The sequence below is a fragment of the Phaseolus vulgaris genome, chromosome 2, assembly GCF_000499845.2.
Source record: "Phaseolus vulgaris cultivar G19833 chromosome 2, P. vulgaris v2.0, whole genome shotgun sequence".
Lineage (NCBI taxonomy): Eukaryota > Viridiplantae > Streptophyta > Magnoliopsida > Fabales > Fabaceae > Phaseolus > Phaseolus vulgaris.
This window is the reverse complement of record NC_023758.2, coordinates 35537533-35681711: the sequence shown is the minus strand read 5'-3', so window position 1 is coordinate 35681711 and position 144179 is coordinate 35537533. Positions and strand designations below refer to the sequence as shown.

Here is a 144179-nt window from a genome sequence, read left to right as displayed (position 1 = left end):
AAAATATATAAGATTACACTCTGAAATCTTATCTTACTTCATCCAGTGTACTCTCACTTGACATTTATTTACAAAATTTTATCTTTTTAATTGATATATTAAAATTGCATATAATTATTTTATCTATTTTACGTTCATTTTTTTAGCTGATTTCTAAAACTATTCAAAAAAATAATCTATTAAGAAAAATAATAATCAATTATCTCAATTTTGATAATGTATAGTTAATTAATTATATGATATAATAATAAATTTAATTTTTCCGATTGTGTTTCTAAATATAATAAATAACAATATAATTAATTAAAAAATTGTAATTATTATTTTTTTCAAATTTTTTTAATAAACTATTTACAATGTTATCTTATAATCAATACTTACTTTTGATATTACTCTTCTATCACCTTTAACAACTAGGCGATTTTATTTTTATTTATTTATAATATAGAAGTTCACTAACAATGTGATTTACTTTTTTAATATAACTATTCATCAATTATAATTTTATTACTTTGTTTAACTTGTAATTTAAATTTAAGGTTTAACGATAAAATTAAAATTTAAAGGCATAAAATTTAGCTTTCAATCATGAACTATATTAGCTGGATTAAACAAATATTAATTCTGAATATTGGAGACATTATACGTAAGTAGTTCATAAATAAAAATATAATTAATTATAAAATTATAATTATTATTTTTTTAATTTTTTTAATAAACATTACAAGAAAATTATGAAATAGAAACCAATCTTAAAAAAACAAAAAATAATTAGTTTACATGCCTTTTTTAATTTATATTATTGTTAAATTATTTCTAAATTAATATCTAATTAGCTATCAAATATTTTGTTACCAAATTTAAAATTTAAATAATTAGTAATTAAATAGATAAGTAGTTCATCAACCTTCTTTCTTTAACTTTACATCCTTTTTCTCCTTCTTCCACAAACAACATAAAGTTTACATGTAAAAAACACATTTTTTAAGTTAAAACTAAAAATTACAGACAATTACAGCCTAAATTTCAGTTTATTTAAAAATATTTATCTTGTCTAATACAAACTATATTTATAAAATGAAAGTACTGTACAAATTAATTTAATCAACATAAATTGGTTATACGATATTTATTATAAAAAAAATACATTGATTATTATGTATAATTTATACGTTTTACTTTTATATGATAATTAAGTGGTAAAATGAGCAATTAAATATTTCTATTTGAAAATATTATTTTGTTTTATCTTTATATCTATATATTTATTCTTTTATCACAAATATCTTTATATCATTCTCTCTTTTCAGTTAATAACTTACTTTAATTATTTTCATATATTACTTTTTTTTATAATTTCGAATGATGGAAATATAATTTATTTCTACTATGTCACAATTTATTTTATTTCAAGAATTATTGATTATAATATATTAAAATTATATACCGTAATAATTTGTCTACTATTTTTTAACAGCCCAAAAAATATATCTAACTGGAACCACACAAGTTCTATCGATTTTTATACAAATTTGTTGTTTCTCAAAACATTCCTAATATGTGATTAGGATTTGTAGAAATACAAATATTAACAAGATGAAGTTCAAACCAACATCCTAAAGCCCTCCAGAATCTCTGACACCTGTACGATCGTGTACATAGTTCAATTATTACAGTTCACATCACAGCAAGTAAAACAAGAGTAAGTTAGTGAAAGTAAATTTTTATAATATACACAATTGAATCAAAAGAGAAAACCAAATTACATATATCAATATTATTCAATCTTCTTCAAATCCCAACATAAAACAATCACATAGATCTCACATGGATCTACACATCCAAGATATTCAACAAACAGAATAACAACTAACGTCTTCCGGAAGACCCGTATTAAGTAAGTCCTACTAAAGACTAACACCTGATCCAAAGATTACCAACTAATCCAAGAGAAAGGATCAGGGTAAGTTCAATACAACTCAGGTTGTGCATCTCATAGGTCATGGTGTGCATGAACTCCCCCATCAGCTTCTCATCACTTGATATCTTAGTCTATGTGACTTAGACCATCAATGAAGCTCGAAGATATCTGTTACCACATAGGCACCAATACTTAAAACACAAACAAACATTAGTCCATACATTATCCCAAATTTATAAATTCAATTTCATACCATTTTTATCATACAATATCATTCAAAATGCAATCTACAACATTCAAATTCATATTTAACATTAAAAAAAACAACACTTAAATACTAAATCATCAAAATCTAATAGTTTTTACAAGTTTAAACCATATATATAAACAAACAACCCAATATATAAACAAACAACATCCCTGCAAAAGAAATTGAATATTGGGACCACGTCCCCTCCGCATCCAGATCTTCTGACCTAGGGTACTATTAAAAATTAAATTAAATTTAGTTTCTCTTACCTTAAATTCCTTATTCTGATGGAAATTCTACCTCAAACCGGGGAACCACTCCAAAATTTATGAACCTATAGTAAGTTATCCAAATATTACCAAATTTAAGTATGAGCTTAATCAAGTTGAGAGAAACATTTTTCTCAACTGGCACCACTAAAATTGAAGAATAAATCATAGAGAAAAACAGAGAATAAGAGATAATTAAAGTAAAAAAAATTTACTCTGTTTCAAAATCTAATCGGATAAAAATGTACCTAATTTCTCATCTACAACATGGTGTGATCAAATTTTGAAATAGATGAGGTATGGGAGAAAAAATGAAGAAAGAAGAGAGAGAAGAGAAGTTGGGAGAGATGGAGAAAACAAGAAAAGAAATTGAAAGAGAGAAAAGATGGTGGGGCCGGCTGTATTTTTTTTACGGCTTTTACAATTTTTGCACTACATAATATACAATATACTTTTTCCTATTCATCATATCATATGAGAAGAAAAAATTAATTTAGCTTCCAAATATTAACGTTAATTGAATTAATTGAATTGACACTATTAACTTAGGTTAATACAACTCTAATGCAACACAGAAATTTAATTTTAAAAAATAATTAAAAAAACATAAAATTATTTTTTATTTTTTAATTAAATAAATATTTTTTAATATTGGTTTAATTGATAGTATCAGTCTGTTTAATGTTGAATATTAACAAAATTGACTTAGCTGACTCTAATGATAAAAAAAGAGTTAAAAAACATAAAATAATAGTGTGATTAAATGCACCATAATATAAATTTTTAAATAAAAAAATTAACCTGGATCAAGCGAATTTTAAATTACCAAATTTGAACCTACACTCAATTTACATGTGAAATGACAAAAATAACCTAAATTCTAAATTAAAATAGGGGTGAGGATCAAAACTATTTTTGGAAACGTTTTTCCGGACCACGTTTCTAATTTCTGGATTTGAATTTTCACAACACTTTTCTCAATTCTATATATTATTTTTCGGGAACTCATTTTGTTTTTTTTCCTGAATCTAAATATTTTTTTCAGGATATGATTATAAGTAAATCATAACTGATTTATTTATTTTAGAATATTGATATATTTAAATTAATTACTTTATATATTTTATTTAAAATATTATACATTATCGATCTTTAACAAATAAAATAAATTTTTTATATTAAAATATAACTGAATAATATTAAATTATACCACGTCAATTGTTTGTTTTATTTTAATTATAACTGTAAATTCGCCTAACACGAGTGTATTTTCCCATCTACTTATTTAAGAATGCAAAATAAATAAGTTTTCTTTATATTGATTTACTCCATCACAACATAAATGTTAATGTATTCATAAGAAAATGTTAAGCATTACAATATATATATTTTTATATTATTTGTTTGATTGAAATTAATTTTTTAATAAAATTCCTAATAAATTTACGGAGTCATACATCTATTTCACCAATGTTAAATTGAAAATTTTGTTAATTAGTATATAAAATGAAAATAAAATAAAAAATATAAAATAAAAGGATGGTACAATAACGAAGTCATCTTATTTGCGACTATTATCTCTAAGCCATACAAAACACCTGCATGTTTGGGTAAGTCAAACTCTGTATGAAAATAGAGTTTTGATTTTATTGAAAACATGGAGAGTGACTAAGCAGCCTGCATGATGACTTCTTCTGCAACTATTATCCAAACCTAGGGACTCAGAAACTTTGTCTAAACCGCCATGAAGGTTGGGACAAAATCTGATGAGATGCTTAACGTCGTATACTTTGTATCCAAAGAAGAATTTAACGAGTTGAAGAAAGTCACACAAGTTGGGAGGTAGAAATGGTTGCATATAAAAAAAGCGTTGACTTAGTATCTTGACCATGTACCCAAAATCATAGGCACTATGAAAAGCAATCCACTGAATATTATTGTTGCAGAGGAGTCCTGAGAACATCATTAACTCAACAAATCGCACAATGTTCACTCCAAACCTTCGATTCTTGTCAAAATCTATGCCTTGACGTCGAAGGAGGGCGATGGAGTGAGGAGCACACTAGTGCAGAAATATAAAACAAATGCGGTTGTTTTGAATTTATAAATGCGGTTTTATAACCGCATTTGATCAACACGCACTTGTAAATCAAGAAATATAAATGCGGCTATATAGCCGCATTTATAAATACCATTTACAAGTGCGGTTATTTGCTTTAACCGCACTTGTATATGCGGAATCATTAAAAAAAATTAAAAATTTTAAAACATCGTCAATCTTGTGTGAAGCCAAGATTGATGAAGAGTCACGGGAGCGAACAACGGTGGCGGCAGCAGAAGCGACGACGGACAGGGAAGCAACAACGGAGCAAACCAAAAAATCCACAAGAAACCACGAAGACAATGAAAGAGTGCTTCGAGACCACTAATGCAAGGAAAAAAACATATATAAGAAAAACGAAAAACATTTATGCATATATTTGTGAAGATGAAGAGGAAAAAAGAGAGTTCAAGAAACTTACATTGCACAAATGGAATGCAGATGCAGTAGAAGGAGACGAACTCAGAGTGCAAACGCGAAACGAAGGCAAAGACGAGAAATAAAGTTTGAAATTGTGTGTGGCGCGCTTCAAAATTTAAGGTAAAAAATGATTTACGAATGCGGTTAAAGGTAAAACCGCATTCGTAAATCAAAATTCTTTGATTTACGAATGCGGTTATTCAAATAACCGCATTCGTAAATCAAGCGCTTTGATTTACGAATGCGGTTATTCAAATAACCGCATTCGTAAATCAAAATAATTTCAAAAATGCCACCACGTTTTTTTCGAAAGCGGGTAGCGCAAAAGCCGCACTAAATAAAGCGTATCCTTTTCTTCTTTTTGCACTAGTGGCATGAGGATGTTGTGTCACATCGAACTCACAGAAGTTGAATTCCCAAATGAAGCGGTTGGAGGTTCCAAAGGTTGGAAGGTTGTCGTTGTCGTCTGAAAGGGTGAGACCCACTTGAATGAGGTGCATACTGTCCACGTTAGCTTTCATCACTGCGTAGTTATTTTGTGGTTGTCGGAATGCTGGATGCGACTGAAAGACGACGTCAGGGAACTCTGTATCCATTGAGATGAAAGGGTATAAGGCAATGACAAAACGAATCATCTCGAACTCCGATTCAAGGTTGTAAGACCACACTGATCTTGTCATCACAGAACTGTAAGGGAGAGTCATGTTGTTGTTGCTTTCTCTTCTGATATATCTTTCTCTTCCAGTCTCTCTTTCTCTTTCCTTCAAGAACAACAAAACAACTACATCAATCATTCTCACTACACTACTTTTATAGCCCAATCAGACATAACTCACAAAAGATAATAAGATATAATTGATTTCTTAATCTAATCTTATAATCACACTTATTATTTATTTATTGTATGATTCAAGATATCAATTAAATTCATCAAGATTGATATTGCATTTTCCTTTATTAGAGTTTCTTAAATTTTAAAAAAATATAAGACTAAACTCTAAAATCTTATCTTACTTTATCCAGTGTACTCCCACTTGACATTTATTTACAAAATTTTATCTTTTTAATACATATTTTAAGAGTTAATAATTTTAGAATCACAGATAATTTATCTTTTCTATCTCAACCCGCAATGAAATCTAATTATCTTATTTATTTTTTCGCGGGATATATTTAATATCTAAATATTTTTTTTTTAGGATATAATTATATACGTAAATCATAAGTAACCATTTTTTTAGTTGATTTCTAAAACTATTCAAAAAGTAATCCATTAAGAAAAATAATAATCAATTATCTCAATTTTGATAATGTATATTTAATTAATTATAGGATATAATAATAAATTTAATTTTTTCGATTGTGTTTCTAAATATAATAAATAACAAAATAATTAATTACAAAATGATAATTTATTTATTTTTCAATTTTTTAATAAATTATTTACAGTATTTATTATCTTCATAATCAATAGTTATTTTTTATATTAGTCTTCTATCACTTATCACTTATAACAAAGAGTTGCCCTTTCTTGTTCTTCCATAATCACTTTTATCTTTTTTTATTTAGATTTAGATTTGTAAATTCGCTTTACACATCCCAAATCACTTTACTTTTACACTTGAAATCTCACAACATTGATTTATCTTTTTTGTAATATGCACAAGAAAAAAAGTTCTCACCATTATTTATTTTTGGAACCTTCTTTCTTTTTGGTCTTCTATTTATTGTTCATCTTGTATTTTCCACCTTTAGAATCTTGTGTTTTTACATGAAAAACACCTCATATAGTTTCAACTCATCATTCTTCTTTGCTCTTTAGCATGTAAGACATTTACCAATTCTCACTTCATCTAAAAGTTATGATTTTTTACTCATATTTTTCAAGTATAGTAACCATAATTTTTTTGAACAACATTATTTCATTGGAAAAGAGTTTCTTAACAAGTTGAAGTTTATTTGTTATACTCAGAAGTTAAACGACAAAACTTTTAATTATTTATGTCTCCTTTATGCACTTGCATGTCTTTATTCTTTATTGTCAGAGTATTCCTTCTTGAAATTGATAAATTTGAAGTTGATAATTCTTATAAAAATCATTTTTAACATAAAAAAAAAACATCTTTTTGCCTCCATAGGTTATCTGTAACTTCACTATAGGTATATATTATGCAACATCGGCATAGTGAAGATGACAAAACCTTTTCTCATTTAGACTCCATTAGTTACTACCCTACACCACTTACACCTTACTCCTATTACTAGCGATATTTTTGGATCATACACTCATTAATTACCAGCTTTCTTCATATTCTTCATTGCATTTTCACTGTAATGCTTGAAATGGTTCTTGTCCCCCAATGCACTATTCGTATAAATAGTTTGAATTTTTTAATAATATATTTTTATTTCAATAATTATTATACTAATTGTAATTTTTTTCAAAATAAAAAAATGTATAATATTTAGATTATTCATCTTTTAATAAAAATAATTTATTTCTTTATTTAATAAAAAAATAATTAAATACCTTCTTCTTTTAGAAATAATTGTTATCATATAATAATTTACCCTTTAATATATATAATTTATTTTTTAAAGAAAGAATATTCGGTTGTTGTTATAGTTTAATAAATAATTCTTTTAATAAAAAAATTTATTTCTTATAAATTATAGTAAGCTCAAATAGATCTATGAACTTTAATTTTTGTTTGATCTTCTATTTAAGGAAGAATTTATTGTTATAAAATTATCATAATCTAAACTATACCGTGTTTATTTTTAGAGTATGTGTGAATAGAAATATATAGTAAAATTCATAATGATATTGTAAATTCACGTAGTATATTAATTGAATAAAATTATAATTATTATAAATTTATAATGTAATATTTATAATAAAGATAACACAACAAAGATATTTAAAGATAATTTCATATCTCTTTGATAGACTCTAAATTCATAGTTCATGTAAAAATAACTTTTGACATAGAAAGACAATTTTTTGTCTTTGCTTTTTTTTCTTCCTCTCTTTATGATACTTCCTTTGAGTCACAATTGAATGTTGAAACATCTCAGAAACATCATAATTTTCTTACTATCTCCCAATAATTCAATGCTTCAAGATGGTTGATCATCTATGCAGTCCGTAACTTATATTCATCATTATCAAAAACGAGTGGTGAACTCAAAGATAAAGGCTTTGATATCAATTTGTTCTTGAATAACACTCAATAAATTAAATGAAAAAGATGTAAATATAATTGGAAACTAACAACATAAACCAATATCCTAGATGATATCCTATATTTCTAGACATAAATATTGATAAATTTTGATACATATTCAACAATTAAATGATATCCCGTAAGATTATTTATATTTTTAATTAAATAAATATTTCAATTAGCATTGGTGTTAATAAAGTCTACTTAATGTATTTATCTTTTTTCCAAAATATAAAGTCTCACAATATGTCCGATTTATATTTATTTAAATCAGTGTCGACTATATTATGAATTTATGCGCCTTCATGACAACGAATATAAACCATGTATTATTTTTAATTTAAAGGCCTAAATTTAAAAATGATAAATTTCCTCATCCACAATTTTTTTCGTTTATATTTTATTTATTTAAAGATGAGGCATTTTAAAAAAAAACTTTATTTTTAAATTGCTTTCATTAGCATCAATCAAATCGATGCAATTTAAATTAATATTAAAAATAGATCTTATTTAACATTGATCTATTCAACGCTAAATTAAATAAATTATAAAATAAGGTCGATGAAAAATTAAATAAAATTTTAAATAAAAAATATTAGTGTCCGTCAACCTCACGCTAAAAAACATTCGTCCTCCAAGTATGTATACTTTTGACTATACATGTTAATTTCTGCACGAAGTTGTTGATTTTCAACCAACTGATCAGAGTGAGAAGCGCTAAAACCAGAGGAGGAGGGTTGAGTGAGGAAAAAAAATCATTGGCGGAAGTTACTAGCCATGTCTATCGTGCCATAAATTCGACCTTTACTCTTCCTTCTAACAGCTTCCTTCCAAGCATGAAGTTTGGTTGTTGAATATACTTGGTGGAAGTTACTAGCCATGTACTAGCCATGTCTATCGTGCCATAAATTCGACCTTTACTCTTCCTTCTAGCAGCTTCCTTCCAAGCATGAAGTTTGGTTGTTGAATATACTTGGTGGACATCAAAGGTTAAGTCCTGAGAACTATTTGCTTGAAGGGTTCCCAAGCGCTCGTAGTAATTTTCCTACACATTATTAGGAAATGGAAATGTTAGGAAATTAAATTAAAAATATAAAAAAATTAAAAAAACTTAAAACAATAACTTACATAAGTTTCACGAGCACGAGTATCAACCCAATCATCCTTCTTGTTTGTGTGAGTGGCCATAAAGAGTTCATCGGGTTTTAGGGGGCGACCATTTTTACGCTCCTAATAATGTTGTACAATTAGAAATAGTATATGTTGTAGAAGTAAAATGAATTACATGTAAGAAAGTGACAAGTACATACTAGGTCACTGTAATATTTGAATGTGATTTTCGACCTATGGAGCCCAATGCTCCACCACAAGCTGAAACCTTATTCATTTTATTTTGAGTTTATTTTTCTTTGAACATTTGGGTATCCCAAAAGTTCAAAAGTTCAACCTGTGTCTCCTTGTAATCCAAATAGGTCAGACAACCTTTATCCTAACTTTGATCAACATGTCACCGTTTTCTGACTTTGAACATGTAGACCTTTTTAATCTCCCACTAATCTTGAGGGACCCAAGTAACTCAGTTGTAAAAAACGAAAAAAAAACATTGCAGTGGAATAATATATTTTCATTTTGATAATTTGTATAAAATTGTGATATAGTAGAAAATGAATTATATTACAACCATTCAAAATTATAAAATGAAAAAAAAATATATGAAAATGAAGTATATAATTTAAGTAAGTTATTAATTGAAAAAAGTGATAATGTCTCCAATATTCAGAATTAATATTTGTTTAATCCAGCTAATATATAGTTATTGATTGAAAGGTAAATTTTATGCCTTTAAATTTTAATTTTATCGTTAAACATTATATTTAAATTACAAGTTAAACTATGTAATACAATTATAATTGATGAATGATTTTATAAAAAAAAAAAGTTAATAACATTGTTAATGAATTTCTATATTATAAATATATAAAAATAAAATCGCCTAGTTGTTATAAGCGATGCAAGAGTAATATCAAAAGTCTGTATTCTTTATCAAGATAATACTGTAAATAATTCATTAAAAACAATTTTGAAATAAATTAATAAATTATAAATGAAGAATGCTGGTATGATCCAAAAATATCGCTACTAATAGGAGTGGTGTAGGATACTTATTAATGGAGTCTTGTCATCTTCACTATGCAGACGTTGCATAATATATAACCTATAGTGAAGTTACAGAGTTAAGGTTTTAGGGATTAATCAATGGATCATACTAATAATTATGCTTATAAGCAATGTCTGTTTGTACATGGTTAATGCGCCCCTTATATTTATCACACTTTTTTGTTCACTAAAAAAATAATCATTTATAAAAATGTAATTGTTCATAACAAAATAAAAAATACATTATAAGTAATTATCTTATTTATACACACATTTGTAACTTGATTATTGATTTTAAAGTATAATCTTAATTCATATTTTATATTTTTCAATACTAAATCAATGATTAAGTATTAAAAAAATTACAAATTTAAGTGAAAGTGAGAAGATGTGTGTTTAATCTTTTACGACTGATCGTATAATTCATGACTGATCGTATAATTCATATTATACATCATATCATACATCGAGTCTCACTTAATTTAGTTAAAGTATTACAAATTTTTTATATATAACTAAGTGATTAAAATGAATAGTAAATAAGTATACTATAGTATTTCATAACTAAATGAAATTATACTATAACTGTTTTCAAATTAATAAAAAAATTAAAATTTAATTGAGAAAAAGAAGTAAAAGATGATACATTAAATGGTCATGTACCCAAAAGCAATCAATTAAAATTTCATTGGTTGAGTGTATTTAGAAGAGAGGGACAAAACCAACACTGATTTGAATTACTTAGCCACTCCTGCAATGAGTTTCCAAAAGCGAATACATTTTTTGATTTATTCCATGACAACATAAATCTATTAATAAAGAAGAAACATATATAAGGGTGGGAAAAAGAGATTGTGGAAATTGTATTGTACTAAAAAAAAAAAAGAAGAGAAGTAGAAAGATAGTAAAAAAAGGAAAATCAAGGCATCTCTAAACAATAGAGAACACCTGCATGTTTTTGCAAGTCAAATTGTGTATGAAAATAGAGTTTTAATTTTATTTAAAACATGGAGAGTGACTAAGCTATTATAACATGATGACTTTTTCTGACACTATTATTCAGACCTCAGAAACTTTGTCTAAACTGCCATGAAGGTTGGAAAAAAATATGATAAGATGTTTAATGCTGTATACTTTGTATCTAACGAAGAATTTAACAAATTGAAGAAAGTCACACAAGTTGAGAGATAAAAATGGTTGCGTATAAAAAAAGTTGACTCAATATAATCACAATGTACCCAAAATGATAGGCTTTATGAAAAATAATCCACTGAATATTATTGTTGCAGAGGAGTCAGAAGAGCATCATCAACTCAACAAATCGCACACTCCAAACTTTCAATTCTTATCAAAATCCATGCCTTGACGCCAGGAGGGCAATGGAGTGGGGAGCATGAGGATGACGTGTCACATCGAACTCACAGAAGTTGAATTCGCAAATGAAGCGGTTGGAAGTTCCAAGCATTGGAAGGTTATCGAGTTCGTCTGAAATGGTGAGGCGCACTTGGAAGAGGTGCATACAGTCCAAGTTAGCTTTCATCAATGCGTAGTTATTTTGTCGTTGTCAAAATGTTGGATGCGACTGAAACACCACACTAAGGAACTCCATGTCCATAAAGATGAAAGCATATAAGGCAATGACAAAACGAATCAACTCAAACTCTGATTCAAGCTTGTAAGACCACACTGATCTCGTCATCACAAAACCACAAGGGAGGGCCATGTTAGCATGACCCTCCCTTGTGGTTTTGTGATGACGAGAACAGTGTCTTCTTACAACCTTGAATCGAAGTTCGAGTTGATTTATTTCGTAATTTCCTTTTACCCTTTCATCTCTATGGACACGGAGTTCCCTAACGTGGTGTTTCAGTCGCATCTAGCATTCCGAACACCACAAAATAACTACGTAGTGATGAAAGCTAATGTGAACTATACGCACCTCATCCAAGTGAGCCTCACTCTTTCAGACGACCACGACAACCTTCCAACCTTTGGAACCTCCAACCATTTTATTTAGGAATTCAACTTCTGTGAGTTCGATGTGACACATCATCCTCATGCTCCTCACTCCATCGCCCTCCTCCGATCGACGTCAAGGCATGAATTTTGATAAGAATCAAAAGTTTGGATTGAGCATTGTGTTACTCGCGGAGCTAATGATACTCTCAGGACTCCGCATCAATAATTTTCAATGGAATGCTTTTCATAGTATCTATGATAGTACATGGTGAAGATATTGAGCCAACACTTTTTTTCATTATGTAACCATTTCTACCTCCCAACTTGTGTGACTTTCTTCAACTCGTTAAATTCTTCTTTAGATACAAAGTATACAACTGTTAAACATCTTATCAACTCCTGTCCCAACCTTCATGTTTGTTTAAACAGAGTATATGAATCCCTAGGTTTGGATAATAGTGTTAGAAAAAGCAATTATATAGGTTTTGATATCTTAGTCATTCTCCATGTTTTTAATAAAATTAAAACTCTCTATTTTCATACACAGTTTCACTTACCAAAGCATGCAGGTGTCCTATATGGCACAAAGATCCCTTGATTTTCCCTTTTTACCATCTTTCTATTTTTGTTCTCTTCTCTTCTCCTTTCAATACAATACAATTTCCAGATTCTACATTAATATATATCACTGCATTTCATCCTACCTATCTCTTTTGTTTTTTTTTTCCACCCTTATGTTTCTTCTTTTTTGTTTCATTTTTTTTATTTTGTTTACATTTTATATAATAATTAACAAAATCAAACAATTTAACATTAGTGAAATAGACCTATGATTCCATAAATTTATTAGGATTTTTATTAAAAAATTAATTTCAATAAAACAAATAATATAACAAAAACAAATGGTTAAACAGATATTCTCTTTATCATTCCACACTATAATTATTTTAGTTAATTTTTCTTATGTTTAATCCTTTCAATTTATAATCTTTTATTTATTTTTCTGAATTAAGTTTTAATATTTTATTGATTTTAAAACAATTACAGTAAAATTTAATTTACTTATGAAAATACTATAGAATACTTATTTATTATACATTTTAATTGTCTAAAAACCAAACATTAGTTATATATAAAAAAATTGTAATAATTAACTAAACTATGACAAACTCATACATGAATTACGCGGTCAATCCTAAAAGATTAAACACACAGATTGTCTTTCCGCTTTCTTGTATTTTAAGTTGTCTTGACTTTGACTTTTTTTTCAAATGATTATTTTTTTAGTAAAAAAAAAGAATGTTACAAATATAACTAAGATATTTGGAGTGTCTTAACCCTTCTAGCAAGAGACACTTTTTACTTGTTAGTATGATACATTGATTCATCCCAAAAGCTTAACCTCACTAGAGGTTATAACATTATGCAACATTAGGATAGTGAAAATGACAACCCCTCCCCATTTAGACTCCATTAATGAGTACCTACACGTCTTACACCCCATTCCTATTAGTAGTGACATTTTGGATCACACACTAATTACCATCATTCTTCAAAAAGTCATTTAATTTAATCCTTGCAGTTATTAATTATTAAAAATAAATAAGATTGGTGTCAATCTAAAAAACGCTAATTTGATTTATTTTTAGTATTCATATTTTTTTATTCACAACTTCTTTAGTCTATTTTAACGTAATCAAACTTCTTGAGAAAATCTTCTCTCTCCCTCTTTGATTCTCACATGCATCATTGCTAGCTAATTATAAAGCTCTACTATTGACTGCTGGACTTCAAACAAAATTAACAGACATACATAGTTCTAATCATAAAAACTTAGCGACAAAGACTTGAGAAATGAGAAATTTAACTTACTTGCTTTCTCTGTGTTTTGGACAAGGGCGAAAATACTTCAGATATCCATCCCAAGGAGCCTTTTTAAGCCCAGCACGATGTGAGATTATGTCTCTCACCCTATACCATTGGAATGATATATACTGTTTTAATTCCTTGCAGCTAAACATATATAGTGGTTCATACAATATGGAACAAAGGTCTTTTACCTCTCTGCAAATTCAATGGATGTCTCTCCTGGCTTCAAGTTGTGTGGCTCCAAGTACCAAACATCACAAACTACAGCCCATGATGTCATTAATTGCAAGAGATGAGTGGTGAAGGATTGTCTGAAAGTGAAAAAGATACAGAAACTCTTATCCAGCAATACAAGAAAACATGAATGAATAGAAACAGAAATAATTATCATGTAAAAAGCAACTTCTTACTGTCGACTATTCCAAAAAGCATCTACGAAAATTTTATTGTACTTGATTGCAACTGGGCAAGAATACAAGAATTAGAATAAAAGTGGATGGAGACAAAATTAAAGAGGAAAAGGAAAGCCTGTTGTATAAGTAAAAGTGTAAAGCTCGGCATTTTGCAATTGCAAATCCTATACCTTCTTAAACATGACAGTATAATGATTATTTACACAAGTTCCTTCAGGAAATATAAGAAGAGGGTTATTAATAGCTCCCTGCATGAAAAATCGCTTAAGAATAAGATTTTAGACATACTCTCCCAACATTTTCAATTATACTTACTTCCTTGCCACAATTTCTCATCCTTCGCCTCTGTACTATTGAACCAGATACACCCTACACTCTCTAAAATAGTGCTCTGCAATAATCCTGTGAATGAAATCAAGAAATGCATCAGGCATAACTTGTGAAGTGCTCATCGAACTCGAAGGAAAGTTGATGTGGATGAATAGATAATTTAGTTACAAATATACAGTGTACTACCATAGAAAGATGCAGTAGCACCTAGCATGATTAATTTGGTGGAGCGTGAGAAGATCACAGGACAACCTCGAGTTAAGTAGATAAAATGGAAGATAATCTGATTATAAGTAAGTCCATGTGCATGTAGCTGAACCCGCGTGAGGCCCGTTTGTTTAGCCTTTTAAAAGATAAAGATGTTTAAAATGAAACGATCTTCCCTGTCAACTAGTAATTTTCTCAACAATTTCCAACTACAACTCTAAGGACGGAGCTCTAACAAATAGGAACTTAAGTTTATGGGTGTCTAAGTCCTACATTATGTAATAAGGAATCCTCGGGTGGATGCATTTAAGCGCTTGAGTCTTCTTTCTTAGTAGCTAGCGTTTTGAGGGTGGATTCCTCAAGTGTTAGGGGTACTTACCAATTGGTTGTTGATCTTTTCGAAAGGGCTGATTTTTTCTTCCTCCTTAACCACTAGAGAGGAGGCCTAGACTCTCCCACAACAATTTGACTTCCCTCTCAAATCACAAGATAAAAATCTCCTTCCCAATCCCTTTTCCTATTTACAAGCAACATGTCTTTTTTTCTCCAATTATTTCAGCCCCCCACAACAAACTCTATTTATTTCTACTAACTAACTATGGGGATTACCTATCTCGGGCAGAATTTTGGTTCAATACTAGTTACTAAGATGTCTCATTTCCGATCCTTGTATGGGCAAGACCATCGTCCTTTATTGTTGAAAGCAAACTACAATTCCTTCTAAAGTTAAGGAAGTCAATCAGCAGCAAGACACCTTGGAGATTAACCTCACCTCGCCAAATGAAAGGTATGCTAACAAGACACCTTGGAGATTAACCTCACCTTTCTTCTCAATTCCATCTTGGGGACAATGTGTCACTTAGCGCTGGGGTACAATTGATAGGGTATGGGACCCCGATATATAAGGTCTATGAAAAGAGAACTGAGAGAAAGAGTTAGGATGTAACTAAATTGATGTTTAGATAGTTTGTAAGAGCTAGATTACCAGGATATGTAGAAAATACGATCGAAAAGTAAGGCCCAGGAATAATGTTATGATATATTATGGGCTGGCTATATGTTAAGAGTTCTGAACTATAGTTAAATATTATGATTTAGATGTCATTTTTGTTATCTAAGTTATTTTCTATGCATATGTATCTATTCACAGTATATTTTATGTTGTAGCTAGAAACTTATTATACATATTATGATCCTGCAACTTACGATCATCCATCCCCTTCCTGATTCTTGGTAGGATCTCAATTTTGACAACATTGGGAGACGGTCTATTGCACTGCAGCAGGTCAAGATTTAGTTTTAGAAAATGTTGAACACATCATGTTTGCCGTTAAATTCTCTCCATAACTATTCCATCATCAGCAATTTTCCAAAAGATAATAATTGACATACCAAAACCAAAAGGCAGAAGAACAGCATATGAAGACAAGGTCAAAACCTCACATCTACAATGGCACCTGCTGCCTCAGACAAACTAGGTGAAATATCGATCAAATCACACCTGAAAAGACAATTTAATTCAGAACATAATCATCATGCAAACCGAAAACTACTCCATTTTCATTGCCCCTTATCTTGGAGTATCTAAACAACAGTAAAAGCAAGACATGAAAATGAAAAAAAAAACAGCGGAGACACATACAGGCGAGGCGGAGCTTCCCTTGCCGTTCATGTTGAACACTGGATCCAGAGGGTAGGTAATCCTCAATGTTGGGCCGATCAAGGTCCAATTCAGAACTCGAAGATTTGAATTTCCCAGTTCTATTCATCTTTGTTACGCTTTCACAACAACCAAAACGGCGTGACTAAAGTAGACCTGCATGGTGAAAAAAATAACTGATTCAATAAAATGTTCAAAGAGTTAGTCAACAAATTTCACCATAATTCTATAATTTAATTCCAACAAACAGCTCCCATGCAATGAAGTAAAAAAGAAGAAGAAAACCTTAATGTAGGAGATGACATTGGGAGGAAATCCAGAGAAAGAGAGAAAAAAAGTGATGAAAGAGAAAGAGCTCACGATCTAGGGAATAGAAAAGGGATGGGAAATTGCAGAAACCAACTCTAACCAGATGATGGAACCAAGAGTGTCATTCGAAGTCGTTGGGCGAACATTCCTACCGCGAGCGTAACTAATTTTTCAACTCTTTTTTTTTATATATTGCTTCTCCTTTACAATTTTGCAATTTTAGTTACTTTTTCTTTTCTCTGACTTCTCTTCCTTTCTCTTCTTTCAAAACTTTCTTTTCCATAAAATATCAATATTTTTTTAAGAAAAATAGAAATAATTAAATAAATATTTTTTATTTAGTATTATTTATAAAAGAAAAATATAATTATAAATTAAATCATTGACCCTTACAAATTATTTCTATTATTAATTATAATAAAATAATTTAACATATAAATAATTTAATTTATTTGATTAAATATATTAATTATCAATTAGAAATTTAAAATTATTCATAATTAAATATGATTTAATATATATATATATATATATAATTAAAAAAAATTGACAGACCAAAATCAAACTATTAAATTATACCAAGTGAGTTGTTTGTTTTATTTTTAATTATAACTATAAATTAGACTAACACGAATCTTATTGTCCCATCTACTTATTATTAGATAACATTTATTTAAAAATGCAAAATAAATAAGTTTTCATTATATTGATTTATTCCATCACAACATAAATATTATCGTATTCATAAGAAAATGTTAAGCATTACAATATTGTTTTTGTTATATTATTTGTTTTATTGAAATTATTTTTTTAATATAAATCCTAATAAATTTATGGAATCATACATCTATTTATTCAATCTTAAATAGTTTGATTTTGTTAATTGTTATACCAAATGAAAATAAAATAAAAAATAATAAACAAAAGAATAGTATAATGACGAAGCCACCTAATTTGCAACTATTAGTATTATGAAAGAAGAAACAAAAGGGTAAAAAAAAGAAGAGAGAAAGGTAGAATAAACTGAAGTGATATACTTTATTGTAGAATTTGGAAATTACATTGTACTGAAAAGAGAAGATAAGAGAAGTAGAAAGATGGTAAAAAGGGAAAATTAAGGCATCTCTAAACCATAGAGAACGCCTGCATGTTTTGACAAGTCAAACTTTGTATGAAAATAGAGAGTTTTAATTTTATTAAAAACATGGAGAGTGACTAAGCTATCAGAGCCTGCATGATGACTTCTTCTGCCACTATTATCCAAACCTAGAGAGTCAGAAACTTTGTCTAAACCGCCGTGAAGGTTTGGACAAAATCTGATGAGGTGTTTAACGTCGTATACTCTATATCCAAAGAAGTATTTAACCAATTGAAGAAAGTCACACAAGTTTGTAGGTAGAAATGGTTGCATATAAAAAAAGCGTTGGCTCAATATCTTCACCATGTACCCAAAATCATAGGTACTATGAAAAGCAATCCACTGAATATTATTGTTGCAGAGGAGTCCTGAGAACATCATCAACTCAGCAAATCGCACAATGCTCACTCCAAACTTTCGATTCTTGTCAAAATTCATGCCTTGATGTCGGAGGAGGGCGATGGAGTGAGGAGCATGAGGATGTTGTGTCACATCAAACTCACAGAAATTGAATTCCCAAATGAAGCGATTGGAGGTTCCAAAGGTTGGAAGGTTGCCGTGGCAGTCTGAAAGGGTGAGACCCACTTGAATGAGGTGCATACTGTCCACGTTAGCTTTCATTACATCGTAGTTATTTTTTGGTTGTCGAAATGCTGGATGCGACTGAAAGACGACGCCAGGAAACTCTGTATCCATTGAGATGAAAGGGTGTAAGGCAATGACAGAACGAATCAACTCGAACTCCGATTCAAGGTTGTAAGACCACACTGATCTTGTCATCACAGAAGTGTAAGTAAGAGTCATGTTGTTGTTGCTTTCTCTTTCCATCTCTCTTTCTCTTCCAATCTCTCTTTCTCTTTCCTTCAAGAACAACAAAACTACAACAATCATTCTCACTACACTACTTTTATAGTCCAATCAAACATAAGTTACAGAAGATAAAAGATAATAAGATATAATAGATTTCTTCAATCTAATTTTATACTCACACTTATTATTTATTTATAGTATAATTCAAGATATTAATAAATATGTTAAGATTGTAATTGCATTTTCTTTTATGAAAATTTTTTAGATTTTAAAAAAATATAAGATTACACTCTTAAAATCTTATCTTAATGTGAAATCTTATCTTACTTATGAATGAATACTTTCACTTGACATTTATTTACAAAATTTTATCTTTTTAATACATATTTTAATAGTTGATAATTTTAGAATCACATAACATTAACTTTTTCTATCTCAATCCACCATTAGATCTAATTATCTTATTTCTTTTTTAGTCGAATATGTTTAAAATGTAAATATTTATTTTCTGAGGAGATGATTAACTACGTATATCATAAGTAACTACATTTTAGGAGATTATATCTTAAAATTGCATATCATTATTTTATCTATTTTACGTTATTTGTTTTAGCTGATTTCTAAAACTATTCAAAAAATAATCTTTCAAGAAAAATAATAATCAATTATCTCAATTTTGATAATGTATATTTAATTAATTATGTGATATAATAATAAATTTAATTTTTCATTGTGTTTCTAAATATAATAAATAACAATATAATTAATTACAAAATTGTAATTATTTTTTTTTCAATTTTTTTAATAAACTATTTACAGTATGATCTTATAATCAAATACTTACTTTTGATATTACTCTTCTATCCCTTATAACAACTAGATAACAACTATGCGATTTTATTTTTATATATTTATAATATAGAAGTTCATTAACAATGTGATTAACTTTTTTTAATAAAACTATTCATCAATTATAATTGTATTACTTAGTTTAACTTGTAATTTAAATATAAAGTTTAACGATAAAATTAAAATTTAAAGGCATAAAATTTAGCTTTCAATCATGAACTATATTAGCTGGATTAAACAAATATTAATTCTAAATATTGGAGACATTATATCATCAACCTTCTTTCTTTAACTTTACATCCTTTTTTTTTCTTCTTCAACAAACAACATAAAATTTACATTAAAAAAAAACACAATTTTTTAAGTTAAAACTAAAAATTACAGACAATTACAGCCTAAATTTATATTTATTTAAAACTATTTATTTTGTCTAATGAAAACTATATTCATTAAATGAAAATACTGTACACAATTAATTTAATCTACATAAATTGGTTATATGATATTTATTATAAAAAATAATACATTGATTTTTTTTTTATCAGCAATGAATAAATAAATTAAAGGGGATACTTCAGGGGTATCCCAACCCATATACATATCTCTCCTTTATGGTTGGAACAAAACCACCTTAAAGTGAGAAAACTATACCCAAAAAATACCCAATCAAGATAAACCCTGCTCTCGGGGAGGATCCACTCGGGAAAACCCCATCTCATTGCTCTTATAAGGCTAACAGACATCTTTATCGAACCAGCACACACCCGGCGATGTGTCTACCTCGGTAATTTTCAGTACCTGATCTTCCGTTCTTCGAATATGGCAATGATACACAACTTCACCGACCACTTCATGGAGATCGCCACTTCATCGACCGGCGATCATGTTTACCTTTGCCTTCGGCGACCACCGACTAGCGCATGGAGATCGCCATTTCAAGTTTCGACGACCACCAGCTACGCACGCAAGGAGATCGCCGCTTCCTCGACCGGCGATCATGTTTACCTTTGCCTTCGGCGACCACCGACTAGCCCATGGAGATCGCCATTTCAATTCGACGACCACCAGCTACGCACGCAAGGAGATCGCCGTTTCCTCGACCGGCGATCATGTTTACCTGTGAGAGAGCCACTGTAGCCTTCTTCTTCCAAGTCCTTGTCAAACTCAGATACACTCATACGCCTGCACCCGTGGCACCTCTTAACTTTGTGCTGGGTCTATAGGCCTTATGATTGCTCCTACTGCCCCTCTGCCACTCACTCCATATTATTTAATGCAACTTATGCATGTAACCGGGTTGAGAATCCAGTCTGCATACGCAAAATCGAACAACCTGGTTCTATATTTCAGCCATAACCACGCTTTTAGCTGGGCCATCTGGACAATCTCCTCTGCATCCGCCACTCCTTGATTGAACAAGATAGAGTTTCTTTGATCCCAAATACACCTTACAATAGCTGCCCATATACCTTTCCAAACCAAGATTTGTTTACAGTTGGCCTGAACACAATGGAAGCTCACAAAGTGAGTCTTTGGCTCGTTGTGTTGTACTAAGATGATGTCCAGCCACTTAAGACATAACGACCATACTTGCTGGGCAAACTTACATTCTATGAACAAGTGTTGGCACGTTTCCACCTGGGTCATACACATAACACATACTGTTGTATTCATCTGCACTCCTCTTCTACAAAGCCCCTCTCTCGTTGGGATTCTATCGATAAGAACTCGCCAAGCTGTTACCAGCACATTGGGAAAAGCTTTCGCTTTCCAAACTAGATCCAAAGCATCCTGCCTCACGCCTCTCATTTGCTTTGTTAGGCTAACATATGCTGCATTCACTGTGAACTCGTCAGACAGCTCATCCCCCCACACCTGGACATCTTCCATATCTCTCTTCACAGAAGATCTTGCAATGCATACCATAAGATTTCCTTCAATCTCAGTTTCCCATTGAAACCTGTCCCTCCTCCACTCTAGCCTCCACCGCCAATCCGTTCCCTCCCACACACCTACATCTTCCACCTTTCGTCCTTGATTCATCGACAGTGTGAACAACCTTTGAAACTTTGCTTTAAGTGTTGTCTCACCCACCCATACATCTTCCCAAAATCTGATCTTATCTCCCCTCCCTAGTTTCCACCTTAACTCATTTTGGAACCATCCCTCTCCTCCCCCCTCCTTGCAAACTTTTACTATGTCCCGCCACCACCATGACTGATGTTTTACTGGGATATGAGAGTAATCCAAATCTACACCATACTTTGATTGCAAAACCTCCTTCCATTTTCCTTTGCCTTTCGCAATAGACCTCCATCTCCACTTAGCTAAGAGTGAAAAGTTGAATTTTTTGATATCCTTAAGACCCAAGCCTCCCTCTTCCTTCGGTTTGCACAAGTCTCCCCAACTTACCCATGATATTGGTTTTTTCTCCTTTCCTCACCCCCATAGGAACTTCCTTTGGATACTTATAATACTCTTGTATACTGATTCTGGGGCCTTGAACACTGACAGATAGAATAGGAGAATTGCTGTGAGAACAGACTTAATGACACAAATCCTACCCGCCAGTGATAGATGTCTTCCTTTCCACACACTTAGCTTAGCTCTCAATTTATTCAAAACTGGTTCCCAAAAAGATTTCCTCCTTGGGTTGCCTCCTACTTCTAGGCCCAAATATTTGAACGGGTGACTCATCTGGGCGCAATTCAGGGTCTTCGAGTAGTAGCCAAGGCTTTGACTCTGGACATTTATACCTGCTAGCTTTGATTTATGGAAGTTAATTTTCAACCCTGAAGCTAGTTCAAAACCCCTTAGGATAGCCTTCATAGTGATGACATTACTCCAGGATTCCTCACAGAAGAAGAGAGTGTCATCCGCAAATTGTAGGAAGCTCACCTCAACCTCCTTACTCCCAATCTTTACCCCAGACAAGAGATTGGTTTTCAATGCTTGCCTTACTAGTCCTGCTAGTCCTTCAACCACTATAATAAACATAAAAGGTGCTAGTGGGTCTCCCTGTCTCAGTCCTCTTGTCGGTCTAAACTCCTCCGTAGGGCTTCCATTCACTAGCACTGATACTGAGGCTGATTCCAAACACCCTCTAATCCACTTTACCCATACAGAGTGGAAACCCAATCTTCCAAGCATGTCATACAAAAACTCCCATCTAACTGAGTCATAGGCTTTCTCAAAATCTACCTTTAGACATAATCCACTCTTCCCCTTCCTCCTGAGTTCCTCGACCACCTCATTCGCCACTAGCACGCTGTCAATCAATCCCCTATCCTTGATAAAAGCTGACTGACTTTCATCTATAATAGAGGGAAGAACTTTCTTCAGTCTTCCTGGTAGCACTTTCGATATAACTTTATATATGGCCCCCACTAGCGAAATGGGTCTAAATTGGTCAAGCACACAGGGATCCCTGACTTTGGGTACGAGTGCAATAAATGAAGCATTACACCCCTTCGGAATGTAACCGGTTTGATGAAACGCCTTCAGGACAGCAACAAAGTCTTCTTTAAGGTGATTCCAACTCTTTTTGATGAAGTTAAAGTTGAACCCATCTGGGCCTGGGCTTTTTGATCCTTCACATTGCCATACAACATCCTTAATTTCTTCCTCAGAGAACCCTGCTATCAGCCCCAAACTTTGTGCTGTCGAGATAGTTTGGAATTCAACCCCATCAAGTCGAACCTCGAGATCCTTTGTTGCTTTGAATCTGGCTTCGAATAGCTTTTTTGTTTCCATCCGGACAGTGCTAGGCTCTTCACTCCAACATCCACCAACCTCAACCCCCTTCACTTCATTCCTTAGTCTTCTCCACCTTAATGACGAGTGGAAGAATTTTGAACAAGAATCACCATATTTGAGCCAATTAATTCTGGCCTTCTGACGAAGCAGGGAGTCTAGCTTTGTATTTGTCTCCCAAAGCCTTCTTAGGAGATCAATCCTTACCTGCCTCTCACTTCCTACACCTTGGCTGTCACAATCTTGTTGATCGAGGTTCTCCATATCCTATAAGATAATCCTCTTGGTAGAGTTTAGGTTACCAAAGACATCCCTGTTCCATATTTTTAGATCAGCTTTCAGTAGCTTGAATTTTTCCTTCAGTCCTATTATATTATCTTCGTGGTTTGCATACGACTTCCACCTATTAGCCACCATCCCTTCAAATCCCCGTTCCAAATGCCAAGCATCAATTGTTCTAAACGGTTTGGGCCCCCAGTCCTTATCTAAGCACTTTATCACCAACGCACAATGGTTAGAGACTTCCCTCTTCTGGACATATTGCTTACACATAGGCCAGCACTGCAACCATTCTTCAGAGACAAGAACTCTATCAATTCTACTCCTTGCCACTCCATTCGGTTTGTACCAAGTAAACTTTTTCCCCACAATGGGTAGCTCCAGAAGCATGTTTGACTCTATAAAACCATTGAAGCCTTTTATCTCACTTTTAAAGTCAGCCGTCCCTGCCCCTTGTCTTTCTATCCTCCTTCTTACTGCATTGAAGTCCCCACACAAGCACCACACTGTAATTTGGGATGAATCTTTAAAGCTAGATAGTTCCTCCCATAGAGACTTCTTTTCTTTCTGAGTGCACCCAGCATACACATTAACCACACAACACTTGTGGCCAGAAATTTTGTGTTGGCCCACTACTGCTATGTACCCCTTCCCCATTACGTGGCTCTCATAGTTAAACACTTCTTTGTGCCACATTGATAAGAGGCTTCCATTACCATTGTCCCCACCATTGTGAATCCAACCAATACTATTATCTCCCCACAAAGCAAAGCACCTGGCTTCCGTGACTTGAGCAACTTTTGTTTCTTGTATACATACAAATTCTACCCCTTCACTATGTATACATCGCTTCAAATACCTTGCTTTCGTCCCTCCCCCTAGCCCTCTTATATTCAAATTAAAGATCAGCATGAGAAACGTTATGATCACCCACCTCTAATTTCTTCATGAACTCCACATCTCTGTCTTCCATACATTGTAGTTCATGGACTACCTCTTCTTCCTCCTTACGACACACTAGCCCAACTTGTTTACCACGACCCCATATATCTGCAGGCTCCTCCCTATTTCCAAGGATGCGTACACGGGTATTGTAGTTAACAATATCCCCATCTGAAATAGAGATTATTGGCAAACCTTCACTTGATAGTAAGTTCTTCCTCGCCTGTGACATCCTCTCGCTCAACCTTACAGACCGCCTAGGATGGGAATTAGGCTCCACCAATTCTCTAAGACCATTTGTCTTTCGTTGTCTAGATGAACTGGCGCACACGTTGCCCAATTTCCTTCCCTCCTCCTCTGTCTCAATCATGCCATTCATGTCCAATTCCCCATTCTCCCTTGTTGTCGACGCAGCATCAGGGTTTAGAGTGCCCATCCTTCTGTTTTCCCCGTTGCCTCCTTGTGCACAATTGTACCCGACCGTGCTTCGTTCCTGATTTGTTCCTACATCAGCCTCTGTCTCCCCCTTCCTTATGGATAGCAGTGTTCCGCCACTTAACATTCTGCGTAGCCCAAAACCCCCATCTCTCCAAGAGTGGGCCTCGCTATTGTCCAAGCCCAAAGGTGCTTTGGGTTCACTTTGTGCACCCCTACATTCTATTTCCACCACCAACTTGGCCAGGTCATCATGCGCTAGTGGGTAGCTTTGTGGGGTAGGTTTCCCCTGGTACACTCCAGCAGTCTCCGCAGACTCCTTCTGACCCACAGTTCCCTCTTTGGTGAATAACCAGGGTTCTTTTCTCTGAGCACTAGGGCTGCTGGTAGCAGATACCTCTGAATGCGCCCCTTTTGTCCTATTCCCACTTCGGATCTCCTCTCCTTCCGTCTCCACCTCTGATCGGCGATCAGCCTTTCCGTCCATGATCTTCTCTTCCCCACTCCAGCCCGTCTGTGTTGTTTCCTCAACATAGGTCTCAGACGAGGTAACACTGTCGGAGGATTCAAACAGATTCCGATGACATGTGCATTGACCTCCGGGTTTTGCAGGTTGTTCTTCTTCAATGAAAATGCTAAGCGTTTGGCCATTAATCCTTATCTTTTTAGAAACTCTAGCACTACAGTTCTTGAGCAAACGAACCTGGAGTCTCGCATACTCCAGATTTTCCCATTGCACCGTTGATTCATCTACCGATACTAGAGTGGCTGTCTCGCCTACCACCTTCGAAAAACAGTCTGTGTTCCACATAGTCAAAGGAATCCCATAGCATCTCACCCACGCAAGTTTGTGGCCTGCAACATGTTCCGCCGACCATGGATCAATATTCTGAAAAATACTTTCAAACCATTCCTTATTGAGTTTGATCAGCTCCTCCAAGCTACTCCCTTCTCACGGAGTAAGCAGGACAAGATTGTCCCCCATATACCTCACCCTAATCATACTCATCCCACCTCTCACAAATTCCTCCCCCAGTTGTTCATAGTCCAGCTCCTCCCTAAACTCCCCTATCACATTGGATTCCATCCACGGCAGGACCTTTTGTTCTGTTCTTATAATCGGTCCTTTCCATCTCATTTGAGAACCATTTCTCACAGCATCCGCATATGACTTCCCTTTTGATTTCACCTTCCACACCTCTTTTGTTCTCTTCTGAGCCTGCGTGGTAGAGGTTTCTGCATGAAACTCTATAGGATTTTTTGCCTTCTCTTTATGTTGCACCCCATTTTTATTGCCCCCCTATTAGCTCCATCCTCATTCCTTCTGTATCTTGGGACGTTTACGTGTAGTTTCTTGTTCCCAATATATATTTGGTCTAGATCCCTCTCTAGCCTCTCCACATTCCTCACCTCAAAGAATCTTACAAAACCAAATCTTCTCCCCCATCTATTGAGTCTTCTTGCAATAAAGACTTCCTTCACCCTTGCCCATCTTCTAAAAATCTTAAACATGTCCATTTCTACATACCCGTTTGGGAAGTTAGCGAAGAAGAACGTAGTAAAGTTCAAGACTTATAGAAATAAAAATATTAACAAGATAAAGTTCAAAACAACATCCTAAAGTCCTCAAGCCTCTGACACTTGTACACATCTACTCGTGTACTTCAGTTATTACAGTTCACAACACAACAGGTAAAACAAGGATAAGCTAGTAAAAATAAATTTTTATTATATACACAATTAAATCAAAAAAGAAAACCAAATTACATATATCAGTTTCTCAATTATTTAATCTTCTTCAAATCCCAACATAAAACAATCACATGGATCTACACATCCAGGATATTCAACAAACAGAATAAAAACTAACGCCTTTCGGAAGACCCGTATTAAGTAAGTCCTACCAGAGACTATAACACCTGATCCAAAGATTATCAGTGAATCCAAAAGAAAGGATCAAGGTAAGTTCAATACAAAGTCGTGCATCTCATAGGTCACGACGTGCATGAACTCCCCCATCAGCTTTTGATCACCTCCTGATATCTTAGTCTATGTGACTTAGACCATCAAGTTCGAAGATCTCTGTTACCACATAGACACCAATACTTAATACACAAACAAACATTAGTCCATATATTATCCCAAATGTATAAATTCAATTTCATACCATTTTCATCATACAATATCATTTAAAATGCAATCCACAACATTCAAAGTCTTATCCTATTTAACATTAAAAAAACAACACATAAATACTAAACCATCAAAATATAATAGTTTTACAAGTTTAAACAATATATATAATCAAACAACACAATATATAAACAAACAACATTCCTGCAAAAGAAATTGAATATTGGGACCACGTCAAGATCTTCTAACCTAGGATACTATTAAAAATTAAAGTTAGCTTCTTTTACCTTAAATATCTTACTCTATTTGAAATTCTACCTCAAAGAGGGAACCACTTCAAAATTTATGAACCTATAGCAAGTTATCCAAATATTAACAAATTTAAGTATGAGTTTAATCAAGTTGAGAGAACCACTTTTTTCAACTGGCCCCACTAAGATTGAAGACTAAATCATAGAAAAAAAAAACAGAGAATAAGGAATAAAAAAAACTTACTATGTTTGAAAATCTGATCGGGTAGAAATGTATCCTAACTCTTCAGGTACATGTTGATCAAATTTTGGAATAGATGAGGTTTGGAAGAGAAAATGAAGAGAGAAAGAAGAAAAGAGAAGATGAGAGAAAGATGGAGAAAATAAGAAATGAAAAATGGAGAGAGAGAAAAGATGGGGGCGGCTGTATTTTTTTTTACGGCTTTTACGTTTTTTATAATACATTAAATCGAAATACGGCACCATTAACTTATAAAAAATATAAAATTATTTTTTATTTTTTTAATTAAATAAATATTTTGTTAATATTGGTTTAACGTAACAGAGTTTTTTTAATGTTGAACATTAATAAAATTGACTTTGCTTAACTCTAACGAGACACAATGTTTTTTTTTAAAGAGAGTTAAAAACATAAAATAATAATGTGGGTTAAACGAACACTAAATTAAATAAAATTTTAATAAAAAAATTAACCTGAATCAAACGAATTTTAAATTTTAAATTTAAATATACACTCGATTTACATGTGAGTGTGAATGACAAAAATGTCCTAATATTGAGGATAAAAATATTTTTTGGAACTCTTTTTCTATATCACATTTCTGGATTTGGAATTTTAGAACACTTTTCTCAATTCCATAAATTATTTTTCGGAACTCATTTTTAGTTTTTGTTTCCTGAATCTAAATATTTATTATCTCTTTTTCAGGATATGATTATAAGTAAATCATAACTGATTTATCTAGTTTAGAATATTGATATATTTAAATTTAAATTAATTATTTTATATCTTTTATGTTACATTTTTTGGTTAATTTTTAAAATTTTAAAATCTAAAACCAAAGATTATATTTAAAATATTATACTATGGATCTTTAACCAAAAATTAATATTTTTATATTAAAATATAACTGAATAATAAACAAAAATAGATATTTTTATATTAAAATATAACTGAATAATATTAACTTATACCAGGTGAATTGTTTGTTTTATTTTTAATTATAACTGTAAATTAGACTAAAACAACGAGTCGTATTTTCCATCTACTCATTACTGTATTCATAAGAAAATGATAAGCATTACAATATTATTATTTTTATATTATTTGTTTGATTGAAATTAATTTTATTCCTAATAAATTTACGGAATCATACATCTATTTCGCAATTGAAAATTTTGTTAATTAGTATATAAAATGAAAATAAAATAAAAAATACAAAACAAAAGAATAGTACAATAACAAAGCCATCTAATTTGCGACTATTATTTCCAAGCCATATAGAACACCTGCATGTTTTGGTAAGTTAAACTCTGTATGAAAATAAAGAGTTTTAATTTTATTGAAAACATGTAGAGTGACTGAGCTATCGGAGCCTGCATGATGACTTCTTCTGCCACTATTATTCAAACCTAGAGAGTCAGAAATTTTGTCTAAACCGCCGTGAAGGTTTGGAAAAAATTTGATGAGATGTTTAACGTCGTATACTCTGTATCCAAAAAAGAACTTAACTAGTTGAAGAAAGTCACACAAGTTTGTTGGTAGAAATGGTTGCATATAAAAAAAGCGTTGGCTCAATATCTTCACCATGTACCCAAAATCATAGGCACCATGGAAAGTAATCCACTGAATATTATTGTTGCAGAGCAGTCCTGAAAACATCATTAGCTCAGCGAATCGCACACTACTCACTCCAAACTTTCGATTCTTCTCTTCTCAAAATCCATGCCTTGACGTTGAAGGAGGGCGATGGAGTGAGGAGCATGAGGATGTTGTGTCACATCGAAGTTGAATTCCCAAATGAAGCGGTTGGAGGTTCCAAAGGTTGGAAGGTTGTCATTGCTGTCCGAAAGGGTGAGGCCTACTTGAATGAGGTGCATATTGTCCACGTTAGCTTTCATCACTGCGTAGTTATTTTGTGGTTGTCGGAATGCTAGATGCGACTGAAAGACGACGCCAGGGAACTCCGTATCCATTGAGATGAAAGAGTATAAGGCAATGACAGAACGAATCAACTCGAACTCCGATTCAAGGTTGTAAGACCACACTGATCTTGTTATCACAGAATCGCAAGGGAGAGTCATGTTGTTGTTGCTTTCTCTTTTCATCTCTCTTTCTCTTCCGATATCTTTTTCTCTTCCAATCTCTCTTTCTCTTTCCTTCAAGAACAACATAACAACTACATCAATCCTTCTCACTACACTACTTTTATAGCCCAATCGAGCATATCTTACAAAAGATAATAAGATATAATTGATTTCTTCAATCTAATCTTATAATCACACTTATTATTTATTTATGGTATGATTCAAGATATTAATTAAATATATCAAGATTGAGATTGCCTTTTCCTTTATTAGAGTTTCTTAGATTTAAAAAAAAAATATATAAGATTACACTCTGAAATCTTATCTTACTTCATCCAGTGTACTCTCACTTGACATTTATTTACAAAATTTTATCTTTTTAATTGATATATTAAAATTGCATATAATTATTTTATCTATTTTACGTTATTTTTTTAGCTGATTTCTAAAACTATTCAATAAATAATCTATTAAGAAAAATAATAATCAATTATCTCAATTTTGATAATGTATAGTTAATTAATTATATGATATAATAATAAATTTAATTTTTCCGATTGTGCTTCTAAATATAATAAATAACAATATAATTAATTAAAAAATTGTAATTATTATTTTTTTCAAATTTTTTTAATAAACTATTTACAGTGTTATCTTATAATCAATACTTACTTTTGATATTACTCTTCTATCACCTTTAACAACTAGGCGATTTTATTTTTATTTATTTATAATATAGAAGTTCACCAACAATGTGATTTACTTTTTTAATATAACTATTCATCAATTATAATTTTATTACTTTGTTTAACTTGTAATTTAAATTTAAGGTTTAACGATAAAATTAAAATTTAAAGGCATAAAATTTAGCTTTCAATCATGAACTATATTAGCTGGATTAAACAAATATTAATTCTGAATATTGGAGACATTATACGTAAGTAGTTCATAAATAAAAATATAATGAATTACAAAATTGTAATTATTATTTTTTTAATAAACATTACAAGAAAATTATGAAATAGAAACCAATCTTAAAAAAACAAAAAATAATTAGTTTACATGTTTTTTTTAATTTATATTATTGTTAAATTATTTCTAAATTAATATCTAATTAGCTATCAAATATTTTGTTACCAAATTTAAAATTTAAATAATTAGTAATTAAATAGATAAGTAGTTCATCAACCTTCTTTCTTTAACTTTACATCCTTTTTCTCCTTCTTCCACAAACAACATAAAGTTTATATGTAAAAAACACATTTTTTAAGTTAAAACTAAAAATTACAGACAATTACAGCCTAAATTTCAGTTTATTTAAAAATATTTATCTTGTCTAATACAAACTATATTTATAAAATGAAAGTACTGTACAAATTAATTTAATCAACATAAATTGGTTATACGATATTTATTATAAAAAAAATACATTGATTATTATGTATAATTTATACGTTTTACTTTTATCTGATAATTAAGTGATAAAATGAGCAATTAAATATTTCTATTTGAAAATATTATTTTGTTTTATCTTTATATCTATATATTTATTCTTTTATCACAAATATCTTTATATCATTATCTCTTTTCAGTTAATAACTTACTTTAATTATTTTCATATATTACTTTTTTTTATAATTTCGAATGATGGAAATATAATTTATTTCTACTACGTCACAATTTATTTTATTTCAAGAATTATTGATTAGAATATCATAAAATTATATACAGTAATAATTTGTCTACTATTTTTTAACAGCTCAAAAAATATATCTAACTGGAACCACACAAGTTCTATCGATTTTTATACAAATTTGAAGTTTCTCAAAACATTCCTAATATGTGATTAAGACTTGTAGAAATACAAATATTAAGAAGATAAAGTTCAAACCAACATCCTAAAGCCCTCCAGAATCTCTGACACTTGTACGATCATCTGCTCGTGTACATAGTTCAATTATTACAGTTCACATCACAACAAGTAAAAGAAGAGTAAGCTAGTGAAAATAAATTTTTATAATATACACAATTGAATCAAAAGAGAAAACCAAATTACATATATCAATTTCTCAATTATTCAATATTCTTCAAATCCCAACATAAAACAATCACATAGATCTCACATGGATCTACACATCCAAGATATTCAACAAACAGAATAACAACTAACGCCTTCCGGAAGACCCGTATTAAGTAAGTCCTACTAAAGACTAACACCTGATCCAAAGATTACCAACTAATCCAAGAGAAAGGATCAGGGTAAGTTCAATACAACTCAGGTCGTGCATCTCATAGGTCATGGTGTGCATGAACTCCCCCATCAACTTCTCATCACATGATATATTAGTCTATGTGACTTAGACCATCAATGAAGCTCGAAGATCTCTGTTACCACATAGGCACCAATACTTAATACACAAACAAACATTAGTCCATACATTATCCCAAATTTATAAATTCAATTCCATACCATTTTTATCATACAATATCATTCAAAATGCAATCTACAACATTCAAATTCATATTTAACATTAAAAAAAACAACACTTAAATACTAAATCATCAAAATCTAATATTTTTTACAAGTTTAAACCATATATATAAATAAACAACCCAATATATAAACAAACAACCCAACATATAAACAAACAACATCCCTGCAAAAGAAATTGAATATTGGGACCACATCCCCTCCACATCCAGATCTTCTGACCTAGGGTACTATTAAAAATTAAATTAAATTTAGTTTCTCTTACCTTAAATTCCTTATTCTGATGGAAATTCTACCTCAAACCGGGGAACCACTCCAAAATTTATGAACCTATAGTAAGTTATCCAAATATTACCAAATTTAAGTATGAGCTTAATCAAGTTGAGAGAAACATTTTTCTCAACGGGCACCACTAAAATTGAAGAATAAATCATAGAGAAAAACAGAGAATAAGAGATAATTAAAGTAAAAAAAAATTTACTCTGTTTCAAAATCTAATCGGATAAAAATGTACCTAATTTCTCATTTACAATATGGTGTGATCAAATTTTGAAATAGATGAGGTATGGGAGAAAAAATGAAGAGAAAAGAGAGAAAAGAGAAGTTGGGAGAGATGGAGAAAATAAGAAAAAAAATTGAAAGAGAGAGAAAAGATGGTGGGGGCGGCTGTATTTCTTTTTACGACTTTTACAATTTTTGCACTACATAATATACAATAAGTTTTTTATAATACATTAAATACTTTTCTTTATTCATCATATCATATGACAAGAAAAAATTAATTTAGCTTCCAAATATTAACGTTAATTGAATTAACGCTATTAACTTATGTTAATACAACTTTAATGCAACACAGAAATTTAATTTTAAAAAATAATTAAAAAAACATAAAATTATTTTTTATTTTGTAATTAAATAAATATTTTTTAATATTGGTTTAACTGATAGTATCAGTCTGTTTAATGTTGAATATTAACAAAATTGACTTAGCTGACTCTAATGAGACAATTTGTTTAAAAAAGAGAGTTAAAAAACATAAAATAATAGTGTGATTAAATGCACCATAATATAAAATTTTAAATAAAAAAATTAACCTGGATCAAGCGAATTTTAAATTACCAAATTTGAACCTATACTCAATTTACATGTGAAATGACAAAAATAACCTAAATTCTAAATTAAAATAGGGGTGAGGATCAAAACTATTTTTGGAAACCTTTTTCCGGACCACGTTTCTAATTTCTGGATTTGAATTTTCACAACACTTTTCTCAATTCCATAAATTATTTTTCGGGAACTCATTTTGTTTTTGTTTCCTGAATCTAAATATTTTTTTTTCAGGATATGTATAAGTAAATCATAACTGATTTATCTATTTTAGAATATTGATATAGTTAAATTTAAATTAATTATTTTATATATTTTATTTTACATTTTGTTGTCAATTTTAAAAATTTTAAAATCTAAACCAAAGATTTTATTTAAAATATTATACATTATCGATCTTTAAAAAAAAAATTATATTAAAATATAACTGAATAATATTAAATTATACAAGGTCAATTGTTTGTTTTATTTTAATTATAACTGTAAATTCGACTAACACGAGTCGTATGCAAAATAAATAAGTTTTCTTTATATTGATTTATTCCATCACAACATAAATGTTAATGTATTCATAAGAAAATGTTAAGCATTACAATATTTTTTTATATTATTTGTTTGATTGAAATTAATTTTTTAATAAAATTCCTAATAAATTTACGGAATCATACATCTATTTTACCAATGTTAAATTGAAAATTTTGTTAATTAGTATATAAAATGAAAATAAAATAAAAAATATAAAACAAAAGGATGGTACAATAACGAAGTCATCTAATTTGCGACTATTATCTCTAAGCCATACAAAACACCTGCATGTTTGGGTAAGTCAAACTCTGTATGAAAATATAGAGTTTTGATTTTATTGAAAACATGGAGAGTGACTAAGCTATCAGAGCCTGCATGATGACTTCTTCTGCAACTATTATCCAAACCTAGAGACTCAGAAACTTTGTCTAAGCCGCCATGAAGGTTGGGACAAAATCTGATGAGATGCTTAATGTCGTATACTTTGTATCCAAAGAAGAATTTAACGAGTTGAAGAAAGTCACACAAGTTGGGAGGTAGAAATGGTTGCATATAAAAAAAGCGTTGACTTAGTATCTTGACCATGTACCCAAAATCATAGGCACTATGAAAAGTAATCCACTGAATATTATTGTTGCAAATGAGTCCTAAGAACATCATTAACTCAGCAAATCGCACAATGCTCAATCCAAACCTTCGATTCTTGTCAAAATCTATGCCTTGACGTCGAAGGAGGGCGATGGAGTGAGGAGCATGAGGATGTTGTGTCACATCGAACTCATAGAAGTTAAATTCCCAGATGAAGCGGTTGGAGGTTTCAAAGGTTGGAAGGTTGTCGTTGTCGTCTGAAAGGGTGAGACCCACTTGAATGAGGTGCATACTGTCCACGTTAGCTTTCATCACTGCGTAGTTATTTTGTGGTTGTCGGAATGCTAGATGCGACTGAAAGACGGCGCCAGGGAACTTCGTATCCATTGAGATGAAAGGGTATAAGGCAATGACATAACGAATCATCTCGAACTCCGATTCAAGGTTGTAAGACCACACTGATCTTGTCATCATAGAACTATAAGGGAGAGTCATGTTGTTGTTGCTTTCTCTTTCCATCTCTCTTTCTCTTCCCATATATCTTTTTCTTCCGATATATCTTTCTCTTCCTGTCTCTCTTTCTCTTTCCTTCAAGAACAACAAAACAACTACATCAATCATTCTCACTACACTACTTTTATAGCCCAATCAGACATAACTCACAAAAGATAATAAGATATAATTGATTTCTTAATCTAATCTTATAATCACACTTATTATTTATTTATGGTATGATTCAAGATATCAATTAAATTCATCAAGATTGATATTGCATTTTCCTTTATTAGAGTTTCTTAAATTTAAAAAAAATATAAGATTAAACTCTGAAATTTTATCTTACTTTATCCAGTGTACTCCCACTTGACATTTATTTACAAAATTTTATCTTTTTAATACATATTTTAAGAGTTGATAATTTTAGAATCACAAATCATTTATCTTTTCTATCTCAACCCACAATGAAATCTAGTTATCTTATTTATTTTTTAGCGGGATATATTTAAAATCTAAATATTTATTTTCTCTTTTTGAGGATATGATTATATATGTAAATCATAAGTAAACATTTTTTAGTTGATTTCTAAAACTATTAAAAAAGTAATCCATTAAGAAAAATAATAATCAATTATCTCAATTTTTATAATGTATATTTAATTAATTATAGGATATAATAATAAATTTAATATTTCCTATTGTGTTTCTAAATATAATAAATAACAAAACAATTAATTACAAAATTATAAAAAAAATTTCAATTTTTTTAATAAATTATTTACAGTATTTATTATCTTGATAATGAATAGTTATTTTTGATAGCTCTTTCATAATCACTTTTACCAAAAGATTTATAAACTCACTATACACATCCAAAATCACTGTACTTTTTAGGTTTTTTGACCATGATGGGGTTATTTTTTTTTGTTTTTACCAAAATGGGGTCCGTTTAAAAAAAAATTACAAATTTAGGCAAGTCGTGCCTAATTGGGACGACTTCATATGCAGAAGTCGTCTCAATTAGGCACGACTTCTACCATGTCATACTAAAGTCGTGCCAACTTGGTACGACTTCTGCCCTGTCATACTGAAGTCGTGCCAACTTGGCACGACTTCTGCCACGTCATAATTTTTTTATTTTATTTTTAATTTTATTGTTTATATATTGGGTACTAAGTTATGTAATGTTAAAAATTAATTTCTTCTCATCATTACGTGTTATGTAAAATCATTACTTCTCAAGCTATTTATTTTGCAAATTCACAACAATAATTCTCTATTTATTTTCCAAATATAATAAATTTTCATTTATCTATTTATTTCCAAATTCAATAACAATTTTCTTCATTTTTTAATTAATCAAATAATCAAGTTATTGTATTACATTACCGTCAAACATGATCCATACACGATTATTCAATTTTTTGTTCCTTAAAACTAACACTCTTAAAAAATTATGTATCAAATTAATTTTTAACATTACATAACTTACTATCCAATATATAAACAATAAAATTAAAAAAAAAATGACGTGGCAGAAGTCGTGCCAACTTGGCACGACTTCAATATGACATGGCAGAAGTCGTGCCAAGTTGGCACGACAAAAAAAATGACATGGCAGAAGTCGTGCCTAATTGGAACGATTTCTGCATATGAAGTCGTGCTGAATTGGCACGACTTGCTTAAATTTGTAATTTTTGTTTAAACGGATCCCATTTTAATAAAAACAAAAAAAATAACCCCGTCATGGTCAAAAAAACCTACTTTTTACACTTGAAATTCTAGCCTCCACCGACATTGATTTATCTTTTTGTAATATGGACAAGAAAATAAGTTCTCAGCATTATTTATTTTTGAACCTTCTTTCTTTTCTTCTATTTATTGTTCTTATTGTATATTCCACCTTTAGAATTGTGTTTTTACATGAACAACTTATATAGTTTCGACTCATCATTCTTTTTTGCTCTTTAGCAGGTAAGACATTTACCAATTCTCAATCTCACAAATTGAGAATTGACAAATCTTTCGCCTAAAATGATTTTTTACTCATATTTTTCTGGTATAGTAACCCATAATTTTTTTGAACAACATTATTTCATTGAAAAAGAGTTTCTTAAGAAGTTAACTTTATTTGTTATACTCAAAAGTTAAACAACAAAACTTTTAATTATTTATGTATCTTTTTGACTTGCATATTTTTATTCTTTATTGTCAGAGTATTCCTTCTTGAAATTGATAAATTTGAAGTTCATAATTCTTATAAAATTTATTTTTAACATGAAAAAAAAACATCTTTTTGCCTCCATAGGTTATCTGTAACTTCACTATAGGTTATATATTATGCAACATGGGCATAGTGAAGATGACAGCCTTTTATCATTTAGACTCCATTAATCACTACCCTACACCACTTACACCCTACTCCTATTACTAGCCATATTTTGGATCATACACTCTTTCTGATACTTCATTTGAGCCACAATTGAATTTTGAAACAACTCAGAAACATCATAATTTTCTTACTATCTCCTAATGATCCAATGCTTCAAGATGGTTGATCATCCATGCAGTCCGTAACTTATATTCATCATTATCATAAAAGAGTGGTGAACTCAGAGATAAAGGCTTTGATTGTGCTTGAATAACACTCAATGAATTAAATGAAAAAATGTAAATATAATTGGAAACTAACTACATAAACCACATATCATATATGATATCCTATATTTCTAGACATAATAATATTGATAAATTATGATCACATATTCAACAATTAAAAAAATATAAAGAATTGAATATAAAACAAACTGAATAAAAAGTATATATGTGATAGTTATTCTAGTGAGAATTTGAACAACAACTAACAAATTGATTCCTTGTACCTTAAAAAAGAGCTTCTAATTGAAGAATAATAATTTGTCTCGATCGTAATGTAAGAAATAATATTAATAAGATAAAGTTCCTAATACATGATTATGACTTATAGAAATAAAAATATTAATAAGATAAAGTTCAAAACAACATCCTAAAGTCCTCAAGTCTCTGACGTCGTATCTGCTCGTGTACATAGTTCAGTTATTACAGTTCACAACACAGTAAGTAAAACAAGGATAAGCTAGTAAAAATAAATTTTTATTATATAGACAATTAAATCAAAGGAGAAAACAAAATTACATAGATCAATTTCCCAATTATTCAATCTTCTTCAAATCCCAACATAAACACAATCACATGAATCTACACATCCAGGATATTCAACAAACAGAATAATACTAACGCCTTCTAGAAGACCCGCATTAAGTAAGTCCTACCAGAGACTATAACACCTGATTCAAAGATTACCAGCGAATCCAAGAGAAAGGATCAGAGTAAGTTCAATACAAAGTCGTGCATCTCATAGGTCACGGTGTGCATGAACTCCCCCATCACCTCTTGATCACCACCTGATATCTTAGTCTATGTGACTTAGACCATCAATGAAGTTCGGAAATCTCAATTACCACATAGGCACCAATACTTAATACACAAACAAACATTAGTCCATATATTATCCCAAATGTATAAATTCAATTCCATACCATTTTCATCATACATTGTCATTCAAAATACAATCCACAACATTCAAAGTCCTATCCTATTTAACATTAAAAAAACAACACTTAAATACTAAATCATCAAAATCTAATATTTTTACAAGTTTAAACAATATATATAAACAGACAACACAATATATAAACAAACAACCTTCCTGCAAAAGAAATTGAATATTGGGACCACGTCCCCTCCACATCCAGATCTTCTAACCTAGGATACTATTAAAAATTAAAATTCGTTTCTCTTACCTTAAATATCTTACTCGGATTCTACCTCAAACCGGGAACCACTCCAAAACTTATGAACCTATAGCAAGTTATCCAAATATTAACAAATTTAAGTATGAGCTTAATCAAGTTGAGAGAACCACTTTTCTCAACTGGTCCCACTAAGATTGAAGACTAAATCATAGAGAAAAACAAAGAATAAATGATATCTCATAAGCTACAACACGACGTGATCAAATTTTGAAATAAATAAAGTATGAGAGAGAAAATGAAGAGAGAAAGAATGGAGAAGAAGTTGGGAGAGATAAAAATAAAAAAGAAAAAAAAATTGAGAGAGAGAAAAGATGGTGGAGGCGACTGTGTCTTTTACGGATTTTACAATTTTTGCACTACATAATTCAAAATTAATATACAATAAGTTTTTTATAATACATTAAATATTTTTTTCTATTTATTACAAGAAAACATTAAATCAGTTTCCAAATATTAACGTTAATCGAAATGCGACTCCATTAACTTATGTTAATACAACTCTAATGCAACATAGAAAAAAATAATTAAAAAACATAAAATTATTTTTTATTTTTTAATTAAATAAATAGTTTGTTAATATTTGTTGAACATTAATAAAATTGACTTAGCTAACTCAAATGAGACACAATATTTTTTTTTTAAAAGAGAGTTAAAAAACATAAAATAATAATGTGGGTTAAACGAAAACTAAATTAAATAAAATTTTAAATAAGAAAATTAACCTGAATCAAACAAATTTTAAATTATTAAATTTGAACCTACACTCAGATTTACATGTGAATGACAAAAATGCCTTAAATTAAAATAAAGGGAGGATAAAAATATTTTTGGAACCCTTTTTCCATACCACATTTCTGGATTTGGATTTTGAGAACACTTTTCTCTCAATTCCATAAATTATTTTTCGGAACTCAATTTAGTTTTTTTTTCCTGAATCTAAGTATTTATTATCTCTTTTTCAGGATATGATTATAAGTAAATCATAACTGATTTTTCTATTTTAGAATATTGATATAATTAAATTTAAATTAATTATTTTATATATTTTATGTTACATTTTTTTGTCAATTTTTAAAATTTTAAAATCTAAAACCAAAGATTATATTTAAAATATTATACATTATCGATCTTTAACAAAAAAAGAAATTTTTTATATTAAAATATAACTGAATAATATTAAATTATATCAGGTGAATTCTTTGTTCTATTTTTAATTATAAACTAAAACGAGTCATATTGTCCCATCTACTTTTTTAAGAATGCAAAATAAATAAGTTTTCATTATATTGATTTATTTCATCACAAAATAAATGTTACTGTATTCATAAGAAAATGTTAAGCATTACAGTATTATTTTTTATATTATTTGTTTTTATATTATTTGTTTGATTGAAGTTAATTTTTTAATAAAATTTCTAATAAATTTTCAGAATCATACATCTATTTCACCAATATTAAATTGAAAATTTTGTTAATTAGTATATAAAATGAAAATAAAATAAAAAATACAAAAAAAAATGATATAACAATAACGAAGCCATCTAATTTGCAACTATTATCTCTAAACCATACATAACACCTGCATGTTTGAGTAAGTCAAACTCTGTATGAAAATATAGAGTTTTAATTTTATTGAAAACATGGAGAGTGAGTAAGCTATCGGAGCCTGCATGATGACTTCTTCTGCAACTATTATCCAAACCGAGAGACTCAGAAACTTTGTCTAAACCGCCATGAAGGTTGGGACAAAATTTGATGAGATGCTTAACGTCGTATACTTTGTATCCAAAGAAGAATTTAACGAGTTGAAGAAAGTCACACAAGTTGGGAGGTAGAAATGGTTGCATACAAAAAAAGCGTTGACTCAATATCTTGACCATGTACCCAAAATCATAGGCACTATGAAAAGCAATCCATTGAATATTACTGTTGCAAAGGAGTCCTGAGAACATCATTAACTCAGCAAATCGCACAATGCTCACTCCAAACCTTCGATTCTTGTCAAAATCTATGCCTTGACGTCGGAGGAGGGCGATGGAGTGAGGAGCATGAGGATGTTGTGTCACATCGAACTCACAGAAGTTGAATTCCCAAATGAAGCGGTTGGAGGTTCCAAAGGTTGGAAGGTTGCCGTGGCGGTCTGAAAGGGTGAGGCCCACTTGAATGAGGTGCATACTGTCCACGTTAGCTTTCATCACTGCGTAGTTATTTTGTGGTTGTTGGAATGCTGGATGTGACTGAAAGACGACGCCAGGAAACTCCGTATCCATTGAGATGAAAGGATATAAGGCAATGACTGAACGAATCAACTCGAACTCTGATTCAAGGTTGTAAGACCACACTGATCTTGTCATCACAGAAACGCAAGGGAGAGTCATGTTGTTGTTGCTGTCTCTTTTCATCTCTCTTTGTCTTTCGATATCTCTTTCTCTTTCCTTCAAGCACAACAAAACAACTACATCAATCCTTCTCACTGCACTACTTTGATAGCCCAATCAAACATAACTTACAAAAGATAATAAGATATAATTGATTTCTTTAATCTAATCTTATAATCACACTTATTATTTATTTATGGTATGATTCAAGATTTTTTTTTTTTTTTTTATCGGCAATGAATAAATTGAATTAAAAGGGATACTTCAGGGGTATCCCAACCCATATGAAGGGTACTCCCCCTTGCTCTTAGAACAGAAATATGACTTATACTACAACAAAACAACCTCAAAAAATTATATATAGTTTCATGAGCACCATCATAACCTTCACCCTTACCATCCTATAGAAGAAATACAGCATATAACTAGAGCTACATAGTGCAGATCCCAAATAAACAACCCAAATGCAGCTTTCAAAAAAAACATCTCAGAATATAATATGTATGTGACAGCAACCCAAGCCAGAAACAATATCATACTCCAAACGCATGGCATTGAGTGCTTGATATTCAGCAGCCAACACACATTGTTGGTCTACGTTGAACTTGTTAGATCGATCAAAGATTGATTGCCTACTTCTTATTCTTCATTCTTCATACATGATCTTCATACATGGTCACTACTAGCTTTCATCAGCCACAAACTGCCCATCCTGGCCACTCCTCAGCCGAACCTGAACCCTACTCCATCTGCTACAGCCTGCAACATACTGTTCTTTCCAATGCTCTATGCTCCAGTGGCTCTGTTCTGCCTGATGGGGACATGATCGATCCCGTCCTTTTTATGCTGAGAGACGTAGCCTCTACCATCCTCCGCTTAGAGTCCCCACAAAAATTGATTCCATCAAAATAATATGGTATGATTCAAGATATTAATTAAATATATCAAGGTTGGATTGAATTTTTCTTTATTAGAGTTTTTTAGATTTTAAAAAATTATAAGATTACACTCTGAAATCTTATCTTAGTTCATCGAGTGTACTCTCACTTGACATTTATTTACAAAATTTTATCTTTTTAATACATATTTTAATTTTAGAATCACATATCATTTATCTTTTCTATCTCAACCCACAATTAAATCTAATTATCTTATTTATATTTTAGCGGGATATATTTAAAATCTATATATTTATTTTCTCTTTTTGAGGATAGGATTATATACGTAAATTATAAGTAACCATTTTTTTTAGTTGATTTCTAAAACTATTTAAAAAGTAATCTATTAAGAAAAATAATAATCAATTGTCTCAATTTTGATAATGTATAATTAATTAATTATAGGATATAATAATAAATTTAATTTTTCCAATTGTTTTTCTAAATATAATAAATAACATAGTAATTAATTACAAAATTATAATTTATTTATTTTTTAATTTTTGTAATAAATTATTTTTCGTATTTATTATCTTGATAATCAATAGTTATTTTTTATATTACTCTTTTATCAGTTATCACTTATTACAAAGAGATACTCTGAACTGTCTTCTTCTTGCTCGCTCTTTCAGAATCACTTTTTCCTCTTTTGTTTTAGACTTATAAATTCGCTTTACACATCCTAAATCACTGTAATTTATTGTTCTTCTTATTTTTTTTTTCACATCTAGAATCATGAATCTTGTGTTTTTACACGGAAAAACACTTTATATAGTTTCGACTCATCATTCTTCTTTGCTCTTTAGCATGTAAGACATTTCTCAATTCTCACATTGCTTAAAAGTTGTGATTTTTTACTCATATTTTTCTGGTATAGTAACCATAATTTTTTTAACAACATTATTTCATTGGAAAAGATAATTTTTTTGAACAACATTATTTTATTGGAAAAGAGTTTCCTAACAAGTTGAACTTTATTTGTGATACTCAGAAGTTAAACAACAAAACTTTTAATTATTTATGTCTCCTTCATGCACTTGCATGTCTTTATTCTTTATTGTCAGCGTATTCCTTCTTGAAATTGATAAATTTGAAGTTCATAATTCTTATAAAAATCATTTTTAACATAAAAAAAAAAAAATCTTTTTGCCTCTTTGATTTTTTTGTCTTCTTCTTTATGATTGAGTTACTATTGAATTTTCAATCACTCGGAATGTCATCCTTTTCTTCTATTACCAAAAATCCAATGTTTTAAGATGATTGAAGAGAGTTTTAGATGTAACGAGGGTTTGGGGAGTGATTTGGATCGCGGTCGTCTACGAAATTTGGAAACATAGAAACAGAGTAATATTTAGAGAGGGTGTAATAGATGTATTGGAAGTTTTCGCTTTGATGCAACTAAAGGCATGGGCTTGGGTTACTTCCAAGTCGCAGGATGCAATCTTTTCCTTCTCTGATTGGTGTGTTGATCCTTTGGTCTGTATGGAGATGATGTTTTGATGTTTTGTTTGGGTATAAGAGTGAGGGTTGTAGGCGGTTCTCTCCGGATTTATTTAAGTATTTAGGAGTTGGCGGGGTGTGTGTTGTGGAAAAGGTTAAAGGTCGTGTGTTTTGTATAAGGGTTGGGTCACCCCTAAGGTGACTCACATTTATTCATTGTTTATTGCTGATAAAAAAAACGAGAGAGGGTTGATAAAAATCAAAAGTTGGAATTGAAAATAAGAAATTTTAAAATCAAGAACCTAATTTTAACGTTTTCAAAATCAGTTATTTTATAAATATTTTTGTATATTATTAATATTTTAATTTAAATATGATAATATATCTTATTTGAACGTTGTTATATATTTTAAATACATTAATATTTATAAAGTTATGTTTTATTTTAATTTTTAGCATCAAAATTTATAATATTATATATATTTTTAATGTTATTGCATATGTATTATTTAAATATTATAATAACTTCATTAATAGTTTATTTATTCTACCAAAAAGTCAAAAAAGGAAAGAGATAAAAATAGGGTTCATAACTAGCTTTTTAAGCGTTTTTTTATCAGCAATAAAAAATAAATAAATTGAAACCACTTCAGGAGTGGTTAAACTCTTATACAGAAAAACACCTTATCATTCTCCTAACTAGGAACGCAGAATGACCCATATACTAACATAAAAAAAAAAAAAAACCACCACAGAACGTTAAGAAACCAACCTCATACAAGTCAAAGGATTCAAAACCCAATCAGAATAAGAAAAAGAAATATGCCGGAACTTTGCATAAATCCAAGACCAAACTTTTACTTGCGCCCATGCGAACACTTCAGACGCATCTACCACTCCCCTATTGAAAATGACAAAATTCCTGTGTTTCCAGATTTCACTCACAACGTCAACCCAAATTATATCCCAAACATCATTAACCTAATCTGAAGTCTTACACATCCTGAATGGTAAGAAATTTAACAAAGGATCCTTGTGAATTACAAACAACACTCCAAACTACCCAAACTAAAGACTCACCGTACGGTTGCTTATTGCCAAATCACATACAATCTTGTTGGAAGATATTCTAATTCCCGCAGTTCATCGGTATTTCTCTTTAATCTTATTTTTGACAACCAATCTTATCTCTCACCATAAAAATATATGGATGATTATGTATAATTTATACTTTTTACTTTTCTTTTAAGTTTTCAAAATATAAAAACACTTTTATAAAAACTATATCGTACATAAAAAATATAAAAATGAGAAGAAAAAAATGAAAAAATAAATAAGTCTATAAAATAAAAACAACAACAATAAAATAAAACAAAAACCATAAATAAATAAATAAAGATTGACAGAAAAAATAATAATAACTAAAAACATAAAAGGTATAAAATAAAGGAAAAACAAAATAAGATAAAGATAAAAGATATAAAAAAAATCAAATAAATCAAAACAAGATACATATAAGAGATATAAGACAATACTAAATAAGTATATGTTGATCATAAAAAGGAAAATAAATGAGAGATGATCATTCATTTAATATGTTTCTAGTTATTATTATTTTTTCTGCCATTCTTTATTTATTTCTATTTATGTTTTTATTCATTAATTATATTTCTAACTATTTTAAATACTAAAAATATATTTTTTAATGCATTCAAAATTAAAATTATAAAAAAAATTACTGGATTGTGCAATTCTCGTCATTAATTATGTTTCATTTTGCACAAACTATTTAATGTACCACTGAAGAAAATATCAAATGAATGATCATCTTTTATTTATTTTCCTTTTTATGATCAACATATACTTATTTAATATCGCCTTATATCTCTTATCTTTATCTTGTTTGAATTTTTTTTATATCTTTTATCTTTATCTTATTTTGTTTTGCCTTTATTTTATATCTTTTATGTTTTTAGTTGTTATTTTTTCTGTCATTCTTTATTTATATCTATTTTTTGTTTTTATTATATTGTTACTGTTTTTATTTTCTATACTTTTTTGGTCTCATTTTTAAGCATTAAGTGTAACATTTGTATTAGTTTTTTTTAGAATTTTGCATTTAGGTAAACGCTTCAATATTATTTATGTGTCCACTATTAATTAATACTAATTGACTTTGGTTTTTTTTATAAATATGTCCTGTATATTTTACTTGAAATTAACATGATTACATCATCAATAATAATAAAAATAAATACTAATTTATGTTTATAGATTCAACTTTTATGTTGTTGTAGAGTTTAATTTTTTATTTTCTTCATTTTTAAAAAAAATAATTTTAAAGTAAACATTTTTAATTTATTACTTTTTTATTTTTATTTTGTAAAAAATCATTTATTTATTCATTAATTATATTTCTAATTATTTTAAACATTAAAAATATTTATTTTTTAATGCATTCAAAATTAAAATTATTAAAAAAATAATAATTTATTATTTATTTATTTATTTTTAAAATGGTGCTAGATAGGGAAATAAAAAATAAAAGAGTACTAGATAGGGAAATAAAAACAAAAGGGTGCTAAATATGGAAAGAAAAACAAAAGGATGCTAGATAGGGAAATAAAGATGTAAATGGTGCTAGATAGGAAATTGAGCCGAAGAATACTGGTATGATCCAAAAATATCGCTACTAATAGAAGTGGTGTAGGATACTTATTAATGGAGTCTTGTCATCTTCACTATTGCCAATGTTGCATAATATATAACCTATAGTAAAGTTACATAGTTAAGCTTTTAGGGATTAATCAATGGATCATACTAATAAGCAATGTCTGTTTGTACATGGTTAATGCGCCCCTTATATTTATCACACTTTTTTGTTGACTAAAAAATTAATCATTTATAAAAGTGTAATTGTTCATAACAAAATAAAAAATACATTATAAGTAATTATCTTATTTATACACACATTTGTAACTTGATTATTGACTTTAAAGTATAATCTTAATTCATATTTTATATTTTTCAATATTAAATCAATGATTAAGTATTAAAAAAATTATAAATTTAAGTGAAAGCAGAAATATGTGTGTTCAATCTTTTACGACTGATCCTATAATTCATATCATACATCAAGTCTCACTTAATTTAGTTAAATTATTACAATTTTTTATATATAACTAAGTGATTAAAATGTATAGTAAATAAGTAGACTATAGTATTTCATAACTAAATGAAATTATACTATAACTGTTTTCAAATTAATAAAAAAATTAAAATTTAATTGAGAAATAGAAGTAAAAGATGATACATTAAATGGTCATGTACCCAAAAGCAATCAATTAAAATTCCATTGGTTGTGTGTATTTAGAAGAGAGGGACAAAACCAACACTGATTTGAATTTCTTAGCCACTGTACAATGAGTTTCCAAAAGCGAATAACATTTCTTGATTTATTCCATCACAACATAAATGTATTAATAAAGAAGAAACATATATAAGGGTGGAAAAAAGAGATTGTGGAAATTGTATTGTACTAAAAAGAGAAGAGAAATAGAAAGATGGTAAAAAAAAAAAATCAAGGCATATTTTTGCAACACTTGCATATTTTTGCAAGTAAAATTGTGTATGAAAATAGAGTTTTAGTTTTATTTAAAACATGGAGAGTGACTAAGTTATGAGAGCAGGATGACTTTTTCTGACACTATTATCCAGACCTAGGAACTCTGAAACTTTGTCTAAACTGCCATGAAGATTGAGAAAAAATATGATAAGATGTTTAACATAGTATACTTTGTATCCAAAGAAGAATTTAACAAGTTGAAGAAAGTCACACAAGTTGAGAGGTAAAAATGGGTGCGTATAAAAAAAGTTGACTCAATATAATCACAATGTATCCAAAATGATAGGCACTATGAAAATTAATTCACTGAATATTATTGTTGCAGAGGAGTTAGGAGAGCATTATCAGCTCAACAAATCGCACACTCCAAACTTTCGCAAATGTCACATCGAACTCACAGAAGTTGAATTCGCAAATGAAATAGTTGGAAGTTCCAAACATTGGAAGGTTATCGAGGTCGTCTGAAATGGTGAGGCCCACTTGGATGAGGTGCATACAGTCCAAGTTAGCTTTCATCAATGCGTAGTTATTTTGTGGTTGTCAAAATGTTGGATGCGACTGAAACACCACACCGAGAAACTCCATGTCCATAAAGATGAAAGAATATAAGGCAATGACAAAACGAATAAACTCAAACTTTGATTTAAGGTTGTAAGACCACACTGATCTCGTCATCACAGAACCACAAGGGAGGGTCATGCTAACATGACCCTCCCTTGTGGTTCTGTGATGACGAGATCAATGTCTTCTTACAACCTTGAATCAGAGTTCGAGTTGATTTATTCCGCAATTGCCTTTTACCATTTCATCTCTATGGACACGGAGTTCTCCAAAGTGGTGTTTCAGTCACATCTAGCATTCCGAACACCACAAAATAACTACGTAGTGATGAAAGCTAATGTGAATTATACGCACCTCATCCAAGTGAGCATCACTCTTTCAAACGACCACAACAACCTTCCAACCTTTGGAACCTCCAACCATTTTATTTGGGAATTCAGCTTTTATGAGTTCGATGTGACACATCATCCTCATGCTCCTCACAAAATCGCCCTCCTCCGATCGACATCAAGGCATGAATTTTGATAAGAATCAAAAGTTTGGATTGAGCATTGTGTGATTCACGGAGCTGATGATACTCTCAGGACTCCTCTGCAACAATAATATTCAATGGATTGTTTTTCATAGTTTTTATGATAGTACATGGTGAAGATATAGAGCCAACACTTTTTTCATTATGTAACCATTTCTACCTCCCTACTTGTGTGACTTTCTTCAACTCGTTAAATTCTTCTTTATATACAAAGTATACAATTGTTAAACATCTCATCAACTCCTGTCCCAACCTTCATAGTTGTTTCAACAGAGTTTCTGAGTCCATAGGTTTGGATAATAGTGCTAGAAAAAGCAATCATATAGGCTTTGATATCTTAGTCATTCTCCATGTTTTTAATAAAATTAAAATTCTCTATTTTCATACACAGTTTAACCTACCAAAGCATGTAGGTGTCTTTTATGGCACAAAGATGCTTTGATTTTCCTTTTTTACCATCTTTCTATTTTTGTTCTCTTCTCTTCTCCTTTCAATACTGTCAAAACTGTGTTATATTTTTTAGGAAGTTTTATATTTTATCCTTATTATATTTTTATTTTGTATCACAACTGTATCTTACTATTAATATTAGGATTATGTATTTAGAAACAATTCCACAATCATAGGGATTTGTTTCTCTAGAATTAGTTGTCCATATTTCCTAAAATAACTAGCAGGCTCATGTATATATAGGTCTAATGACCTCATAATTTAATAGAAGAAAATATTATTCCTTCTAAACTTGATATGGTATCAGAGCTCGATCTTTAGGAGTCTTTGACCGTGCCTGAAAATCCTAAGTTGCAGCCGTGATTGTTGCACAACATTGAGCCTTGTTGCAGCCTTCATTGCTGCACAACCTTGGCATAATCACAGCCTTCATCACTGTGTAGCCTTCACCGCGGCTACTGTTCACCGCGGCTACTGTTCACCACGCCACTGTTCATCACAGTTACTGTTCACCGCCGCTACTGTTCATCACTGTGATGGCTGAGATCACTGAGATTGTGAATCCTATTGGGGACAGATCCCAAACTGCTGGAGAATTGCAGAATGTTCATTCTGCTTATAGATTAAATGGAAAAAATTATCTCAAATGGTCTCAACTCATTAGAACCATCTTGAAAGGAAAAGGAAAGGTCAGTCACCTGACTGATATTGCCCCTGATGAACAGGATGCCAAGTTCAAATCATGGGATGAAGAAGACTCCATGATCATGGCATGGCTGTGGAATTCAATGGTCCCAGAAATCAGTGATACCTGCATGTTCCTTAAATCAGCAAAGGAAATTTGGGAGGCAGTAGAACAAACCTATTCTAAGGCCAAGGATGCTGCTCAAATATATGATGTAAAAGTGAAAACCGTGGCTGCCAAGCAGGGAAACAAATCTGTTACAGAATATGCCAATCAACTCAAGTCCCTGTGGATGGAATTTGATCACTATCGAGTTATAAAAGCAAAATGTTCAGAAGACTCAACAATCCTTAAGGAATATATTGAACAAGGTAGAGTCTATGATTTCTTGGTAGGCTTGAATCCTGAATATGATCAGGTTCGAATCCAAATCTTGGAAAAGAGAAAGTCCCAGGGCTTAATGAAGTGGTAGCCATTATTCGGAGTGAAGAAAGCAGGAGAGGATTGATGTTGGAGACCCCAACTACTGAAAGCTCAGCAATGAAAGCTGAAGGAGGAACAACCATGATAACTAACCAGAAGAAAAGCGGGTTTTCCAATATAGAGAAAAAACAGGAGGAAGTCTGGTGTGCCTACTGCAACAAGTCGCGCCACACAAGGGAAAAGTGCTGGAAATTACATGGAAAACCCCCAAGCAGAGAATGGGGCCTGAAAGGAGGCCCTCCAAAAAGTGAAGGACAAAGGCAAGCACACATTGTTAATGGACAAGGAGAAGAATCTGTCCAGCTGAATCATGAAGAGATAGAAAGGGTAAGGTCCTTCCTTAGTAAATTGGAGAAGCCCTCAGGTATGTGCTCCTTAACATATTCAGGTAAGTTTCCATTTTCTTTTGGACTTACTGCTTCAGATACACCCTTTACCCATTTCTGGATACTAGATTTTGGTGCTACTGACCATATGACCCCTCTACCTAAATACTTCTCCACATATTTCCCATGTCCTAGCAACAAGAAAATTTCCACAGCAGATGGAACATGTATAACTGCCGCAGGTCAAGGAGAAGTCCAAATAAGCCCATCTATAACATTAAAAAATGTCCTTCATGTCCCTAAATTGTCCACCAATCTGATTTCTGTACAGAAACTCACAAAAGATCTCTCTTGTAACATTGTTTTTCATAACAACTATTGTGTATTTCAGGACAAGAACTCAGGGAGGACGATTGGACATGCTAGAGAATGGAATGGCCTATACTACATGGAGGATCCTAATCTTGGTATCAATAGTCACTCTCTCATATCTGAATCCACCATGACCAGTAAAGAGAAAGCTCAACTATATCATTGTCGGCTAGGACACCCAGTTGTAAAAGTGATCTTCCCTTCCTTGTTTAAGAATTTAAATGTGGAGAGTCTCCATTGTGAGGTGTGTGAGCTTGCGAAACACAAGCGTGTACCTTTCCCCATTAGTAATAAAATGAGTCTTTTCCCTTTTTTTCTTATCCATACTGATGTCTGGGGTCCTGCTAATATTCCTAATATCTCAGGTGCTAAGTGGTTTTTAACCTTCATAGATGATTGTACACGGGTGACTTGGGTTTTCCTATTGAAACATAAATTTGAGGTTAGCTCCATTTTTGTTTAGTTTGTGTCTATGATTAAAAATCAATTTGGAGTTAATATCAAGAGAATTAGGTATGGTAATGCCAAGGACTACTTTAACCTGGTGCTAAACTCTTTTTGCCAAAAGGAAGGGATAATTCATGAGTCTTCATGTGTTAACACACCCCAACAGAATGGGATTGCAGAAAGAAAAAATGGGCACTTATTAGACCAAACTAGAGCTCTACTTTTTCAAAATCATGTCCCTAAGAAATTTTGGGGGGAAGCCCTTCTTACTGCCACCTACCTAATCAATAGGTTACCCTCTAAAATCTTAGCATCAAAAAGCCCCATGGAAGTCCTATCCTCCTTCTACCCACACCTAAACCCTACAAATAAACTCCAACCTAGAATATTTGGGTGTGTATCCTTTGTGCATGTTCATAGTAATGAAAGGGGAAAATTGGACCCTAGGGCTTTCAAATGTGTATTCTTAGGGTACTCAACCACACAAAAGGGATACAAGTGTTTTCACCCCCGTCAAAGAGATTCTTTGTGTCAAGGGATGTCACATTCAATGAACAAGAGAGCTACTTCCAGCCTCATCTTCAGGGGGAGAATGTAAGAGAGGAAGATAAGCCTCTCATGCTTCCAAATATGGCATTTGGACTTGAAATTGGGACAAATAGCATTGTTGTCCCTGGAACTGAGACAAGAACAAAACAAGCACCTGAACCAGCTGAACCAGCAGCAACACCTGAATCAGCAGCTGAATCTGCACTTAATGGTGGTGGGAAATTTGGAAAAAATCTGGTATATTCAAGAAGAGCAAAGGTCATTCCAGAATCTATCCATGTCCAAGAATCCAACCTACCATCTTTACATGAGGTAACAATTTCTAATCCTAGAAATTCCAATAATTCTAATGAGTTTATTTTGGAAAATTCAGAAGCACATGTGGATCAAAACCTGGACCTTCCTATTGCCCTTAGAAAAGGAACCAGAACCTGCACCCAACAGCCACTTTACCCTCTATCAAATTTCCTATCCTTTGAAAAATTCTCTCCTACCCATAAAACCTTTCTCACAAACTTAAACTCTACACCCACACCTTCCTCTGTATCTGAAGCATTATCTGACAGGAAATGGAAACAAGCCATGGATGTGGAAATGGAGGCACTAAACAAGAACAGGACCTGGGAGCTTGTCACCTTACCAACTGGAAAAAAACCAGTAGGGTGTAAGTGGGTATATGCTGTAAAGTATCGGGCTGATGGGACTATTGAGCGTTACAAGGCAAGGTTAGTAGCCAAAGGATTCACTCAAACCTATGGAGTGGATTACTTGGAGACATTTGCCCCGGTTGCTAAGATGAACACGGTCAGAGTAATATTGTCATTAGCAGCAAATCATGATTGGGATATGCAGCAGTTCGATGTGAAGAATGCATTCCTACATGGAGACCTTGAAGAAGAAATATACATGGAGTTGCCCTCTGGCTATGATGGACAGGTTGCAACTGGAACCGTTTGTAAGCTAAAAAAGGCTCTATATGGGCTGAAACAATCCCCAAGAGCATGGTTTGGAAGATTCACCAAAGTTTTGACAAGTTTGGGCTACAAACAGAGCCAAGGAGATCACACTTTATTTATCAAACATTCAGTTTCAGGAGGAGTAACAATATTATTGGTGTATGTAGATGATATTATAATAACTGAGATGACAAAGAGGAGCAGCAAACGTTAAGTCAACGTCTTGCCACGGAATTTGAGATTAAGACATTAGGGAGACTTAAATATTTTTTGGGAATTGAAGTGGCCCATTCCAAGAAAGGAATCTTCATATCTCAACAAAAATATATTACTGACTTGTTTAAAGAAACAGGAAAGACAGCCTGCAAACCAACAAGTACTCCAATTGATCCAAATATAAAGTTGGGAAGTGCGGAGGAGGATAATGCCGTGGACAAGGAAATGTACCAAAGACTCGTGGGTAGGCTTATTTACTTATCTCACACTAGGCCAGACATTGCTTTTGCTGTGAGTCTAGTCAGCCAATTTATGCACCAACCAAAGGAGGCACATTTGCAAGCTGCCCTTAGAATTGTGCAGTATTTAAAAGGGACTCTAGGAAGAGGGATTTTGTTCAAACGAAACAAAAGTGTTCGTCTTGAAGCATACACGGATACAGATTATGCAGAGTCAGTTGTGGATAGGAGATCAACTACTGGATACTGCACCTTCCTTGGTGGAAATCTAGTGACTTGGAAGAGTAAAAAACAAAGTGTAGTAGCTAGATCAAGTGCTGAAGCAGAATTTCGAGCAATGGCCCAAGGAATATGTGAACTTCTATGGCTGAAGATTATATTGGAAGACTTGAAGATAAGGTGGGATGAACCTATGAGGTTATATTGTGACAATAAATCTGCAATTAGCATAGCCCACAACCCAGTACAGCATGATAGAACTAAACATATCGAGGTGGACAGACATTTTATCAAGGAAAAGTTAGACAGTGGCTTGATCTGCACCTCATATGTGTCCACTCAGAGTCAACTTGCAGACATACTCACCAAAGGGCTGAACTGCAGTAACTTTGAAAGAATTATATCCAAGCTGGGAATGGAGAACATCTATTCACCAGCTTGAAGGGAGTGTCAAAACTGTGTTGTATTTTTTAGGAAGTTTTATATTTTATCCTTATTATATTTTTATTTTGTATGACAATTGTATCTTACTATTAATATTAGGATTATGTATTTAGAAACAATCCCACAATCATAGGGATTTGTTTCTCTAGAATTAGTTGTCCATATTTCTTAAAATAAGAAGCAGGCTCATGTATATATAGGTCTAATGACCTCATAATTTAATAGAAGAAAATATTATTCCTTCTAAACTTGATAAATACAATACAATTTCTAGATTCTACATTAATATATATCACCGCATTTCATCCTACCTATCTCTCTTATATTTTTTTCCACCCTTATGTTTCTTCTTTTTTGTTTCATATTTTTTTTTATTTTGTTTACATTTTATATAATAATTAACAAAATCAAACAATTTAACATTAGGAAATAGACCTATGATTCCATAAATTTATTACGATTTTTATTAAAAAATTAATTTCAATAAAACAAATAATATAACAAAAACAATTGGTTAAACAGATATTCTCTTTATCATTCCACACTATAATAATTTTAGTTATTTTTTCTTATGTTTAATCATTTCAATTTATAATCTTTTATTTATTTTTCTCAATTAAATTTTAATATTTTATTGATTTGAAAACAATTACAGTAAAATTTAATTTACTTATGAAAATACTATAGAATACTTATTTATTATACATTTTAATTGTATAAAAACCAAACATTAGTTATATATAGAAAATTGTAATAATTAACTAAACTAAGACGAACTCATACATGAATTACGCGGCCAAGCCTAAAAGATTAAACACTCAGATTGTCTTTCCGCTTTCTTGTATTTTTAGTTGTCTTGACTTTGACTTTTTTTTTCAAATGATTATTTTTTTAGTCAACAAAAAAGAATGTTACAAATATAACTAAGATATTTGGAGTGTCTTAATCCTTCTAGCAAGAGACACTTTTTACTTATTAGTAGGATACATTGATTCATCCCAAAAGCTTAACCTCAGTAGAGGTTATACATTATGCAACATTAGGATAGTGAAAATGACATAACGCCTCCCCATTTAGACTCCATTAATGAGTACCCTACACCTCTTACACCCCATTCCTATTAGTAGTGACATTTTGGATCATACACTAATTACCATCATTCTTCAAAAAGTCATTTAATGTAATCCTTGCAGTTATTAATTATTAAAAATAAATAAGATTCGTGTCAATCAACAAAAAGGAATAATTTGATTTATTTTTAGTATTCATATTTTTTTATTGACAATAAAGAATATAATAAATTAGAGTACTAGAGGTACTCCAATTCATAAAAAAACAAAATCACTAAATATGGTAAAAATAAAACTACATTCTACTCCAAAACTCATTAATGACAAGAAGATTAAGCAAATAAAATTTCACACCAAATCATGTTGATCATTTCCCAAAAAAACACAAGTTACACAGTATTTTTCCATATCATATTTATATTTATTTAATTCAGGGTCGGCTAAGTCGACGCTAACTTATACTATGAATCTGTGTGCCTTCGTGATAACGAATAGGAAACATTGATTATTTTTAATTTAAAGGTCCACAATTTTCTTCTCTCACTTTCTATATAAATCTTCTCACACTCATTTACTTCATTCAAATTCATTCTTATATCAACATTCAATTACTTCATTTACCTCATCTCCTTCATTTACTATATTAATTTAATTCAGTGTCGGTTAAGTCGATGCTAACTTATACTATGAATTTGTCTGCCTTCGTGACAACGAATAGGAAGCATAGATTATTTTTAATTTAAAGCTCCACAATTTTCTTCTCTCACTTTCTATATAAATCTCCTCACACTCATTTACTTCTTCCACATTCATTCCTATATCAACATTCATGGGTAGACAAGGGTGCGAGTCATTTATGGAAAGACTTCACGTTTCATTATTACACAAATGTCACTTAGTTTTCACTTCTCAAATATTAGATAAATTATGCTCCCATTCCCAGTACCCTCCTTTTAATCTTTAAAGGTAACCAGCCTTTTTCCATAGAGAATAATGTGTTACACTTTAGTCTATTTTAACGTAATCAAACTTCTTGAGAAAATCTTCTCTCTCCCTCTTTGATTCTCACATGCATCATTGCTAGCTAATTATAAAGCTCTACTATTGACTGCTGGACTTCAAACAAAATTAACAGACATACATAGTTCTAATCATAAAACCTTAGCGACAAAGACTTGAGAAATGAGAAATCTAATCATAAAACCTTAGCGACAAAGACTTGAGAAATGAGAAATTTAACTTACTTGCTTTCTCTGTGTTTTGGACAAGGGCGAGAATACTTCAGATATCCATCCCAAGGAGCCTTTTTAAGCCCAGCACGATGTGAGATTATGTCTCTCACCCTATACCATTGGAATGATATATACTGTTTTAATTCCTTGCAGCTAAACATATATAGTGGTTCATACAATATGGAACAAAGGTCTTTTACCTCTCTGCAAATTAAATGGATGTCTCTCCTGGCTTCAAGTTTTGTGGCTCCAAGTACCAAACATCACAAACTACAGCCCATGATGTCATTAATTGCAAGAGATGAGTGGTGAAGGATTGTCTGAAAGTGAAACAGATACAGAAACTCTTATCCAGCAATACAAGAAAACATGAATGAATAGAAACAGAAATAATTATCATGTAAAAAGCAACTTCTTACTGTCGACTATTCCAAAAAGCATCTACGAAAATTTGATTGTACTTGATTGCCACTGGGCAAACTGCCAAGTTCAAATGCACCCTAAACATCATTAAAATTAGAAGAGGCTTCAATTATATTTATAACTTTCAGACTACAAGAATGAGAATAAAAGTGAATGGAGACAAAATTAAAGAGGAAAAGGAAAGCCTGTTGTATAAGTAAAAGTGTAAAACTCGGCATTTTGCAATTGCAAATCCTATACCTTCTTAAACATAAACATGACAATATAATGATTATTTACACAAGTTCCTTCAGGAAATATAAGAAGAGGGTTATTGTTAGCTCCCTGGACAAGTTCCCTCAATCTGAAATATGAAAAATCGCTCAAGAATAAGATTTTAGATATACTCTCCCAACATTTTCAATTATACTTACTTCCTTGCCACAATTTCTCATCCTTCGCCTCTGTACTATTGAACCAGATACACCCTACACTATCTAAAATAGTGCTCTGCAATAATAAAAATCTCCTTCCCAATCCCTTTTCCTATTTACAAGCAACATGTCTTGTTTCTCCAATTATCTCAGCCCCCCACAACAAACTCTATTTATTTCTACTAACTAACTATGGGGGTTACCTATCTCGGACAGAATTTTGGTTCAATACTAGTTACTAAGATGTCTCATTTCCGATCCTTGTATGGGCAAGACCATCGTCCTTTATTGTTGAAAGCAAACTACAATTCCTTCTAAAGTTAAGGAAGTCAATCAGCAGCAAGACACCTTGGAGATTAACCTCACCTCGCCAAATGAAAGGTATGCTAACAAGACACTTGAAGATTAACCCACCTTTACTCTCAATTCCATCTTGGGGACAATGTGTCACTTAGCGCTGGGGGTACAAATGATAGGGTATGGCACCCCGATATATAAGGTCTATGAAAAGAGAACTGAGAGAAAGAGTTAGGAGGGCATCTCATGTAACTAAATTGATGTTTAGATAGTTTGTAAAAGCTAGATTACCAGGATATATAGAAAATACGATCGAAAAGTAAGGCCCAGGAATAAATGTTATGATATATTATGGGCTGGCTATATGTTAAGAGTTCTGAACTATAGTTAAATATCGTGATTTAGATGTCATTTTTGTTATCTAAGTTATTTTCTATGCATATGTATCTATTCACAGTATATTTTATGTTGTAGCTAGGAACTTATTATACATGTTATGATCCTCAATTTTGACAACATTGGGAGACGGTCTATTGCATTGAAGCAGGCCAAGATTTAGTTTTAGAAAATGTTGAACACATCATGTTTGCCGTTAAATTCTCTCCATAACTATTCCATCATCAGCAATTTTCCAAAAGATAATAATTGACATACCAAAACCAAAAGGCAGAAGAACAGCATATGAAGACAAGGTCAAAACCTCAAATCTACAATGGCACCTGCTGCCTCAGACAGACTAGGTGAAATATCGATCAAATCACACCTGAAATGACAATTTAATTCAGAACATAATCATCATGCAAACAGAAAACTACTCCATTTCCATTGCCCCTTATCTTGGAGCATCTAAACAACAGTAAAAGCAAGACATGAAAATGAAAAAAAAAAACAGCGGAGACACATACAGGCGGAGCTTCCCTTGCCGTTCATGTTGAACACTGGATCCAGAGGGTAAGTAATCCTCAATGTTGGGCCGATCAAGGTCCAATTCAGAACTCGACGATTTGAGTTTCCCAGTCCTATTCATCTTTGTTACGCTTCCACAACAACCAAAATGGCGTGACTAAACTAGATTTAGAACCTGAAACACGCATGGTGAAAAAAATAACTGATTCAATAAAATCTTCAAAGAGTTTTCTATAATTTAATTCCATCAAACAGCTTCCCTGCAATGAAGAAAAAAAGAAGAAGAAAACCTTAATGTAGGAGATGGCATTGAAGGAAGTGATGAAAGAGAAACCAACTCTAACCAGATGATGGAACCAAGACTGTCATGGGCATTGGAAGTCGTTGGGCGAACATTCCTACCGCGCGCGTAACTAATTTTTCAACTCTTTTTTTATATATTGCTTCCCCTTTACAATTTTGCAATTTTAGTTACTTTTTCTTTTCTCTCACTTCTCTTCCTTTCTCTTCTTTCAAAACTTTTTTTCCATAAAATATCATTATTTTTAAAGAAAAATAGAAATAATTAAATAAATATTTTTTATTTAATATTAAAAAATAAAAAAAATAATTATTAATTAAATCATTGACCCTTACAAATTATTTATATTATTAATTATAATAAAATAATTTAACATATAAATACTTTAATTTATTTGATTAAATATATTAATTATCAATTAGAAATTTAAAATTATTCATAATTAAATATGATTTAATATATATATATATAATTAAAAAAAAATTGACAAACCAAAATCAAACTATTAAATTATACCAGGTGAATTCTTTGTTTTATTTTTAATTATAACTGTAAATCAAACTAACACGAGTCCTATTGTTCCATCCACTTATTATTAGATAATATTTATTTAAGAATCCAAAATAAATAATTTTTCATTATATTGATTTATTCCATTACAATAGTGTTTTTGTTATATTATTTGTTTGATTGAAATTAAATTTTTAATATAAATCCTAATAAATTTATGGAATCATACAGTAATTTCACCAATCTTAAATTGTTTGATTTGGTTAATTATTATATAAAATGAAAATAAAATAAAATAAAATACTAAAGAAAATAATAGTACAATGACAAAGTAATTTAATTTGCAAGAAAGAAGAAACATTAGGTTGGAAAAAAGAAGAGAGAAAGGTAGGATAAACTGAAGTGATATATATTATTGTAGAATTTGGAAATTACATTGTAATGAAAGGAGAAGATAAAAGAAGTAGAAAGATGGTAAAAAGGGAAAATTAAGGCATCTCTAAACCATAGATAACGCCTGCATGTTTTGATAAGTCAAACTTTGTATGAAAATAGAGAGTTTTAATTTTATTAAAAACATGGAGAGTGACTAAGCTATCAGAGCCTGCATGATGACTTCTTCTGCCACTATTATCCAAACCTAGAGAGTCAGAAACTTTGTCTAAACCGCCGTGAAGGTTTGGACAAAATCTGATGAGATGTTTAACGTCGTATACTCTATATCCAAAGAAGAATTTAACCAGTTCAAGAAAGTCACACAAGTTTGTAGGTAGAAATGGTTGCATATATAAAAAGCGTTGGCTCAATATCTTCACCATGTACCCAAAATCATAGGTACTATGAAAAGCAATCCACTGAATATTATTGTTGCAGAGGAGTCCTGAGAACATCATCAACTCAGCAAATTGCACAATGCTCACTCCAAACTTTCGATTCTTGTCAAAATCCATGCCTTGACGTCGGAGGACGATGGAGTGAGGAGCATGAGGATGTTGTGTCACATCAAACTCACAAAAATTGAATTCCCAAATGAAGCAGTTGGAGGTTCCAAAGGTTGGAAGGTTGTCGTGGCGGTCTGAAAGGGTGAGGCCCACTTGAATGAGGTGCATACTGTCCACGTTAGCTTTCATCACTGCGTAGTTATTTTGTGGTTGTCGGAATGCTGGATGTGACTAAAAGAAGACGCCAGGAAACTCCGTATCCATTGAGATGAAAGGATATAAGGCAATGACTGAACGAATCAACTCGAACTCTGATTCAAGGTTGTAAGACCACACTGATCTTGTCATCACAGAAACTCAAGGGAGAGTCATGTTGTTGTTGTTGTCTCTTTTCATCTCTCTTTCTCTTTCGATATCTTTTTCTCTTTCCTTCAAGCACAACAAAACAACTACATCAATCCTTCTCACTGCACTACTTTTATAGCCCAATCAAACATAACTTACAAAAGATAATAAGATATAATTGATTTCTTTAATCTAATCTTATAATCACACTTATTATTTATTTATGGTATGATTCAAGATATTAATTAAATATATCAAGATTGGATTGAATTTTCCTTTATTAGAGTTTTTTAGATTTAAAAAAATTATAAGATTACACTCTGAAATCTTATCTTAGTTCATCCAGTGTACTCTCACTTGACATTTATTTACAAAATTTTATCTTTTTAATACATATTTTAATTTTAGAATCACATGTCATTTATCTTTTCTATCTCAACCCACAATTAAATCTAATTATCTTATTTATATTTTAGCGGGATATATTTAAAATCTATATATTTATTTTCTCTTTTTGAGGATAGGATTATATACGTAAATTATAAGTAACCATTTTTTAAGTTGATTTCTAAAACTATTTAAAAAGTAATCCATTAAGAAAAATAATAATCAATTGTCTCAATTTTGATAATATATAATTAATTAATTATAGGATATAATAATAAATTTAATTTTTCCAATTGTTTTTCTAAATATAATAAATAACATAGTAATTAATTACAAAATTATAATTTATTTATTTTTCAATTTTTTTAATAAATTATTTTCCGTATTTATTATCTTGATAATCAATAGTTATTTTTGATATTACTCTTTTATCAGTTATCACTTATAACAAAGAGATACTCTGAACTGTCTTCTTCTTGCTCGCTCTTTCATAATCACTTTTTCCTCTTTTGTTTTAGACATATAAATTCGCTTTACACATCCTAAATCACTGTAATTTATTGTTGTTCTTATTTTTTTCACATTTAGAATCATGAATCTTGTGTTCTTACACGGAAAAACACTTTATATAGTTTCGACTCATCATTCTTCTTTGCTCTTTAGCATTCTTCTTTGCTCTTTAGCATTCTTCTTTGCTCTTTAGCATGTAAGACATTTCCCAATTCTCACATTGCTTAAAAGTTGTGATTTTTTACTCATATTTTTTTGGTATAGTAACCATAATTTTTTTAACAACATTATTTCATTGGAAAAGATAATTTTTTTGAACAACATTATTTTATTGGAAAAGAGTTTCCTAACAAGTTGAACTTTATTTGTGATACTCAGAAGTTAAACAACAAAACTTTTAATTATTTATGTCTCCTTCATGCACTTGCATGTCTTTATTCTTTATTGTCGGCGTATTCCTTCTTGAAATTGATAAATTTGAAGTTCATAATTCTTATAAAAATCATTTTTAACATAAAAAAAAAAAAAAATCTTTTTGCCTCTTTGATTTTTTTGTCTTCTTCTTTATGATTGAGTTACTATTGAATTTTCAATCACTCGGAATGTCATCCTTTTCTTCTATTACCAAAAATCCAATGTTTTAAGATGATTGAAGAGAGTTTTAGATGTAACGAGGGTTTGGGGAGTGATTTGGATCGCGATCGTCTACGAAATTTGGAAACATAGAAACAGAATAATATTTAGAGAGGGTGTAATAGATGTATTGGAAGTTTTCGCTTTGATGCAACTAAAGGCATGGGCTTGGGTTACTTCCAAGTCGCAGGATGCAATCTTTTCCATCTCTGATTGGTGTGTTGATCCTTTGGTCTGTATGGAGATGATGTTTTGATGTTTTGTTTGGGTATAAGAGTGAGGGTTGTAGGCGGTTCTCTTCGGATTTATTTAAGTATTTAGGAGTTGGCGGGGTGTGTGTTGTGGAAAAGGTTAAAGGTCGTGTGTTTTGTATAAGGGTTGGGTCACCCTAAGGTGACTCACATTTATTCATTGTTTATTGCTGATAAAAAAAACGAGAGAGGGTTGGTAAAAATCAAAAGTTGGAATTGAAAATAAGAAATTTTAAAATCAAGAACCTAATTTTAACGTTTTCAAAATCAGTTATTTTATAAATATTTTTGTATATTATTAATATTTTAATTTAAATATGATAATATATCTTATTTGAACGTTGTTATATATTTTAAATACATTAATATTTATAAAGTTATGTTTTATTTTAATTTTTAGCATCAAAATTTATAATATTATATATATTTTTATGTTATTGCATATGTATTATTTAAATATTATAATAACTTCATTAATAGTTTATTCTACCAAAAAGTCAAAAAAGGAAAGAGATAAAAATAGGGTTCATAACTAACTTTTATAGCGTTTTTCTATCAGCAATAAAAAATAAATAAATTGAAACCACTTCAGGAGTAGTTCAACTGTTATACAGAAAAACACCTTAACATTCTCCTACCTAGGAACGCGGAATGACCCAGATTCTAACATAAAAAATAAAACACCACAGAACGTTAAGAAACCAACCTCATACAAGTCAAAGGATTCAAAACCCAATCAGAATAAGAAAAAGAAATATACCGGAACTTTGCATAAATCCAAGACCAAACTTTTACTTGCGTCAATGCGAACACTTCAGACGCATCTACCACTCCCCTATTGAAAATGACAAAATTCCAATGTTTCCAGATTTCACTCACAACGCCAACCCAAATTATATCCCAAACATCATTAACCTAATCTGAAGTCTGACACATCCTGAATGGTAAGAAATTTAACAAAGGATCCTTGTGAATTACAAACAACACTCCAAACTATCCAAACTAAAGACTCACTGTACGATTGCTTATTGCCAAATCACATACAATCTTGTTGGAAGATATTCTAATTCCCGCAGTTCATCGATATTTCTCTTTAATCTTATTTTTGACAACCAATCTTATCTTTCACCATAAAAATATATGGATGATTTATGTATAATTTATAATTTTTACTTTTCTTTTAAGTTTTCAAAATATAAAAACACTTTTATAAAAACTATATCGTAAATAAAAAAGGGAATCCCGTGATACTTTTATAGATATTTTCATAATGCTTTTATGAATGAATAGGAAAAAATAATAATGTACTCGTAAAAAGGTTCGTTAATAATATAAAATTTTATAATAAGTCACTTCAAACTATTCTAAATAACGACTTCTACTATTCGAAGTAAATTATAAGTATTATTATTGTTAGTTAATTCTGATTTACACTCAGCATATAAAATTATAAGTATATTTCATTATACTATGAATTTCACTGACACTCTCTATGGTCACTCTATGGTACAAAGTCATCTAATTTGTAACTATTAGTATTATGAAAAAAGAAACATAAGGGTGTAAAAAAGAAGAGAGAAAGGTAGGATAAAATGAAGTGATATATATTATTGTAGAATTTGGAAATTACATTGTACTGAAAAGAAAAGATAAGAGAAGTAGAAAGATGGTAAAAAAGGAAAATCAAAGCATCTCTAAACCATAGAGAACACCTGTATGTTTTAGCAAGTCAAACTTTGTATGAAAATAGAGAGTTTTAATTTTATTAAAAACATGAAGAGTGACTAAGCTATCGGAGTCTGCATGATGACTTCTTCTGCCACTATTATCCAAACCTAGAGACTCAGAAACTTTGTCTAAACCGCCGTGAAGGTTTGGACAAAATTTGATGAGATGTTTAACGTCGTATACTCTGTATCCAAAGAAGAATTTAACCAGTTGAAGAAAGTCACACAAGTTTGTAGGTAGAAATGGTTGCATATAAAAAAAAGCGTTGGCTCAATATCTTCACCATGTACCCAAAATCATAGGTACTATGGAAAGCAATCCACTAAATATTATTGTTGCAGAGCAATCCTGAAAGCATCATTAGCTCAGCAAATCGCATAATGTTCACTCCAAACTTTCGATTCTTATCAAAATCCATGCCTTGACGTCGGAGGAGGGCAATTGAGTGAGGAGCATGAGGATGTTGTGTCACATCAAACTCGCGGAAATTGAATTCCCAAATGAAGCGGTTGGAGGTTCCCAAGGTTGGAAGGTTGCCATGGCAATCTGAAAGGGTGAGACCCACTTGAATGAGGTGCATACTATCCACGTTAGCTTTCATCACACATAGTTATTTTGTGGTTGTCGGAATGCTGGATGCGACTGAAAGACGACGCCAGGAAACTCCGTATCCATTGAGATGAAAAGGTGTAAGACAATGACAGAACGAATCAACTCAAACTCCGATTCAAGGTTGTAAGACCACACTGATCTTGTCATCACAGAAGTGCAAGGAAGAGTCATGTTATTGTTGTTTTCTCTTTCCATCTCTCTTTCTCTTCCAATCTCTCTTTCTCTTTTCTTCAAGAACAACAAAACTACAACAATCATTCTCACTACACTACTTTTATAGTCCAATCAGACATAACTTACAAAAGATAAAAGATAATAAGATATAATAGATTTCTTCAATTAAAAAAATATAAGATTACACTCTTGAAATTTTATCTTATTCTAAAATCTTATCTTACTTATGGATGAATACTCTCACTTGACATTTATTTACAAAATTTTATCTTTTTAATACATATTTTAATAGTTGATAATTTTAGAATCACATATCATTAATTTTTTTCTATCTAAATCCACCGTTAGATCTAATTATCTTATTTCTTTTCTAGCCGAATATGTTTAAAATGTAAATATTTATTTTCTCAGGAGATGATTATATACGTATATCATAAGTAACTTATCTATATTTTAGGAGATTATATCTTAAAATTGAATATCATTCTTTTATCTATTTTACGTTCATTTTTTTTTTAGCTGATTTCTAAAACTTTTTTAAAAAATAATCTTTTAAGAAAAATAATAATCAATTATCTCAATTTTGATAATGTATATTTAATTAATTATGTGATATAATAATAAATTTAATTTTTCCGATTGTGTTTCTAAATATAATAAATAACAATATAATTAATTACCAAATTGTAATTATTTTTTTCAATTTTTTTAATAAACTATTTACAGTATGATCTTATAATCAATACTTACTTTTGATATTACTCTTCTATCCCTTGTAATAACTAGATATGCGATTTCATTTTAATATATTTATAATATAGAAGTTCATTAATGTTCTTACAACAGGGACCAAGAACACTCGAAAAAGGTTAACAAGACTAATCCTTCAATCTTGGGCTGAATACTATCTTGAGCTGGGTACTTAATTTCTTTCCTTGATGGGAACTCTTGGCTTCTCCACTCGGCTGGTGCTTTCGGCTGGTGCTCTCGGCTAGTGCTCTCGGCTGGTGCTCTCGGCTTCTCCTCTAGGCTGGTGCTCTCGACTTCTCCTCACAACAGGTGGGGGGTACCTGCAAGTCGCTCCGATGCCAAAGTCAGAAAAGGTTTAATATTTATCAGATAAAATCACTCTTACCTCTTTCTATCTCTGAACTCCTATTTATAGAGTTTCTTTAATGGGCTTTCCCCTTTACTCTTGGGCTTTCTTTTTGCACCTTTTTTATTATTTGTGCACCCCTCTTGCAAGTTTTTATCTAATTGGGCTTTTACAACATTTATATTTTTGTTTTATTCTTTTGTCTTCATCGCTTTCGGTCAAAACCTCTCGGTTTTAACCTAACATCTTAGTTGTTATACTATGTAGTTCTCGGCATGAACCTCTCGGTTTTAGCCTACCAGTACACTAGCCCCCCAAGACAGAAATATTTTAAGCTCTTGTTTTTTTTTTAAAAAAAATATTCATGTCTTAATAAATTATAGTAAATTTGACATTTGATTTGATTTGATATTGAATGCCTCGGTTTTTGTGCTTTAACTTGTTGAGTTAAGTTGATTTGACATGAATTTGTTGTTGCAACCGTTAGATTATACATTTTTGAACGGTTTCAGATTGCTTGCAACGTTTCAAATTCTAGGGTGTATCTTTGGGTTATAAATAGGGTCTTCTTTTAAACTTTTACAAATGTGTTTCGTTGTGTATTGAGAAAAGAAGCTTACTTTCAATCTGTAACCAGTTCGTGCAAAGGTAATGTCTCTTTCAAGTTTTTCTGCTTCTGATGATTTTTCAAGCGCGGGTGGTGAATCAACTGGGCGAGTGCTGCGAGAAGAGGATCGTCAAGACTCGAAGTCTTCATCTGCTACCCCTTCTTGTATGAATGATCCAAATGGAGCACCGACTGTTGATGCTCCTCAAGAATTCGGCATTGTATTGCCTCAGAGAAATCTTCGTCCAAGTTACCAATGGGTTAATCCTAAAGTCCGAGAGTATTTGTCCAAATACCGTTCTGCTATCGAACTTCGTAGTTTCCTTTCCCATTCTCAGATTTATTATTCTGACATTGAAAATGATATTATTTCTTTTCGGCGTGTTGGAGATGCCGATAATGTTTGTCATGGTCGAGAGGGTGATAGTTATGAATTTTTTTATTTTTATGCTTGCTTTTTTAGAGATCTTCATATTCGGTTGCCTTTGAACAACTTTCAAATAGGTGTCCTTAACTTCCTTAATGTCGCGCCTACTCAGCTTCATCCGAATGGTTGGGCTGCGATGCAAGCATTTAGCATTTTGTGTAAATTATTATCGCTTTCTCCCAGTCCTGCTTCCTTCTTGTACTATTATAGCTCTCGGCCTGGGAAGCGGCCAGAGTGGTTATCCCTTATTAGTAAATCCAATGTTTGTTTCCTTAAACCTTTTACATCGTCATACAAAGATTTTAAGGGGAGTTTTTTTAAAATTCTAATAGAGCCTGTAGGAAGAGAGTATTTTTTTGATGGAGATTCTCCAAGGTTTCCTCTGTACTGGACAAAAGATCCTGTGAAGTTTAACTCAATTTCGTTTCATTCAATGGGTGTGGCCGATCGTCATGTTATCGAAGTTTTTAGTCGGCTCTCGTACCAGGTTCCCACTCGCGCCTTGCTACAACTGTACACTTAACCAAATCCTCGAGAAGATCTGATTGGTACGTGGTTGTTCCACATTTTCGCTCTTTATAGGATGAGTTTTTTAACTTAGCTAAATTTTTTATTGATTTTCAGTTTTGATGGCGAGCACTAATCCGAAAGCTCGCTCGTATTTTTCGAAATTGCTGAACAAGGTGGGTGATGTAACTCCTCGTCGTGAAAGTGTGGTGAATCCTGTGGTGGAAGAAGTCGTGGAATCCATTGTGAATGTGGAAGTGGTTGAACCGGTAAGTAATGTTGAGGCTGCTGGTCCTTCAAAGAAATCGAAAAAGCGTGATAGAAATAGCAAGAGGTCGCATTCGTCTTCTCGGCGCCATCGCCATAGTGAAAATGTTTCTTCTGAACCTCTCTCGGAAACGATATTTAGTGCTACAACCAAATATGCGAAGTTTGTTCAGACATCTTTTGGTGAATCGTCTTACAACATGCTGAAGACTATGGATGCTGCTTCTTTGGCAGATTCTGTTATTGAATTGTCAAGCAGAAATCTTTTGATTGGAAAGATGATGAAGGAGAAGAATGGAAACTGTGTGGCTTTATCTGAGTTTGACAAATTGAAGAATGATTTTGCTGAGTATAAAGAAAAAATGAGCTCTTTATCGGTGCAGTTAGAAGAGATTAAAAAGCAAAAAAAAGAACGAGAAGTTGAAATAGAAGGTCTTGGGAAGAAAATTTCTGATTTGGAGAACGAGAACTTGAAATCTGTCGAAGAGAATGTTCGACTGTGTAAAGAAAATCAAGGCTTGAACGAAAAGGTATCGGCATTATCTTCTGCGAATGATTCCGACAAAAACACCATCAAAGCTATGGATGAGGAGATACATCAGCTGAGGACTAACGTTTTTGAAGCCGAAAGCTTTATCTTTGAACAACATAAGCTGGGTTTCGAGAAGGCTCTTCAACAAGCAAAATATTTTTACAAGATTCCTATTGATGAAGGGAATTTTGATGTTAAAAAGGATTTTTATAATGGTGACTTAATTCCTGCTAATGAGATTTCGGATAATGATGCCGAAGATATCAATATCGAAAATTAGGAAGATGTAGATGTTAATGTTTTGTTTATAGTTTCTCGGTTTACATGACGAGACTGTTTTGGTTTTGAAATGTTGAACTTATATATGGAAGTTTTGAGTCCTTTTTGTAATCTCCCCTTGGAATCTTATCAGAAATTAAAGAATATTATTCCTCTTGAGTTATTGTTTGTTATTCACTAGGTATTATTTGTTGACTCTTACTTTCGGCACTGTACTAAATGTTATTAGAACCTCTCGGTTTTGTCTTCTCGGTTGTATGATAAACCTTTCGGTCGAACGCTATTGGGATTGTGCTTTCGATTATTTTAGTTAAATGCTTTAAATGTTAATTTAGAAACGTAACAAGAGTATTATTTGGTTTTTATTACCGTCAAGCATTAAGTTTATCTTTCGATTTTTTATTGCCTTGGAATAGTTGCTACCTTTCGGTTTGTACTACTTTTAAAGTAACATGACTATCTGTTGGTTTTTGTTGCTTTGAAAATCATAACTATTTTTCGGTTTTTATTACGTAAAAAGTAAAAAACTACTTTTCGGCTTTTATTTTTTAGTGCAAAATGGAGAATTTTCCTACTCTGCAATTTGTTGCGAGTAACCAAAAACGTGGACCTGCTTGGGTAGATCTAACTCTTGTCTTTAGTTGCCGATGTTTGAATTAAACGCTATGATTCTCTTGGTTTTATATCCATTGCTTGGAGATGTCTTGTGAACTAATTGAAGAAAGAATCGAATAGACCACTTTTCGGGAGGGATTTCACCTGGAGTGAAAGCATCCAGGACCGAAAAGAGTTATGTCAATAATTTTGTCGGGAGGGATTTCACCTGAAGTGAAAGCATCCAAGCCCGAAAAGAATGATGTAAATTTTGTCGGGAGGGATTTCACCTGAAATGAAAAGCGTCCAAGACCGAAAAGTAGTAAGTATTGTTTCGGAAGGGATTTCACTTGTAGTGACAACATCCAAGACCGAAAAGAAAAGCATGAGTCTAATAAGATGATGTTACTGGATAATTCTTCTTGATTAGATGATCGGTATGTATACAAGTTTTTGGCTTACATCTTCTGTTTCAACTAAAATAGAACTTTAAATGACTCGTATTCCATGTATTCGGTATCACTTTTTCTTCTAGAGTTTCTAATCTATAAGCTCCGTTGTGTAAGTTTTCCATTATCCTGAATGGTCCTTCCCAGTTGGATGCCAACTTTCCATGTCGTGGATCTTTCCGAGCATCAGTACGCATTCTCCAGACCAAATCCCCTTCCTTAAAATCCCTGAACTTTACTTTCGCATTAAACCTCTTCATTGCTCTTCTTTTTACTGCTGCTTCCTTTATTTTTGCTCGTTCTCTGAGTTCTTCAATAAGATCAAGGTCAGTTCTTAAGCATTCATTGTTGATATTCCAATCTTCCATTTGCCTTCGTAGTGTTGGTTCAGTAACTTCTACTGGTAACATTGCATCTGTTCCGTACGTGAGATTGAATGGTGTTTCTCCTGTTGATGTTTGTGGTGTGCATCTGTATGCCCATAATATTTCTGGCAACTTCTCAGCCCATAGTCCTTTAGCACTTCCTAACCTCTTCTTTAACTGTCCGAGAATAACTTTGTTTGCGGCTTCAGCTTGTCCATTTGTTTGTGGATGCTCAACTGACGTGCTTGTTGACTTGATCCCCAAATCTGCATAAAATTCCATAAGTTTTTTTGTCAATGAATTGTCTGCCATTGTCAGTTATAATGGTGTGTGGGATTCCGAATCGACATATTATATTTTTCCATACAAACGATTGGACCTGTTGAGCTGTTATCTTAGTTAATGCTTCTGCTTCTATTATTTTTATATATTATTTGTTTTATTGAAGTTAATTTTTTAATAAAATTCTTAATAAATTTTCGGAATCATACATCTATTTCACCAATATTAAATTGAAAATTTTGTTAACTAGTATATAAATTGAAAATAAAATAAAAAAATACAAAACAAAATGATATAACAATAACGAAGCCATCTAATTTGCAACTATTATCTCTAAGCCATACAGAACACCTGCATGTTTGGGTAAGTCAAACTCTGTATGAAAATATAGAGTTTTAATTTTATTGAAAATATGGAGAGTGACTAAGCTATCGGAGCCTGCATGATGACTTCTTCTACAACTATTATCCAAACCCAGGGACTCAGAAACTTTGTCTAAACCGCCATGAAGGTTGGGACAAAATTTTATGAGATGCTTAACGTCGTATACTTTGTATCCAAAGAAGAATTTAACAAGTTGAAGAAAGTCACACAAGTTGAGAGGTAGAAATGGTTGCATATAAAAAAAGCGTTGACTCAATATCCTGACCATGTACCCAAAATCATAGGCACTATGAAAAGCAATCCATTGAATATTATTGTTGCAGAGGAGTCCTGAGAACATCATCAACTCAGCAAATCGCACAATGCTCACTCCAAACCTTCGATTCTTTTCAAAATCTATGCCTTGACGTCGGAGGAGGGCGATGGAGTGAGGAGCATGAGGATGTTGTGTCACATCGAACTCACAGAAATTGAATTCCCAAATGAAGCGGTTGGAGGTTCCAAAGGTTGGAAGGTTGCCGTGGCGGTCTGAAAGGGTGAGACCCACTTGAATGAGGTGCATGTTGTCCACGTTAGCTTTCATCACTGCGTAGTTATTTTGTGGTTGTCGAAATGCTGGATGCGACTGAAAGATGACGCCAGGGAACTCCGTATCCATTGAGATGAAAGGATATAAGGCAATGACTGAACGAATCAACTCGAACTCCGATTCAAGGTTGTAAGACCACACTGATCTTGTCATCACAGAAACGCAAGGGAGAGTCATGTTATTGTTGCTGTCTCTTTTCATCTCTCTTTCTCTTTCAATATCTCTTTCCTTCAAGAACAACAAAACAACTACATCAATCCTTCTCACTGCACTACTTTTATAGCCCAATCAAACATAACTTACAAAAGATAATAAGATATAATTGATTTCTTTAATCTAATCTTATAATCACACTTATTATTTATTTATGGTATGATTCAAGATATTAATTAAATATATCAAGATTGAGATTGCATTTTCCTTTAATAGAGTTTCTTAGATTTTTAAAAATTATAAGATTAGACTCTGAAATCTTATCTTACTTCCTCCAGTGTACTCTCACTTCACATTTATTTACAAAATTTTATCTTTTTAATACATATTTTAAGAGTTGATAATTTTAGAATCCCATATCATTTATCTTTTCTATCTCAACCCACAATTAAATCTAATTATCTTATTTATATTTTAGCGGGATATATTTAAAATCTATATATTTATTTTCTCTTTTTGGGGATAGGATTATATACGTAAATCATAAGTAACCATTTTTTTAGTTGATTTCTAAAACTATTTAAAAAGTAATCCATTAAGAAAAATAATAATCAATTATCTCAATTTTGGTAATGTATAATTAATTAATTATAGGATATAATAATAAATTTAATTTTTCCAATTGTTTTTCTAAATATAATAAATAACATAGCAATTAATTGCAAAATTATAATTTATTTATTTTTCAATTTTTTTAATAAATTATTTTTCGTATTTATTATCTTGATAATCAATAGTTATTTTTGATATTACTCTTCTATCAGTTATCACTTATAACAAATAGATACCGTCAATTGTTCTTCTTCTTGCTCGCTCTTTCAGAAAAACTTTTACCTCTTTTGTTTTAAACTTGTAAATTCGCTTTACACATCCTAAATCATTGTAATTTTTACACTTGAAATCTCTCTCCTCCACCAACATTGATTAATCTTTTTGTAATATGAACAAGAAAAAAAGTTCCCACATTATTTATTTTTGGAACTTTTTTTTTCTTCTATTTATTGTTCTTCTTATTTTTTCCACCTTTAGAATCATGAATCTTGTGTTTTTTCACGAAAAACACTTTATATAGTTTCGACTCAATTCTCACATTGCCTAAAAGTTGTGATTTTTTACTCATATTTTTCTGGTATAGTAACCATAATTTTTTTTAACAACATTATTTCATTGGAAAAGATAATTTTTTTGAACAACATTATTTTATTGAAAAAGAGTTTCCTAACAAGTTGAACTTTATTTGTTATACTCAGAAGTTAAACAACAAAACTTTTAATTATTTATGTCTCCTTCATGCACTTGCATGTCTTTATTTTTTATTTATTTATTTATTTATTGTTAGAGTATTCTTTCTTGAAATTGATAAATTTGAAGTTCATAATTCTTATTAAAATAATTTGAAGTTCATATCTTTTTGCCTCTTTAATTTTTTGTCTTCTTCTTTATGATTGAGTTACTATTGAATTTTCAATCACTCGGAATGTCATCCTTTTCTTCTATTACCAAAAAACCAATGTTTTAAGATGATTGAAGATAGTTTTAGATGTAACGAGGGAGGGTTGGTAAAAATCAAAAGTTGGAATTGAAAATAAGATATTTTAAAATGAAGAAACCTAATTTTAACGTTTTCAAAATCAGTTATTTTATAAATAATAAATGTAAACTTAACCTAAAATATCTATTACTTTTATTCAGTATGTAAATTTATTATTATTGATGAATATTTTTGTATATTATTAATATTTTAATTTAAATATGATAATATATCTTATTTGAATGTTGTTATATAGATTTTTTGACCATGATGGGGTTATCTTTTTTTATTTTTACTAAAATGGGTCCGTTTAAAAAAAATTACAAATTTAGGCAAGTCGTGCCTAATTGGGACGACTTCATATGCAGAAGTCGTACCAATTAGGCACGACTTCTGCCATGTCATACTAAAGTCGTGCCAACTTGGCACGACTTCTACCCTGTCATACAGAAGTCGTGTCAACTTGGCACAACTTCTGTCATGTCATAATTTTTTTTTAATTTTATTGTTTATATATTGGGTAGTAAGTTATGTAATGTTAAAAATTAATTTGATACATAATTTTCTAAGAGTGTTAGTTTTAAGGAACAAAAAACAGGTTTACGAAAAATGTATTATTTGATTTGTGATAAAAATAATTATTAGTTCAGACAAAAAAAAAATATCATAATTTATGATTTGTTTATAATTTTTTTATTTGTGATTTGCTACATTAGTCAAATTATTTATATTATTTGACTTATTTAAAATATATATAATTATTTACAATTAATTAATTATTTCAAAATAATTACAGTAAGTATAGAAGCATTTTTCATGGCATCCAGACGTCATCTACCTTGTGATATGTCTCTATTGCGCCTTCAAAATAAGCATGTTACTAAATTCATTTGGGAGGGTAAGAACGATTATCCAATTTTTTGTTCCTTAAAATAACACTCTTAGAAAATTATGTATCAAATTAATTTTTAACATTACATAACTTACTACCCAATATATAAACAATAAAATTAAAAAAAAAATTATGACGTGGCAGAAGTCGTGTCAAGTTGGCACGACTTCTGTATGACAGGGCAGAAGTCGTGCCAAGTTGGCACGACTTCAATATGACGGGGCAGAAGTCGTGTCAAGTTGGCACGACTTTAGTATGACATGGCAGAAGTCGTGCCTAATTGGTACGACTTCTGCATATGAAGTCGTCCCAATTAGGCACGACTTGCCTAAATTTGTAATTTTTTTTAAACGGACTCCATTTTGGTAAAAACAAAAAAAAATAACCCCATCATGATAAAAAAAACCTGTTATATATTTTAAATACATTAATATGTATAAAGTTATGTTTTATTTTAATTTTTAGCATCAAAATTTATAATATTATATATATATATTTAATGTTATTGCATATGTATTATTTAAATATTATAATAACTTCATTAATAGTTTATTCTACCACAAAGGCCAAAAAAGGAAAGAGATAAAAATAGGATTCATAATTAACTTTTATAGCGTTTTTTTATCAGCAATAAAAAATAAATAAATTGAAACCACTTCAGGAGTGGTTCAACCCTTATACAGAAAAACATCTTATCATTCTCCTAACTAGGAACGCCTACCAGACTGACCCAGATACTAACATAAAAAAAAAAACACCACATGACGTTAAGAAACCAACCTCATACAAGCCAAAGGATTCAAAATCCAATCAGAATAAGAAAAAGAAATATACCAGAACTTTGCATAAATCCAAGACCAAACATTTACTTGCGCCAATGCAAACACTTCAGACTCATCTACCACTCCCCTATTGAAAATGACAAAATTCCTGTGTTTCCAGATTTCACTCACAACACCAACCCAAATTGTACCCAAACATCATTAACCTAATCTGAAGGCTGACACATCCTGAATTGTAAGAAATTTAACATAGGATCCTTGTGAATTACGAACGACACTTCAAACTACCCAAAGCAAAGACTCACGGTATGGTTGCTTATTGCCAAATCACATACAATCTTGTTGGAAGATATTCTAATTCCCGCACTTCATCAGTATTTCTCTTTAATCTTATTTTGACAACCAATCTTATCTTTTATGAATGAATAGGAAAAAAATAATAATGTACTCATAAAAAACTTCATTAATAATATAAAATTTTATAATAAGTCACTTCAAACTATTCTAAATAACGACTTCTACTATTCAAAAGTAAATTATAAGTATTATTATTGTTAGTTAATTCTGATTTACACTCAGTATATAACATTATAAGTATATTTAATTATACTATGAATTTCACTGTCACTCCTAAAGGATTAAACAGACATCTTCGGCTTTCGCGTAAAATTTCTAATTTTGTAATCCTTATCGCTGATTTAGTATTAAAATATATAAAATATAAATTAAAATTATATACTTTAAAGTCAATAATCAAATTAACAAATGTATTCATTATTGTGTATAAACAAGATAACTATCCATAATTTTCTTTCTGTTATGAACAATTACATTTTTATAAATAATTATTTTTTTAGTTAAAAAAGTGTGATAAATATAAGAGGACACTTGGGTGCATTAACCCTTGTACATTTGCTTATAAACAAAATTATTAGTATGATTCATTGATTAATCCCTAAAGCCTTAACTCTGTACCTTCACTATAGGTTATATATTATGCAACATTATTAGCACTCCTCTTATTTGTGTATGGACTATGAAACATATGAAACATGGGAATGTGGGTGCTATTTATTTATAGGCATTATATTATATAGGAGAAGCATGCATTTAACTTTCCAACTGATTCATGCTAATATACCAAGGAATTCCTCTTATTTTTCATCTTAATTTACAAACTTTGGAATTCCTCTTATTTTTCGTGTTAATTTACTAGCTTGCTGCAGAAGGATATGAAAGTAGTTAAGTAATTAATAATAGGTATATGAAAGTAGAAACGGTGACGAAAATTCTCATTGCGACATGTTCAAAGTGTTAGACTTTGAATACGCGCCATGCATATATACACAACAACATACATTTTTCTGCCCTTTCCTCTTGCTGTGTGTGGCCCTCTTATATCTCTCTGCATTTGCATCTTCATTTCCCATTATTTTCACTTTAACATTAATTAACTCTTTCACGTAAGAGACTAACTCACCAACGTTAATACATCACACATATTAGCATTGGTTAAGTTGATTCTAACACGATCTAAAAATTATTTTTAAAAAAAACTGTAATATTATTTATAATTTTTTAATTAAATAAATGTTTCTGTTAGCATGGTTTAGTGTTGGTTTAATCAACACTAATAGAGTCCTGCTTAATGTATTGATATTTTCCCTCAAAATGTACGAGTCCTACAATATATGCTTGATTGATATTTATATTTATTTCAATTAGTGTGGATTATGAATCTACAATGAATAGAAACTATGAATTATTTTTAATTTAAAGGATTAAATTTAAAAATAATAAATCTCCTCATTCACAATTTTTCGTTTATACTTTATTTATTTAAAGATGAGACATTTGACAAGAAACCTTTTTTAAATTACTCTTATTAGCGTCAATCAAATCGATGCAATTTAAATTAATATTAAAAATAGATATTATTTAATATCAACTAATTCGACGTTAAATTAAATAAATTGTAAAATAAGACCGACACAAAATTAAATAATTTTTTAAATAAAAAAAATATGAATATGGGTCAAGTTCACGCTAAATTCTTTTAATTAAAAAATAATTTAAAATCAGTGACAAAAACGTGTCGGCTAAGTTGACGCTGGTGAATTAGCGTCAATGATTTTAGAGTCGCACACACATATACAAATCCAATGCTATTGACTAATTAGTGTTAGTTTTTGCTTGTTAACGTCAACTAAACCAATGTTTAACAACTATTTTCTTGAAGTGTGCACTAACTACAATTGAACCATAGATATTATATGACTACTCTGAGATATTATAACACACATGATATGTTGCAGGGGACATCAATTATTCCATGGCAGAGGTCAGGTAGGTTAAGTCATTGTCAAATCATGACGTTTTGGTTATTATGCTCTTAAATAAAAGAAATTATGTCCTGATTATCAATTATCATTTTTGACTCAATGATAAACGTTCAATCCAACAACTGGTTGAAACTTATAAACTTATGTGAGTTCTCTTCGTGGGTATGGAGAATTGTGTGAAACATATCCTCAAAATATAATTGTTGAAACGCAAATTGTAATCTTCTTTTATTTAGTATTTATTTTATTGTATTTTCGTTTTATATAATAATTATCAAAATCAAATGTGAAATAGATGTATGATTCCATAATTTATTAGGATTTTTATTTAAAAATTAATTTCAATCAAACAAATAATATAACAAAGAAAATATTGTAATGCTTAACATTCTTTTATGAATAGAATAACATTTATGTTGTGATGAAATAAATCAACAAAAGCAATAAGCAAATACACTGGTTGAGTTGAGGTATTATTCTCCAATACCTAAATACAAGTACTTGCTTCTTTTCACCTTCAATAAAACTTGTAATATTAATATTAATGGACAATTTTTACTTGCAAATTAACTTCACCACTCTTCCTTTAATTCCTATTTCAATCACTCTCTCCATTCCATTTCAAGTAACTCTATTATTTGATAAAGTCATTATTATTTTGTATCTACCATCAAGTCAAATCTAACCTTAACGTCAACATCATCACATTTTCTGATCACAAAACCACCAATGGAAGAGGAAAAACAGGTTGGAGGAGAAGAGAAACTCAAATCAAGAAAAAATTGTAATTAACGTAGAAAAAGAAGATACTAATATTGTGATGTATTAACGTAGGTGAGTTAGTCTCTTACGTGAAAGAGTTAATTAATGTTAAAGGGAAAATAATGGGAAATGAAGATGAAAATGCAGAGAGATATAAGAGGGCCACACACAACAAGAAGGGCAGAAAAATGTATGTTGTTGTGTATATATGCATGGCGCGTATTCAAAGTCTAACACTTTGAACATTTCGTAATGAGAATTTTCGTCACCGTTTCTACTTTCATATACCTATTATTAATTACTTAACTACATTCATATCCTTCAGCAAGCTAGTTTCATATACATATCATCACACAAACCCTTAATTATATTTCAATTTCAAAGTTTGTAAATTAACATGAAAAAGGAGAGGAATTCCTTGGTATATTAGAATGAATCACTTAGAAAGTTCAATGCATGCTTCCTATATAATATAATGCCTATAAATACATACATTCCCATGTTTCATAGTCCATACACAAATTAAAACCAAAACCAAGTTGAAGGCGTGTTTGGCAGAATGAGTTCACAGAAGAGAAGCATTCAGAATGTTCTTGCTCCTACAACAAGGCCACCACCTAAATCCAAACCTCCAACCACTGGGACTAAATTGCCCACTATCCAACAGGTTTTCGCTAGAAGAACAAAATGATTTCATGCCATTTTCTTACATTACGATCCAGACAGGTTATTATTGTTGAATTGGAAGCTCTTTTTTGAAGATCCAAGGAATCAATTTGTTAGTTGTTGTTCAAATTCTCACTAGAATAACTATCACATATATACTTTTTATTCAGTTTATTTTATATTCAATTCTTTATATTTTTTTAATTGTTGAATATGTGATCATAATTTATCAATATTATTATGTCTAGAAATATAGGATATCATATATGATATGTGGTTTATGTAGTTAGTTTCCATCTCTATTAAACGAGCAAATGAATAAAACATAAATGATTCTCTCTAATTATATTTAAATCTTTTTCATGTAATTTATTGAGTGTTATTTCAAGAACAAATTGATATCAAAGCCTTTATCTTTGAGTTCACCACTCGTTTATGATAATGATGAATATAAGTTACGGACTGCATGGATGATCAACCATCTCGAAGCATTGGATCATTATGAGACGGTAGAAGAAAATTGTGATGCTCTTGAGTTGCCTAAAAATTTAATTGTAGCTCAAATGAAATATCAATTGCAATCTTCATAAGTTTTTTTTTTTATCAGCAATGAATAAATAAAATTAAAGGGGATACTTCAGGGGTATCCCAACCCATATACAGTAACCAGAAGTGGACTTCCTATACCATCCACAAGCGCAACTCTCCTTTATGGTTGGAGCAGAACAACCTTAAAGTGAGAAAACCCTACCCAAAAAATAACCAACATCGACAACCACCGATTACACATATGGTGAACGTCGCTTCATCGATCAACGATCCTGTTGGCCTATGGAGAACGCCGCGTCACCAACCGGCGATCATGTTGATGTTTGCATACCTACGGCGACCACCGACTACTCAAGGGGAACGCCGCTTCAAGTAGCTACGGCGACTACCGACTACTCACATAAGGGGAACGCCGCTTCCTCGATCGGTGATCATATTGACCATCGCCGTTTTATATAACCGGCGATCATGTTGAGCGTTGCCATCTACGATCGTTGTCTGCAAGAAATAGAGAGCGTCGCTTCATCAACCGGCAATCATGTTGAAATCGCCGTTTCAATTACCGGCGATCATGTTGAACTTTGCACAATTGGCGATCACCGATTACATACAAATGGGTCATGCCGTTTCACCGATCGGCAACCAAGTTAACCTATGTAAAGCACCACTTCGCCGACCGGCGATCATGTTGACTTGCATACCTTCGACGCTCACCGATTGTGGTATCAACCTCTCCAGATTTGCTACTTCAGAGGCCTACTGTACCCATTTCACTTCCTTTCTCTGACCATAGTGGCTATTACCCAGTCCTTACCCTCCTTCTTTCCAGCAGCACCACCTTTATCCCGTCTAGCCTGCTATATGCCTCCCCTTGTTATTTGATACTGCAAATGCATGTCAGCGGGTTCATAACCCATTCTGCATAGGAGTAACAAAAATTATTTTCCTTGTGTTTCAACCATAACCACGATTTAAGTTGGGCATTGTGGAAAACTTCTTCTACATCTACAGCTCTTTGATTGAAGACAATGGAGTTTCTTTGTTCCCATAGACATCGGACTACGGTTGCCCACACACCTTTCCATACCAGGTTTTGTTTATAGGAGTGTTGGGGGAGGGAAAAACCTTAAAAATTGGTCCTAAGATTGTTGTGTTGGGCAGACCATATACCGACTCATCTAAAGCATAAGTCCCATACCCTTACTGCATACTTGCATTCTATAAAGAGGTGCTGGCACGTTTCCTCCTTGGTCTGGCAAAGGGCATATTCTGTGGTGTTCACCGTCACCCCTCTCTTTCTCAAACACTCCCTTGTTGGTAGTCTACCCAAGAGCACTCTCCACGCAGTGATCAGCGCATTAGGAAACGCCTTTGTCTTCCATAGATAGCCAAACGACGATATTTGTGTTCCTCCGTCGGGCTCTTCAAGGCATTTATACGCAGACTTCATTGTAAAGTTCCCTGATTCGTCCCTCCTCCATACTTGCTTATCCTGTTCATCCTTTTTCATAGTGACCCTGGAAATGAGCATACCAAGCTCGGTTTCGAGGGGGATCTCCCACTCAAATCTGTTGCGTCTCCACCTTAAATTCCACTGCAACTCTGACTCCTCCCACAGTCCAACCTCTCCCACCGTCTGGCACTGATGTAATGACAGGGAGAATAGTCTAGGAAACAGGGCCTTAAAGCTGGTATTCCCAGTCCATATATCCTCCCAGAATCTTGCTTGATCTCCTTTCCTTACTTTCCAGCTAACCTCTTTTTTAAACCAACCCTCTCCCCCTCCCTGCCGGCATACCTTTACTACATTTCTCCACCACCAAGATTGATGTTTCAGCGGGGTATGGTTTCCATCTTGTTCCGTACCGTACTTCGACTCCAAGCACTCTTTCCATTTCCCTTTCTCGTTCGATATACATCTCCATTTCCACTTAGCTAAAAGTGCTATATTAAACTTCCGGATATCACGAATACCTAACCCTCCTTCCTCCCGCGATTTACAAATGTTTTTCCAACTTATCTAAGAGATCGGTTTACTATCCTTCCCCCAGCCCCACAGGAACCTCCTTTGAGTGTTGATGATGCTTTTGTATACCGACTCCGGAGCTTTAAACAGAGAGAGGTAATAGAGTGGTACCGCAGAAATGACAGATTTCAGCAAGCATACTCTGCCTGCCATAGATAGGAATCTCCCTTTCCATACGCTCAGTCTAGACTTCAACTTATTCGTGACAGGCTCCCAGAACGTTTTCTTCCTTGGATTACCCCCCACCTCAATGCCCAAGTACTTGAACGGTGTTTTCATCATCGAGCAATTTAGAGTCTTTGTGTAGCATTCAATGTTTTTATCAAGGACATTAATACCTGTGAGCTTTGATTTGTGAAAATTGATTTTTAGCCCTGATGCTATCTCAAAACCCCTTAGAATAGCCTTCAGAGTCACCACATTGGTGAAGGAGTCTTCGCAGAAGAATAAGGTGCAATCTTCATAAGTATACACTTGAACACAATAATTGAATAATGTAGCCATAAACTGATCTTCAATTGTTAATATAACACATTAATATTCATTTATGGGTCTCAACATTGAGTAATTAATTAACCTTATATTTTATCCCTATATGCATTAAAAAAAGGTAGAAAACCATATAACAGCTTGCGTATTAAGTGAGTCTGAATTAACTCATAGATTTCCATAATTAATAATATAATAATATGTAAGTGAGGAGATGAAAGTAATATTGTGAAGTATTACGTAGGCGAATAAGACTCTTACGTAAATAACTCGTTAATTAAGGAGAAATAAAGATGCAAATGCAAAGAGGCGAAAGGGAAGGGTCTTCACGCCGCGTATTATTCAAAGTTCAAAATTTAATAAACTATACATTATAATCAATGTATTTTTTTTATAATAAACATAAAATAAATATCAGATAAACAATTTATGTAGATTAAATTAATTTTGTACAGTATTTTCATTTTATAAATGTAGTTTGTATTGGACAAAATAAATAGTTTTAAAAAAATTGAAATTTAGGCTGTAATTGTCAGTAACTTTTAGTTTTAACTTAAAAAAATGTGTTTTTTTTTTAAATGTAAACTTTATGTTGTTTGCGGAAGAAGGAAAACAAAAGGATGCAAAGTTAAAGAAAGAAGGTTGATGAAGTATTTAATTACCAATTATTTAAATTTTAAATTTGGTAACAAAATATTTGATAGCTAATTAGATATCAATTTAAAAACCATTTAACAAAACTAATTTAGAAATAAAAAAAATTAATTTCTAAAATGGCATGTAAACTAATTATTTTTTGTTTCTAAAATTGGTTTCTATTTTATGATTTTCTTATAGTGTTTATTAAAAAAATAATAATTACAATTTTGTAATTAATTATATTTTTATTTATTATATTTAGAAACACAATCGTTAAAAATAATTTTATTATTATATCATAATTAATTAAATATACATTATCAAAATTGAGATAATTAATTTTTTTTTTTTTAATAGTTTTAGAAATCAACTAAAAAAAAGGGAACGTAAAACAGATAAAATAATGATATGCTATTTAAATATATCAATCTCCTAAAATAGATAAGTTACTTATGATTTACGTGTATAATCATATTCTCAAAAAGAGAAAATAAATATTTGCATTTTAAATATATTCAGCTAAAAAATAAATAAGATAATTAGATCTAGTTGTGGGTTGAGATAGAAAAGATAAATGATCTTTGATTCTAAAATTATGAACTCTTAAAATATGTATTAAAAAGATAAAATTTTGTAAATAAATGTAAAGTAAGATAAGATTTCAGACTGCAATCTTATATTTTGTTTAAAAATCTAAGAAACTCTAAAAAAGGAAAATGCAATCTCAATCTTAATAAATTTAATTAATATCTTCAATCATACCATAAACAAATATTAAGTGTGATGATAAGTTTAGATTGTAGAAACCAATTATATCGTAGTATTTTTTGTAAGTTATGTTTGATTGGACTGTAAAAGTAGAGTAATGAGGAGGATTGATGTAGATGTTTTGTTGTTCTTGGAAGAAAGAGAAAGAGAGACAGTAAGAGAAAGAGATATCGGAAGAATAAGAGACATGGAAAGAGAAAGCAACAACAACATGACTCTTTCTTGCAGTTCTATGATGACGAGATCAGTGTGGTCTTACAATCTTGAATCGGAGTTCGAGTTGATTCGTTCTATCATTTCCTTATACCCTTTCATCTCTATGGACCCGGAGTTCGCCGGTGTCGTCTTTCAGTCGCATCCAGCATTTCGACAACCAAATAATAACTATGCAGTGATGAAAGCTAACGTGGACGGTATGCACCTCATCCAAGTAGGCCTCACCCTTTCACACGGTCACGACAACCTTCCAACCTTTGGAACCTCCAATCGTTTCATTTGGGAATTTAACTTTTGTGAGTTCGATGTGACACACCATCCTCATGCTCCTCACTCCATCGCCCTCCTCCGTCGTCAAGGCATAGATTTTGACAAGAATCGAAAGTTTGGAGTGAGCATTGTGCGATTTGCTGAGTTGATGATGTTCTCAGGACTCCTATGCAACAATAATATTCACTGGATTGCTTTTCATAGTGCCTATGATTTTGGGTACATGGTCAAGATACTGAGTCAACGCTTTTTTTATATGCAACCATTTCTACCTCCCAACTTGTGTGACTTTCTTCAACTCGTTAAATTCTTCTTTGGATACAAAGTATACGACGTTAAGCATCTCATCAGATTTTTTTCCCAACCTTCATGGCGGTTTAGACAAAGTTTCTGAGTCCCTGGGTTTGGATAATAGTTGCAGAAAAAGTCATCACGCAGGCTCTGATAGCCTAGTCACTCTCCATGTTTTCAATAAAATTAAAACTCTTTATTTTCATACAGAGTTGGACTTACAAAAACATGCAGGTGTTCTGTATGGCTTAGAGATAATAGTCACAAATTAGATGACTTCGTTATTGTACTATCCTTTTGTTTTGTATTTTTCATTTTATTTTCATTTTATATACTAATTATAAAAAATTTCAATTTAAGATGTATGATTCCATAAAATTATTAGGAATTTTATTAAAACATTAATTTCAATGAAATAAATAATATAACAAAAATAATATAGTATTGCTTAACATTTTCTTATGAATACAGTAACATTTATATTATGATGGAATAAAGCAATATAATGAAAAATTATTTATTTTGCATTCTTAAATAAATGTTACCTTATAATAAATAGATGGGACAATACGAATTCTGATACTATCAATTAAACCAATATTAACAAGATTTTTATTATATTAAAAAATAAAAATAATTTTATGTTTTTTTAATTATTTTTCTTTCTGTGTTGCATTAGAGTTGTATTAACATAAGTTAATAGCGTCGCAATTCAATCGACATTAATATTTGAAAGCTAATTTAATATTTTTCATGCAAACAAAACAGTATTTAATCTATCATAAAAAACTTGTAGTGCAAAAATTGTAATAGATGTAAAAAAAAAAAAATAGCCACCCTCACCATCTTTTCTTTCTCTCAATTTTTCTTTTCTTATTTTCTCCATCTCTCTCCTAACTTCTCTTTTCTCACTTCTCTCTTTATTTTCTCTCCCAAATCTCATCTATTTCAAAATCTGATCATGTCATGTTGTAGTTGAGGAGTCAAAATACATTTCTACTTGATCAGATTTTCAAACAAAGTAAGTTCATTTTTACTCTAAATATCCCTTATTGTCTATGATTTAGTCTTCAATTTTAGTGGGGTCAGTTGAGAAAAATGTTTCTCTCAACTTGATTAAGCTCATACTAAAATTTGGTAATATTTAAATAAATTATTATAGGTTCCTAATGTTTGGAGTGATTCCCCTGTTTGAGGTAGAATTTTCATCAGAATAAGGAAGTTAAGATAAGGGAAGCTAACTTTAATTTTTAATAGTACCTATGTTAGAAGATTTCGATGTGGAGGGGACGTGATCCCAATATTCAATTTCTCTTGCAAGGATGTTTTTTGTTTATATATATTGTTTAAACTTGTAAAAATATTAGATTTTGATGGTTTAGTATTTAAGTGTTGTTTTTTTAATGTTAAATAGGATTTTGAATGTTATGGATTGCATTTTGAATGATATTGTATGATGAAAATGGTATGAAATTGAATTTATACATTTGGGATAATGTATGGACTAATGTTTGTTTGTGTATTAAGTATTGGTGCCTATGTGGTAACAGAGATCTCCGAGCTTCACTGATGGTTTAAGTCACATAGACTAAGACACAAGGTGGTGAGAAGCTGATGGGGGATTCCGTGCACACCGTGACCTATGAGATGTACGGTTTGGGTTGTATTGAACTTACCTTTTTCCTTTTTCTTGGATTCGCTGGTAATCTTTGGATCAGGTGTTAGTCTCTAGTAGGACTTACTTAATATAGGTCTTTCGGAAGGCGTCAGTTGCTATTTTGTTTGTTAGATATTCCGGAGATGCATGTGAGATTTATGTGATTGTTTTATGTTGGGATTTGAAGAAGATTGAATAAATGAGAAATTGATCCATGTAATTTGGTTTTCTCTTTTGATTTAATTGTGTATATTATAAAACGTTATTTTCACTAGTTTACCATTTCTTTACTAGTTGTGTTGTGAACTGTAATAACTGAACTATATACACGAGCAGATGATCGTATAGGTGACAAAGGTTCTGGAGGGCTTTAGGATGTTGCTTTGAACTTTATCTGGTTAATATTTGTATTTTTATAAGTCTTAATCGTGTATTAGTAATGTTTTGAAAAACTTCAAGTCTGTATAGAAATCGATAGAACTTGTATTGTAATATTTAGATATATTTTCTGAGGTGTTACGAAAATAATAGACAAATTGTTACTGTTGGTTTTAATTCTGATTTTATTATTAATAATTCTGATTTTATTACCCTTAAACTATTTTACCGTTATATTGCATTAATGGTCAGTTTACAGGCATGTTTGTATTCCAATTTTATAGCTTCCAGTAATTGTAATTTTATTATATATATGATTGAGTAAATCAAAATGAATAAGATCACTTTTACTTTTGCAATTTTGTGCAATTACGTTCAATCAATTGCTACAACCTTTTACCTTCTCTTATTTCCATCAATTAGTTCCTACAACTAGTATCAAGAGCTAGTTTGTTATCATGAACCCTACCCAATTATCAGCCTCTATCCTTGATGGAAAAAATTACAATAGGTGGTGTGTGCAAATGAGAGTTTTGTTTAATTATCATGAGTTATGGGATGTCGTTGAGAGTGGAGTGTCTGCATTAACTGCTAATGCAACTGAGGCGCAACGAGTAGCGCATCGTGATCAGAAGAAGAAGGACAATAAAGCTTTGTATCTCATCCATCAAGGGATGAATGACGAGACGTTTGAGCAGATGAAGGAGCAACAACTGCCAATGAGGCTTGGACAATTTTGTCAACCAATTATAAAGATGATGATAAGATCAAAATGGTGCGTCTTCAAACCCTAAGACGCCAATATGAACTGCTGCAGATGGAAACCACAGAGACTATTGATGTCTATATAAATAAAGTTTTTGCCTTGACAAATCAGATGAAGAATAATGGTGAAACACATTCGGAGCAGACAAAGGTGTAGAAGATTTTGAGATCTTTAACTCCCATATTTGAACATGTTGTTGCCGCAATTGAAGAGGCCAATGACATTTCAAAAATGACAGTAAGGTTATTATCTGATTCTCTACGAGCGCATGAGTAGCGGATGGATGGCAATAAGATTGAAAAACCAATTGAACAGGCTTTACCAGCACAAGCCTCAATTGGTGGTAGCTCCTATCATAAACATGGTAACTATTTCAGCAAAGGTCGTAGTGGCCAGAATCATGGAGGCGCTTGGCGCAGGGAACGTGGTCGCGGAGGACGAGGTGTCATTTATAATAAATCAAATGTTGAGTGTTATAATTGTCATAAACATGGTCATTATGCAAATGAGTGCAAATCTAAAGGTGATAATCATGCTGCCAATTGTGCTCAAGAAGACCGTAATCACGTACAAGATGAAGAGGATCATACAGTACCAATGACAGCCACATCAAATGAAACCCCAAACAATCAAACTTGGTATTTGGATACAGGTTGCACGAATCATATGTGTGGTCAAAAGGTGTTGGAGATCCCACATCGACTAGAGATTAGAGCCTTTCATTGTATATAAGTGGGTGCAGACCTCAACCTCATGAGTCGGTTTTATGGGGTTGAGTTAGGCTTAAAGTCCACTTCGTAATATGGTATCAGAGCCATTTTGAGCCTATCCTAGCGAGTGTTTGTGTTGTGCCTATCGTGCCACCCGCTATCGGACCACCCATAATATATAGTCCCACGCACGAGTTGGCAGTCTCGGCGTGAGGGGGTGTGTTGGAGATCCCGCATCGACTAGAGATTAGAGCCTTTCATTATATATAAGTGGGTGCATACCTCAACCTCATGAGCCGGTTTTATGGGGTTGAGTTAGGCTTAAAGTCCACTTCGTAATAAAAGGAACTGTTTGCGGATTTGGATGACTCATTTCGCACAAAAGTGAAATTTGGTGATGGCAGGTTCGTTCCGGTGACTGGAAAAGGGCGAATTCTTATCACATTGAAGAATGGTGATCACAGGTACATCTATGATGTTTTCTATGTACCTGATATGAAAAGTAATTTGTTGAGTATGGGACAGCTGACCGAAAAGGGTTACGTGATGCACATAGTTTAAAATAAATTCTCACTTTTTGATAAAAAAAAAGTAATTTGATTCTTAAAACCTTTTTTATCAATAGTGAATAATGAATCGTGGTTATGGCATTTACGCTTTGAGCACTTAAATTTCCAGAGTTTGGAAAATCTTTCCAAAAGAAATTTAGTGAATGGTTTACCCCATATTCATCACCCTGATCAATTATGTGAGGCTTGCATTTTTTGGAAAGAATCACAAGATATCATTTGTTAAGGAGCCTTGGCGTGCAAAATTTCCTTTGGAGTTTATTCATACAGATGTTTGTGGCCCGATGAACATATCATCAGTTGGAGGTAATAAGTATTTTTTAACTTTTATTGATGATTTTTCAAGGAAAACCTGGATTTATGTATTGAAAAGCAAGGATGAGGTATTCCATTGCTTTAAAATATTTAAAGCATTTGTTGAAAGAGAGAGTGACAGACAAATTAAGATGATGCGTAGTGACGGAGGAGGTGAGTACAAGTCTAATGAATTCAAGAGGCACTGTGAAGAACTTGGGTTGCAACATAACATAACTTGCCCCTACACACCTCAACACAACGGAGTTGCTGAGAGAAAGAATAGAACAATCATGGACATGGCGAGGAGCATGCTTAAAGCGAAAGGTATGCCAAATTATTTTTGGGCTGAGACCGTAACATGTGCGGTATATTTGATAAACAGATCACCCACTCAGAGTGTTCCTAACACAACTTCGATTGAGGCATGGAGTGGATTCAAACCCAATGTGCAACACTTGAAGGTATTTGGGTCAATTACTTATGCTCATGTTCCCAAGGCAGCAAGATCGAAGTTGGATGATAAGGCGGTGAAGACCATTTTCATTGGATATAAGCATGGGGGGATACAAATTGTACAATCCAATGACAAAGAGGTGATTGTTAGTCGTGATGTTAAATTTGCCGAAGATGAGGAATGGCAATGGAATGCAGCAGTTGAAATGGATTAAAAAAAACGATATATTTACGTTTTGAACGATGATGTGGAAGATGAAGTCACTATTGAAGCACCTGCAGTTCAACCTGAAGTTGTAATTCAACCTGAAGTTGCAACTCCAATTGCAACTATGATGGAGCGACCAAGAAGGCAGCAACGACAACTTGTACATCTTCAAGATTGCGAAGTAAATCTTGATGATGAAGTTGATGACATTGGAGATTTGGTTCACTTCGCTTTTCTTGAAGAATCAGAACCTGTGAGACTTGTCGATGCCATTCAACCCCCAAATGACAAAAGGCTATGAATGAATAATTGATGGCGATTGAGAAAAATAAAATAATATCAAGGTTGTTCCAAATCAGAATTAAGGGAGGATGTTGGTTATTAATTCAGATTTTATTATTATTAATTCTGATTTTATTTCCCTTAAACTATTTTACTGTTATATTGCATTAATGGTCAGTTTACAGACATGTTAGTATTCCTTATGTAATTTTGTGCAATTACATTCAATCAGTTGCTACAACCTTTTGTCTCCTCTTATTTCCATAATTCAAAATTATAAAACAAAAAGTAATATATGAAAATAATTAAAGTAAGTTATTAACTGAAAAAGTGAGAATGATATAAAGATTATTTGTGATAAAAGAATAAATCTATAGATATAAAGATAAAACAAAATAGTATTTTCAAATAAAAATATTTAATTGCTCATTTTACCACTTAATTATCAGATAAAAGTAAAACGTATAAATTATACATAATAATCATGTATTATTTTATAATATGTATCGTATAACCAATATAATTTGTATTAGACAAGATAAATAGTTTTAAATAAATTGAAATTTAGGTTGTAATTGTCTGTAATTTTTAGTTTTAAATTAAAAAAATGTGTTCTTTTGTTTAATGTAAACTTCATGTTGTTTGTGGAATATAGTTCATGATTGAAAGGTAAATTTTATGCCTTTAAATTTTAGTTTTATCGTTAAACTTTATATTTAAATTACAAGTTAAACTAAGTAATACAATTATAATTGATGAATGGTTTTATTAAAAAAGTTAATCACATTCTTAATGAAATTTTATATTATAAATATATAAAAATAAAATCGCCTAGTTGTTATAGGTTATAGAAGAGTAATATCAAAAATAAGTATTGATTATAAGATCATACTGTAAATAGTTTATTAAAAAAATTCAATTTTTTTAATTAATTATATTGTTATTTATTATATTTAGAAACACAATCCGAAAAATTAAAATTATTATATCATATAATTAATAAAATATACATTATCAAAATTGAGATAATTGATTATTATTTTTCTTAATAGATTATTTTCTGAATAGTTTTAGAAATCAGCAAAACAAAATGAACTTAAAATAGATAAAATAATTATATGCAATTTAAATATATCAATCTCCTAAAATATAGATAAGTTACTTATGATATACGTATATAATCATCTCCTAAAAAAAAATATTTACATTTTAAATATATCCGGCTCAAAAATTAATAAGATAATTAGATCTAATTGTGGGTTGAGATAAAAAAGATAAATGATATGTAATTCTAAAATTATCAACTCTAAAGATAAAATTTTGTCAATAAATGTTAAGTGAGAGTACAAAGATAAGATTTCAAAGTGTAATCTTATATATTTTTTTAAAAAAATCTAAGAAACTCTAAAACATTAAAATATTCAATCTCAAATCTTGATATATTTAATTAATATCTTGAGATAAACAAATAATATGATTATAAGATTAGATTGAATAAACTAATTATATCTTATCTTTTGTAAGTTAGGTGTGATTAGACTATAAAAGTAGTGTAGTGAGAATGATTGATGTATCGAAAGAGAGATTAGAAGAGAAAGATATATCGGAAGAGAAAAAGAGATGGAAAGAGAAAGCAACAACAACATGACTCTTCCTCCCGGTTCTGTGATGACAAGATCAGTGTGGTCTTACAATCTTGAATCGGAGTTCGAGTTGATTCGTTCTATCATTTCCTTATACCCTTTCATCTCTATGGACACGGAGTTCCCCGGTGTCATCTTCCAGTCGCATCCAGCATTCCGACAACCACAAAATAACTACGCAGTGATGAAAGCTAACGTGGACAGTATGCACCTCATTCAAGTTGGTCTCACCCTTTCAGATGGCCACGACAACCTTCCAACCTTTGGAACCTCCAACCGCTTCATTTGGGAATTCAATTTCTGTGAGTTTGATGTGACACAACATCCTCATGCTCCTCACTCCATCGCCCTCCTCCGACGTCAAGGCATGGATTTTGACAAGAATCGAAAGTTTGGAGTGAGCATTGTGCGATTTGCTGAGTTGATGATGTTCTCAGGACTCCTCTGCAACAATAATATTCAGTGGATTGCTTTTCATAGTACCTATGATTTTGGGTACATGGTGAAGATATTGAGCCAACGCTTTTTTTATATGCAACCATTTCTACCTACAAACTTGTGTGACTTTCTTCAACTGGTTAAATACTTCTTTGGATACAGAGTATACGACGTTAAACACCTCATCAGATTTTGTCCAAACCTTCACGGCGGTTTAGACAAAGTTTCTAACTCTCTAGGTTTGGATAATAGTGGCAGAAGAAGTCATCATGCAGGCTCTGATAGCTTAGTCACTCTCCATGCTTTTAATAAAATTAAAACTCTCTATTTTCATACAAAGTTTGACTTGTCAAAACATGCAGGCGTTCTCTATGGTTTAGAGATGCCTTAATTTTCCCTTTTTACCATCTTTCTACTTCTCTTATCTTCTCTTTTCAGTACAATGTAATTTCTAAATTCTACAATAATATATATCACTTCAGTTTATCCTACCTTTCTCTCTTCTTTTTTTCCACCCTCATGTTTCTTCTTTCATAATACTAATAGTTGCAAATTAGAAGACTTCATCATTGTACTATTCTTTTGTTTAGTATTTTTTATTTTATTTTCATTTTATATAATAATTAACAAAATCAAACCATTTAAGATTGAATAAATAGATGTATGATTCCATAAATATATTAGGATTTATGTTAAAAAATTAATTTCAATCAAACAAATAATATAACAAAAACAATACTGTAATGCTTAACTTTTTCTTATGAATACAGTAATATTTATGTTGTGATGGAATAAATTAATATAATGAAAACTTATTTATTTTGCATTCTTAAATAAATGGGATCTAATAATAAGGAGACGGGACAATAGGACTCGTTTTAGTGTGATTTACAGTTATAATTAAAAATAAAACAAACAACTCACCTGGTATTATTTAATAGTTTGATTTTAGTCTGTCAATTTTTTTATATATTTTTAATTATATATATATTATATATATATATATATTAAATCATATTGAATTATGAATAATTTTAAATTTCTAATTGATAATTAATATATTTAATAAAATAAATTAAAGTATTTATATGTTAAATTATTTTATTATAATTAATAATAGAAATAATTTGTAAGGGTCAATGATTTAATTTATAATTTTATTTTATTTTTTAAATAATACTAAATAAAAAAATATTTATTTATTAATTCTATTTTTCTTAAAAAAATATTAATATTTTATGGAAAAGAAAGTTTTGAAAGAAGAGAAAGGAAGAGACGTCAGAGAAAAGAAAAAGTAACTAAAAAAGAGTTGAAAAATTAGTTACAGAGTTGGTTTCTGCAATTTCTCATCCCTTTTCTATTCTCTAGATCGTGAGCTCTTTCTCTTTCATCACTTTTTCTTCTCTCTTTCTCTGGATTTCCTCCCAATGTCATCTCCTACATTAAGGTTTTCTTCTTCTTTTTTACTTCATTGCATGGGAGCTGTTTGTTGGAATTAAATTATAGAATTATGGTGAAATTTGTTGACTAACTCTTTGAACATTTTATTGAATCAGTTATTTTTTTCACCATGCGTGTTTTAGGTTCTAAATCTAGTTTAGTCACGCCATTTTGGTTGTTGTGAAAGTAACAAGGATGAATAGAACTGCGAAACTCAAATCGTCGAGTTCTGAATTGGACCTTGATCGGCCCAACATTGAGGATTATCTACCTTCTGGATCCAGTGTTCAACATGAACGGCAAGGGAAGCTCCGCCTGTATGTGTCTCCGCTGTTTTTTTTTTTTTTTCATTTTCATGTCTTGCTTTTACTGTTGTTTAGATGCTCCAAGATAAGGGGCAATGAAAATGGAGTAGTTTTCTGTCTGCATGATGATTATGTTCTGAATTAAGAAAGGTGAGGTTAATCTTCAAGGTGTCTTGTTAGCATACCTTTCTTTGGCGAGGTGAGGTTAATCTCCAAGGTGTCTTGCTGCTGATTGACTTCCTTAACTTTAGAAGGAATTGTAGTTTGCTTTCAACAATAAAGGACGATGGTCTTGCCCATACAAGGATCGGAAATGAGACATCTTCGTAACTAGTATTAAACCAAAATTCTGCCCGAGATAGGTAACCCCCATAGTTAGTTAGTAGAAATAAATAGAGTTTGGTTGTGGGGGGCTGAGATAATTGGAGAAACAAGACATGTGGCTTGTAAATAGGAAAAGGGATTGGGAAGGAGATTTTTATCTTGTGATTTGAGAGGGAAGTCAGATTGTTGTGGGAGAGTCTAGGCCTCCTCTCTAGTGGTTAAGGAGGAAGAAGAAATCAGCCCTTTCGAAAAGATCAACAACCAATTGGTAAGTACCCCAAACACTTGAGGAATCCACCCTCAAAACGCTAGCTACTAAGAAAGAAGACTCAAGCGCTTAAATGCATCCACCCGAGGATTCCTTATTCCATAATGTAGGACTTAGACCTAAGTTCCTATTTGTTAGAGCTCCGACCTTAGAGTTGTAGGTGGAAATTGTTGAGAAAATTACTAGTTGACAGGGAAGATCTTTTCATTTTAAACATCGTTTTCTTTTAAAAGGCTAAACAAACGGGCCCCATGCGGGTTCAGCTACATGCACATGGATTCATTTATAATCAGATTATCTTCCATTTTATCAACTTTAACTCGAGGTTGTCCTATGATCTTCTCACGCTCAACCAAATTAATCATGCTAGCTGCTACAACATCTTTCTGTGGTAGTACACTGTATATTTTTTACTAAATTATCTATTCATCCACATCAACTTTCCTTCAAGTTCGATGAGCACATCACAAGTTATGCCTGATGCATTTCTGAATTTCATTCACAGGATTATTGCAGAGCACTATTTTAGAGAGTGTAGGGTGTATCTGGTTCAATAGTACAGAGGCGAAGGATGAGAAATTGTGGCAAGGAAGTAAGTATAATTGAAAATGTTGGGAGAGTATATCTAAAATCTTATTCTTAAGCGATTTCTCATATTTCAGATTGAGGGAACACGTCCAGGGAGCTAACAATAACCCTCTTCTTATATTTCCTGAAGAAACTTGTGTAAATAATCACTATACTGTCATGTTTAAGAAGGTATAGGATTTGCAATTGCAAAATGCCGAGTTTTACACTTTTACTTATACAATAGGCTTTCTAAATATAATTGAAGCCTCTAATATTAATGATGTTTAGGGTGCATTTGAACTTGGCTGCACAGTTTGCCCAGTTGCATTTCGTAGATGCTTTTTGGAATAGTCGACAGTAAGAAGTTGCTTTTTACATGATAATTATTTCTGTTTCTATTCATTCATGTTTTCTTGTATTGCTGGATAAGAGTTTCTGTATCTGTTTCACTTTCAGACAATCATTCACCACTCATCTCTTGCAATTAATGACATCTTGGGCTGTAGTTTGTGATGTTTGGTACTTGGAGCCACAAAACTTGAAGCCAGGAGAGACATCCATTGAATTTGCAGAGAGGTAAAAGACCTTTGTTCCATATTGTATGAACCACTATGTTTAGCTGCAAGGAATTAAAACAATATATATCATTCCAATGGTATAGGGTGAGAGACATAATCTCACATCGTGTGCTGGGCTTCAAAAGGCTCCTTGGGATGGATATCTGAAGTATTCTCGCCCTTGTCCAAAACACAGAGAAAGCAAGTAAGTTAAATTTCTCATTTCTCAAGTCTTTGTCCCCAAGGTTTTATGATTAGAACTATGTATGTCTGTTAATTTTTGCACATAGAGGTATCAATTCATATTATTCTTGCTATTATGTCCAGTTGAAATTTTTTTGCACATAGAGTTCTCTTTTTCTGTTCTGTACACACTGCATTTAATGGCTTTTATAACCAACGCCATATTGAAACTTTAAGACAACTCTAAAGTATCAACTCGATAAAGTAAAAGAGGGGCCTCAATTTAGCTTATCATAAAACAGAATGAACTCCTATTTGTCCGTTTTCAATGTACAAATCGAACTCGTGTCCTTGGTTTTAATACCAATTGTTGGATTGATTGCTTTCTACAAGACGAAAAGTTATAACTGATAATTAAGATGCAACTCCTTTTACTGAAGAGCATAACAGTCCAAGTGTCGTGATAATTAGTCAATAACGTCAGATTTGCATCGCATGTGACTCTAAAACCATTAATACTAGTTCGTTAACATTTGATTTTAAAATTAATTTTTTTAATTAAAGTAATTTAACGTTGGCTTGGCCAACACTAATGTTTTTTTTTTTATTTTAAAATGGGTTAAATATATTTTTCATTTTTGAAATTGATTTTTATCTCTAATCCAAACTTTAGACCCTCTGGATTCTTGTAGTAAAAAAACTATTGGAATGGATCCTTACTAGTGTTTTTTTGTAATAAACAAATTGTCAACATAGACTATATTATAATATTATAACATTCACGTAAGCGTTGAGTCAACATGAAATATTTAACATCTCAGTCCACATTGGAAATATGTTTGCCACGTAAAAAAAAATTGACAAGGACCCATTCCAATAATTTCCGCACTACAAATTCCCTAAAGGTCTAAAGTTTGGATTAGAAACGAAAATCAATTTCATGTGAAAGAAATGAAACGAAAAATATATTTAATCATTTTAAAATTTATTTAACTTAGCGTCGACCTTATTTTAAAATTTATTTAAGTTAGCATCGACTTAGTGGATGCTAAATAAGATATATTTTTAATATTAATTTAAATTGTGTTGTTTTGATTGATTGTAATGAGAGTAATTTAAAAGAACAAGTTTCTCATAAAATGCCTCATCTTTATAAAAATAAAATTAAAAAAAAAATAGAAAAAAATGTAGTAAATAAAGGAGATGAATGTTGATATAGAAATGAATGCGGATGAAGTAAATGAGTGTGATGAGATTTATATAGAGAGAGAAGAAAATTGTGGACCTCTAAATTAAAAATAATATATGCTTCTTATTCATTGTCACAAAGGCACACAAAATCATAGTACAAGTTAGGGTTGACTTAACCGACACTGAATTAAATAAATGTAGTAAATGAAAGAGATGAAGTAAATGAAGTAATTGAATGTTGATATAGAAATGAAGGTGGATGAAGTAAATGAATGTGAAGAGATTTATATAGAAAGTGAGAGAAGAAAATTGTGGAGCTTTAAATTAAAAATAATCTATGCTTCCTATTCGTTGTCACGAAGGCATACGAATTCATAGTATAAGTTAGCGTCGACTTAGCCGACACTAAATTAAATAAATATAAATATGATATGGGAAAATGTTGTGCGACTCGTATCTTTTTGGGAAATGATCAACATATTTTGGTGTGAAATTTTATTTGCTTGATCTTCTCATTGTTGTTGAGTTTTGGAGTAGAATGTGGTTTTATTTTTACCATGTTTAGTGGTTTTTTTTTATGAGTTGGAGTACCTTTAGTACTCTAATTTATTATATTTTTTATTATCAATACAAAAATATAAATATTAAAAATAAATAAAATTAGCGCTTTCTAGATTGACCCTAATCTTATTTATTTTTTATAATTAATAACTGAAATGCTTCTTGAAGAATGATGGTAATTAGTATATGATCCAAAATGTCACTACTCATAGGAATGGGTGTAAGAGGTGTAGGGTACTCATTAATGGAGTCTAAATGGGGAAGGGTTATGTCATTTTCACTATCCTAATGTTGCATAATGTATAACCTCCAGTGAGGTTAAGCTTTTGGGATTAATCAATATATCAGACTAATAATTAAAAATGTCTCTTGCTAGAAGGGTTAAGACACTCCAAATATCTTAGTTATATTTGTAATATTCCTTTTTGTTGAATAAAAAAATAATTATTTGTAAAAAAAGAGTCAAAGTCAAGACAACTTAAAATACAAGAAAGCGGAAAGACAATTTCTGTGTTTAATCATTTAGGATTGACCGCGTAATTCATATTATACATCGAGTTCGTCTTAGTTTAGTTAATTCTTACAATTTTTTATATATAAATAATGTTTGATTTTTATACAAATAAATAAGTATTCTATAGTATTTTCATAAGTAAATTAAATTTTACTCTAATTATTTTCAAATCAATAAAAAAATTAAAATTTAATTGAGAAAAATAAATAAAAGATTATAAATTGAAAGGATTAAACATAAGAAAAATTAACTAAAATAATTATAGTGTGGAGTGATAAAGAAAATTTTGTTTAACCGAATTATATTATTTGTTTTATTAAAATTAAGTTTTTAATAAAAATCCTAATAAATTTATGGAATCATAGGTCTATTTCACTAATGTTAAATTGTTTGATTTTGTTAATTATTATATAAAATGTAAACAAAATTTAAAAAAAAAATATGAAACAAAAAAAAAGAAACATAAGGGTGGAAAAAAATAAGAGAGATAGGTAGGATGAAATGCAGTTATATATACAAAAAAATTGTATTGTATTGAATGGGGAAGAGAAGAGAACAAAAATATAAAGATGAACGCATCTTTGTGCCATAAAGGACACCTACTTGTTTTTTAAGCCAAACTTGTATGAAAACAAAAAGTTTCAATTTTATTAAAAACATGGAGAATGACTAAGCTATCAGAGCCTATATGATGGCTTTTTCTAGAACTATTATCCAAACCTAGGGACTCAAACTCTGTTTAAACAACCATGAAGGTTGGGACAGGAGTTGATGAGATGTTTAATGGTTGTATACTCTATATCTAAAGAAGAATTTAACGAGTTGAAGAAAGTCAAACAAGTTGGGAGGTAAATATGGTTGCGTATAAAAAAGTGACCAAGTATCTTCACAATGTACTCAAAATGATAGGCATTATGAAAAGCAATCCACTGAATATTATTGTTGCAGAGGAGTCCTGAGAACATCATCAGCTCGGCAAATCGCACAATGCTCACTCCAAACTTTCGATTCTTGTCAAAATTCATGCCTTGACGGAGTAGGGCGATTGAGTGAGAAACATGAGGATGGCGTGTCACATCGAACTCACAGAAGTAGAATTCCCAAATGAAGAGGTTGGAGGTTCCAAAGGTTGGAAGGTTTTCATGGTCGTCTGAAATTGTGAGGCTACTTGGATGAAGTGCATATAGTTCATATTAGCTTTCATCACTACGTAGTTATTTTATGGTGTTCAGAATGTTGGACGCAACTGAAATACAACGTCGGGGAACTCTGTGTCCATAGAGATGAAAGGGTACAAGACAATTATGAAATAAATCAACTCGAACTCTGATTCAAGGTTGTAAGACGGCACTGATCTCGTCATCACAGAACCACAAGGGAGGGTCATGCTGCTATAAAAGTAGTGATTTTGGGGTATAAAAGTATTATAGTCAGAAGGATTGGTGTGGTTCTTTTGTTGTTCTTGATGGGTAGAGAAAGAGAGATGGGAAGAGAAAGCAACAACAATAGCAATATGGCCCTCCCTTGTAGTTCTTTGATGACAAGATCAGTGTGGCCTTACAACCTTAAATCAGAGTTTGAGTTGATTCGTTTTGTCATTGCCTTATATGCTTTCATCACTATGGACACGAAGTTCCTCGGTGTGGTGTTTCAATCGCATCCAACATTTTGACAACCACAAAATAACTATGCATTGATGAAAGCTAACTTGGACTGCATGCACCTCATCAAAGTGGACCTCACCATTCCATACGGCCTCGATAACCTTCCAACGTTTGGAACCTCCAACCGCTTCATTTGTGAATTCAACTTCTGTGAGTTCGATGTGACATGCCATCCTCATGCTCCCCACTCCATCGCCCTCCTCTGACGTCAAGGCATGAATTTTGATAAGAATCGAAAGTTTGGAGTGTGCATTGTGGGATTTGCTGAGCTGATGATGCTCTTTGGACTCCTTTACAACAATAATATTTAGTGGATTGTTTTTCATAATGCCTATCATTTTGAGTACATTGGGAAGATACCAAGTCAACTTTTTTTATACGCAACCATATTTACCTCCTAACTTGTTTGAGTTTCTTCAACTCGTTAAATTCTTCTTTGGATACAGAGTATACGAGTTAAACATCTTATCATATTTTTTTGCAACCTTCATGACAGTTTAGACAAAGTTTCTGAGTCCCTAAGTCTGGATAATAGTGCCAGAAAAAGTCATCATGCTATAATAGCTTAGTCACTCTCCATGTTTAAAATTAAAACTCTATTTTCATACACACAATTTGACTTGGAAAAACATGCAGGTGTTCTCTGTTGTTTAGAGATACCTTGATTTTCCTTTTTTTACTATCTTTCTACTTCTCTTCTCTTTTTAGTACAATACAATTTCCACAATCTCTTTTTTCCACCCTTATATATGTTTCTTCTTTATTAATACATTTATGTTGTGATGGAATAAATCAAGAAATAATAAATGTATTCGCTTTTCGAAGCTCATTGTACAATGGCTAAGTAATTCAAATCAGTGTTGGTTTTGTCCCTCTCTTCTAAATACACTCAACCAATGAAATTTTAATTGATTGCTTTTGGGTACATGACCATTTAATATATCATCTTTTACTTCTATTTCTCAATTAAATTTTAATTTTTTTATTGATTCGAAAACAGTTATAGTATAATTTCATTTGGTTATGAAATACTATAGTATACTTATTTACTATACATTTTAATCACTTAGTTATATATAAAAAATTGTAATAATTTAACTAAATTAAGACAGACTCAATCTATTATATGAATTACACTATCACTAGTAAAAGATCAAATACACATCTTCCCGCTTTCGCTTAAATTTATAATTTTTCTAATACTTAATTATTGATTTAGTATTGAAAAATATGAATTAAGATTATACTTTAAAGTCAATAATCAAGTTACAAATGTGTGTATAAATAAGACAATTACTTATAATGTATTTTTTATTTTGTTATGAACAATTACACTTTTATAAATGATTATTTTTTTAGTGAAAAAAAAGTGTGATAAATATAAGGGGTGCATTAACCTTGTACAAACAGATGTTGCTTATAAGCATAATTATTAGTATGATCCATTGATTAATCCCTAAAACCTTAACACTGTAACTTCACCATAGGTTATATATTATGCAACGTTGGCATAGTGAAGATGACAAGACTCCATTAATAAGTATCCTACACCACTCCTATTAGCGATAATTTTGGATCATACCAGCATTCTTCATTTATAATTTATTAATTTATTTCAAAACTGTTTTTAATAAATTATTTACAGTATTATCTTCATAAAGAATACTGACTTTTGATATTACTCTTGCATCACCTATAACAACTAGGCGATTTTATTTTTATATATTTATAATATAGAAATTCATTGACAATGTTGTTAACCTTTTTTTTATAAAATCATCCATCAATTATAATTGTATTACGTAGTTTAACTTGTAATTTAAATATAATGTTTATCGATAAAATTAAAATTTAAAGGCATAAAATTTACCTTTTATTGATCGCTTGCCTTCCCTCATTTTGTCAGATAAAACACCCTTTCAATTATTATACAGCCAAGTTTCATCTGTTACATATTTACGTATTTTTGAGAGCCTATGTTGTGCAATAGTAAATCATCCCAAACACAAATTTGATCCCCGTGCTCAATGGGGCGTCTTTATTGGATATCTACCTAATTTAAAGGCTACAAATTATATGATTTTGAAGACAAATTATTACTTTTGACAACACGATCCATTTGCTGTAAAAGTAGTCATCAGTATCTTGAAAGTCTAAGAAACAAACCAATGTGTCAAGGTCATCTGCCAAAAGCAAAATATCGGGTCATGACAAATGCTTGTGTGGAGCTAGCATGGATACGTTATATCCTGTGAGACCTCGTGACTTTGCGAAACAAGTTGGGAGTCCATGATATTTACTCACCAACTTGAGGGGGTATTGGAATTATTATATTTTTCATATAGATGTATATAGAAAGTGTATCAATGTATAATATACATGGTAAAAATAAGACAATAATTTGGTGTAATTCTTGATAGAAAGACATAACATATGAAGTAGCAAATTATATGGAGCATATCTCTCCAATATGATTGTATATAAATAGTAGGTATGCGTTGAATGAATTTAAAGAAATATCCTTTCCGTAATATTTGATATAAATGGTATTGCATTCATAAGAAAATGTTAAGCTTACAATATTGTCTTTGTTATAGTATTTGTTTGATTGAAATTAATTTTAAAAAGAAATCCTAAAAAAATATGTGGAATCATACATCTATTTTACCAATGTTGAATTGTTTGATTTTGTTAATTATTATTTAAAATGAAAATAAAAAAATACTAAATAAAAGGAGATTACAATGTTCATTTCAACCAATTAATTATAAGGATATGTTTGACCGAATTCTCCATATTTCACAAATAGAAGTTACATAAGTTTCAACCAATTGTTGGATTGAGTGTTTATCATTATGCTAAAAATTATAACTGATAGTCAGGACATAATTCTTTTTACTTAAGAGTATAACAATTTAAATGTCATGATTTGACAATAACTTGACATACCTGACCTCTATTAGGGAACAATATGTCACCTGCAACATGTCATGTGTGTTATAAGTGTTATAACATATTACAGTAATCATATGTTCCATCATTTATGGTCCAATTGTAGTTAGTGCACACTATAAGAAAATAGTTGTTTAGCATCGACTTAACTGACATTAACAAGAAAAATTCGACATTAATTAGTCAATAGCGCTGGATTCGGATCACACCTAAACCCTTAAACCAGTGACATTATTTCATTAGCGTTGACTTAGACTTAGCCAACACGTTTTTTATACTAATTTTTTAACTAAAATAATTTAGCGCGAGCTTGACCGACACTAATATTTTTTATTTAAGAATTTATTTAATTTTGCATCGATCTTATTTTATAATTTATTTAATTTAGCGTCGAATAAGTCAATGTTAAATAAGATCTATTTTTAATATTAATTAAAATGTATCGATTTGATCGGCGCTAATGAAAGCAATTTAAAAATAAAGTTTTTCGTAAAATGCCTCATCCTTAAATAAATAAAATATAAACAAAAAAATTGTGGATAAGAAAATTTATCATCTTTAAATTAAAAATAATCCATAATTTCTATTCGTTGTCATGAAGGTGCATAGATTCATAGCATAACTGATTTAAATAAGTATAAATACAAATCAGGCATAGATTGTGGGACTCTATATTTAGAAAAAATAAATAAATACATTAAGCAGATTTTATTAAAACCGACTAAACCGATGCTAATAGAAATATTTATTTAATTAAAAAATATAAATAATCTTATAATTTTTAATTTCTTTTTAAAAAATTAATTTTTACATCACATTAATTAATGTTAATAGTGTTTAAATTTAACTAACACTAATATTTGAAAACTAATTTAATATTTTCTCGTAGTGGCATATGAGAAGTCAAGATAAAGTTGTGTCATGGTGGCACAACTTTAATTAATTTTTCTTTTAACTAAAATCATGTTACTTTAACACGGCTTTAGGGTAACTAAATTATTTCACGTTTTTAAAATAATAAATATTAATATATTTATTAATTATTTAATTATATTTGAAATTAATTAAAATTGTGTATTTAATTGTTATTTTATAAATAACAATTTTATGTTTGTAGATGGGTTTTAAAAAGTATTACCTTATAGTTTATGTAAATAATAATATTAATATGTAAAATATAATTTATTTTAAATAGTATATAAAATTTTGATGTGAAAAATATAACTTTCACAATTGTATAATTGTATTAAAGGACGAGGAATGATAATTTTAATAAAAAATTTAAGATAGTAAAAATGTGTTTAAAATTATTGTTTTGTTGAATGATTAGGTTTACATTATAGCTTATGAGTGAATTTATGTTGCAGTTGAATAAAATAAAATGAAGTATAAATATACGAATAAAAAAATAGAAAACTAATAACAAAATTGGATTACAATATTAACTTTAACTAAAACAACATAGGAGGTTGTAGGATCCTCTCAGTCTTGGACTTGAAAACTTACGTGAGCAAGTTAGTAATACAATTTTTGCTTATACGAGATGGTCTTGTGCACCATCAGACTTATCACCCACCTAGACATTACATGATTTAGAGCCAAAACAACATGCTACTAACATCATAGCTATTTCAATTGCAATCTTTGTAAGTATACAATTTTTCCATATTAATGTCAATGTTATGCAAATCTTATGGACTCCGTAATCTTGTTAACCTCATAATGAAAAACATAACGATGATGACGATATCAATGATAATAATGATTCACCTCCACTTCTACCCCATTTAATGATCACCCTCAACAAATAAGAATATCACTTTATGAGACGTATTGGTATAAATGAATTACTTATAAAATTCTCCTTTATACTCTTTATTCTATAATGAAATTTACTCAATTGTCTATTTTTAATTTTGTCCTTTCTTACTATCATTTCTAAAACATCACCTATTACTCCTACTTATTCTCGAAATTCACAATGATAATGCTTTTGAATTTTTATTTTTTTTTACAGTTACAATTGAACACAATAATTGAATAATGTAGCCATAAACTGATCTTCAATTGTTAATATAACACATTAATATTCCTTCAAAGAGGCGAAGGGTCTTCACGCCGCGTATTATTCAAAGTTCAAAGTTTAATATATGAAAATAATTAAAGCAAGTTATTAACTGAAAAAGTGAAAATGATATAAAGATATTTGTCATAAAACAATAAATCTATAGATATAAAGATAAAACAAAATAATATTTTAAAATATAAATATTTAACTGCTCATTTTACCACTTAATTATCAGATAAAAGTAAAACGTATAAACTATACATTATTCAATAAACATAAAATAAATATCGGATAAACAATTTATGTAGATTAAATTAATTTTGTACAGTATTTTCATTTTATAAATGTAGTTTGTATTGGACAAAATAAATAGTTTTAAAGAAATTGAAATTTAGGCTGTAATTGTCAGTAATTTTTAGTTTTAACTTAAAAAATGTGTTTTTTTAAATGTTGTTTTCGAAAGAAGGAAAACAAAAGGATGTAAAGTTAAAAGAAAGAAGGTTGATGAACTAGTTACTTATTTAATTACTAATTATCTAAATTTTAAATTTGATAACAAAATATTTGATAGTTAATTAGATATCAATTTAAAAATTATTTAAAAATAATATAAATTAATTTAAAAATCAATTTTTTTTTAGTTTCTAAAATAGCATGTAAATTAATTATTTTTTATTTTTAAAATTGATTTTTATTTCATGATTTTTTTTAGTGTTTATTAAAAAAATTGAAAAAATAATAATTACAATTTTGTAATTAATTATATTTTTATTTATTATATTTAGAAACACAATCGGAAAAAATAAATTTATTATTATATCATATAATTAATTAAATATACATTATCAAAGAGATAATTGATTATTATTTTTCTTAATAGATTCTTTTTTAATAGTTTTAGAAATCAACTACAAAAGGAACGTAAAACAGATAAAATAATGATATGCTATTTTAATATATCAATCTCCTGAAATAGATAAGTTACTTATGATTTATGTATATAATCATATCCTCAAAAAGAGAAAATAAATATTTACATTTTAAATATATCCGGCTCAAAAATAAATAAGATAAGATTTGAGAGTGTAATCTTATATATTTTTCTTTTTAAATCTAAGAAACTCTAAAACATTGAAATATTCAATCTCAAATCTTGATATATTTAATTAATATCTTGAGATAAATAAATAATGTGATTATAAGATTAGATTGAATAAACTAATTATATCTTATTATCTTTTGTAAGCTAGGTGTGATTGGGCTATAAAAGTAGTGTAGTGAGAATGACTGATGTATCGGAAGAGAGATTGGAAGAGAAAAAGAGATGGAAAGAGAAAGCAACAACAACATGACTCTTCCTCCTGGTTCTGTGATGACAAGATCAGTGTGGTCTTACAATCTTGAATCGGAGTTTGAGTTGATTCGTTCTATCATTTCCTTATACCATTTCATCTCTATGGACACAGAGTTCCCCGGTGTTGTCTTCCAGTCGCATCCAGTATTCCGACAACCACAAAATAACTACGCAGTGATGAAAGCTAACGTGGACAGTATGCACCTCATTCAAGTGGGTCTCACCCTTTCAGACGGCCACGGCAACCTTCCAACCTTTGGAACCTCCAACCGCTTCATTTGGGAATTCAATTTCTGCGAGTTTGATGTGACACAACATCCTCATGCTCCTCACTCCATCGCCCTCCTCCGACGTCAAGGCATGGATTTTGACAGGAATCGAAAGTTTGGAGTGAGCATTGTGCGATTTGCTGAGTTGATGATGTTCTCAGGACTCCTTTGCAACAATAATATTCAGTGGATTGCTTTTCATAGTACCTATGATTTTGGGTACATGGTGAAGATATTGAGCCAACGCTTTTTTTATATGCAATCATTTCTACCTACAAACTTGTGTGACTTTCTTCAACTGGTTAAATACTTCTTTGGATACAGAGTATACGACGTTAAACACCTCATCAGATTTTGTCCAAACCTTCACGGCGGTTTAGACAAAGTTTCTGACTTTCTAGGTTTGGATAATAGTGGCAGAAGAAGTCATCATGCAGGCTCTGATAGCTTAGTCACTCTCCATGTTTTTAATAAAATTAAAACTCTCTATTTTCATACAAAGTTTGACTTATCAAAACATGCAGACGTTCTCTATGGTTTAGAGATGCCTTAATTTTCTCTTTTTACCATCTTTCTACTTCTCTTATCTTCTCTTTTCAGTACAATGTAATTTCTAAATTCTACTATAATATATATCACTTCAGTTTATCCTACCTTTCTCTCTTCTTTTTTTCCACCCTCATGTTTCTTTTTTCATAATACTAATAGTTGCAAATTAGATGACTTCGTCATTGTACTATTCTTTTGTTTAGTATTTTTTATTTTATTTTGATTTTATATAATAATTAACAAAATCAAACAATTTAAGATTGAATAAATAGATGTATGATTCCATAAATTTATTAGGATTTATATTAAAAAATTAATTTCAATCAAACAAATAATATAACAAAAACAATATTGTAATGCTTAACATTTTCTTCAGTAATATTTATATTGTGATGGAATAAATTAATATAATGAAAACTTATTTATTTTGCATTTCTAAATAAATGGTATCTAATAATAAGTAGACGGGAGAATAGGACTCGTTTTAGTGTGATTTAAAGTTATAATTAAAAATAAAACAAACAACTCACCTAGTATAATTTAATATTATTCAGTAATATTTTAATATAAAAGTGTTCTTTTATTGGATAAAGATTGGTTTTAGATTTTAAAATTGACAAAAAAATGTAAGATAAAATAAATAAAATAATTATTTTAAATTTATATATATATATATATAGATATGCTAAAATAGATAATTAGTTATGATTTACTTATAATCATATCATCCTGAAAAAGGAAAAATATTTAGATGAATACAAAATCTAAAAATGCATTCCGAAAAAGAATTTATGAAATTGAGAAAAGTGTTCTAAAAATCCAAATTCAGAAATGTGGTCGGAAAAAAGGTTCCAAAAATATTTTTATCCTCACCCCTATTTTAATTTAGAGTATTTTTGTCATTTCACTTTATTATAGTTCATATAATTTAAAATTCTCTTGATTCAGGTTAACTTTTTTTATTTTATTTAGTGTCCGTTTAATCCACGTTATTATTTTATATTTTTTAAATTTTTATTTTTAAAAAAAAATTGTGTATTAGATCTGTAAGTCAATTTTGTTAGTGTTAAACATTACACAAACTCTCATACTATCAATTAAACCAATATTAACAAGATATTTATTATATTAAAAATAAAAATAATTTTATTTTCTTTTAATTATTTTGTTACAATTAATTTTCTGTTTTGCCTTAGAGTTGTATTAACATAAGTTAATAGGATCGCAATTTAAAACTTAATTTAATGTTTTCTTATTATTCGATTTGATTAATAGCAAAACGTATTTAGTGTATCATAAAAAAACTTATTGTATATTAGTTTTGACTTATGGAGTGCAAAAATTGTAACGGACGTAAAAAAAAAAATACAGCCACCCCACCATCTTTTTTCTCTCTCAATTTTTTTTTTTATTTTCTCCATCTCTCTTTCAACTTTTTTTTCTCTTCTTTCTCTCTTCATTTTTTTTTCCATACCTCATTTATTTCAAAATCTGATCATGTCATGTTATAGTTGAGGAGTCACGATGCATTTCTACTCTTGATCAGATTTTCAAATAAAGTAAGTTCATTTTTACTCTAAATATCTCTTATTCTCTATCTTTCTCTACGATTTAGTCTTCAATTTTAGTGGGGTCCGTTGAGAAAAATGTTTCTCTCAACTTGATTAAGCTCATACTAAAATTTAGTAGTATTTGAATAAATTGCTATAGGTCCCTAAAGTTTGGGTAGAATTTTCATCAGAATAAGAAATTTAAGGTAAGAGAAGCTAACTTTAATTTTTAATAGTATCCTAGGTTAGAAGATTTGGATGCATAGATGTTGTTTGTTTATATATATACTGTTTAAACTGGTAAAAATATTAGATTTTGATGGTTTCGGGTGTGTTTGGATTAGAGGGTGTGGGGGAGTGGAAAGTTGAGGGTGAGTGGGAGTGGAAGTGTGAAGAAAGTTGAGGTTGTTTGGATTGGGGTATGTTAGAGTGGATGTGTGAGGAAAGTTTATTGAAAATTGTGAGTGATGTGATAGTTGTAAGAATATTATAAATTATTTTGAATAGTAAAGTTTGTGAGATTACAATTTTACCCTTGTATATAAAAAAAGAATAAATAATAATTAATCCTATTTCATATTTTAGTTAATTATAATTTAAAATTAAAGTATAATTATATTATTTAACATTTTATTAATTAAGAATTATTTTTTATTTAAGTTAATTTATGTACATCATTTTAATGTTATAAATGATTTTTTAAATTATGTTATGTTATATATATACAAATATATATAAAATTAATTTTAATAATATTTTTCATTATTATGAATAGCAAAATTAATAAATTTTAAAAAGAAAATATAAATTTAAAATATAACATGAATATTAAGTAGGTGTCAAAATATATAATATAAAGTCATTACATGAAGAACATAATAATGTTAATTAGAAAAAGAAAAGACATTCCCAGTAATAACATTTGAATCCTTCTTGTGGAGACCTTCAAACGGTTTTCTAGAAGACATATCTTATTCCGTTGTATGATAATAATTTCATCTTTTTCATCGGCAACGTCTTCAATGCACCATTTGAAAAAATTACAGCCTAGAACCATGCCACTTCTAATCTGTTTTGAAGAAAACAATAAAATTGAATAATGAATAAGTTTAACATAACATTCTTAAGTTTGTTTCAAACCTAATTGAATAAATTTTACCTTGTAGTTGGGACAGCCCCAAAAAAAATTTCCAGCATTTTTTTGTGTTGTCGCTATTCTCAAAACAGCAAATTGTCCACAATCACAAATAGGAGCAACGAAGGCACTTGTGCTCTCAGTAGCATGGGTAAAAGCACAACGTTTTTGCACACTACAACCAGTACAACTAGATGACAACGTGTTATGATACGCAGACATTGAATGACACTTAAGCAATGGTGTTGAAGTAATAAGATGGTAAAAAAGTTGCATTAAAAACAATATGATTATGTAAATAAGTAGCATGAAAAGTAGCATAAAACCTTAACAATAGCAATAACAATGTCAACGTCAAAAATAACAATAACAATTCATTAATGTTCAACATGAAAATTAGAAATAAAAATAACAATGATAATAACATAATGATAAAACACTCAATGGCCTTGATGACGTCGAATGTCACTCAGAGTATCCTCAATTCTGTCCATCCTTTGATCAACCCTGTCAATTCGGGTATTCATGTTTTGTATGCCGAACAAAATTTGAGTTAATAATTCCCTTTGAGTGGGGTTTGCCTCCTTAGGTTAACCACCTTCAACATCTTGTGCTGACAATTCATCCTCTTCATCATCTTCTTCATCATCTTCTTCGTGTGCATGGTGAGGTCTACCAAGTTGCCATATGCCATTGACCTGGAATATATTTAATTTTGTCATACTTTTTTTGCCAAAGTAATGATTCCAGCCTAGCATTATTGCTTGTTCATTCGACAAGTCGAAGCCATACACCTGCAAGATCCTCGTTATCAAATTTGCATATGGGAGAGGCATCTTGTTATCCTGACATTTGATGATGTGTTGCATGATGTAATGAGGCCAATTAGTGCGTACATTATTCTTGATTAACCACATCATGAAAATATCTTCATTCAGTAGTTGTGCATAGTTGCTTCCTCGAGGGCACAAGATATGCACCCATGTGTAATGCAATAGTCCGTCGTTCATTTTCAGACTACCGACATTTTTTAGATTTTCACCTTCAACATCTTCACGAATCATGGACGATAATGCTAGACCTCGATCAAAATTCAGTTCCTCAGGGATCGTCCCAGAGGTTAACTTAAGACCATCATACTGTAGATGAGCAATGGTCATCCAATCTTTTTCTTTAATGTGTATCATTTTTCCGCAAATCTCAATGGCAAGGTGACCAACAGGTGTGAATTTTGCATTTGTATAAAATAATCTTACCAAATCCTCATAATACGGAAGATTAATTCCAAGGAAAGGTTGTAAACCTTGCCAATTCAGAAGATTTTGGTATTCAAATCCTGGACCAGCAAAAAATGGAGTATGCATCACTTTTGGTGGTAATACTGCTCTTGCGTGAAAGTTCTTTTCAAAAACCACCATTTGACGCCTGGTACTGAAGTATCTTGAATAATCAAGAACTTCTGGAATCCTCGTTGGTGGAGGAGGAACGTCAACATCTTCTGCTGGAGATTTACCCTTACGGGTTCTGTTACGTTTGTGGGATGATGATGCCATCTATAATGCAATTACTACAATAAATAACTAAACAGAAGTTAACATAATATCAGAAGTTAACATAATATCATAAAGCAATAGTGCAAGTTCAGAAAGCAAAATATTACATTGCTAATGAAAGTAGAAGTTCACAAAGCAAAATATTACATGTCCAATAACTAACAAAGACAGTCGAATATTACATGTCCAATAACTAACAAAGACAGTCAAATATTACATGTCCAGCTACTAACAAAGACAGTCGAATATTACATTAATAATAATTAAAGGTAACCCCCACGCAGAGATATGAAATCAATGCCTAGTCATAAATCCAAACAATTTTGTCATTCGACGCTTATATGGCATCCCAAATAGTTGCTTAACTCTTCCGGGATGGTCACATAAAAACTCATAGCATTGATCCATGAGTTGTTCATCTTGAATGCTTAGCTCCACGAGCATTGCCCAAATATCAGACTCTGAGTACTGGTATGAGGCATGGCGTCGATGGTGGTGTACATGCTCAGCATATAGGTCGTTTCTTCATCTAATTTCGGCAGCTATATCTTGAGCTGTTGTTGCCTGTGCACGAGCAATATTCACCAAATGAGAGGCATTTTCATTTCCATCCTTCATTGATGACACGCATTGTTGAAGATTAGTATTCAACATTGCAAATTGTTCATCAATGTCGTCCATAGTGGGGCCTTTTCTCTTTGATCCTCGGGATGAGGATGTGCCCGCAGAGCCAGCAGATGGCATAGAAAGAGTGTTTGATGGTGTGTCTGAAGGAGTGTCACTAGATTGGAATTGAGGAGCAGGTGATCGTGGGACGTAGTCATCTGCCTCCTCAAAGTTCGGTTGTTCGGGGATATAATCCATATTATTCTCCCCAAGGTTGACACTGAAATTGGTCATGTCAGGAGGTGAATTGATGTCACGGGCTGTCCTGACCCGACTTCCCGTGGCTCTATCATTGGACCACAACTCCTCCATAAGGTCATAATGGCGTGAAACGCCATTTTGCTGCAGATGGTTTGGCCTACATACATTTCACATATTAGTATATGATGCGAAATGTGAAGTTAAATGTAATTGTTACGTAAAAAAGTACTTATCATTGTACCTTAATCAGCTCACTCCAAACTTCGTCCTCGGCTTCAAAAAGTTTGGTGGTTTGGTTCCATGCGAAACCACTCAATCCACCAAACAAATCATGGATTTCCCTCCACATGTCTTTCAGGCTTTTTTGCCGATTCTTCACATTATTTTTCTTAATACCCGATAAACCAGCCTCATTTAAAGCCATAACTATGTTAGTGTATCCTAGAGTGGTCCAGCTACCAACAATTCTACACCCTTTTCGTACCTCGTCAATCATTGCATTCAGCAAAATTAGGTTCATCTTCGTCGTCCACTTGGTGAACTCTCGATAAGAACCTGATAAATTTGAAGCCACATTTTTTCCGCGATCCATTTAATTAACTTAAATAAAGTTAGGATGACAAACATTGAAAAATGGTAGAAAATATATTATTTCATGAAATTAATTGTTTACATAATCTTGTCACATTTCGTTTGCTATAACGTCCCTAATATCACATCCTATCCTGTAATCATGTTCACGAGCATGGGTGGTGCTTGGTTGGATATCTTGTTATAACAATTCATTATCTACTTCTTCAAGCAGAGACTCATCATTGTCAATCCCGCATAGAAAGTTATGCAGAATACAACAAACTAAAACAATTTTTGTCATAGTATCCACATCATAATGTGGCTCAGTCCCACTGGCTATAATTGGAAAACGTTTTTTAAGCACCCCAAAGGTTCTCTCAATTACGTTCCTAAGTGATGAATGTCGACGATTAAACAACTCTTTTGCATTTTGTGGCCCTCTTCGCGAATATTCTTTCAAATGGTATCTCACCCCGCGATAAGGTGTTATTATATTTCGTTTTAACATAAAACCTGCATCACCAAGATAGTATTTTCCTACAAAGATTGTGGAAAGCTGGGTTAGTATATACTACTACAACCTTTTAATTTTTTTGCACACCCAATCCCCTATAACTAACCTTCTGGAATAACCAAAGGATCGCCTCGTACCAAAGCATCTTTCAATATCCTTGAATCGGAGGCAATTCTTTCCCAACCGGCTAAGACATATGTGAACTTCATGTCAAAGTCACAGGCTGCAAATATGTTTTGGGTTGGCCAATCTTTTCTCCCTCGAAAACGAGGCGCATCAGCACGTGCAACCTTAGCACGTACATGACTCCCATCTATGGCCCCTAAACAATCCTAATGTAAACAAAAATTCATAACTTTAATTAAACACAAACTAAAGAAGACAATACACATAATTTCAAGTAATGTTATTATCAACAAACCTTAAAATAGGGGAAAAATCGACTGTTGTTAAGGATGTGTGGTTCTACAACCGTTCCATTTGGTTGAATTAAGAATTCCCCCTCCAACCTTAAAATTGCACTCAAAACATTATGAAAGTGACGGAAAACTGTTTCTCCAGACCGATGGAAAAAGAATGACACACTTCGATTCTTCACATTATGCCCAATAATGTGTAGAAATTTCGCTACTTGTTCTTCCACGGTTGATCGATATGCATCTTTAACAAGTCTAGTTCCCCGTATTCGTTCACATAATTTAATGAAAGCTTTCGGTCCCATGCGAATAATGTGACGAGATTGTTCAGTGTGAACCAAGTACTCCATCAATTTTTGTCTGCGACGCTCTTTTTGTGGTTCAGACTCACTGATACAGTTGCTTGTAGTAGGCACCGTGCGTAACAATTTCAATCCAAAAGCAATCATACAAAGAATCATGACTGATGCACCTTCATTATTTTTTTTATTTGTTCTTCGATTTGTGAAATTAAATTCATGTTCGTCGCAACAAGATCGTCATAAATTGCAACTGTTTCCTCAAAGTGTATCATCTCTGCCTCGTCATAATTTCTTTCCGAATTCATACCGAATGCGGTTACCGTATCGGTGTAAAAGTACACCAATACAGTTACCCTAAAACGTACTTTTAATTAATTTTAATAAAAAAATTCATAAAAAGTATTATATCATTCAATAACATAATTTAATCAAACAACAAATAAATATAAACAAACCAAATAATTTATGTAGAATCTCAAAAAATATTAACTAAACATTAACAAATTTTATTTGTATTTTGTAAAAATATTATTTACAAATAAAATTTTTCTTATGTAAAATTTTTCTGACTTTTTAAATTACTATAACATTTAATTCTAACACCAATAATTAATGTGAAATACAAATTAAAAAAAATTAAGTCAAAATCATATTTCTACTCAAAACTTTGACAGTTTTTTTTAATTACTACAACATTTTTATAATGTTTTTAATTATAACATTAATAAATTATGTTAAATCTACAAAAATAAAACCCTATAAAAATATTTTTAAAATTTTGAATTCCATTATGTCTAAATTAAATTTTGTAAATCTTTTTTATAAACAATTTATTTTTAAGTAAATAATTACTTTGTACATTTATTATTAAAATATCAATTAAAAATACAACTTCTAAAATATCAATTACTTTTTAAAAAACCCACAAATTACAAATTTCTATTTCCAATTGTAAAAATATTCATTTTAAAAACATTAATTTTTTTCTTATAAACAATTAAATCTTATAACAAAAATAACTAAAACATTTTTTTTTAATATTTTTAATGATAATATTAATAATTTTTGTCCAATCATTTTAAATAAATAAATCTATTCTCTTATAAACAATATTTAACTAAACTTTTTCAGTTTTCTTTAATCACTACAATAATTTTTTATTTGATTTAATTATAACATTAATAATTTATGTTTACTATAATCAAAAACCTAAACTTTACAAATTTTTGTTTCCATTCTCTAAATCATTCATTTCATACAAATAAATATTTTTTTAAATCTTAGAAAAATTATAACTATCTACAAAAATTAAAACAATAAATCAAATAAAAGAATTAATTTACTAACTCCTTAACATAATTAACTAAACTAAAGTCTAAACAAATTATATTACAACCAACATTAATTTACTAACTCTTTAACATAATTAACTAAAACATAACTTTACATAAAAAAAATTTAAAAACCTGAAGATAAGCAAGAACAGCACAATAAGATGATTGATAGGATGACGAACACCAGTGCCTGAAAACCACATAAAACAAAATAAGAAACACAGAATTTCAAAAAATTTAGAACATAATCGATTATCCCTTCAGTTATATACATAGGATAATCGATTATCCATGGATAATCGATTATGTTAGTAGGCAAAAATCAAGCATAATCGATTATGACAATAAATAATCGATTATGACCCTTTTTCCACACTTCAGATAATCGATTATGGGTTGAAATTTTTTACAGATAATCGATTACTAACTTTGCTTAATCGATTATCTTCACCATAATCGATTATGTGACCAGTTCTAATTCAGCCATAATCGATTATGCACCATTCAAAGACATGCTCTCACCTCAGACGAACCCACAGATGAACCCAGATGAACCACAGAGATGAACCCAGGACGTGAGATGAACAAGCTATACGTAACTCAAGCCCCTAACACAAACTATGATGGCTTACGAATCTCTCCAACCACACTACACTACACTCTCTAAAGGCTCGCTTTCTTTGCTTTTCTGTGAATGGAGGAACCACCTTCATGCTTCGTGTTATATAGTCAGCTTCATTCCACACCCACCTACCTCACCCACTGCATTCACTCACCTTTCACAGTTTCACACACGGTCAAACGATTCCTGAGCCAAGTCAGGAATCTGAAGCTTTCATGTGGCATGCATGCAGGGGCACTGTTCAGCACAAAAGCAAGGACACCAAAGTAACTTACTATGAATGACGTGGCACTCCCTCTCTTCAGCTCAACTTTCTCTTCATCTTTGGAGAGAACCCAAATTCACTCTCATTTCTCTTTCCTTCCATCCTCACCCGCAACAATTCATGGATCCAAATGGGGTGATGTTGTGACTTCCGTCATCGCCAACAGGACCACCCCTGGAACCAAACAAGCCCTTAGTGTTTAAGTGTTGTTTTTTTAATGTTAAATAGGATTTTGAATGTTATGGATTGCATTTTGAATTATATTGAAGATGAAAATGGTATGGAACTTTTTTTTATTTTTTTTTATCAATGAGCAGCAGGAACTTTAGATGTAACCCAAGACCAAACATTCAATTGGGCCATAGAAAAGATTTCAGAGTGATCCACCACTCCACCGTTGAAAATGATCTTATTCCTATGATTCCAGATCTCCCTTACCACAGCAATCCACACGATTCCCAAAACTGAGTTTGACAGATACAAATGTCTTACAAAAAGAGAACTGAATAAAATTTTAGAGGGATCAATGGGAGCAACCGACACCAAACCTTTGTATATGTATTAGGAATGTATTGAAAAACTTCAAGTCTGTATAGAAATCAATAGGACTTGTATTGTAATGGTTAAATATATTTTCTAGGGTGTTACAAAAATAATAGACAAATTGTTACTATATATAATTTTAATATATTCTAATCAATAATTCTTGAAATAAAATAAAATTGTGATGTAGTAGAAATAAATTATATTCCCATCATTCAAAATTATAAAACAAAAAGTAATATATGAAAATAATTAAAGTAAGTTATTAACTGAAAAACTGAGAATGATATAAAGATATTTGTGATAAAAGAATAAATCTATAGATATAAAGATAAAACAAAAGAATATTTTCAAATAAAAATATTTAATTGCTCATTTTACCACTTAATTATCAGATAAAAGTAAAACGTATAAATTATACATAATAATCAATGTATTTTTTTATAATAAATATCGTCTGACCAATTTATGTTGATTAAATTAATTTGTACAGTATTTTCATTTTATAACTATATATAGTTTGTATTAGACAAGATAAATAGTTTTAAATAAATTGAAATTTAGGCTGTAAATGTCTGTCATTTTTAGTTTTAACTTAAAAAAATGTGTTTTTTTTTAATGTACACTTTATGTTGTTTGTGGAATATAGTTCATGATTGAAAGGTAAATTTTATGCCTTTACATTTTAGTTTTATCGTTAAACTTTATATTTAAATTACAAGTTTAATACAATTATAATTGATGAATGGTTTTATTAAAAAAGTTAATCACGTTTTTAATGAACTTTTATATCATAAATATATAAAAATAAAATCGCCTAGTTGTTATAGGTGATAGAAGAGTAATATCAAAAATATAAGATCATACTGTAAACAGTTTATTAAAAAAAATTGAAAAAAATAACTACAATTTTGTAATTAATTATATTGTTATTTATTAAATTTAGAAACACAATCGGAAAAATTAAATTTATTATTATATCATATATTAATTAAATATACATTATCAAAATTGAGATAATTGATTATTATTTTTTTTAATAGATTATTTTTTTTTGAATAGTTTTAGAAATCAGCTAAAAAAATGTACGTAAAATAGATAAAATAATGATATGCAATTTAAATATATCAATCTCCTAAAATATAGATAAGTTACTTATGATATACATATATAATCATCTCCTCAGAAAATAAATATTTACATTTTAAATATATCTCGCTCAAAAATAAATAAGATAATTAGATCTAATTGTGCGTTGAGATAGAAAAGATAAATGATATGTGATTCTAAAATGATTAACTCTTAAAATATGTATTAAAAAGATAAAATTTAATGAAGATAAGATTTCAGAGCGTAATCTTATATTTTTTTAAAATCTAAGAAACTTCAATAAAGGAAAATGCAATCTCAATCTTGATATATTTAATTAATATCTTGAATCATATCATAAATAAATAATAAGTGTGATTATAAGATTAGATTAAAGAAATCATTTATATCTTATTATCTTTTATAAGTTATGTCTGATTGGACTATAAAAGTAGTGTAGTGAGAAGGATTGATGTAGTTGTTTTGTTGTTCTTTAAGGAAAGAGAAAGAGAGATTGGAAGGGAAAGAGATATCGGAAGAGAAAGAGAGATGAAAATAGAAAGCAACAACAGCATGACTCACCCTAGCGATTCTGTGATGACAAGATCAGTGTGGTCTTACAACCTTGAATCGGAGTTCGAGTTGATTCGTTCTGTCATTGATTCGTTTTGTCATTGCCTTATACCCTTTCATCTCAATGGATACAGAGTTCCCTGGCGTCGTCTTTCAGTCGCATCCAGCATTCCGACAACCACAAAATAACTACGCAGTGATGAAAGCTAACGTGGACAGTATGCATCTCATTCAAGTGGGCCTCACCCTTTCAGACGGCCACGGCAACCTTCCAACCTTTGGAACCTCCAACCGCTTCATTTGGGAATTCAATTTCTGTGAGTTTGATGTGACACAACATACTCATGCTCCTCACTCCATCGCCCTCCTCCGACGTCAAGGCATAGATTTTGACAAGAATCGAAAGTTTGGAGTGAGCATTATGCGATTTGCTGAGTTGATGATGTTCTCAGGACTCCTCTGCAACAATAATATTCAGTGGATTGCTTTTCATAGTACCTATGATTTTGGGTACATGGTGAAGATATTGAGCCAACGCTTTTTTTTATATGCAACCATTTCTACCTACAAACTTGTGTGACTTTCTTCAACTGGTCAAATTCTTCTTTGGATATAGAGTATACGACGTTAAACATTTCATCAGATTTTGTCCAAACTTTCACGAAGGTTTAGACAAAGTTTCTGACTCTCTAGGTTTGGATAATAGTGGCAGAAGAAGTCATCATGCAGGCTCCGATAACTTAGTCACTCTCCATGTTTTTAATAAAATTAAAACTCTCTATTTTCATATAAAGTTTGACTTGTCAAAACATGCAGGCGTTCTTTATGGTTTAGAGATGCCTTAATTTTCCCTTTTTACCATCTTTCTACTTTTCTTATCTTCTCTTTTCACTACAATGTAATTTCCAAATTCTACAATAATATATATCACTTCAGTTTATCCTACCTTTCTCTCTTCTTTTTTTCCACCCTTATGTTTCTTCTTTCATAATATTAATAGTTGCAAATTAGATGACTTCATCATTGTACTATTTTGTTTAGTATTTTTTATTTATTTTCATTTTATATAATAATTAATAAAATCAAACAATTTAAGATTGAATAAATAGATGTATGAGTCCATAAATTTATTAAGATTTATATTAAAAAATTAATTTCAATCAAACAAATCATATAACAAAAACAATATTGTAATGCTTAACATTTTCTTATGAATCCAGTAATATTTATGTTGTGATGGAATAAATTATTATAATGAAAACTTATTTATTTTGCATTCTTAAATAAATGTTATCTAATAATAAGTAGATGGTACAATAGGGCTCCTTTTAGTGTGATTTACAGTTATAATTAAAAATAAAACAAAAAAACTCACTTGATATAATTTAATAGTTTGATTTTGGTCTGTCATTTTTTTTAATTATATATATATATATATATATATATATATATATATATATTAAATCATATTTAATTATATATAATTTTAAATTTCTAATTGACAATTAATATATTTAATTAAATAAATTAAAGTATTTATATGTTAAATTATTCTATTATAATTAATTAGAAATAATTTGTAAGGTTTAATGATTTAATTTATAATTATTTTCTTATTTTTTAAATAATATTAAATAAAAGAATTATTTTATTTAAATTATATATATTTTTCTTAAAAAAATATTGATATTTTATGGAAAAGAAAGTTTTGAAAGAAGAGAAAGGAAGAGAAATAAAAAGTAACTAAATTGCAAAATTGTATAGGAAAAGAGATATAAAAAAAAAACTTAAAAAATTAGTTACGCGCGCTGTAGGAATGTTCGCCCAACGACTTCGAATGACATGGTATTTGGTTAGGACAAAATTACCCTTAATTCATCCCGGAAATTACAGTCAGCCATGCTCATGACACTCTTGGTTCCATCATCTGGTTAGAGTTAGTTTCTGCAATCTCCCATCCCTTTTCTATTCCCTAGATCGTGAGCTCTTTCTCTCTCATCACTTTTTTCTCTCTTTCTCGGGATTTCCTCCCAATGCCATCTCCTACATTAAGGTTTTCTTCTTTTTTACTTCATTGCATGGAAGCTGTTTGATGGAATTAAATTATAGAATTATGGTGAAATTTGTTGACTAACTCTTTGAACATTTTATTGAATCAGTTATTTTTTCACCATGCGTGTTTCAGGATCTAAAGGTCTACTTTAGTCACGCAATTTTGGTTGTTGTGGTAGCGTAACAAAGATGAATAGGACTGCGAAACTCAAATCGTCGAGTTCTGAATTGGACCTTGATCGGCCCAACATTGAGGATTACCTACCCTCTGGATCCAGTGTTCAACATGAACGGCAAGGGAAGCTCCGCCTGTAAGTGTCTCCGCTGTTTTTTTTTCATTTTCTTGTCTTGCTTTAACTGTTGCTTAGATTCTCCAAGATAAGGGGCAATGAAAATGGAGTAGTTTTCTGTTTGCATGATGATTATGTTCTGAATTAAGTTGTCATTTCAGGTGTGATTTGATCGATATTTCACCTAGTCTGTCTGAGGCAGCAGGTGCCATTGTAGATGTGAGGTTTTGACCTTGTCTTCATATGCTGTTCTTCTGCCTTTTGGTTTTGGTATGTCAATTATTATCTTTTGGAAAATTGCTGATGATGGAATAGTTATGGAGAGAATTTAACGGCAAACATGATGTGTTCAACATTTTCTAAAACTAAATCTTGGCCTGCTGCAATGCAATAGATCGTCTCCCAATGTTGTCAAAATTGAGATCCTACCAAGAATCCGGAAGGGGATGGATGATCGTAAGTTGCAGGATCATAACATGTATACTAAGTTCCTAGCTACAACATAAAACTATACTGTCAATAGATACATATGCATAGAAAATAACTTAGATAACAAAAATGACATCTAAATCACGATATTTAACTATAGTTCAGAATTCTTAACATATAGCCAGCCCATAATATATCATAACATGATTTTTTTGATAGCATAACTGAAAGAACAAATCACAAATAAAATTGAAAGAGAACTGCCCACTACCAACAACAGAGTATGCAGAACAATATAGTCAATGAAGGCAGAATTCTAAGTGCATAAACACAAGGCAGAGGCCAGAGCGCAAAGTGAGGGAGCTGGATAGGTTAGAGAGTGCAAAGAAGGGTTACTATTAGGCAGAGAGGAGTCCACCAATGAGGGAATAAGACAGGTTTTGTTTTTCATCCTGGGTCACGAAACCGGACCAGAGATCCTACAGACCAGCTAGTATGATCTGCAATTTCATACTGATCCCAAAATTCCCATTTCCAGGTGAAATCCAGCAGAGAGGAACTGTGATTTCTTGTCTTGTATATTTATATTTCTGTGTAATTCTCAGATTATATGTCCAAGCCTGAAGCCATCACACATGTCATTTTTTCTTGAAATATCACTCTCATTTTGGTTACTCACTGAATTTTATGTTGGATAGGATTCATTCACAAGGTGCTTCAAATCAAATCCTCCAGAACCTTGGAACTGGAACGTTTATTTGTTTCCTTTGTGGTGCTGTGGACTTGTGATTCGATATTTGATTATTTTCCCTATTAGGTTAGGCTATTCCTTTTCTTTATATACTTACATGTTACGCATGATGATGCACTAGTACTTTGGAAATCATTCAATCCTATGGTTTTCCAAGCTAATTTTCAATGCTACATTTGCTTGTACGATGCATCGAGACTGGACGCATTTTAGGAAAAGTCTATTAGGATATGATTCGAACTTAAGATTTAATTAAATTTAATTTTTGTCTCCCTGCCTTTGGGGATAACAAAAAAATAAAACCAATTTGATTTAAAAATTGATTCCCATGTCTCATGAAATTATGAGCAGACTTTTGCATGTGCACAACTAAATCACAAAGATTTCAAAATCAAAGCAATTCCTTTCAGAAAAAAAAAATTATAAATCAAATTAATTTTCAAATTTTGTGACTTCAAACATGATGTTTGTGTTTGGCCTATTAGTTTCTCTTTTATGCTTCTCATGTTAATGCCTCAGTTCTCAATAATCTTTTTCTGGCTATATGATGTGTCCTGTTTGACTCTGCAGAATTCTAGTGTTGACATTAGGATGGATTATATTTCTTTCATTCTTCATTCCAGTGCACTGCCTCCTAAAAGGAAACGATGATTTGAGGAAAAAGATTGAGGTATCAATTCATATTAGTCTTGCTATTATGTCCAGTAGAAAATTTTTGACACAGATTTCTGTTTCTCTGTTTTGCACACTGGAAAGACTGCATTCAATGGCTTTTATAACCAACGCCATATTGAAATTTTAAGACATCTCTGAAGTGTGAACTCTGTCCATAAAAAGTAAAAGAGGGGCCGGGCCTCAACTTTATGAATGAAATCCTATTTGTCAGTTGTCAAGGTCCAAATATTTGGTATTATTTTGTGTTCTACATATTGTTTATATTTTTTTATTATTATTTTTATTATTACTAGGATAGAGGTTTGAGACTTGGTGTCAATTGAGCTACAGCTCATAGGCCACTTTTATTTTAGTGTTTCAGTAAGCCTTCACTTCGTCTGGTTTTCATTTTAAACACCTATTGTCTGGCTTCAATTAAAGTTGCCTCATCGATCATGAAAATCATGTTTTTGTTCCATATGCTTTATCTTTTATTTTTTGTTAATTTTACTGTCTGAGTTAAAAAAGGATTTTTTACGTGGAAGCTGATTTTTTAAATCTAATTAGTTGTCAACCTAGTAGGTCAATGAAACAAATTTTGGCCATTTTCTGGAGGACATAATTTACTTTTTTCCTTTAATTTTAAATACCTGTTTACTCTAAGATATTGTATGCAGCTGAGATCAAGGCATAACATGAATGCAACTTCTATCTTACTCTTTCTATTTTCATTCCTTTTGGCGGATAGCAACTTAAATTTACTACTAACGTGCTGTGTATCAAATCAATTAACTCTAAATTGCTGAATTCTCGTTTCTTTCAGAGGTGTTTGGTGGAGATGATGTGCAGTTTCTTTGTTGCATCTTGGACTGGGGTTGTCAAGTACCATGGGCCAAGGCCCAGTGTGCGACCAAAACAGGTTTGTCTGATGTATATTGGTTCTTCCGTTTTTTTATTCGCATATCCAGCAAAATATGAATGTTATTTATTGATAATCTGGATTTCCCTTTATTGAACAGGTTTTTGTGGCCAATCATACTTCCATGATTGATTTCATTATCTTAGAACAGATGACTGCATTTGCTGTTATTATGCAGAAGCATCCTGGATGGGTTGGTTAGTGTATAGTACTATTATGTTGCCTTTAGATACACAATGAGCCTTGTCATTATCATCAAAACAGCTTTTTATTTCTATATTTGCTTGTGGCACACCGTATCTGGGTGAATCAGCTTTTTAAAGAACAATGGTGCTAACACAATTCTGCACTTCTTATAAGCTATCTCCTTTATATTTTTTAAATCTTATCATAATGAAAGTTTGTTTTGAATTCAGAGAATGTGAATAATATTCGTAATGTGCAAGAATAAAAAAACTTAGGTTCAAATGACCCTTCAGATTAATTAAGGATGTATACTGATAGAGCTGGTAGTAGAGTGTAGCAAAATAAGAGATAGATTGATATAACAGAAAAACGAGAGATTTGTTATTCACTAGTAGTTACAGAAAACAGAATGCGCATGCATTTTTAGGAACCTGACCCCTGCCAAGCTGATGCCCACATTATCCTGGCCCTTACTTTCCGATCGTATTTTCTATATACCCTGGTAATCTAGCTCGTACTAACTGCCTTCTAGTTAGGAACATAACAAACTATCTAAACATTAATTTAGTTACATGGGATGCCCTTCTAACTCTTTCTCTCAGTTCTCTTTTCATAGACCTTAGATATTGGGGGGCCATACTCTATCAATAGTACCCCAGCGCTAAGTGACACATTGTCCCCAGGATGGAATTGAGGAGGAAAGGTGAGGTTAATCTCCAAGGTGTCTTGTTAGCATACCTTTCATTTGGCCTTGTGCTTGAGGTGAAGTTAATCTCCAAGGTGTCTTGCTGCTGATTGACTTCCTTAACTTTGGAAGGAATTGTGGTTTGCTTTCAACAATAAAGGAGGATGGTCTTGCCCATACAAGGATCGGAAATGAGACATCTTAGTAACTAGTATTGAACCAAAATTCAGCCTGAGCTAAATGCAATGGCTACTGTCTTGGCTTTGTACCTCTCAAGCAATGCAAATTAACCTCCGAACATCTTTTTACCACCTTAATCTGCCCATTCGCTCGATGATGGTTTGTAGTGGTCATTGGAAGTTGGGTACAGACAGACCTTCCGAAAACTACTCAGTTGATAGCGACTAGTAATAATGGATAGGTAACCCCCATAGTTAGTAGTAGAAATAAATAGAGTTTTGTTGTGGGGGGCTGAGATAATTGGAGAAACAAGACATGTTGCCTGTAAATAGGAAAAGGGATTAGGAAGGAGATTTTTATCTTGTGATTTGAGAGGGAAGTCAGATTGTTGTGGGAGAGTCTAGGCCTCCTCTCTAGTGGTTAAGGAGGAAGAAGAAATCAGCCCTTTCAAAAAGATCAACAACCAATTGGTAAGTACCCTAAACACTTGAGGAATCCACCCTCAAAACGCTAGCTACTAAGAAAGAAGACTCAAGCGCTTAAATACATCCACCCGAGCATTCCTTATTACATAATGTGGGACTCAAACACCCATAATACCTAAGTTCCTATTTGTTAGAGCTCCGACCTTAGAGTTGTAGGTGGAAATTGTTGAGAAAATTACTAGTTGACAGGGAAGATCTTTTCATTTTAAACATCATTTTCTTTTAAAAGGTTAAACAAACCCACGCGGGGTCAGCTACATGCACATGGATTCACTTATAATCAGATTATCTTCCATTTTATCTACTTTAACTCTACGTCGTCCTTAGATTTTCTCACGCTCAACCAAATTAATCATGCTAGGTGCTACTGCATCTTTCTATGGTAGTACACTGTACATTTGTTACTAAATTATCTATTCATCCAGATCTACTTTCCTTCAAGTTCGATGAGCACTTCACAAGTTATGCCTGATGCATTTCTGAATTTCAATCACAGGATTATTGCAGAGCACTATTTTAGAGAGTGTAGGGTGTATCTGGTTCAATCGTACAGAGGCGAAGGATCGAGAAATTGTGGCAAGGAAGTAAGTATAATTGAAAATGTTGGGAGAGTATATCTAAAATCTTATTCTTACGCAATTTTTCATATTTCAGATTGAGGGAACATGTCCAGGGAGCTAACAATAACCCTCTTCTTATATTTCCTGAAGGAACTTGTGTAAATAATCACTATACTGTCATGTTTAAGAAGGTACAGGCTTTGCAATTGCACTGAATGTGAAATGCCTAGTTTTACACTTTTACTTATACAATAGGCTTTCCTTTTCCTCTTTAGTTTTGTCTCCATCCACTTGTATTCTAATTCTTGTAGTCTGAAAGTTCTAAATATAATTGAAGTCTCTTCTAATTTTAATGATGTTTAGGGTGCATTTGAACTTGGCTGCACAGTTTGCCCAGTTGCAATCAAGTACAATAAAATTTTCGTAGATGCTTTTTGGAATAGTCGACAGTAAGAAGTTGCTTTTTACATGATAATTATTTCTGTTTCTATTCATTCATGTTTTCTTTTATTGCTGGATAAGAGTTTCTGTATCTGTTACACTTTCAGACAATCATTCACCACTCATCTCTTGCAATTAATGACATCTTGGGCTGTAGTTTGTGATGTTTGGTACTTGGAGCCACAAAACTTGAAGCCAGGAGAGACATCCATTGAATTTGCAGAGAGGTAAAAGACCTTTGTTCCCTATTGTATGAACCACTATGTTTAGCTGCAAGGAATTAAAACAGTATATATCATTCCAATGGTATAGGGTGAGAGCCATAATCTCACATCGTGCTGGGCTTAAAATGGTTCCTTGGGATGGATATTTGAAGTATTCTCGCCCTAGTCCAAAACACAGAGAAAGCAAGTAAGTTAAATTTCTCATTTCTCAAGTCTTTGTCGCCAAGGTTTTATGATTAGAACTATGCATGTCAGTTAATTTTGTTTCAAGTCCAGCAGTCTATAGTAGAGCTTTATAATTAGCTAGCAATGATGCATGTGAGAATCAAAGAGGGAGAGAGAAGATGTTCTCAAGAAGTTTGATCAAGTTAAAATAGACTAAAGTGTAACACATTATTCTCTATGGAAAAAGGCTGGTTACCTTTTAAGATTAAAAGGAGGGTACTGGGGATGGGAGCATAATTTATCTAATATTTGAGAAGTGAAAACTAAGTGACATTTGTGTAATAATGAAACATGTCTTTCCATAAATGACTCGCAACCTAGGCTACACATGAAACTTGTGTCGTTGGCAGCACTTCATGTATGTACTTTTCCATACAGAATATGTTATATATTTTATTAAAATTTAAACTTTCTTCTGAGTTTTGTTATTAACTGTCTCCTTGAATTTGCTTGTACCAACCTGTCATAACTTGTTAGATCTGTTCACACATTTCCCATTCTTGAGAAATTTAAATCATGTTAACCTCTGTCATTCTCATAATCATTTGTAGGCAACAAAACTTTGCTCAGTCTGTGCTGCGGCGCTTAGAGGAAAAATAACGTATACCATTTTACCTTTTCAGCAAGGGCTTTCTCCTGCCCTTTTTTCTATTCTACTTGCATTTTGTTTATTTATTTATGCATGTCGATCTTACATGAAGTTACCTCATAGACTTTCCCATGATTTGTTGCACTCTGTTACGGACAAACTGACAGGAACTAGTTTAGCTATGAAAACCTTTTGCAGTGAAGGTAATTTGAATCTCGACATGCCTATCCAATCCTACTGTTGCAGGCCCTTGATAACTAGTGCAAACTGACTCATCCAATTCGTTCCTACAACTGTGTAAGCTAGAACTGCTCTACACTAAACACTGGCTATGAATAGTAATATTAATTAAAAAACGTCTCCGAATACTAAACTTTTCCGAAGCTAATGCTCTTTAGATTAAATTTTATGGATTAATAGAAAAAAAAAGTTTTAATTATACTGCATGTATTAATTTTTAAACAATACACTTTAAATTTTATCTTCTGTAATAATAAATTATTATGACGTAAAATAACAACCCACCTTACAATCCAAGTAAGATAATTTTTCGATGCTTCGTAGTTGTTTTGAATTTGTGTATCAAGAGATTTTTTTAGGGAAAAACTTACGTAGTAGAATGGGTATTGTGTTTACTGTTATCCAATTAAAATATGACACCTATCTTATTTTTTCCATGTCAAATTAAGTAACTTCATATATAAATAGTTCGTTTTTTTTTTCTAAATTGGTGTAATGTGTAGGTGAGAGATTTCTGAAATAGGTAAAACATTTTTTTTATTCCCGTAATAGGTAAGTCATACATATGCTACACAGGAGTGTATAAGAAAAATCATGTTTAGAGTTCATGTAACAGTGAAGTTGTGGGACAGGAAAACTATTATCAAGAATAGAGACTTCACTTAAGAAAAAATACACTGATTTTTTTTTTACAGGAAATGAAATTGTTTTATTTATAGTTATTTTTAATGATGCAATAATTAGTGTATGGCTAAGATAATTATAAATAATTTGTCAATAAATTTTTTAAACATTTTAAAATTTATGGATGTTTAAATTTTATATACTTTTTAACTTTTTAGATTTTACGGTTAAATTAGAGTTTAATTTTTAAGGTGTTTCATTGGCTTTCGCATTAGAAAGGATTGGGAAAGTAAATAAGTTATCATATATCAAAATCTTGTTTGATTCACTAGCTTTCACATTAGAAAGGAATTAGGTAAATAAATAAGTTATCAAATATCAAAAACTTGTTTGTTTTAAAGAAGATTTCAAGAGGATCAAAGATCATGAAGAAAAAAATTCTCGAAGATATTAGAATAGGATGTTTGACACATTTTGCCTAAATTTTTCCTCATCTCCATACATTTCTTCTCCGTCCAATAAAGATAAAAAAAAAATATTTTACCCCTTTTGGATTATACAATCTGAAAGTATCTTTCAGATTATGAATTTCATAAAAGCTACCTCAACCATTTTTCACTCATTTTTTCGATAGACAATGTCATATTTCTTTGAGATTGCACTAGCTTAGATTGATCAATCTTAAAACCAAAAATAATTTTCGAAATATGGAACCTAAAATGATTTTATGGATCATGTAATTTGGAAGTCAAAATGACTTTAAGATTATAGGCCTTTTTAGATTACACAATTTGAAAGCCTTTTTCACTTCTAAATTTTACAATAAAAAATAACAAAATGGAAAATTTTATGTTTGTGAGGGTGTAGAAGAAATGTAGGAAGAATATACCTACACTTAATCATTGGTAAAATTACTAAGATAGACTTGATCCAACATTTTCAGCCCAAAAACTTGTGAAATATGTTAGATTAGATTAGACTAAAATAATTGGGACTTAAAATTGAGTCACTTTTATCCCGTTCATAAACTTATGGATTAACTCATTTATAAAATAATAATTATATTTAAAAATAATAAAAATAATATTATTTTTTAAAACACATGTATTGCAATTTCTATTTTTTTAAAATAAAATATATTCTCTTCCAGGCATTTGTATGAAATTTCGAATCCTAATTAGTTTGACATTTCACCAATCACATTATATTATATTAATTTGTTTTTATTTTTACATAAATGTGTCGTTATTAATAGACATTAACGTAATTTCTTAATTTAACATAATTATTTTGATATATTTCATTTGAATTAAACTCTCTATTTGTATAACTGGTTTATAAATTACAAATACGAAATGAAAGTTAAGTATTATTTTTAAAATCAGACTAGTGATTCAGCCGGTTAAAATACCTGTTCAAATTGATACATTGAACATGTCTATTAATAATAAGTTTATACATTCAAAGACGAGAATTGAAGTTTCAAAGTGGAAGCTATTTACTAGAGGGATTATGACAGACCAAAATATTTGCAAAATGCATTTAAAACAGATATGGCAAACTCACTTTAACACCTGAAATTTCTTTAGATATTTCCTGAAATGGACAAAATTGGAGAAATCAGACTTTAGGAATTTTAGAAAGTGGAATGGAGATTTTTTGGGACAATGCGCAGATGGATTATGATGAGCAGTATGATAATCAGACATGACATTTTGTAAATATAAATGGGAAACCTTTACCATCCAAAATTACACCTACGTCTCGGTTGTTCACCATGCTACTGGTGAAGGCAATTATATCATTCATAGTTCACACCTTACAAAAAACACAGCTACAACTAAGGTGAAGAACGAAGTAACAACACGAATTAATGTGGAAAAGCTCCCCAAGTGTGCAACACTCAACCTGTATTCAACACTACACTAAATGCTAAATATCATGTCCATCAATTACATTATGAAGCTGCGGCCTTCGTTGACTCTTCTGGCAGATCATCTTCGTCGTGGTATATGTTCTCCGCCATCTGCCATATTTGAAGTATGTTGTCTTCAGCGACACTAGCAACAACCCAATCTTCACATGGATTCCAGGAAAAGTCAGATATTTTGCTTGTATGACCACCATGAATAAAGAGCAATTCTGGTGGACCATCTTCCGCGTCTTCTGGTGACTGCTCTTCATCAATCCTGCCAAACAAATTAGTGGAACCTTGTTAACCAAATGTTTGAAATCTGTGATTTATTATGATATGATGTTAACTTTTGATACTTTTAATAATTCATTTTCAGCAGAAAAACAATCCTTTAGTAATCATTGAACATTCAGCAGCTGAAACATTTGAGCTACAAGTACCATTACCACCTACAAAGGTACAAATGTTGAATCCCTGTATACTAATAAAACCGCACTAAAACTAAGTCCTAGTGGGCAAACAGAGACATTGTTATCCAATTAATTTTCTTTAAAGAGAGGGCACTATCATCCAAGAGACATGCAGACCCCAAATCATCCAAATGGATAAAAGGTTTTACACATGATTTTTTAATACTGGCGAACATGTAAAAGCAATCTGAATTCTTAAGAAGCGTTTTTCCTCAAATGTAACGTGAATCTATTAGACTGCATGACAAGGATTCAACCATCCCAAGGGCTTATACAGTAATACAAACGAATAGATTTCAAAATTCCTAACAAACCCCAGATGCGAAAGTCTTAGAAATTTTAGTCTTTGGGTTTGGGAGGAGTACTCATGACAACTTGGTCAAAGTGGATCAAAAACACCATAGAACAAAGTATAGGAAATACTTAAACTTTAGGAGAAGTGTCAGTGATATGCTTTCTCAAGATACATTTCGGGACAACAAATATTAATAAATTCATTTAGAAGTCCAGAGATAAGCAATACCTGCTAAGATCCCACACCATGAGCCTCCTACCCAGACAACAAGAAGCCAAGATAGTTTCATTCTTTGGATTCCAACCAACCTGGAAAACCTCCTCCCTGTTGGACCCACGAACAACAATCCAGATCAATAAATGCTAAATATAACTTCAAATAGAGCAATTATCAAAAACATCAGACGAGAATTACTTGTGAGAATCAAAGATGTGCAGAGGAGCGCTGATCTTCCGCAGATCAAACAACTTCACAGTTTTATCCGTAGAACCAGTAGCAACAACCCATTCGTTAAAGGGATTGAAGGCCAAGCAGTTAACCTGATAAGATATCCAAGATAAAAAAAATAAGTAACTTTTATCGGTTACTAGAAGAATATTAGCAGCTTTGAAACATTGAAAACCCACCATAACATGGGGAACATAGCAGAGCTAAAATGATGCAAGCAACTACCGCATATCAAAGAGCATTACAGGAGCAGACAGAATGAAAAATAGAGCTAAAAAGCTTCCATGAAAAGAAAGAAAAGCCATAGAAGTGAAATAGAATGAACACCCAACTTGAGAGAGGAGTAATATGACCAGTTCTTTAATCTTATCTTACAGTTGAAAATCTGTGTTTAGCTTGTTAAGTCTTTCATTCCAATATTGTCCTCAATGTTCTATCAGCAACACCATTTGGATTTAATGTCTGTGGTTAGTGACTCAGGTCAACCTCATGAATTTGTATATTTCAATCAAAAGAAGTGAATGGTAGCATTTTCAGAAAAATATCACCAAATAATACTGGAAACTCCAATTCCTTCACCCAAGTTTACTGGTATCGAACAGAAGCAAATCTAAATCTAAAACAGACAAGTTACTCCCCCACAGGTTATACTCATTTTGACAGAATTATCTATTTTTTTCAATACAACGCACCTCGCTTTGATGAGCAACAACAGATTGAACAGGCTTGCTGACAGCCGGCGTTCGAAGGTCCCATATAAGCAAGTATTGATCATCACCCACAGAACCGAATAAATACTCATGCCTCAAATGCCAAGCCACATCTTCCACAACACCTTCATGTACCTGGTGACAACAACAACAACAACATATCCACAGTTTACAAAACCACCGATTAACCTAACCGAACCCAACCAAAAAGCAGCAAGAGATGCAGTTCAAACCTTAAAAATCTGCATTGCCTCGAGGGTCTTATTCTTGGGAGTGGCATTAATATCCCACAAACAAATCTGAGCATCGTCAGAACCACTAAGCAAGTGCCCCTGCTTGAACTTACTCCAGGACAAGCCATAACCCTCAGTGTTGTGACCCCTAAGCCTCAAATCAGGGTTACAGGCCCCATCAAGAGGGGGCTTGGAGGGATGCTTGCTGTAGTCAAAGACATAAACTTCAGCACTAACAGTCTTGGTGGCAATGATGAAGGGGTTCTGGGGCATGTAGCGAGCCCTGTTAACCTCACCCTCATGGTTGATCTGCTGGATGATCTGAACCTTGCCATTGGCACAGCCAAAGCCGCCGATGTCGGGGCGGTCGTCGTCGTAATGGCGGGCATCGTTCTCAGCATCATCAAGAGGGAGTTGGACCTGGGCCAACATGAGGTAATTGGGCTCATTCTCAGAGGTGTGGGTGCCCAAGATAACCTTTTGGAGAGAGTAGTCTTTGCCGGGTGGTTCATGGCGGTCGGGAAGCCATTCGACGGTGAGGGAAGGCCACTCAAGGGCATGCGTGATGACGAGATCATAGAGAAAAGGACTATTCTTCTTCCATATCTTGTACTCCTCGTTTATAAGACGCTCCTCAATCTCACCCCTCATCTCTTCCTCCTCTTTCCCCATCCACACTCACTCTCTTCCAATCCCAACAATCAGACCTCAATCTTCTGCAATTCAAAGCAGAAAAAGGACAAAGAAAAGGGGAAATTGGATAAATAGTAGAAGATAGAGTGAGAGTGAGAAGTAAGAAAAGAAGGGGAAATGAAGAATGTTGTGAGAATGAGAACCCTAAGATTTAAGATTGTAATTAAACAAGTACCACTTCTCTTCTGCCCGCTCCCGCCCCTCACTCAATTTCTACTCAACCGGTTACCATATATTTTATATTTTATATATATATATATTGTAATAATCAAATTTTTTTAGTTGGGCCGCCTCAAATTCTTGGGCCCATTCATTTAGTAAAAAGTATAGCCAATTCTTCCTGCACCTTCCTACTTTTTATAATTTCAACTCTACCTATTGATATATATTAGAATTTTTTGTTCACTTTTTTTTTTATTTTTTATATTGTACAATTTATAGCATCCCTTTATTATCCTTTATTATGTATTCTGGAATTATTTCTGGATCTCTGAAAATATCTTTTGAAATTATAAAATTACATTTTAAATTATATAATTTAAAAAATGTTTTTAAATTTAAAAATGTTTTTTAAATTGTACAACCTGAAATATATATTATAGAAAGGAGTATTAAAAATTATACAATCTAAAACTATTATTGAATTCATAAAAAAATGTTCTAAATTATAAAATTTTAAAAATTATGAATAAAAAAATAATAATGTATTTTTCTAATAATAAAATAGTCTTTTTGCCTTTGTATATGGGTGCCTGATATGTTATGTATGTGAAAAACAGCCAAAAAATCTTTTTATGAATACACAATTTTGAGTTATCTATTTAACTATTTTATTTAAAATTTTAAAAAATAATTTATGTGTGTTTCTTTTTAAAAAAAATTATATATTTCAGCTCTCGTGCTTGAGGGGTAGAACAGTCTGGTGGGTAGACATAGTCCTATCAGACATTAATAAAGTTAAAAAAAAATATTTATCTTTAATCTGGAAGTGTTTTGAAATATTCTAAAGGAAAAAAAAAAATTGAAGTTTATAAGGGATGCATTAAAAAATTTATCTAGATAATGGATTTTTTATTCTTACTTTCCTTGAAAGAAAAGTTCAAGGAGAATAGGATAAAATCCCTGTCAGAAAAATTTCATATATAAAGGGTGATGTTGGTGACAACAATTCAAACTTTTCTATGTCCAAAATTTAATGTAAGAAATAAATTTAATTATAATTTTACTCTTTATATTTTATAAAATTGAAATTTTAGTCTTTAATTTTTTTTTAATTATTCTTATTATTTGATTTTTAAAAAAAATAGTAATTTAAATTCTTTAATTTTTAGTTATATGAAATTTTGTTCAATTTTTTATTTTAAAATATTTTGAATCATTATCAAATTACACTTAACAATAATTCCTACCTCTGTCATTTTCAATCTCATAAATAGTCATGAATGTCTTTTTCCCTTATACATGTTCAAAGAAAAAAAATTGAAAAATTAACAAAATTATGAAAGATTAAAATTAGGTAAAAAAATGAGCAATCCAACTTGTGAATAATTAAAAAGTGATGGACTAAATTTAAGGGGAAAAAAATAAGAATCAAGTTTTTTAAAGTATTGAAATCAAAATTATAATGAAGCCAACAAAAATTTAAACATGGTCTTGCTTTTGTCAACTCTCAATTCAACAACTTTTCTTTTAATTTTTTTTTAATCATATTTTAAAATTTTAATTTACTAATTAATATCTTAAAATAATTATTACTTTTATATATTAAATTATTTTATTATAATTAATATTTGAAATTTAATTTATAATTATTAATAATTTAAGTTTCAAAATATTTACATCATTCAACTAATATAATAAAAAATAACTTTAATTTTTTTTTAATTTTGAATTTAAAAAAAAAAACAGATTAGTAACTATTTTTAATCCTTCAACTTAACAGGACATATCAAAGAGTTACCAGATTGAAAACATCAATCAAACCTATTAAATTTTGGTTTATTCATAAATCAAGATTTAGTTTCTCATTCCTAACATTAATTAATATGAAGATTCTAAATATTATAAATGTATTACTTTTTATAATATATATATATATAAGGAAAAACGAAAAGAATATAGATGAAATACTCGGTGAAATATTTATTTAAAAATAATTAAATCTCACCTCATTATTTATGAGAAGAGACCACTTTTTATATTGGTATATAATAGAACACTAAAGTGTAAAAGTAAGAAAAATATGTATGATTTGTAAAGTTTTAAAGTTTTAAAAGTTTAAATTTCAAATAAAAAATTGTAAAGTTTTATAATTAAAATTTATTTTTTTTATTTGGTTACATGCAAAATTATTATTTAAGATAAATTCAAAATTTGATTACATACAAATATATATTAAATTAGTTAAGATAGTGAAAGAGAAAATTGGTATTAAAATTATTATAACAATTATTAAAAACTTCAAACACTATAATTGAATATAAATTATACGGTTTTAAGTTAAATGGTATATTTTATTAGATTTTGAAAATAACGTTTTTAGTATCAGGTTAATGGAATTTAAAATACATTTTGAAAAAACACTTTAAAAGACATAAGGGATTTGAAAGTCTGTTAGTATATTTGCACTTAATATGCTGGAATAGTATATTTCCCAAAATTACCTAACTTCACTTTTTTCTTACCCTAATAATATATAGTATTGCATAATTACTCAAATAACATAGTTTACATTATAGTTAGATTCAAATAACATAGTTTACATTATAGTTAATCTAACGTCCCAGAAAATAACATCTAATTATTATAATAAAATTTTTACTACTTTCTATACAAATAATGAGTATTTCAAAACATTCATATTACAATATTACGATTTATAAAAATATAAATATTTACGATATAAATTTTAAAACATCATAAAGTCTTTCAAGACCTCTTACACTTGAATGATCATTTGCTCGTGTACAAAATATAGTCATCGCAGTACACAACAAAGCAAGAAAAACAAGAGTAAGTTAGTGAAAATATAATTTTGTAAAGAGAAAACCAAATTACATTAATCATTTCCTTAATTATTCAATTTTCTTCAAATCCGGTTGGAGATCCCACATCGACTAGAGATTAGAGCCTTTCATTGTATATAAGTGGGTGCAAACCTCAACCCTATGAGCCGGTTTTATGGGGTTGAGTTAGGCTTAAAGTCCACTTCGTAATATGGTATCAGAGCCATTTCGAGCCTATCTTAGCGAGTATTTGTTGGGCCTATCGTGCCACCCCCTATCGGGCCACTATCGGACCACCCAAAATATATAGTCCCACGCACGAGCTTCTATCTATCTATCACTATCATTTCATAAGCCTAACTCAACCCCATAAAACCGGCTCATAGGGTTGAGGTTTGCACCCACTTATATACAATGAAAGGTGGCACGCTAGGCCCAACACAAATACTCGCTAGGATAGGCTCAAAATGGCTCTGATACCATATTAAGAAGTGGACTTTAAGCCTAACTCAACCCCATAAAACCGGCTCATAGGATTGAGGTTTGCACCCACTTATATATTATGAAATGTCCTTATCTCTAGTTGATGTGGGATCTCCAACAAATCCCAACATAAAACAATCACATGGATCTACACATCCAATATGCAGCAAACATAATAATATTTAACGTCTTCTAGAAGACTCGTATTAAGTAAGTCCTACCAGAGACTAACACTTGATCCAAAGATTACCAGTGAATTCAATAGAAAGGATCAGGGTAAGTTCAATACAATCCAAGTCGTGCATCTCATATGTCACGGTGTGCATGAACTCACCCATCAGTTTCTCACCACCTGATATCTAAGTCTATGTAACTTAAATCATCAGTGAGCTCAGAGATCTCTGTTACCACATAGACATCAATACTTAATACACATAGAAACATCAGTCCATACATTATTCCAAATAACAATTTATCTCCCTCTGAGATAAAGAACACAAATATTTTTTGACATCAAGACATTTTTAGCTTTCACAAAGATTTGATAATTGTCACTCTTAACTATAACAAAGCAAGATGTTGTTTAATATTATAATGATAGCCCTCTAAGAGAGGATAGGAAAGTTAAACGATCCCTGTTTGAAAGAACTTCACAAAAAGTAAATTACAAAGAAAACACATTTTCTAAAATTTGTCTAACAAGCACTCTAAAGCCTTAACACGGGAAGGAAGTAGTTCAACATGCACAACACATTGTATGATTCTTCATAAGAGTGTTAGTTGTTTATGAATGATAGGACTTTTATTTATAGACATCTTAAATAAGATTGTTGGACATTGTGTGCCGATCTTTTGATGGCATGTCAAATCTTTATTAGGGGTTGATAACCTTTTAACTGATATTGTACTATGTAGCACTCAACTTTTATGTATAAGTTACATTTTCTTTTGGACATGTTTTTCTTCTATTAACAACGTCAAATTTAACATGTATTCTCATAGATGTTGGTTGTTGTATCGAAATTTTCATTTGTAAGTAAACTATCGTTATGTCCTTCATGGTCCATCAAATTTAAAAGTGAGTATGCATTGCGTCTTTTGTAAAGAAAGCTTCTTATGTAGCTTTGTCTGAAGCTGACTTAATTTTTAAATGTTATAAAGTTAAATATTTTTATGATAATGTCATTGTTGAATGAGTTGTTTATCATACTTAAAAACAATATATTAATTATTAAAAACTTAATGTTATTTATTATGATAAAAAACACACACGACAATCATTCTTAAATGTTAATATTGTAAATTTTAACCCTAATTTTGACTTATATTGAATACTTATCATAATTTTTTACAATATATTTTTAGCTTTATTTTAAAAAAATGTAATATTTTTATGATTTTTCATTACTTTTCTTTTTATTTTTTCACGTGACTCTCCATTGAACGAGATTAAAGGACAATTAATTGAAAACACATGAGATACACACTTCTAATCAACATTAATTAAGATTACTTATAACTTTGTCTTTATTATCATTATTGTTGATTGACCAAGAAGTGATCCTCTAAAGGATCATGAAAAAAAAGTGACTCAAAAAATTATAAATTCAAGACGACACAAAATAAAAAAACGTAACCTAAAATTTAAAAAAAAAGTTTAATTCACAAATGAAACATATCACTTCAAATCAAATTTTACAAACCACATCATAAATTTAACGAGAAGTAAGAAGTTTTATATTTTAGAGAGATAAAATATTTTAGATAAATAAAAAAATGAATGATTATATAGTTAACCTCTATAAATTTTTTAAATGATGAAAGATTTATTCTCCATTTAACTTAAACTTTATTCTTTAAATCTATAAATTTACTCAAAAAAATATCTAATAAAATATTTAAATAAAAAGATGTATCAATAATTATTAGATACAAGAATTTGAATTTAAAGTAAATTTCTTTTATTTCAAAACCGTGAGAAAATATAATTAATGAAGAGATCTTATTAAAATTTCTCAACAAAAATTAACCATAAATAAATTATGTGAATGTTTTACGCCAATATGCGAAGGCGTATTTTTTTTTGTATTATAGACTTAAATTAAATGTTAAAATTATTTATTTATTCTCTATACTTAACGAACTTTATTTTTTTATTTATCTTTTAGTCTCTATATTTTTAATTTAAATATATTATTTTTATTTTTTAATCCTTACATCAACTTTAGATGGTAAAAAAGAAGTACAAAATATAATGTAAAAAAAAATATATAAAAAAGTAAAATTCATATAAGTATAATGTTTCCTTATTCATGTCGTTCGTATTTTTCGGATTTTTTTGGTATCAACAGTCAATACGTCTCAGTTTTTGGTCTTTAATTTTAGTAAGGAGGGATACATGTTAAAGTTAAGTTAGTAATTGATATACAGTGATTAAGAATAATAAATATTATTAAATATTTATATTTACATTGTTTTGAAGTAAGTATTTATAAAATAAGAATAAAGGGATCTATACACTTGTGTGGGTCAGTTTGACATAAATTATTAAATTAATTTTAATATTAAAGAAGAGATATGTACATATTGATTATGTTAATAAGAGATACTAATGCGATTTATATAAAGATTAAATTAATAATTAAATTAAAATATTAAATATGTGTTAAAAAATTCAGTTAAAATATAATTTGAAAAACAACCATTGTAAGCACGTTAAAGCGTATGTTTTAATTATAAATAAAAAAGCTGTTATTTACATTTAGAATTATTTTAATGGATATGTTTACCAAACATTTCAATTTCCAACTACTTTTAGTTTGAATTATAAACTGGTTTTTGTATTTTTAATTACAAATTGTTTTTTTAATTTTCAACCAGATACTCGTATTAATAACAGGTTTACACAGAAGAATCATATTAATATTTCCATCTTTATGAACACGCTTTCCTCTAAACATTTTTACGTTACAAACACAGCACATGCTAAAAAAACACGCTTCCATTAAATTGATTTTGACTTATTTAGAAAGGGATTTACTTAGGCTGGAAGGACAATAATAATAATAATAATAATAATAATAATAATAATAATAATAGTAATAATAATAAAGATAAATAGTAATTAAAAAAAATAAATGTAGCAGTGAAATCTGGATTTTGGTATGGTGAGTATATAAAACGTGTCCACTCACTGTGTCTCACATCGAAAGAGAGAAAGAAGACGCAGTGTGCCTTCCTTGGTTGTGTGATTCTGAGAAGATGGATCTGGCACCGGAGGAGCTTCAATTTCTGAACATCACCGACATCCTGCGAGAATCGACCTCAATCCCCAAACGTTGTCCGAAGACCTTCTACCTGATAACGCTTACCCTGATCTTTCCCCTCTCCTTTGCGATCCTGGCTCACTCGCTCTTCACGCACCCTCTCATCTCGCAGCTCCAGAACCCCTTCAACGACCCCTCCCAGACCTCGCATCAGTGGACCCTCCTCCTCATCATCCAGTTCTCCTACCTCCTCTTCCTCTTCGCCTTCTCCCTCCTCTCCACCGCCGCCGTCGTCTTCACCGTTGCCTCCCTCTACACCGCCAAGGCCGTCTCCTTCTCCTCCACCCTCGCCGCCATCCCCCGCGTCTTCAAGCGCCTCTTCCTCACCTTCCTATGGGTCACCCTCTTCATGATCCTCTACAACTCCCTCATCCTCCTCTCCCTCCTCCTCATCATCGTCGCCATCGACACCGATAACTCCCTCCTCCTCCTCCTCTCCCTCCTCGTCATCCTTTCCCTCTTCCTTGTCGCCCATGTCTACATCACCGCCCTCTGGCACCTCGCCTCCGTTGTCTCCGTCCTCGAGCCCGTCTACGGCCTCGCCGCCATGAAGAAAAGCTACCAGCTTCTCAAGGGTAGGACCAAGTATGCCGCCGTTCTCGTCGCCGGCTACCTCGTTGTCTGCAGCATCATCTCTGGGGTCTTCAGTGTCGTCGTCGTCCACGGTGGGGACGCGTACGGCGTCTTCACTAGGATTGTCGTTGGAGGGTTCCTCGTGGGGCTGTTGGTGATTGTCAATTTGGTTGGGTTGTTGGTGCAGAGCGTTTTTTACTACGTTTGCAAGAGTTTCCACCACCAGGGGATTGATAAGAGCGCGCTGCACGATCACCTCGGAGGGTACCTTGGGGAATATGTGCCTCTCAAGAGCAGCATTCAGATGGAGAATTTGGATGTATGACAGTAGCCAACCTCTACTCACGCATTTGTAAGTTTGGTTTCTTTCTTTGTTGTGATGTAATGGAATAGTGTAAAACAGTGGAGGACTAATCAATGATTCGTTGTGTGCTGAATTTCGCTCTCTGTTTTTTTTTGTGTGTGTGTGTGTCTGTATAGTGGTTGATACTGTTTTCATTTGTTGCTTAAAATAAGCAATTTGATTCAATCCTGGTTTAAAAGTAGCTCAGCTCAGTTCACATTCACCAGTGTTTGCTCGTTCTTTCGTGTGTTTATTATGGTATGGTCGCATTCACATGTTGTGTTGTTGTTGGTACATAGGTATAGATTTTTCAATCATTGTTGAATTGAAAACAGAAAAAATGTTTGGGTTTGTAAGCTCTCTTCTTTTACATAATGCTTGAGATTGAATCTATGGCTTAAAAAAGTAATTACTGGGTTAAATTGGCTGTATATGATGTTGTATCGTAGCACCTGGATAAATTTCTTGCGGTGGGATTGGTAACTACTTACTAGCAGACAATACATTTATTATCAAAATTTCGATCGGTGTGATGCTTTCTGAGCAAATTAGTCCACTGACCCCTTTAATGGGGAAGAGACCCGCAAATAGTGTTCAGAGTTTTGCCTTTAAAGTTAATCTTGAAAGAGGTGCCCTGTCTTGACTTTCATGAAAGGTAACTCTATCGGGAGGGAAGAGAGAGAGGAGAAAATGTTGGGATTTGCTACTCTTTAAATCTTAATCCTTCATTTTCATAAATAGTTGGGATTTGCTACTCTTTAAATCTTAATCCTTCATTTTCATAAATAGTATGTTGATCTTTGATTTGTGGTTTATATCTTCTCTACGCCTCCTGTTACATATGCTATCGATAATGTCTTTCTTTGGTTACTACTGTTGTGGGATTAGTCTGGTATGATTTTTTGTTTACTTGAATGTATGTAGTATGATGTAAAATTGTTGCTTATTAGTCAGGTGGGTTTATTACCTAATTAATACTTAAGTGTCAACCAAGTCTAGATCTGGTTTGAAAGAACTGCAACTTGGATATAAGTTTAGATAATTTCGGTAAGACTATAGTAGTGAAGACAAATCTTGGTTTTAGCTGTCTGTTGAATGTGTTATGAGTTTGTTGGGTTTACAAACAGGAAGGGTGAATATTAGTATTAGCTCACAGGTGGGAGATGAAAGATTTATCCAAACATTAGGTGAATTTCCTCTTTATTATCATTTCATATATATACTTATTTGCTTGTTTCAGCTCACAGCTATCATCTCCTAATTGCATGATTGTTTAAGAATGATATAGATGGTATTAGGTTGTTTAAATATTTTGGGAACTCTTGAGATCAAGACAAAAAATTTAATAATTTAAGAAAGTTATTGGGTTACAAGTGTTCTGTTGATAACTTTTTTCTTAATCCAGAATAATTACTTAATTAATCTTCATTTTGCAAACAATCTTGTTATGCTTTGTAAGGGATAATAGACATGCACTAAACAAAATTGAGACCAAACATGTTATACTAAACCGAAACCAGACATATACTTGGTAAATAACTCAGTAAATCCTTCTCAACAGAAGGAGAAACAAAAAAGTTAGATATGTTTTAGTGAATACTATACTCAAACACTATCAGGCTTGAAGTTCAAAGCCTAGTTCTGCTAGGTCCATGTCACTTGATCTTAGGAAATCTACCTGTTTTGTAATGGAGGTCTCATTAATGCAGAGGATACTATACAAAGGAGTAATGTTTTCATCTTTTACTCCTTGACTCTTTCTTCTCTAACTCTTGATGGTGATTTTGACTATTATTAATCCTTATTGAGAAATGTTGCAGTGACATGTCTATGGGCCTAAATATGTTCTGTTCAACATGGGCCAGAGCGTGGTCCAGTTCTGGGAATAATCGATCCAGCCCAGGAGAGTACAGGATTTAATAGCAAGACAAGAGGATTGATAGATGGTGTTGTATCATAAAAATGAGTAAACCAAACCAAGACTTTCATAGGGAAATTAAGACTTTACTAAGTTCTAGAAAATTGATACAGGTATTTTGGGATTGTCAAATTAATATGTTATTAATACAAAATATTCATCCGTTTTATTATAATTGAAATCTACCAAAGAATTAACTAATAATCTTTATTAGGATATATTTTATCCATAAAATCTAAATTTGAAACTTGTTTGGAAATTCTGAATCCAATTTCACATTTATGGATGCTATTAGGGACTAATTCCAGAATTCATTTATGGAATAAAATTGAACATATACTAAATAAACAAGTGTTAACATGGAAATAGGAAGGCTATTGTTTTACCTGCACCCTTGAAACAAATTTGATATGCCCTGTTTTATTAACTAGGATGCTATGTTCTTACTGAATGCTTGTCTCTCTCCTGTGACTTGTGTGTGACTTCCCCCCATATAATCATTCTGAAGTTATGTTATTTTGGTGAATGATTCTACTTTCTGTTTTATTCCATGGTTTTAGAGCATCATAGAAACAAATTCATTGTTATTGTTTATGGTTAGGTAGGGTCATTTTAGTTGGAGATGATTTCTAAACAAATTATGATGATCACTTTGTTGATTCAAACAGGTGTTCACTCCTAAAAATGGTACCCTGCATTCTTCTTTCTTAAATGGAACTATAAGAGAACCTCCATTAATGAATCTTCATATATATAGTTTCTGCACTGTGCAACACTTGAGACTGATAAAAATAAAATATGTTTATTATGTAAATTAGACTCTGATAAAAACATTATATTTACTATGTAAATTTGAGTTTATGAAAATGTGATTGATTTTTTAGTTATTAAAATCAAATATAAAATAAAATTATATATTTATATTTACATGTTCATTAAAAACTATAAAATACATTTATTAATGTACAATTAAAGTTGTATTGTTAACATTTCTAAACTTTAATATTAGTAAATTTCATAACCTTTTTAAGAGCAAGAACTGCAAGTAAATAATATCTTGTAGTAAAAGCACAATTCAAGGAACCCTAAACCTAATATTGAATTGAACATAAGGAGATTTTTTTTTTGGAGGCGTTTTACTTTAAAAAATTGAAAAATAACAACAGATTTTCATCTTTCGGATAGGAATTATTAAATTCATTCACATATTCTCTAAATAAAATGCACTTCATTCTAAAACTTTAGAGTTGTTTCAAGCAATATTACATATTTATTAAAAAGAATAAGAATTCAAATTTAAATGAAATAACAGTTAATATAACATCTAATCAAAGTAGCTAATGATGAGTTCAATTTTGTGCATAAATTTGTTTTTAAAGAAAATAGTAATAAATTTTAAAAAACCCATCATTTGTTTGTCTAACAATACCATTTCCATTATTAACAGTGATGTATTTGCTTACAAAAGTCAAAGACTACAATAATTGAATAAGTTTACTTGTTATCTTATTAACTCATTATTGAGAGAAATGTAAAATATTAAAATATCTTCATAATAAATTGAACAAGAACCATCAGCTATATGTTCAACAGTATTATTTGTATTCGCAATTGTATGTTTGTTTAGACAAATTAGACAACAATAATAATTGAATAATCTTAATTGAGTTTGTATTCCAACTCTTTGTGAAGAAAAATATAAAAAAACATAGTTAAATTAGCTAATAAAATCTCAAACAAAACAAACAAGAGTTCACTTTCAAAGAGAGATAAACTCTCTCTTTGCACACAATTATACATATAATTCATTTATAATGATGACTTAGTTACATAGAATTTAACCAATCAATCATTAGATGCATAGGCAATTCGAAAACATGTGACTACATGACTAATGAATAAACCCTACACTTTGTAACTTACTATTGTACCAAGTGAAAATTTGGTCTTAAACTATTTAAGTTTTTTAAATAATTATAAATTAACATAATTTCTTTTTGAATGGTCTCAGCTGCATCCACATTTTTTTTCTTTCAGCTTTACTTCTTTGTAGACAACAATACTTTTCTTTCTTCTCCTGTCACATATTTTTTTCGACCACAATACTTTTATTCTTTTCTAACTGCATTGTATGAGAGATTCTCCAGTCACATTTTTTTTTGACCATAATACTTTTATTATTTTCTAACGCAGTGTATGAGAGAATAGTTTTATTATTTGAATGTGTATGAAAAGGTTAGACAAAGAGACTCATTAAACATTTTTCATTATTTTTTTTTTAATTTTATATTTTATTTTTGTAATTTATTTTTGAATTTTGTGATTTCTAAAAGAATGACTAAAAATTTTAAAAAATAAATTTTTTATTTTCGTTCAAACTAATAATAAAAGTAAACATATTCTTTTTAAATCTTTAATATTTTATTTGATTATTTTTCATTAATCAATGAGAAATAATTTAATCATTGTTAATTTATACTTTTATGATACACATTAGCTCACATAACTTAATATTCTTATTTAACTTTTTTTAGTATTTAAAAATAAATAACATCAAATAGATTTTTAAAATAAAAGAAAATTATTTAACTTATTTATTTTTTATAGAAAACTTTATTTAAACATCTTGAATTTTTAATTATATATATATATATATATATATATATTTACTAAAGAAAAATAATGTAGATTAAACGTTTTGTTAATTTTAATTTGTGTTTTGAAGATATTGTTAAAATTAATTTTTTTATAGAGATGCAAGAGAAGGTATGAAAGTGCATGGAGAATTTACCATGAAATCATATTAGATCATTAAATTTGCAAAAACAAATACTGGAAAAAGTTATGGATTACAATTTTAAGTATAAAGGATTATGGAATGAACTAATATTAATAAGGTATGTTAGATTACATTAAAAAATTAGATGGAATGTAGAAGTGGTACTAGTTGTATAATTTTAATAACATCTAATTCAAAAAATAATTATTAATCTGCATTTCATTGAACACAAAATTAAGAGAATGTGAAATAGAGAAAAACAAAAAGAAAATCAACATAATATTTGAAGAAAATAAGCATAAAAGAAAATCAACATAATGTTATTTAAAGATCACTTGACCTAACAAATAATAAAATGGTATTTATTAGTTTTAATTCATCCACAAACTTTTAGAAATTGATTGGTGACTTAACAATATCATATCTTCATCATTTTCTCACTAGTGATGAAATTGGTTTAAAATCACTTTTG

The 144179-nt window shown here is 31.0% G+C and overlaps 11 protein-coding genes, 1 long non-coding RNA gene and 5 pseudogenes across 19 annotated transcripts; 7 read left to right on the top strand and 10 right to left on the bottom strand.

Annotated features, from left to right (window-relative positions):
- Window positions 1-8741: 8741 nt before the first annotated feature.
- Window positions 8742-17274, bottom strand: LOC137811718 (glycerol-3-phosphate acyltransferase 9-like). 2 transcript variants are annotated; one of them, XM_068613555.1, is made up of 10 exons: window positions 17144-17274; window positions 16766-16939; window positions 16516-16624; window positions 16330-16399; window positions 14902-14988; window positions 14584-14635; window positions 14365-14484; window positions 14177-14275; window positions 9317-9418; window positions 8742-9233 (listed from the first exon to the last, which is right to left on the bottom strand). In XM_068613555.1, exons 3-9 carry the CDS (start codon window positions 16540-16542, stop codon window positions 9394-9396), a joined length of 480 nt encoding a protein of 159 aa, XP_068469656.1. In that variant the 5' UTR covers window positions 16543-16624; window positions 16766-16939; window positions 17144-17274; the 3' UTR covers window positions 8742-9233; window positions 9317-9393. The 2 variants fall into 2 exon arrangements, with proteins under 2 accessions (XP_068469656.1, XP_068469655.1); XM_068613554.1 differs by having other exon boundaries at window positions 17069-17259.
- Window positions 17275-18206: 932 nt separating this feature from the next.
- On the bottom strand, window positions 18207-19034 carry LOC137809425 (probable CCR4-associated factor 1 homolog 11). Its single transcript, XM_068610536.1, has one exon. The coding sequence runs from the start codon at window positions 19032-19034 to the stop codon at window positions 18207-18209; it is 828 nt and encodes a 275-aa protein (XP_068466637.1).
- A 4875-nt stretch (window positions 19035-23909) lies between these two features.
- Window positions 23910-24578, bottom strand: LOC137809423 (uncharacterized). Its single transcript, XM_068610535.1, has one exon. It carries the CDS (start codon window positions 24576-24578, stop codon window positions 23910-23912), a length of 669 nt encoding a protein of 222 aa, XP_068466636.1.
- Window positions 24579-29611: 5033 nt separating this feature from the next.
- On the bottom strand, window positions 29612-30007 carry LOC137809422 (probable CCR4-associated factor 1 homolog 9). Its single transcript, XM_068610534.1, has one exon. It carries the CDS (start codon window positions 30005-30007, stop codon window positions 29612-29614), a length of 396 nt encoding a protein of 131 aa, XP_068466635.1.
- Window positions 30008-34379: 4372 nt separating this feature from the next.
- Window positions 34380-35258, bottom strand: LOC137809421 (probable CCR4-associated factor 1 homolog 11). The gene has a single exon (XM_068610533.1). The coding sequence runs from the start codon at window positions 35256-35258 to the stop codon at window positions 34380-34382; it is 879 nt and encodes a 292-aa protein (XP_068466634.1).
- A 5353-nt stretch (window positions 35259-40611) lies between these two features.
- Window positions 40612-41481, bottom strand: LOC137809420 (probable CCR4-associated factor 1 homolog 11). Its single transcript, XM_068610532.1, has one exon. The coding sequence runs from the start codon at window positions 41470-41472 to the stop codon at window positions 40612-40614; it is 861 nt and encodes a 286-aa protein (XP_068466633.1). The 5' UTR covers window positions 41473-41481.
- Window positions 41482-54551: 13070 nt separating this feature from the next.
- On the bottom strand, window positions 54552-58670 carry LOC137811717 (uncharacterized). 3 transcript variants are annotated; one of them, XR_011081127.1, is made up of 7 exons: window positions 58562-58670; window positions 58271-58446; window positions 58020-58128; window positions 57483-57569; window positions 56652-56732; window positions 56433-56552; window positions 54552-56343 (listed from the first exon to the last, which is right to left on the bottom strand). It is a non-coding gene; the product is annotated as an uncharacterized lncRNA (long non-coding RNA). The 3 variants fall into 3 exon arrangements; XR_011081126.1 differs by lacking the exon at window positions 57483-57569 and having other exon boundaries at window positions 54552-56160; window positions 56205-56343; XR_011081125.1 differs by lacking the exon at window positions 57483-57569.
- A 900-nt stretch (window positions 58671-59570) lies between these two features.
- Window positions 59571-60732, bottom strand: LOC137809419 (probable CCR4-associated factor 1 homolog 9; annotated as a pseudogene).
- Window positions 60733-63832: 3100 nt separating this feature from the next.
- LOC137809418 (probable CCR4-associated factor 1 homolog 11) lies at window positions 63833-64660 on the bottom strand (annotated as a pseudogene).
- An 18272-nt stretch (window positions 64661-82932) lies between these two features.
- Window positions 82933-83749, top strand: LOC137809417 (probable CCR4-associated factor 1 homolog 11; annotated as a pseudogene).
- Window positions 83750-90417: 6668 nt separating this feature from the next.
- LOC137809415 (probable CCR4-associated factor 1 homolog 11) lies at window positions 90418-91269 on the top strand. Its single transcript, XM_068610530.1, has one exon. It carries the CDS (start codon window positions 90418-90420, stop codon window positions 91267-91269), a length of 852 nt encoding a protein of 283 aa, XP_068466631.1.
- A 916-nt stretch (window positions 91270-92185) lies between these two features.
- Window positions 92186-125902, top strand: LOC137811715 (glycerol-3-phosphate acyltransferase 9-like). Of its 4 annotated transcripts, none has more exons than XM_068613553.1 (13): window positions 92186-92325; window positions 92462-92635; window positions 119487-119544; window positions 120453-120571; window positions 121076-121175; window positions 121983-122078; window positions 122179-122275; window positions 124111-124198; window positions 124269-124365; window positions 124538-124623; window positions 124723-124842; window positions 124928-125026; window positions 125616-125902. In XM_068613553.1, the coding sequence occupies exons 2-13, from the start codon at window positions 92514-92516 to the stop codon at window positions 125662-125664; spliced, it is 1131 nt and encodes a 376-aa protein (XP_068469654.1). In that variant the 5' UTR covers window positions 92186-92325; window positions 92462-92513; the 3' UTR covers window positions 125665-125902. The 4 variants fall into 4 exon arrangements, with proteins under 4 accessions (XP_068469654.1, XP_068469653.1, XP_068469651.1 ...); XM_068613552.1 differs by lacking the exons at window positions 92186-92325; window positions 92462-92635 and adding exons at window positions 118864-118962; window positions 119169-119346; XM_068613550.1 differs by lacking the exons at window positions 92186-92325; window positions 92462-92635 and adding exons at window positions 118868-119036; window positions 119169-119346.
- LOC137809850 (glycerol-3-phosphate acyltransferase 9-like) lies at window positions 93579-94657 on the top strand (annotated as a pseudogene).
- LOC137809849 (probable CCR4-associated factor 1 homolog 11) lies at window positions 104774-105651 on the top strand. The gene has a single exon (XM_068610914.1). It carries the CDS (start codon window positions 104800-104802, stop codon window positions 105649-105651), a length of 852 nt encoding a protein of 283 aa, XP_068467015.1. The 5' UTR covers window positions 104774-104799.
- On the top strand, window positions 116984-117828 carry LOC137809848 (probable CCR4-associated factor 1 homolog 11; annotated as a pseudogene).
- A 2328-nt stretch (window positions 125903-128230) lies between the features above and the next one.
- Window positions 128231-131503, bottom strand: LOC137811714 (WD-40 repeat-containing protein MSI1). The gene is made up of 5 exons (XM_068613549.1): window positions 130588-131503; window positions 130337-130489; window positions 129612-129736; window positions 129426-129521; window positions 128231-128706 (listed from the first exon to the last, which is right to left on the bottom strand). Exons 1-5 carry the CDS (start codon window positions 131257-131259, stop codon window positions 128475-128477), a joined length of 1278 nt encoding a protein of 425 aa, XP_068469650.1. The 5' UTR covers window positions 131260-131503; the 3' UTR covers window positions 128231-128474.
- Window positions 131504-137956: 6453 nt separating this feature from the next.
- On the top strand, window positions 137957-141838 carry LOC137811713 (uncharacterized). Of its 2 annotated transcripts, none has more exons than XM_068613547.1 (2): window positions 137957-139019; window positions 141597-141838. In XM_068613547.1, the coding sequence occupies exon 1, from the start codon at window positions 138030-138032 to the stop codon at window positions 138990-138992; it is 963 nt and encodes a 320-aa protein (XP_068469648.1). In that variant the 5' UTR covers window positions 137957-138029; the 3' UTR covers window positions 138993-139019; window positions 141597-141838. The 2 variants fall into 2 exon arrangements, with proteins under 2 accessions (XP_068469648.1, XP_068469649.1); XM_068613548.1 differs by lacking the exon at window positions 141597-141838 and adding an exon at window positions 140831-141103.
- The last annotated feature ends 2341 nt before the right edge of the window (window positions 141839-144179 follow it).

Bases quoted from the DNA above. Each gene is read 5' to 3' on its own strand.
- LOC137811718 (XM_068613555.1), bottom strand. From the start codon at position 16,542: ATGCTGTTCTTCTGCCTTTTGGTTTTG. The intron at 16,400-16,515 runs GTATGTCAATTA...GACCTGCTGCAG, and splicing joins TCTTCTGCCTTTTGGTTTTG to TGCAATAGACCGTCTCCCAA. The intron at 14,276-14,364 runs GTAAAAGACCTT...CCAATGGTATAG, and splicing joins TCCATTGAATTTGCAGAGAG to GGTGAGAGACATAATCTCAC.
- LOC137809425 (XM_068610536.1), bottom strand. From the start codon at position 19,034: ATGACTCTTACTTACACTTCTGTGATGACAAGATCAGTGTGGTCTTAC.
- LOC137809423 (XM_068610535.1), bottom strand. From the start codon at position 24,578: ATGGGGAAGGGGTACATAGCAGTAGTGGGCCAACACAAAATTTCTGGC.
- LOC137809422 (XM_068610534.1), bottom strand. From the start codon at position 30,007: ATGACTCTCCCTTGCGATTCTGTGATAACAAGATCAGTGTGGTCTTAC.
- LOC137809421 (XM_068610533.1), bottom strand. From the start codon at position 35,258: ATGGGAAGAGAAAGAGAGATGGAAAGAGAAAGCAACAACAACATGACT.
- LOC137809420 (XM_068610532.1), bottom strand. From the start codon at position 41,472: ATGAAAAGAGACAGCAACAACAACATGACTCTCCCTTGCGTTTCTGTG.
- LOC137809415 (XM_068610530.1), top strand. From the start codon at position 90,418: ATGGAAAGAGAAAGCAACAACAACATGACTCTTCCTCCCGGTTCTGTG.
- LOC137811715 (XM_068613553.1), top strand. From the start codon at position 92,514: ATGAATAGAACTGCGAAACTCAAATCGTCGAGTTCTGAATTGGACCTT. The intron at 119,545-120,452 runs GTGAGGTTTTGA...TATGTTGGATAG, and splicing joins CAGCAGGTGCCATTGTAGAT to GATTCATTCACAAGGTGCTT. The intron at 124,843-124,927 runs GTAAAAGACCTT...CCAATGGTATAG, and splicing joins TCCATTGAATTTGCAGAGAG to GGTGAGAGCCATAATCTCAC.
- LOC137809849 (XM_068610914.1), top strand. From the start codon at position 104,800: ATGGAAAGAGAAAGCAACAACAACATGACTCTTCCTCCTGGTTCTGTG.
- LOC137811714 (XM_068613549.1), bottom strand. From the start codon at position 131,259: ATGGGGAAAGAGGAGGAAGAGATGAGGGGTGAGATTGAGGAGCGTCTT. The intron at 129,522-129,611 runs GTAATTCTCGTC...TGGGTCCAACAG, and splicing joins CACATCTTTGATTCTCACAA to GGAGGAGGTTTTCCAGGTTG. The intron at 128,707-129,425 runs GTATTGCTTATC...TTTGTTTGGCAG, and splicing joins ATGGTGTGGGATCTTAGCAG to GATTGATGAAGAGCAGTCAC.
- LOC137811713 (XM_068613547.1), top strand. From the start codon at position 138,030: ATGGATCTGGCACCGGAGGAGCTTCAATTTCTGAACATCACCGACATC.